At 32.3% G+C, this 112,268-nt stretch overlaps 6 protein-coding genes and 3 long non-coding RNA genes across 11 annotated transcripts; 5 read left to right on the top strand and 4 right to left on the bottom strand.

The window, feature by feature from the left end:
* The first annotated feature begins 17,040 nt into the window (after nt 1–17,040).
* On the top strand, nt 17,041–65,124 carry LOC121113784 (uncharacterized). Its single transcript, XM_040707645.2, has 3 exons — nt 17,041–17,577; nt 63,515–63,710; nt 64,202–65,124. The coding sequence occupies exons 1-3, from the start codon at nt 17,299–17,301 to the stop codon at nt 64,531–64,533; spliced, it is 807 nt and encodes a 268-aa protein (XP_040563579.1). The 5' UTR covers nt 17,041–17,298; the 3' UTR covers nt 64,534–65,124.
* Nucleotides 20,959–30,892, bottom strand: LOC139904823 (uncharacterized). The gene is made up of 2 exons (XR_011779063.1): nt 22,441–30,892; nt 20,959–21,801 (listed from the first exon to the last, which is right to left on the bottom strand). It is a non-coding gene; the product is annotated as an uncharacterized lncRNA (long non-coding RNA).
* Nucleotides 65,121–71,801, bottom strand: Nup98-96 (nuclear pore complex protein Nup98-96). The gene is made up of 3 exons (XM_040707643.2): nt 71,303–71,801; nt 69,830–71,233; nt 65,121–69,759 (listed from the first exon to the last, which is right to left on the bottom strand). Exons 1-3 carry the CDS (start codon nt 71,511–71,513, stop codon nt 65,645–65,647), a joined length of 5,730 nt encoding a protein of 1,909 aa, XP_040563577.1. The 5' UTR covers nt 71,514–71,801; the 3' UTR covers nt 65,121–65,644.
* A 1,268-nt stretch (nt 71,802–73,069) lies between these two features.
* On the top strand, nt 73,070–76,291 carry Trs33 (trafficking protein particle complex subunit Trs33). Of its 3 annotated transcripts, XM_040707649.2 has the most exons (3): nt 73,070–73,267; nt 73,440–74,561; nt 74,692–76,291. In XM_040707649.2, the coding sequence occupies exons 2-3, from the start codon at nt 74,338–74,340 to the stop codon at nt 74,918–74,920; spliced, it is 453 nt and encodes a 150-aa protein (XP_040563583.1). In that variant the 5' UTR covers nt 73,070–73,267; nt 73,440–74,337; the 3' UTR covers nt 74,921–76,291. The 3 variants fall into 3 exon arrangements, with proteins under 3 accessions (XP_040563583.1, XP_071742916.1, XP_071742915.1); XM_071886815.1 differs by lacking the exon at nt 74,692–76,291 and having other exon boundaries at nt 73,113–73,267; nt 73,440–74,418; XM_071886814.1 differs by lacking the exon at nt 73,440–74,561 and having other exon boundaries at nt 73,117–73,267.
* A 142-nt stretch (nt 76,292–76,433) lies between these two features.
* Coq8 (ubiquinone biosynthesis protein COQ8, mitochondrial) lies at nt 76,434–80,428 on the top strand. Its single transcript, XM_040707644.2, has 2 exons — nt 76,434–79,135; nt 79,212–80,428. Exons 1-2 carry the CDS (start codon nt 78,308–78,310, stop codon nt 80,253–80,255), a joined length of 1,872 nt encoding a protein of 623 aa, XP_040563578.1. The 5' UTR covers nt 76,434–78,307; the 3' UTR covers nt 80,256–80,428.
* Nucleotides 80,429–80,473: 45 nt separating this feature from the next.
* Adat1 (Adenosine deaminase, tRNA-specific 1) lies at nt 80,474–83,460 on the top strand. Its single transcript, XM_071886816.1, is given in 4 exon segments — nt 80,474–81,022; nt 81,024–81,374; nt 81,506–81,879; nt 81,941–83,460. Coding segments are annotated over 3 exon segments (1,065 nt in total). The 5' UTR covers nt 80,474–80,611; the 3' UTR covers nt 81,809–81,879; nt 81,941–83,460.
* Nucleotides 83,461–85,049: 1,589 nt separating this feature from the next.
* On the bottom strand, nt 85,050–86,004 carry LOC139904822 (uncharacterized). Its single transcript, XR_011779062.1, has 2 exons — nt 85,287–86,004; nt 85,050–85,224 (listed from the first exon to the last, which is right to left on the bottom strand). It is a non-coding gene; the product is annotated as an uncharacterized lncRNA (long non-coding RNA).
* Nucleotides 86,005–97,188: 11,184 nt separating this feature from the next.
* Nucleotides 97,189–98,888, top strand: LOC121132248 (uncharacterized). The gene is made up of 3 exons (XR_005869280.2): nt 97,189–97,729; nt 98,136–98,213; nt 98,268–98,888. It is a non-coding gene; the product is annotated as an uncharacterized lncRNA (long non-coding RNA).
* A 7,588-nt stretch (nt 98,889–106,476) lies between these two features.
* LOC121132212 (protein FAM200C-like) lies at nt 106,477–107,232 on the bottom strand. The gene has a single exon (XM_040727605.2). The coding sequence runs from the start codon at nt 107,230–107,232 to the stop codon at nt 106,477–106,479; it is 756 nt and encodes a 251-aa protein (XP_040583539.2).
* Between the last annotated feature and the right edge of the window lie 5,036 nt (nt 107,233–112,268).

Below are 112,268 nucleotides of genomic sequence, written 5' to 3'. Positions count from 1 at the left end.
CTGAACTGAACAGGACTGCAATTTTCAGTCCTAAATAAGGACTGATACAAAACTAGTCTCATACATAGAAAAAAAACAACTAATTATTTGTCTAGCCCAAAAAAGGTTTACTAAAAAGATTTTTTTTTTTTAAATGTAATCTATTCATCTTTACTTCTGACGAGGGTATCCCGTGGATTCATCTTGTATATATTTACATATAATTAATTATAACTTTGCTTTAATTTGTTCTTCCAAGGAATTAAATCATACATATTTAATTAGAAATCATTTTCACTCTGATAAGCAAATTTCTTTAAATACTACAGAATGATAATGTACTTTTAAAAATCTATAAATGTATGCGCATATATTATTGAGTTGGCTTAAAGTTTTTGTTCACAGGTAATGAGTGAGTACTAGGCAGAACGAAAGGTCGTTGTTCCCGATGGTCTAAGTGTAAAAATATAAAAGTCATATTATTTAATATTTTTCAAGATCATGCCTACAATATCTCTACCTTTTTGCATTACGAATCTTCCTGCTTTATTCCTTTGACTGATACAAATTCATGCATCCGAAGGCCATCGGTCATTGCTGTTAAAATTTATATTCAACAATATTCATGCTGCAATTTATTTTTGATAAGAAGGTTCATTATAATAGATTCATAAGGCGGGGGTAGAAATTATTTATGTTGCAGGGATAAGGAAAAGAAGAAAGGGATTAGTTGGTTAAGAACAAACCTCACCAAGTGAAAATGATAGTATTGATGATATCAAAATTCGATTTAAAGTTTAAATAACGCACGTTCAAATTGACTGAACTTGTAAATAATATGTTCATATAAAAATTGAAACAAATATCTATAATATTAATAACTTGTTGGACAGCTTTTCAGTGGTTAAATATTGTATTTACCCCTTTAAAAAATCCTCTTCCGTTTTTCATTGAAGTCAAAAACTTATACTCCGTTTTCCTCTGATTCATAAAAAAAATCCCAGCTTGCTTTTATGTTATCGCCACACAAATATTAAATTTTTTGAGAAAAAATTTCAAAAAACAACAGCAATTTACAAAAAACAAAACAAAAATCTACAACTGTTTGCAAAAAAAAAAATATATATCAAGATTGGTCTCATTGAAACTTTGGTGTTGTCGGATTTTATAAATGAATTGTTGATATTATCAACAATTATAACTTTGAACATCAGTACAATGCCGTCATATGAAGTTCAAAGTGTCTTGTATATCGAAAAATAAAATTGGTCCATAGAGTGAGACATTAAAAAATGTTCCACCACTATTTGAAATCACTGAAGTCAGAATTGTATAAAAATGGATGTCGAACCAAGTCTTCATGGTCGGCCTAAGGTTACTGCAACTATTCATCCACCGTGGGCCTGCACTTACATTTAATAGTAAAGAAATTCATTTCAAATTTTCAGGGAAGAAAGAATGATTCGTGCACATTTATCTTTGGTCCAGGCCCTACTCACTCTAAAACCGGTCAAGAGCTCAGTTATTAATAATTACATTTATCCCCAACTAGATTTGGATTTGGGCCTCCTGCGATCTGTTTTGCATAGGGTCCCGCACTAGCTAAGACTGTCTCGTAAAATCTCAGTACTAATACGCCTATTTTTATATAAATTAGTGATGGAACGATTTAAAAAAAATCCCAATGGCGATTTCGATGTGATTCTAGTAAAAATTCCAAATTTCGAATCTCAAATATTTTAAATAATACCATTTTTTAAATATGAGGGGTGTACACAGGATTATATATATATATATTTGTTTAATATATAAACTTTCTTCAAAATTCAAAACTATTCTCAAAAATTAAAATTTTTTGGAATTTTTTTTTTCAAAAATCCGTGGCTATTCTAAAAAATTACATTTTTTGAAAAAGAATATCCAAATTCTACAGCTGTTTACAAAAAAAAAAAAAAAAAAAAAAAAAAAAAAAAATCCACAGCTGTTCATAAAAATATCCCGAAATCCTCAACTATTTAAACAAAAATTGTAAAATCCACAGTTGTAGACAAAAAATAAAAAATTTTGAAAAAAAAGTTTCAAATATTAAATTTTTTCCAAAAAAAATTCAAAAATCCATAGCTGTTCATAAAATATTCCCGAAATCCTCTACCATTAAAAAAAAATTACAAAATTTATAGTTATTCACAAAAAATAAAAAATTTTGAAAAAAAAATTCAAATATTAAATTTTTTGGAAAAAGTTTCAAAAACCTTCACCTTTTCTCAAAAAAAATCCAAAATTCAATTTCTAATATAAAATTTAAGAAAAAAACAACCAAATATTAATTTTTTTGGAGAAAAACTTCAAAAATAAAAAGCTATTTACAGAAACTTAAGTTAAAAAAAAAAAAAAAAAAGATACATAGCTATTCACAGAAAAAAAAAAAGTTTTCTAAAAAATTTGGAAAACTTAATTAACTTTGAAATATTAAATTTTATAGAAAAAAGAAAAAAATCCTTAACTCTTCAGGTGGTTTTTTTTTTCATAACTTAGAAAAGTAATAAATAGTTATATCGGAAACTATAGATTATTTTCCCCATGCCAATCCTGATTTCGGGAAAAAAACTCACTTCTCCGATTCAGATTAAGTGTCCCATCACTAATAAAATTATTGATGAGGTGGGGGGTAGGAATACAATTGAAATGTTCAAAACCTAAAGAGATTCTTCAATATTCATTTACTATATGTTTGCACGTCAGTTAACTAAAATCCATATATTAGTGATGTAACGAGTACTCGTATTCACACCTGTGAATTATCTTCATTTTTGGATATTTTATACATCACTCAAATATTTGCTCTATCATGCGCTGTACGAAGCCTTTTTGGTAAAACAAAAATAGAATATTTAACAAGCTTCAATTTAATCTCATCTTATTCCTGCTTCGTTAGAGCAAGTGCTCTTATTATTAAATTATAATTATTCACAAATATGTATTCAATGTTCATTTTGTCTCTTGTTACACTTTTTAGAGATGTATCAATGGAAAACAATAAATATTTTGAAATGACTGAATATGCATCTATAAAACACATACCTAGATATACAGTGTGGGGACAAAAAAAGTAGAATCCTCTTCGAGGTTGTCTAGCCATAGCTCTAAAAGTCTGACAAATTTTTCTGAACTGTTCTGAACAGAGGAAATCCAACAAGAAGATCTTCACAGTGGACGCTGTTCTGAATAGGAGAAATGATCACTTCTTGGCTGAATCAAGAGCTCAGGTGGAGAGGACCTTCAGGCCAAACATCCAGTTAAGGTTATAGTCCACGGCGTTGGCGTCCGACAGGAGAAAGATGCCTCCCTACTTTTTCAAAGCCAACGAGAAAGTCAACATGGACGTCTACTACAAGGTCCTCAGGTACCATGGTTTTCTATGGTTGAAGAGCACGTTCCTCAGGGACAACTGTTTACCCAAGACGGTGCCCGGCACACACGTCCAAGAAGGTGCAGCATTTCAGCAGGAAGAAAATGGCTGCCTTCTGGCTGGTAGACTTCTGGCCTTCGTCCTCACCTGATGTTAACCCCCTTGACTTCGCTGTTTAGTACATCATAGGGGATGGGGGGCAAGAACGAATAAGACATCTCACGCGAATGTTAATGCCCTGAAGGCAGTTATCAAGGAGGAGTGGAACAAATTGTCCTAAGACTTCGTCAAGGCCAGTTGTGCTTCTGTTCGTCCACGTATTGAAGCCATTATTCAGAATGGAATATTGAATAAAAAGTGTAGAAAATTGTTGAATTACCAACTTTTGCATCAAAAGTTTCCCATAAAAATGGTACAAAATAAAAATATGGAGAAGTGAAAACGGCTTTTCAAATTTTCTAGTCCTCATCCTGTATATTAAAAGTTTTTGACCTTAAAACACTGAGTGATGATATATACAATTTACACAGTCCTGTGTTTAGGTTAATATCTTTTTTTACCCTGTACAGAGACCTTTTCTACAAAGGACGATCAAAAAATTAATTTTACCAACATTTGATTCCTCTCTGGCCATTTTTAGTGCTCTTGAACTGTCCGAAATATTATAATGCTATGAGTAAATAGTCCTGATGGAGATACCAACAGTCTTTGCAGCCATTGACATCGGAATGGAATAGATCGCACAAGTGTTGCCAATTTTGTTGTTGCCCTGAAATTTTTACACTTCTAGACATGGGATCAAAAAAAAATTGTTTATTACTGTTTCAGCTGTTATTTGATGTCATAATGCAACCTTTCAATTAAAAATCAAGGGGATATAATCGTAATTAAATGCAACTGCAAGTTTTGGGTGCCCACTCTCTACACCTTGTTTTTAATCATGAAAGGTGTCTAAGATGTGCTCAATGATTTGCAGTTTCCCCGTTTGATAAAACGTAGTAAAATCTGCCAATTTCGACAAAAAAAGAACTATTTCTCCAAATAAACATCACCAAAAATGGTTTGATAGGCCTCAAACATGGCAAAAATCAGGCTTTTTTTATTTTCCTCCGCAGAAAAGGACATTGTTCATTGGGGGAACATATGTACCCAAAAACGAGACAGTCTAAATGATAATAAGTATGAGCAAAAGACAACTTTTTTAAATTCTACCCCAAATCCACCTTTTATATATTATAAGCTCACTCATTAGCAACAATTTACTTTCTTTGTTGTGAAGGATTCGAAAAATAAGTCTTGGAGCCTAAGGGTTTAAAGCTTTACAATTTTCTTTAATCCACTTCAGATTAAGATCGGATAAATAGGTTATTATGTATAGAAAAATTAAGTACCCAACATAATAGAGATTCTAAAGATTAAGTGGGACATTCTATAAATTTCCTTAGTGCAATCAGCAATTAATTATGCAATGCCTTATAGGTATACTCCATCCCTTTTGAAAAGTCAACTGGAAAGTTCACTCATCTAATGAAAGAAATGTTATTTAACAAAAAAAAAAAAAACATTTGAATCATACCTATTGGAAAAGGTGAACTCATTCAATATATAACTTTGTAAAATATGTACATCATTTATTCTCTAATTTTGCAAGCAAAAGGTACCCTTCCAAGGACAAAGTGCCTTCTACTTACTTAATACAAATGATACACAAAGTAATATTTATTGACGTAATTAAATTGTTCATAATATGTAGAAAGTACTAAAAAAGTGCGTGAAAAGAAGATTTGAACCAAGTATTTACATATAAGACGAGGATAATACCTACATGTTAAAATCAATGCCCTTCAAATATATATCTTTGCAGCCAGCCTTGAAGGATAAGTGTTTGGGATGCAAAACTCCTTCAGAGCTTGTTTCTGCAAGATCAATGTACTGCTTTCAGTAGTGGCATGGCTCAGGAGGCCAGAGGGTCTTGTACATCCCTTGCCTAGTGGCGGAGTGAAAAGAGGGATACAGTCGTAGTATTGTGTTGTTCCTTATTTATTCGGTCCAGTTCTATGGATCCTAAAGAAAACGATACTATCGATCCTCAAAACTGTCAGTCCTTGGGACCTATCCTTGGAATCTATCCTTAATTGTCAGTCCGTTGAATTTTTCGTAAAAATGTCGATGGTTTATTAAGTCAAATGAGATATATCAAATGTGGATCAAGAGATATCTTGCAAGAAATATATATTTTTTTTCATTATAATGCAAAATAATAACGACCATTTGTATTATTTGAACTTAGTTATATCATTTATTCTATTATCAGGGCGTTTGCAGGGGGAGGGTTGAGGGGCTGTAACCCCCCCCCCCCCAAATTAAGGACTTTTTCATTCTTAATATAAAATTTAATATTTGATTTTTTTCTTCAAAAATTAAAAAATATGAAATTTTTTTCCAAAAATTTAATTGTCTATAAATAGCTATGGATTTTTGAAATTTTTCTCGAAGAAATTTAATATTTGAAAAAATTTTCACGAAAATTTTAAACTTGAAATTATTTGTAAGAATATTTTTCTAAAAAATTTCATTTTTTGTGAACAGCTCTGGATTTTTGTGAGTTTTTTTTTTTAATATTTGAAATTTTTTTCAGGAAATATCAAATTTTTCAAATTTTTTTTGTAAAAAATTAAAAAAACCAAGCCTCCCTCCCCCTAAAAAAAATAATCCTGCGTAACCCATGATTATATAACGGAATAATTGAAAAAGAAAAAACAAAAATCGAAATTTATTCTCTATAAAAATGTTGAATTTTTTTTTTAAATAATGAAATTCTCATTTAAACAAATCTAAAGTCAACAATTGCAAATTCCTGGGTCCTCTGAACTTAATATTTTCAAACGGCAGTAAATTTTTAAAAAAATCTGAAAAAGAAATCGAGATCAACATTTTTCTTCCTAACTTTTTTTTGAAGAAAAATATGTATATTTCATATATCCCTCCTTCTGGTATGAAAGACGAGCCAGATAGGCACAGACTACCTTTTGATGGTAATGCCCGTCGTTTCAAGTCACAAAGAGTTCTCTCATTTATAGTTTACGTTGGGATTAGCCTTGCTAATTTTCAGTGATGTGACAAAGTGTCATTTTTCGGGTCAATTCTCAAATCTTTGAAGATCGATCGTGTCAGACTCAAAGTGTCAAGTCGTTCAAACTCTTGCCCAAGTCAAGTCACAAGCCAATATAAACTGGAGGTATCGAATCCAGTCACAAGTATCATTTGTTTGCCTCATTCGTTATTATATATATAAATTAAAAAAGCCATGTATGCCTTTATGGCTTTAATAATACATTGGAGTAACCTCGACATGGATGCTTGCTATGATAACTTAGGTGACACTTATAATATAATTGTAGAATTTCAGCAAGGTGCAACATTTCTGTTATTATAATATCTCAGTTTTACACACTGAGGAAATTTATTCGAGTTTTAATGTAGAGTCATCAATAGAAACATGAGCTAAACTACTTCTTAAAAATATTATACTGCTAAAAATAATTGTCCTTAAATATTGGAAGTGGATGTATAAAGACTTCAATTATTTTAATTCACATGACTTTTCCAATAGCAATTAGGGGTCCACTGTATAAGTTTCCCTACACGCCATACTTTATCTTTCTATCTCGAAATCGGAGCTGTAACAGATGAAACTCGAAATTCAATTATCAAAACCTTCTAATAATAAGGCAATAACTTCGTGAATCGAAGTGACAGCGAAGAATATATATTATTGAAGTATGAGGAGAGGTACTTTTTCGATATATTCGGACAATTAGCTCTTTGGAGGAAACTGAAAGTAGATGAAAGGTCTCATTATGTGGAGTAGGCTCTTAATTTGTATCTTATGGGGTGTTCAGAGGGGAGGGGGACTCGGAATCAATCCATGGACTGAGGGATGAAGCCGGAGGATGCGTCATCTCATTATGTCAGGCACTATGACTTTTTATATACCTTGGTCTCATCCCTCAGTCCACGGATCCACTCCGAGTCCTTCTCCTACTCCCCTCCCGAATTCTCCCTAAGAGACATCCTCTACAAATCCTCAAATTATTCCCTTACTATTAAAAGATTGAACTAATTGAATTTATATTTTTTTGCTTACTTTATCTCAAATTTCGAAATAGAAAGAAGATGTTTGTCAAGAGGGGCAAACTTATATAGTATACCCGAGATCAGATCTCAAGTCAGTGATGTCTAAGTCTTGGTTGATTATCAACTCATAAAATTAACGACTCGAGTCCATGGCATATGAAGCGAGTCCGTAAGTCCCTCTATCAATTTAAAAGGAATAAAAAAAAGGGCTCTTAATTAATTAACAACGGATCAGATAGCTTTTGTTGATATGTGTCATAGTCAAAGATGACTGATTGCTCGGACATTTTAGAATCGGTCTTACATTCAATGACCGGTTTTAGAACGAGAGGGGCCTGGGGAAAAGATAAATATGCGGAGCCTTATATTCCTTTTTTTTTAAATAAATAATTTAACTTTTTTGGGAAAGGTCAATCCTTATTTATTTAACTTTTTTTTAAGTTCCTTTAATTGGTCAGATGGAGTTGCACTGGTTAAGTATACGTACATAAGCATGATGCAATTACAATTACTCCATCTGACCTATGCATTTTCTTTGAAGTCCATATACATTAAGTAAATATATTTCCTTCTCTAGGAATAACCGAGACACGAACCTAGGCACATTCAGTTCAAGAGAATAATTTCTCCCAAGGGCGGTGTTCATTTACCTACGTCGTTCCATATTCTTAATTATTTATGGTCTATTTTTAAAAATGACTGATATTTTCCAAAGAAATACCCAACACGAGGCCCACAGTCAAGAGCAGGGTCTGGGGTACTTGTCCCCTATACCTATCCCTAAAACCGAACCTACATACCTTGTGTATTTCCAAATTGAAGAAGGAGCCTTGTGATTATAAGACACTTTGCAAACCAAGGAATCCAACGACTTATTCCATCATTTGTTCAAAGGGGTGGGTGAAAACGGACATTTAATTGTTACTTTGAGGATTTGTCATAAGACACCCAAAATGAGATCCTTATAAATAAATTAATTAGTTTGATCTGCTGACTATTAAAATATTAATATTACTGTGTTCTTTTTTTGGAATGCAATATTTTAGAAGGAGATATTCAATTACAGTGTTTTATTTTTAGCTCAAAAGTTGAAATTGAATATTTAATCATTTTGCTAAAAAAAATTGAAAATGACAGAACGATATATGGCAAGTTCTATTAGGACTTAATTAGTGTATTTATTTTCAGTCTATTTCTTAATATGTATCGAAATGAGAAGACGCACAAAAAAAATTGGTATTTAAAAATTAAATACATTTATATTAATAATAAAAACCTCATTTGTCGTAATTAAAAATAGATATTTTGAAATATCAATTATCATATTATTATATATCTGTATAAAATACATAAACACTAATTATACACTATGAAATGATGTGATGTTGAATGTTTCACGACAGTTCGATAAATGTATTTGGATATTATATATTGTACACGTCTAAGACAGGCCCATGTGGCTTTTTCTAGGGCGTTCGCAGGATTTTAATTTGTTATTATTATTTTGGAAAGTTAAAATTTTTCGGCCCAGGCCTGAATTTGACCAGTTTGTCCTTTTTCCTCCTATTTGTCCAATACTATTTTGTACCACAAAATAACTAATCCACCGATAATCGGGCAGAACTGGAGATTCGTACTCGAGTTGCATATAAGTCTCATTAAATTCAAAGTGTGACACTTTATACATGACTTGAACTTGAGCTCAAAGCCTCAAAATTTGACTCAAACTTGTTCAAATGAGTCGTGAATATCAGAGAGCTTTTGGTTCGATTTTTTGATTTTGGACTCGGCTTGCACAAAAGCCACATGTAACTCTGACTTCAAGCTGAACTTGTACCCGAAATTAAAAAACCTTAGACTTACTTGAGATTTGACACAGATTCGTAAAAAAAGAGCCGTGAACAGTACATAGCTTGTGGTTCGATCTTATGATTCGAACTCGGCTTGCGCATAAGCTGTATTAACTCCGACTTCAGACTTAGGTCGTACTTGAAACTAAAAGATTTAAACTTGACATGGACTTGACCTCAAAGACTCGAAATTTGATTTGAAGTGAAAAGACACTCACAACTCGACTTTGAGTCTGGGATGAAAGGCTGGAGATTTGACTCAGATTCGTAAAAAATGACTTGGAAATGATTTTGCTTTTGGACATTTTACCCTCGTGAGTTACAAATCCAAGAATAACACATTCTAGCTCCTACTCTTCAAAATTACCTTCTCTAAGACCAATAGAGAAAAAAAATATTGTTTTTTTTAAACTAGAAAAGAAATTTTTTAACAAAATTAATCTTGTTACTTTGTTTTATTCTTTACATTTGACAATACATTGAAGGTTCGGGAGTAAGGCAAAGGCATCAAGGAATTGATACCAAGATCGATATGTAGAACTACGTCACTAACCTGTAAATAGATATCCGTCATTGAGCCTATTTTGAAATATGTTAGTGTTCCTTTCGTTCGACAAACAAACTGCCATATAAAATATCTGAAGGATCTCTATAATTTTTTTTTTACTAAGACCCATCAACAGACATCATCTTATCTTTTTTCCAGCATTAGTATTTCTAAAAATACTATAAATATTTGTATATACAAGTTGGGGATTTTAATTAAAGAAAATTTAAAAATAATTTATGTTAGAATTATTTTCCCAAAATTAATACAGCCACTTACAAATCATGTAGGGGTCTATAATGAAGTTAAACAACCACCTTTAGCTTCAACCACTCCCTCTAACCTAGCACAGGTCTTGATTAGGAAATTTTTGACCATGTTGGCCACTGCCTCGAGAATATAAGCCCGTAATAAGTCAATATTGTTATGTGCACGTTTATTGGACTCTCTGGGGTTCTGATCAGGCGAGCTAGGAGACCATATGTCCATTCATTTTAATGGTTGATTACATCAATTTATTATCAGTTATTAAGCCCAAAAAAATCATGAGTCTTCTTTAAAGTTGTTTCCGAACCATCAGACTCCTTTAATGCATTGGCAATATCGTAAACAGTTGATTGGGACACCTTCGTAATCTCAATAATATCCTTTGGCGTGCGATCGGCACAGAGGCACACAATAAATTGACGCAGGCGCTCGTATTCAGAGGACATCTCCAGGATTTTGTAACTTTGTTATACAATTCTGTCAGCTGACTTTGATATGAGTATACATTTATAAACATAGATATCAGGGCTGCCAAGATATTGAGGTCGAAACTTGTTCCGAATTTAAAATCTCTACCCTGTAGTTGGAAAAAAACTATGTTTGACGGATGACGAAAGGGATTACAGTTCATTTAAAATTTTTAAAAATAGACCTAACTTAAATCATACTAAGGTAATAATTAATGACTCTTTTTTTTTTCTTTTAAGTATAAAGAAACTCAAAAATTAGTAAATTTTATTTCACAACAAAATGTACCACTAAACTTCACAAAACTCCTAAATATCGTATATATACTTTCAATGAGGACCTCTGATGTTGATAATTAATCAAAAGAAGTCTGAGCATTTTCATTTGACGTTAGCATTCTTGAGGTCGCCATCTTGGGGGCTAAAACAACCAAATGATATAAGAAGAAAAAACATTTTCCCATTAATATTAAGGAAAATAGTGAACTATTGCTGTGTCGAACTGGGTGTAACAAATAAAAGGGCTTGCACCTTTACTGTGTCCATCAAAAATCTCTCTCCTTAACGTCTAACATTATTATACCTGTATTTTAGAGCCTAATATGTAATAAAAATATGTTGACACATCGTTATTAAATATTATTTAGGATGCGTAAACAATAAATCAATTATTATATTTGCACGGGTCGGGTATTTTTCCTCAATTATCCTACTTTTTCGTTCTTTGACGATTCAATACAAAATTAGTTATAAAAGTTAAGTCATTTCATGTTATATTTTCACCAATTTTTAAATTGATCTAATAAAAAACATGACAGTTTTTATTGGGCGTCAAGTTGTATTCAATAGACATGTTTCGTTTGTTTATTTTAAATCTTTTTTGGGAAGTTTATTTATTTAACTTAATACATATGCCCTCCAACATCGATTTATAATGCAATTTGTGGCGTCAAGGAAAACACTCTATATAGAAAGGGAATTATGCATACAAAGAACGATGCAAAAAATTATATTCTTAATAAATATCAAAACACAACCCATTATATTCCAAATGTATTTTGATCATAAAAACATTTTGGTTTCGAATAGCGTCAGAGTTTAATTTGAATAAATTATCTTAATATATTTAATAGAGTTTGTGTGTGTGCCCATTATGGGTACCACACCAATGCACCTAGGATCTTGAAATTTTGCATGGGTGTCTCTTTTGAATCTGATCAGGCTAAGACAGGGGTTCTAAACCCAGAACACAAAAATTGCTTTTTGGAGCTCAAGAAGACTAGCTAAGGGGTTAGACTATAAATCAAAAAGTGATTGGCGTCTCAAAAAAAAACTATACTAAGAAAATATGTTTTTTAAATTTATTCAAAATAAAAAAAGTTATTGGTAAAATAAGAAATCAGTGGAAATTGGAATTTAATTTTTTTTTAAGAGCAAAAATTGGATTTACAATGAAATATTGGATTCGTAGATCAAATAAAGTTTGTAGAAATTTGTCTGGAAATTCGTTTGCATGTAAATTTTACACGTAAAAATTGATTTTTAACTGAAATATTTGTCCTTTTCCAAAAACTAAAGAAATGCCACATTTTGTACATTAAATTTTAGACTCTAAAAAAAACAATATAGTATTGTCAATTTTCCAAACATTTTATGGCATAATTTTTGCAATATTTGCAAAAATGAACCAGTTATTGATGATTTTTTTTTTTCAACGACATTATTTTTATGACTTTTTTGTATTGTAAGTAAAAAAAAGATATTAGTAAGTTAGCTCTTGACAATGCCAATATATGCGTGTTACTACTTTTTTTTTTTCAATAGTAGTCCAAAACTGTTTGTTACAATTTTATTCGCCAATTTCGGTTTCACAATTTTTGACAAAAATGTTATTTAAAGTTTCGAACCCATTTATTTATTTATTTTTAAACTCATAATAATAATTATATATTTAAATTATATTAAATACAGGGGTATATTTATATTATTATAATGCTCACCAGCACCGAAGGAGTCGAAACATTAAGAAGATATAACCTTGACTATTGTCAATGTAATTTCCCGCTCCCTCCTTGGCCAGAGTAACACCAGGCTACCCTTTGCAATTAAATACATAGAATCAGTGTATCCTTTCCATCAGACTTCATATTGGTCTTGATGTCATAATCTTTTTTTATTTATTTTTCTTGAAAAATGAGTAATTTGGTTTGAATAAATTTTTATTATTAAAAGACAATTTGTCTGTTTGTCGACGCATAATAACTTCAAGCAATGCTGTGTACCTATTTATTAAAACTGTTTAACACATTGTTCATTTTTTACATAATTATTTATTTCACCCTCTCCCCATGTGAACTTACTTGGTTCTTTCCTTTATCCCCCTCATAGAGCCACATATTTTCTGTAAGACAACCCTCCCCCCCCCAAAAAAAAAAAAAAAAAACTGAACCAACATTTTTGAAAGAATCTCAATTAATAACTTTTTTTTAATGAAAACCCCCATATTTTCTTATATTTCTAAAATACTTTTTTTAAAGAAAAAAGTTGATGTACTTTTTTCTATTTCTTCAAATTTTTGTCCCCTATTCTCTATGATGTCATTTGTGCAATATATATTTTCCTGTATTTGTTCAGATGGTGTCGCACTGATTAAGCATTAGTAAACATTATAGTATTAAAATTACTCCATATGAAGTAGGAATCTTCTTTCAAATCCATATACATAATTTATCTTTCCTTCTCTAGGAATGACCTGGGCGCGAACCTACGCAAAATGAGTTCAAGAAAATAATTTTTCCTAAGCACATTGTCTATTGAGCTACGTGGTTCCATGTCATACTGTCATATTATTCTCTATGTACTTTTAAGTTGATCCCTCCCCTCCCCCTACCCATAGATAATAGACGTGATTTTAGGTCTTAACGTCCCTTCTTCTAAAAAAGAAAAGGTCTAAAACTAGTTGTCTAAAAGAAAAAAAATATGACGGACCTTGTTGATCCCATACCTGGATAAAGATCTGAATTTGGGCCACTTGTTATCTTTTTGGGAAATCCATGCGGGTTATCAGTTCCTAAAATAGTTAAAATTTCTGTTCACCTGGGAAAATGATTCGGTACATATGTAGTTCCTCAACATAACAACAGCCTTGAACAAAAATCCAGAAAACCCAATATATTTGTTTACTTCATATTAAATAAATACTTCCAATATTTCGTAGACATATTTAAGTAAATCATGGGCATTATATTCAAATTTGTGGGCTGAGATAGGAGGGTACCCAGAACTTAAGCTGTAGTTTAAATCCTTTATTTGATTCAAGGAACTTATATTGCCTCCGAAGCAATCATTTTCAAATTCAATCGATCAATGTCTTATTCTTTTGTTGTGTGGATCAATTTTGGCTACTTTAAGCTCAATTTGTAGAACGTTTGACCATATATATCGAAGATAATTCGTAGAAGAATACACATATCTTCCACTCTCAATTTCGAGATAAATCATTCTAGCTTGCTTTTGTGTTGAGAAGCCAAATATATTTTCTTAGGTTCCCTTTTCAAATATCATCATTATATTATTTTTAATTTTTTTGTCTTTTGATTATGATTCTAATAACAATAATAATATTAATAGTAGGTACATTATCAAGAAATTACTTTGTTATTTCTTCATAAAATTTTTTGTTTATCGTTCTGTCATATTTTTTACTTCTTCTCTATGATGATGAAATCTAAATTATGCATACCACATCAAAACAAAGCAATGTATTATTACCATCATTTTAAAATTTCCTTCTACATATACCTATTGATGATTTAAAATAAATAAGTAAACTTCCTCTTTCTAATAGAAAAAAAAAGTTAACAAATAAACAATCTTAAAACTAAATCAAGAAAATTTATTCTTTTTTAGACCATATATCCCAATATTTCTTAGACATATTTTTAGAGTCACCCTTAGCCTTTAAGGGGCCCTATGCGAAACGGATTGCACAGGGCCCAAATATTAGGTTAAGTAAATAGTTCTGAGCGCTTTTCGCTAGACGTCTTTAGTGTGCTACATCTCACAATTAATACATTACATCAACAAAAGCTTAAAGTGTTGGCTTAAAGGTTAAACCAACACTTTAAAAAAAGTTCATTTACAGCTTTGTGTTTTTCTGGAGCCAGTTTTGTGTTACAGCGTTCCAAAATTGAAGTAAAAAAGAGAAAATTCGATACATTCTTCAGTATACCTCCAACCAAGGTTAAAAGGGGAAGTAGGTGGCAAAAAAAGGTATGCTGTTTATGGGTCCAATAGAGTATCGAATGCAAAAGCAATGCAGGGGTCCCGTTGTTTTTGTTCTGGTAATATGGATGTCGAAAATGTCAATAAAATAATGGAAATCGTCGAGTTGTAGCGGCAAGTTAACACTTATTCCCTTGCCCAGGAAGTGAAAATTAGCCAGAAACCCGGTTGGAACCATCTAAATCGGATTGTACTAACCATGTTAATTTTTTAAATAAAAAAATTAAATATTTGCATTTTTTTTCCGATATATTTAATACTTTTTGAAATTCAAGTCTTTAATTTTTTTTCAGAAAAATTTAATTATCTGTAAATAGCTATGCTATGAAATTTTGAATTATTGTTTCAAAAAATTTAATTTTAGGAATTAAAAAAAAAATATTCAAAAACCACAAGCATACCGGGTGATTAAAAACTTATTTCTTTAATCACCCAATATAAGTATTTTCTCGGCCTTAAAATAGGCTGTGACGTCCCTAATGTCAGAACACTGGTATGTCTATGAGTACTGTCACCTTTATTGCATCACGCAACTTTTCCTCAAAAAGAAACATATTAAAATGCCAAAAATCAATTAGTAGATAGGCACCGGCGTCTGAATGCATATGCAAGTGTGGGAGGGAGCAAATTATATATTGGTGACGTCATCAGCGGAGTATTTTTTCCCCGATGTGACAATTTTGATAGATCTTTTTTTATATTTACCAAATTTGACATTAAACTCCTTTTATTTTTTAATTTCCGTGTTAAAATTTTTGGGCAGAGGCTAAATTTGAAGGAATAACTATTTTTTTTTATCCAAATGTCTATAATAATTTGGCTAAATTAGTTCCAATTATTGTTGAGAATTGCACGCAGCTTAACAATTGCTGAACACTGATTAGGAGAAAAGAAGCAGAGAAATCGACAGCTGATCACAAAATACAAATTGCAATTGAGTGTTTTTGTTGATAGAAATTGACGATCTTTAATCCGTACATGAATACAAAATATAAACCGGGTGTTCCATAGAAATATGAAGACATACTTATTCAATAATTCATTAAGGTTAAGTGATTGAAATTAATTCATATTTCGAATTATTGAAGAGTATATAATTAGTTACAAAACAACAGAAACATGAGCTCTCTAGCTTACGTACAATTCGAGAAAATCACACTTGAACGTGATCCGACGAATTTTTGTTCGCATACTCTAAGCAGTTGGGCGTCTCCAGAGCCCATGCAAGAGATCTCAGGATTTCACACCAGACTGTCTATAGAGCTATAAAAAAAAAGTCGGTGGAAAGAGGCTTGCGAGGGTGGAGAGGCCACTTTTGACACCAGCAATGAAAAATCCCATTTCTTCCATTGCTAGAATCTTTTGAATTCTTTTGAACTACTTTTTTCCACTACAGCACCGATGTCAAGCCTCTTGACTAAACCTTTTCGATGAATGTTCAGGAGAAGGTCTGCAGTGTTCATCATCCAAACACTGAGGCCCTCAAAGCCACTGCCAGTCGGCACTGGTATACCAGGATAGATGACTTTATCCACATCGGGTACCAGCCCTTCCGCTGCCCCCTTGAAGCCATCATTGCTCCTAAGGGCGGCTACATTATTGATTAAAAAAGCTCAGACACACATCTATTTATAGTATTATTATTTTTTTAAATTCTTCTATTGATTAATAAATTACCTATTGCTGAAGTTTAAAATTCAAAGTGTTTAGATTTTATTGAGCCACTCGGTAAATAACTTTGAGAAAAATAGTTCAAGCTAGGTTTTTTTTTATTGTTGATGTGCTACAAAAGGAGTTTACCTAGTGGTCAAAAAGTTTCTTTTGGATCAGTAGACACTTATTGAATGTAGAGATACGAGGAAAAAAGAGAAATTTCCCTCGACCAACTTTTCTCTTTACCCATTTGTACCAACATACACCATTTGTAGAAACATAATTATATATAGTATATAGAGAACCAAGTCTCCTTATGAATGGTTCTTTCCTTTGCCGTCCCAGGTAAAGTGTCCAAAATACCCACCAAAAGCACCAGAGTATCTGCATACATACATGGAAAAAGCGAGCGCCCTGGAAACTCGCTTCGTATACAAACATTGTAGAAATATAGAGAAGAGAGTTGTAACTTATTATTACTATAGTAGTAGTAGTAGATACATTCTTCATCTTTCGTCGTCTTTAGTTTTGATTCCAAGTCCATGTGAGTGAGATAGATCCCTCTTCCCCAGTGATAAACTCAGCCACGACAAAAAAAAATGATTCATTAAAAAGTTGAATGAATAATCAGTCAACAACTAATTGCTAATATTGTATTCCGTGTGATTTGTGTTCTCTGCCTGACCCCTAAGTCCTCATCATACCATGGCTCCTCAATCCAAGTCTCGATTAGGGCCACCCCCGCAGCTCGTCCCTGTTGTCTCTCAACAGCAGATTCAGAATCATAAAAAGTTCCAACTTAAAATGAAGGAACTGAGTCGAAGACTTGTTAAAAAAGTCAGCTCTTCCTTTAGTGATAAAGTTCTAAGGATCGGCATCCTCGTTCTGGAGGCTCTTATCTTCTCCTATATGATATTTAAGGTCATCATCACGGGTCTTCTCTACACGGAGTACGACAAGTTGTATATACTCATCATTGTGGAGGTGAGTTTTATTTGGGTTTTTTTTTATCTGCAAATTTGTGAGCAAATGCACTCGTCAAATATATGCATTTTATTTTTGTATCTTTCGTGGGAAACATGAAATGTCTAAGTAATAATAAAAATAAGCTTCATTTTATTACAATATATATTTAATTGACGTTTAAGACGATGAATAATAATTCTTCCTTAAAATATGTACGGGGTGATTCTAATTAAACAAACTATGTATGTATGTACAAAGTAATAACCGCGAGCAATCTCCCACGGAAAAAAAAAACAATAAATAAAAACAAAGCAATACTTCATTAAGTAATTATAGAGAATTGTCATTAGAAAATGATTATAACAACTTTCACAGGGGAAAATACAAATAGAAGAGGCAGAGGAAAGAGAGAAAGATGGAAACGTCATCTGTTAATGAACCATAATTTGTTCATAAAAGATTTGTAGCCATATTTTGTAGATGATGGGAGTAGCTTTACTGATCAGATGAAGTAATTAGATGACATGGTCTCAGTTTTGTTATTGGGGACATGATTTGAGTGACAATGGAGGACTCACTATCCGTTGGGTCCATAAGAAAAATAATTGGGCCCCCTCCCTTATCCCCAGCGACTACGACACTGCATACATGTTCTTCCTGGTTGGATAAATGTGTTTTACCATTCAAATTTTTGTCAGGGGATAGTCTTCCCCTTATATTTAACTAGCTACGTCACGAGTAGGATGTACCAGACACACATTTAAGTAGATGCATTGAAGTTGTGTATTTTGGCGGAAATGAATATTATTTATCAAGTCATGCTCTTCCTGGTAGGTCAAATAAAAAAAGGAAGGTTCAAAATGATCAACGTCAGTTGCTCAGTACTGATCCTTTATATAATATGTGTGTATATATTATATCACTCCATACTTGAGACTGGACTGGGAGTCGAGTCCATATTTTGAAGGCTTGAGACTTGACTTGAAAAATCAAAGATTTTACACTTGATTTGGACTCAAAAGCTAAGACTTTACGGAATCTACTGAACTTGTGGCCATTTTTTCTCAATTTTCTCCTAATCACCAATTCAAATCGTAAGATAAGTAGTAAAATATTACAATGAAGGCATTACTTTGAAAAAAATGGAAACTTGCTTCGATTATAGCCATTAATTTTGACGTTTTATAACTAATTTTAATTAATATTGGACTCAAGGAAACCCTTAAATCTCAAATCCACAAATAAATTATAAGTATGGTCTTGAAATAATCTCAAAAGGCAAAACTAAGGATTCGAACTGGACTTGATATCTATATTTAAGGACCTTTGAGCAAGGGCTCAAAGTTTGATGATACCAGAGGTGGTCAAAAGTCCTTACAATACTGCAAGTCCAAGTCGATTCTCAAGTCTTTGCTCATAATTCCAAGTCCTTGAGTATTTTCATGGAGTCCAGTTCCAGTCATCAGATTTCTTGTGGCCTCATTAACAAACCATAATTATAATATTGGGTACCTTGTATTTATGCTTGTCTTGAGTTGAGTTACGGTGTCAAGTCAAAGTGAAGTCTCAAATCTGTGATTGTGAAATCAAGTCGAGTCCCAAGTCTTCAAAATAAGAACACAAGTTCAACTCTAGTAGAAAGTCTGAGGTTCAAGTCCCCACCTCTGTTCCATCCTCCACATGAACTTTCTCTTACTTCTGTAAAACTTTATGGATAATTATAGAAATATTGAATCATTCTACTCATAAATTATATATGGATGTACTAGGAATCGTTTTTGTATGTATTTGTATGAAGAAAATGGCTTCTTAATTCCAACATTTTCCCATAATTCGATTAATAATATTAATCGTTTATAATACATTATAAATACGTAGTTCTCTGTGTCTTGAAAGATTTCACTCCATGCGTCGTCAAAGCTGTAACTTTTATTTATTTCAGCTTACTTCATGCCTCTTGTTTTCGTGAGAAAAAAATTCATCTTCATTGTAGAATAGAAATAAATAAATAAGGGCGTATGTGATATTAAAAGGTATGTAAAAAGGAAATGTACTCGTATGTACGCACCACTCCGACGACACGGGTAAATGATTTCCCGTTTTCCTACAAATTAATATATGTAGGTATGTATAGAGTACAATTCCCAATTATTTTATTAAATCATACTGATAATTTACCTTAAAATCCTTTCCTCTCAAAGCCCATTCCGCTAGAGGGAGCCATAGTAATGACCATACATATGTTATAGTAATGACCATAACCAAAAAATAATATGGTAGCCCTGATAATTTGAAGAATTTTTTGGAGAAGAACAACTAAGTTATCATGACGGTTCATCATATGAGGGAAAAACAAGGGTATAGGTAGGAATTACTCTGATATCCATCCTCAATTCAAATCCAAGTCCAACAAAGACTTACATTTATAACTCCCCAACAAATCCTCAGTGTGCAATTCTAATATAACCAAAATAGATTTGGCGACTCCGGAAATAACTGGTTTTTGGTCAATGATCGGGGAACCGGATAGGAAAGCACGGGTATCAAGCTAAACCCCGAACTTTTGTCGTAAAATTGATACAAAAATTGCCTTAATAATACTCATATGAAATGGCATGGCCCATGGGTGAACCTAGTACTACTCCCCATACCATATTTTCAGTTTGATCTACTATAGAGACATAATTGAATTGGATGCAAAATTGACTAAACTTTGAAACCAAACCCCCGCTTCTTTTTTTATGTACGTCTTTGATGAGCACACGAAGAACATACTTAGATTTGTATTCGTCAAGAATAATGATAACATTTTAAGAAAGAAAGAAGCAAAAAAAAAAAAAAAAAAAAACACACCTCAGATGCCCAACTACATATATACAAAAAATCTCGCACGCGAGATCTTGCTTAGAATATACAAATCTATATATAGATGTACACAAAATGATTTATCAAGATAAGCCTTGACCTTTTATTAAAGCAAGATACCACCTTTCATCACAGCACTAGAGAGCATTAAAAATCATGCTTGCCATATATGTATTTATTATCGTTAGTTACTGCACTCTGCAAAAATCCATGTTGCCAAAAAAAGGTGAATTATACATACTATACTACTATATAAGAAGTTATGACTATTTTTAAAAAGTATATATGAAATACGTACAACTATCAAGACGAAGAAGGATATAATTCTCTCAAAAGGGGTCACAACTTGGATTTGGATTTGCTCCTACATATTTCTTCAGTTTTGAAGATGTTTTTGACTGTTTCATCTTTTACTTGCGTATGTATACTTTTATATAGATGCCAGCAGCATATTTAGGATTCTACGCTTCTTTGGTACTCAACTGAGCATGTAAATATTATGAATAAAATGACATTTCTATGTAGATCATCACGTAAAAAGAACTTATGTATTGAAGAAGGAATGTTTTCAAGTTTTGTTATTAGAATAAAAAATATGGAATGACTAGTGGTATATTAGTAGATGTTGCATCATGACAGGCATTTAGGCGTACATAATTTTATACAGAGGACATAAAAATACTTTACTTCTTGACGGCGTTTCAGGTCTGACAGATTCGTACAAAAAGGATGTCTAACTTTTTCATAAAATAAAATATACAAAAAAAAAAAGGAAAAAACTATATGAAATTGTCTTAAAATGAAAAGGAAATGAATAGTTCCAAACTACATTTGTGCTAAAATAACCCACATTTTGAATATTTCTGAGTAGTGTCGTGTTTGTCTTTCATTGGAACGGAAAACTGGAGTCCCTTCCAGTTCAATCTCAGTCCGGTCCAGTTCAACATATCAGTCCTGCAAACTTATAAAGTTTGGTCCTTGATGACGTCACTCAACTATATTTCTTCTTTTTAAAATCCGTTCTAGAACTGAGAGTCTGAAGGACTGACGGTCTTAAGGGCCGGCCCCAAAGTAATAAGACTGTATTTTTTCCTATCAAGATGCAGTGTAAAATTAAAACTCGAAATAGTTTTCGATGCATTATTTTAGAATTAACAAAAGTAACGTCACACTTAGCAAAATAACTCACAAACTAAAGAACAGATTGTCATGATACTTTGGTTGGTACTAACGGAAAATGAGGTGAATTTAAAAAAAAATAGCGTTATCTATGTCTGAATTCCGAGACTTTTCAACTCATGTGTTATGTATAATTCGTATTCCATATACAAGAGTTTCACTAACGTCGTAGATTTCTCATAAACACATGTTCTGTACCTAAAGTTGATTGTTTGTATAGTAATTTTTATATATAGAAGGAACTTCATTTAATGTCTTTAAAATGAAAAAAAGAGGAAACGCTTGCGTTGAATAGTGACATTGAAATTTAATCATATATCAAAGTATTGAAAATTCATATAAAATAGCTAGATGTTAAATGTTAATTTTGTTTTGAATTGAGTGCATAGGACGATAAAAGTATATAATTGGCGAAACAGATCTGATTATTTAAAGATAATTGATTATCTTCAGTATGTAAATAAGAATAAATTATGATTTAATTACGTATTAGGGGCTGGTATATATATAAATATAAGCTAGACGTTAGATACATAGATTCCTGATAGGCAGTAAAGGTTTCAAATCTTTAAAATGATAATTATATTAGGAGCACACTTGTTATAACAACATATTTATTTTATTTAGAAAGAGACAGCATTTCAGCTGTTGCAGATTCTCAAAAAATCATTATTAAAGCCCTGAGCTTTAAAAAATTTATAAATAATATTATATATGGTTAAATAATCATGAATTATATATGCACAAATGACCGCATGATTAGATAATTACAGCAATGACGACATTTCAGCTGTTGCAGTTTCTCAAAATGGATTGGTTAAGGACTGAGTTACTTACTTATAGGGACTGTTTGATGTACAGGAATTGCTATTAGTGTCCCCACTATCCAATCAAAACCTGACAGGATCTCAATCATTAAATACTTTAGAGGAAGTCAAATTTCTATCAAAAAATTATAATTACTCAGTGACATTTTTTTTTGTGATATAAACCTTGATTTGAGCTTGGATTTGAGTCATGTTTATCTTTTTAAACGTACTAAGTTTTACCACGATACTAGCGCCGTCCATTTCCAGACAAGTCGTGCCGGACGTTACACAGTTCATATATGAAATATATACGCACAATATCTTCTCCGGCCAACACGATGCACTTTATAAGTAGTAATGTACCCATCTTTACCATGCTATAGATTAATATCATCTAGACGAGGGATACCCACCTTTTCATCACTGCGAAGCCCTTCTGACATTTTTTAATATCCTTGCAGCAAATTAATTCGGCTCCCTGAATGATAATATTATTACTCACATATACAAAAATTCTTCTAAGTATGCGCCATTTTTTTTGAACAGATTGTCAGACTATCTTGCGGATAATAATATTTATTCTTTTTAGTTTTCGCATATTCTATTAGAAATCCTTATACAAATGTTTTATTTATGTAATCCCTCGCAGAGTCTTTGACGATGCACCGTGGAGCCCCGGTTGGGAACCACTGATCTAGACAGTGACGACATTTCAGCTGTAGTCATTCAGGAAAGACATGATTATTATAAGCGACTCCACGTGTTTTGATTGATGATCCTTCATTCTCATGAGAAGACGATAATATACCATGTACATTGTACATGCATACCTGCATATATATGGTACTTGTTACATCCTACGTGATAAAGCTACTTTATGTTGATTAAGTAGTCGGAATGCTCTGAGCACTATGACAATGAGAGGGGGAAAGAAACTTAATCAAATACATATTATAATGTAGGTAAAATTGAAATGAAACGTAATCATGATGAATATGTCCTTCTGTGCCTGCGTGAATGTGTGTGATTTATTTTTTGGTTCACTTTTGAAATCCAATAGAAATCCTTTATTTATTTAACCAATTATAAGTAATTGTCTTTTCCTTGTTATATACCTATATACGTATACATATATAAGTATATTAAGAAGGAATGAAAAGAAGTTGTAAGTAGTCAAAATGTAATTGAGATTGTATTATTTCCCAAAAATCAAGGTCCTCTTCCTTGAATCAAAAATAAACAAAATATAATTTATAATATTTAAAGTTTCTAAGCTATGTAAAGTACATCATCAATGACAACGACAAATGTGTTTACTTAGAGTGGAATCAATGAAATAAGTAGAAGGAGGAGCTCAGTTCTGAGAATCGGTCCGTGATCGACTTTTTTTCGTTCCGGTCTCAAGTGTTTATTTCACTCAAACGATTTGGACAGAAATATTGGTCCAAATCGTAGTCTCAGACCACGATCTCGAAATACATGTTATACGAGTGATAAAAATAGTATCTTGCAACCTTTTCTTAATAAAACAGGATAAAATGCTCAAAATCAGTTGATATTTGCCCAATTCTTCGAAACTATTGAACTATTCTTTAATAGTTGGAGGTAATTGTCGGGGGTGTCTGTAAGATTATTCTTTTGTAGTGCTGGGTTTTTGTAATTTTTTGGAAAAAAAAATCCACAGCTCCTTACAAAAAATTAAATTTTTTGTAGAAAAATTTTCAAGAATCTACAGCTGTTGACAAAAAATTATTTTTTTTTTTTTTTGGGGGAGAAAGTTTCAAAAATCCACAGCTGTTCACTTTATGTGTTAAAATTTGCTCATTTTTCTATACTGGTAATAAATAAATAGAGAAAATTTGGACTCTAGTTTGATTACACAACAGCTTTTGATGATATCTTTTAAGGAAAAAATCCACCTGCAAAAACCCTCCTTTATTAGGCTCACATTTTGGAGGTAAAATTATATATGTAATGCAATCAGGTTATGATTATATCATGGAATATGGAAAGAAGCAAGATTCCTACAGTATCCAATTCAAAGAAGGAGAAATTTGGTGCGAAATTGACTTTTGAATAATCCCCCTTAAATATTGCAACACATGATAAATACTTTTTCTACAAATTGAGAAATCCTTCCATTTATGCAAAAATTTAGAATCAGGTGTGGTGATGATAAGATGCCCCCATCTAATAAGACTCTTGAAGATCACACGGACTTCATATTTGCTCCAACTTCTAATGTGGACGTTGAAGAGTCTTTTAGATTGTTTAAAACTATCAATACAGTTCGAAGGAAAAAACGAAATAAAATTTTAAATTAAAAAAAAAAAAAAAATAACGCACTTTTTTTCTCATTTTGGACGAAACAAACGCTTCCCAAATCCAAAGTCTATTAATTATATTGAACAACATATTCTTATGTATAACTCTCAACGGACTATAAGAGTTCTGTAATGCCTATAATTGGTATATACACCCTAGCGGGAGTTAGAAGTATTGCTCGTAGTACCGCACGTCAAATAAAAGACAGATAAACTTTTCCATCAAGGACTTAAGATTGTAACTCCGCTACAAATCCTAAGGGTTACTCTCCGTCTTTTATGAACACAATCCGGTTCCTTTTATAAGTATGATTTGCTCTGGGTATTAGAAAAGGAAGTTAACACATTTGGAATTAAATACTAATAACAACAGCCTCTGAAAAGAAAATTTGTTCTTCTATTTGTCAACTCAACAACAGCAAAAAAAAACAAAAAAAAAAACGGGTGAGCTAAAATATACTCCCAATTTGCATCAATAGATATGTACTCCCTTATTTTTTATTTTTTTATTTGACGGGTTGAGTTTTAGCTACACACGCCCATTTCTTTGATCAAGTTGTCACGGAGTTCTAAGATATCAAGCGCACGCTCAAAAATCAGTCCTTCACAGATAAACTTTTTCTGTCTAAATATAGATAATAATTAATCCGAAGATTAATTTTGGAGTAAGACAACCAACAATTCTCCTAGTTGGACTTAGGAGGAATAAAAATAATAATAAATAAATAATTAATTACATCAAAATCCATCATTTTGACTGTTGACGTATTATTGTGTGGGATTTCAACCCGAATGAATGTATCCCCATTTCCATAAATAAATAATAATACTCTGATTTCAGTAGCGGTTATATATGTAGATATTATTAGGAAACTGGTTGTTCAGTCCTTGATTGACTTTTTCTTCATCTTTGCATATCGAATTATCAAGGTAGGAATAATCATTTCCATTATCAGGATAAGGTATAAATTATAAATAGATTGTATACATAGATATTACATATTTATAATAATCAAACTACGTATTTGCTTTTCCATATTTTCCCTTCGTCTACAAGTATCTACATATATATTACAAGTGTAGAAGGAGTTTGCTAGACCTACCTAGCTATTGCTTACAAGGCATGTATGTAAATGATCAGTTAGTTGCTAGTTAGACTAACTGTACTTGTAATAATCAAATGCATTTATTTTTCTATGAAAATAAAAATAAAAAATCCAGGGTATTTCAAATAATATGCACATTGTAGGTGCAATCCCTGGAATTATACTTATGTCACGTCGTTACCATTATTGTATCCCGCAACCTTTCCTCAATAAAAAACAGACAAATGCTCCAAACCAATAGGCGTGAGCGTTGTTTACTTTTATCAGTTTGTGAACAAAAAAAGCAAAATAATAAAATTTAATATAATATATAGGTCTATGCTACTCACATAGAGGGCCCTGTAAAAAAGTGATGTTGCATGCCCCAAGCTACAAACTGTCACAGCACCCTGCAGATGATATTTTTTATTCATTTTGCTCATAACCTATTGGTAAATTATTTGCAGCCATAGAATTCTTATTAAGTAATTATTGGGAATAGTTCAGAGCATAACATGAGAGAATTATATTTTAACCAATCAACGTTCAAAGGGGTAGAAAGGTTTAAAAAATCGACAACTGACAATAAAATACAGTGTTAATTTGTATGTTAGTGAGGTAACGTCGTGATAGATATATGACAAATGACAAAATAAATATCTATCACATACAGAAATAGTGTTCCATTAACTTCAACGTCATTAAATTTAGAGAATTGCGTGTCAGTCATTAATTAGGACTGAAGACTGCAGTCCGGTCCAGTTCATTACTGAATATCAGTTCTAAAACTTATATATTTCGGTCCTTGATGATGTCACTCAACTTTATTTTTTTTTTTTTTAAATCAGTTCGAGTACAGACGCGAGGGTTCCAAGGACTGGTAGAACTTGTTCTAATACTGGACTGGACCGAATAATTAAAGACTTACACAGCACTAATTATGTATAGAGATTTCGTTCCTCAAGTAAAAAATAATGCAACAGCAGAATAGTGGCCTGGACCACACTGGAAATCAAGTACAAGTGTTGCTAAGACAATTAAGAGCACCTTTGGAACAAAATCTTGTGGCATCTCTCTTCATCTATACCTCCTTGACTTTTCCCTGTAGGGTATGGCTTGGGGGAAGACTGATGCAGGTTCACGCCTGAACAAGGATTCCCTGATAGCAGCTACAGAGGCTCCTCGGGCGACGTTGTACGTACAAGATGCAAATCATTAACAAGGCGTTTCCTCTAAGTTGTTTAGAGCAAGGGCAAGCCCATTGAATATAAGATATTGTTCACTTGTAGGACACTACTAAACCAGTAAAAATGTATTCCTACATATACAAGCCATAATTTATTTAAATTTTCTTGATAGAACACTAATTCAGGAACACATTGTATAATATACCCACTCCTGAAATGACCAGTGCTGCTATGATAATGTACTAGGTATGAATAAAAACCATGCACTTCTTCCACACTGTGAAACAATCTCTTTCTCACTCACATAGACTCAGAATTATTACCTCTATAAGATGTTCGTGGTAATGGCAATGATATCTACAGTATATAACAATAATTATAATTAGTAATAACACACAATGAATACTTGTGGTCAGTTCCTTCATATACAAAGTTATTTTTTTATCTTTTTTTTCAGCTTGTGGAAAATAAATATAATTTTGATGTTCTTTAAATAAAATACTTACAATAATATCCAACATGCAAAGAATCTTGGTTAGAATCATATAGCATTGCCGTAAATTCTAAGCATTTTATCGCGTACGATATTTTTGTAGTTGACAATCTGAGCAGTTTTATAACTTTCATTATTATTTGATTCTTGTACAAAGTAAACAAATGTGCGTCTGCTCATGAAACGCATGGAGTAACAAGGATGAATTGTTGAGAGAGTTATAATTGTGTGACTCAGAATATAATTGAGGATCAATATCGGAGTGATTCCATCCCTATATCATTGCTAGATATGAAGTGGGATTTGAGGTCATTTACTTCCTCTCATGGCTCCTCGGATTAATCCAATTAAATGTCATGACAACTTTTATTTTATATTTAAACCTTTCCTCCTAAAAGAAATAGAGAAGAAGTTCAAAATCAACTCGTAGTTGGTTCCCAATTCTACCCAACTAACGAGTTATAATTTAATATTGTTGAAAATAGTTCGATTAATCAACGTTTAGATAAAGAGTAAAGAAGCACAAAATCCACAGCTGGTTACAAAATAGAGTGTAAATTCATGTTAGTGAGGGAACACCGTGCTGTGCTTCTCCTTTTCCAAACATTCTTCAAATTGTCAGAGTAGCCATGTTAATTCCTTTTTAGATACATAAAGTGCATAAAATATACAGGGAGCGGTTTAGCAATTAAGATTTTTTTATAAACCAGTTTTTCTTGGGAACCCTTTAAAAATCAGTTTATCAGATTTAGCAAACAATTTTGTGTTTACAAAGCGTTGAAAATGTCCACCTAGTACGATCGTCGTACAGCGATCATTGTTGCACTCCGTGCAGGCCGTGTGCCCGAAGAGATCATCGACTTTCTCAGGTTGCAGCCAGAAGACTATATCTCTACCAGCAAGACGGCGCGCCCGCTCATACAAGCCATCTGGTACAAAAATTGGCTTTCGGACAATTAGGAGATGTTGATGTCTAAGGAAATATGCCCCTCTAGCTCCCGACTGCAATCCTTTGGACTATTTCGTGTGGGCCATCTTGGAGAGAGAGTCCAACAACCGTGCTCACAACAATTTGGCTTCTCTGAGAGCCCCATTATTGAGGCTGTGAACAATATGAATAAAGATCACCTGATCAAGGCGTGCCGCAGGTTCCACACCAGGTTGGAGGCTGCAGGTGCTTGGATTGAATGATTAGGTTCATGGAGGTTACCTACGTTTGTATATAAATGGATTTGTAAATATCTCTACTAATTTAAGAAGTAAAAAGGTTTATGTTCTGGTCTCGAAAATTCTTAATTGTAAAACCGCACCCTGTACAACTCTAAGCAAATGTAGTTTTTCCAGTTTGATTTATTATTTTAAATCACTATATTGTTATCAGAACTATCAAATAGGTATTGTAGATAATATCTACAAACAAAGCCATAATAATATCCTTGAACTCTTGAGCGTATTAAATCTTCCTTTAAGTGATATATGAATGAAAACTTCATGTATATTATATAGCGATTTCCGATTTTGTATTACCTAACATAGGTACATATGTTCGGTGTATATAGGTAGGTAGGTATATGTCATATCCGGCTCTTTCACTTATAGGGTTATAAGGGCCTTACATAGGTAAAATGTAATATTATACATAATTATTATTATTATGTCTTTTGTAATACTGTCTCTAATTAATAAAACATCATAGAAATATGAGATTGCTTTTTCGGCTTAGTTTTCATGGATATGGAGGTTAAATTTCCTTGGTCTTAGTCCTATTTTTTTACTTCTTTGCCAACTACAATTGGTTTTGAAGGTTGATGACTACTAAGCATTACATACATTCAAGAGAGTTCTATTATTACAATTAGAAAACAATAAACCATTTCTTTGAATTACATACTTTTTCTATAATGGCCTTGTTTCATGGTCGCATTGTCTTGAATCAGTTCTTCTTAAATGTCATTGACCCATCTATGTATGTATGAGATATATGTATGTACTTTCATTAATGAGTTTGTTTTGACAAATAGATAATAGGATATACATAGGCATCTATTTTAAGTAGCAAGGACAGTGGTTGACTATATGATGATGATGATGATGAAGACCACGACTCAAGAAATTCCTTCCTCAAGGTTGATCCATAGACAGTAAAAATAGAGACCACCGCACACATTGTGGATATTTTTTTAATTTTATTAAATGACATCCTATGGGTATATACAGGGTGAGTACTCAAAAATTTGAAAAGCCGTTTTCACTTCTACATATTTTTATTTTGTGCCATTTTTATGCCAATCTTTTGAAGCAAAAGTTGTTAAATCAACAGTTTTCTACACTTTTTATTCAATATGTCCTCCTCCATTCTGAATGATGACGTAAATGCAGTGACGAACAGAAGCACAGCTGGCCTTGATGAAGTACAAAGACAATTTATTCCACTCTTCCGTGGTAACCTCCTTCAGGGCATCGACATTCGGATCATAAGTCTTGTTTTTCTTTCCCTCCAAGAGGCACTTAACAGCAAAGTCTCTGACGAAGGTCAGAGGTCTGCGACCCAGAAGGTAGTCATGTTCTCCCTGCTGAGCCAAGCTTCTGTTTATATAAATTTAAAATGTCCTTAATAAAAAAAAAGTCATCAAAACCCTAGTGTTGGGTCTCGGTGTGGAATTCCTAGATCTCTTTGAGACTTATATTTTTTGTAAGACCCAATTAATTCGATTCAAGGTCGTTCAGGACAGGATTTGTAATAAAACTCGGTCTACAAATAACTTTTTTTTTTAGGAAAGAAATTTGATATAATTACACTTGTGTTAAAAAAGAGAAAATTGTTCTGTAATGACCTTTTTTTTAGAAAAGATACATCGATCCACTATTTAACTGAGGTGCAATATTTGATAACAAGTTTGGACCAAAATATTGATTCAGATCGGTATAGAATTATCAATAAAGAATTAATCCAAAAAAATGGTATCAGACCGAGTCTCAGTACTATTCATCACCTTATTTATTCATCAAACCCATCCTTAAATATTGAAATAGGTACAAGTTGGGTTTTAACCAGAATGAAGAACGAAGTTTGTTTGTACGTAGGATTAAAAAAAAAACTAAAAATTGAAAACGAAAGGGGAAAGAGACAATTAAGTTATTGCATCATATCTTAAGTCAATTAAGATTTACGAAACATATCGGGATATCATTTCTTCTCCTTGTGGTTTTTGGCATCAACCGTATACATACATATGTATTTAATTCTATTGATGTATATTTTAATGTACATACCATTAATATTGTTTTATTACCATTCCATCTTTTGTGTGCGTTTTTACCGTATGGAAAAGTATGATTATATATCACGTGATTACCTTTATTGTATCTCGCAACCTTTCTTTCAAAAAGAAAAAAACGAAAAGGCCCAAAATCATTTAGAAGGAGTTAGTAAACTCTTTCAAACTATGAAACTATTATTTAATCAATGCTTGAAAATTGTTCGAAACTTAACTAACAAGAGCTAATTCGAAATCAGAAAGAACCAAAAACATCGACAGTTGACGACAAATACTATTTAAATTTTTGTATTCGTAAAGAATATGTCATGAGCAAACTAAATAAATATATTATCTGCTTGGTGGTGTGACAGTCTGTAGTTTTTTCTTTAAGTTAGTTGTTCTAAAAAAATGGCGCAGGTTGAGAAGAATCTTCCCACATTCCTCAATGTAAGTAACTCCATATATTATCATTCATGGAGTTGTAGTATTTTTCTGATAGGTGACGCCTCTCTTTCTCGCTTTCTTGGACGTGTGTATAGGGGTGCCGTCTTTGGTAAACACATAGTTGTCCCTAGAGAACGTGCTCTTCAACCATGGCAAGACATAGTACCTGAGGACTTTGTAGTAACGTCTGTATCGACTTCCTCGTTAGAAGGAGGAAGGCATCTTGCTGCCGTCGGACTCCAAAACACGGAGGACCATGACCTGAGTTGGATGTTTGGTACTGAAGGTTCCCTTGACCTGAGCTTTTGATTCAGATAAGAAGCGATCATTTCTCCTGTTCAGAACAGTGTCCACTGTGAAGACCTTCTAGTCGTAGATCGACTTGTGTGCAGAGGAGATCGCACACCCTCTGCCGTTTTGCTTTTTGCTCAAACATTTTTGATCGTACAAAAACAAAACAAACATCAAATTGAAGCTTTTTATCAGTTCTTTCGAAATACAAAATTGTTAGACTTTTAGAACTGAGGCTAGACTGCCTCGAAGAAGATTCTAATTTTTGAGTCTTCGCCCTGTACGTGTCAGCCTGCGAACTTTTCAGGCAATCTAATACTAGAAGATTAATAAATAAGGGCCGATTACCAATACCTAATAAGAATCTAATGATTGAGATCAATTAAAAGTAAGGATTCTATGATTAAGTTGCTATTCTATAATTGTATTTCATTATATTATAATTATTTAATTATGTTATATATATAGACGCATAATTTTACATAATATATACATGTAATTTATTTTTCCAATTAATCATTGATAATAATGAAAAGGATTTTTGTAAAAAAACTTCAATAACAGAAGAAATTGAAGGATATTAATATTAAACCATGAAAAAAAGTAAAATATCTTTTTTCATGATACAAACGAAGGTATTCCACAATTTTTAACTCATGATTTATCATGAGAAAATTAATACTTTTTGACATTAAAATTGTTACATTCGTAGATGTTTTTATTTTTTGTAAATATCATACACTTAAAGTCCCTTTATAAAAAACCCCCGTAATTACAAGTCATGATTGTATATACTTGGTGGGGATTTTAAATACGGAACAAGTTTAGACCTCAAAGTCTTGGCGACTCTGAGATCTATGTTTATGAAACTTTATTCTCAGATTCAGCCTACGTAACTATACATATAAGAAAAATACAAAATCCTTTATATGGCCTCCGAATACAAACGCTGTAGAGCCATTATTGTGTTCCTCCGTGCCGGGTGCATGCCCAAGGACGCATAAAACTAGACTAGTGAGATTCAATTGATGTTAACAGATCCGATGTCATCATAGAATTTTAAATTGGTGAGGTTTGTCCAAATCGGCTAATTGGAACCGGATTTATTTCTGAAAAAAACAACATTTCTGAGACCTTTATGGCTTGGACAAAGGAAATTTGGCCTCCTAGCTAGTATGATTTTAACTCATCAGAATACTATGTTTTGGAGAAAGAGTCCAATAAATGAGCACATAACACTGTTTACTCCTTTTGGGCCTCCATTGTCATCCAGTAGCTAATATGGAAAATTAGTTCTTCATCTACGCAGTGTGTCAGTTTCAGTTTGGAGGCTCTGGTTGAAGCTGGAGATGGTTGGTTTGAATGATTTACTTCACTATGAACGCCGTCATGTAAGATCAAAAGATTAGTAAATTAATTTGGGGAAAATATTTGTTATATATATTATCCTTCAATTTTGGAGATGTAACAAGAGGAGACTGAAAAGTTTCAGATCTCAAGCTGAAGATGGCAGAACCCCTACATAGAAGGTAGTCCATCTATTTAGCATCTGTTGAGAGACACTCGCTAAAGTTTCAGCCATTTTAGAAGTGCAATTGTTATTTAACGGTCGTTAAAGTGAGTTGATGGGAGTTTTTTAGTTGCAAATGTACAAAATTGAGTATCCAGCTGTGATTCAATATTTTTTTTTGAAAGTGTGACTTCTTAATATATTCAAACAATAAAAGACATACAAAAGCTTGTTGTCTTAAAATTTGACGCGTCAAAGTCAATCTATCTCGAAGTAAATGAGCCAAAGACAAAAGCATCTCGTGAACAATTATTTTTCATAGAAAAACGCCAAGTACTATTTCGACAGGTTACAGAGATGGGAGCCTCGCTGGAAGATGTATGAATCTAGAGTTACAAGGGGACTATGTTGATAAAATAAAAATACAAGAAGGAATTACTTGTACGAGTATCTTTGTTAGGTCGGATACTTTTCAAACTACCCTCGTATGTAGAATGTATTCTTTTCATCTAAATTTTTTTATTTGTCAAAGTTCAATACATTATATATTACGTAGAACAAAAAAAAATATTAAAAAAACCAGGATATAGGAAGAAATGCTTCATAATTTTAGGAGTCTTTATAGATACTTATGGTAGACAAGTCCCTAATTATGTAGTTTGATTGTTGATAAAAATAAGTGAGTCAATATTGTAAGGATGTTTAAATATAGCTACTAAGAAGAAGAGGATTTGAACTCTGACCCCTCAAGTAATTATGTAAAATACTTACATATGTCTGAAGTGAAGAAAGGATACTCACATACATAGAGCTCAATCAGTGATGAGAAATGGCCTTGCGTCTACATACCTAGTTAATGCAATTGTGGTGAAAAATAAGGATATTGAATTTGTAATTAAAATTAATTTGTATATCCATTTAAAAAAGACTCTTCGTTTACTTTCAAGGATTATATATTCTGAGTTAATAAGAAGCACATTCTATGTAGTGGATTAAAACCAGAAATGTGAGATAATGTCTTGTAATAGTAGTTGACATATCACTTGAATCTAGTCCAATTTGCGTGGGATAACATCAAATTTGTACTTTTTTTATTAAGGAACTGTGTCGACCAGTATCATTCTCAGGAGACCATACTAAGCTTTGAAAGGGTTATATAATCCATAGAAGAAAAAACAAACAAATACTAGTTATAGTTAGAAATTTAGTATTACATAATATGAGGATTCGAAGAATAATAAATGTGTTTTGCAATGTGATTACAAACATTCAAATTACGTACTATACTTTTATTGTATCTCCCAACCTTTCCATCCAAAAGAAAGAAAGAAAAAAATACACAAAATCAATTCTTCCAAAACTATGGACTAATTAAATTTTTAATCATTGATAACAAAGATAAAAATATTGTAGATTAGTAAGATAATTATATTCACTACCTGAGATATATCCGATCCCTTGACTCGGGCTCAATTTTTATCATTTGATCGGGTTCGACTCTTAAATATTTTTTGTAACTTTCACCATTATTCAATAGAGGTATCACGTCGTTACTTTTATTGAATCCTGCAACCTTTTCCATCAAAAGAAACATAATAAAAAGGCACACAATCAGTTGATAGTTTGCCCATTCTTCCAAGCTATATAATTCTTATTTAATCATTGTTGGCAACTCTTCATAGCTCCTCACAAAGAGCTAATTCGAATTCAACCAATCAAAGGTATGACCACTGATAAAGGAATTGAAAAATCGAAAGCTAACAACAAAATTCAGTAAAGCATTTTATATTAGTGAGGTAAAAAGTCTCAGCCCACATTTTACACCATAATTACTCAATTGAGCATCATGTTCCTAATTTATCCTTCAACCAATGTACATACATATAAAACAACATAATATCTTTATAAGCATACAGCCACATAATTATTCATAGGTAAGATAGTGGTGGTGTTTGATATGATTATATAATTGCCTAGATAGGCATGTCTATTGTTTTAATTATGCTTTACTCAAGAGTAGGTAATGATATCTTTGCATCCTTGATCTGAAGAAAATATTTACATATAAAGACGGAAGAAATCCCTCACATGATTGATGAATTATAATAATTTGAACCCTCAGGTCATCTTTGTATTTTTCAAGGGGAAGCCTTCACATGATATCTAAATAAAATAATAAATATGTATGTACATTAGAATATTTTGTTTTCGGATTAATCTTTTTTACACTTGCACAGAGGCCCTTTCTGCTGGGGACAGTAAAAAAAATGACTTGGTCAAATTTTAAAGTCTATTTTTGGCATTACCATACAGACCACTTTTATTTAAAAAATTCATAGCTACCCAGAGAAAATTAAATTTTTTTGAAAAAAATTAAAAAATTCCCAGCTATTCAGAAAAAAATTAAAAATTAATAGCAATTCACAGAAAATTAAATTTTTTTCAAGAAAATTTAATATTTAAAATTTTTAAACCAATAAAGTTGATTTTCTAAAAAATTCCCTTTTTTCTGAATAGCTGTAAATTTCTGTAATTTGTTTCTAAAAAATTTAATATTCGAAATTTTTAAACCAATACAATTGATTTTTAAAATTTTATTCCAAAAAATTAAATTTTTTATTGAATTACTATGGATTTTTAAGTTTTTTCTGAATAACTGTGGTTTTTTTAAATTTTTTTCCAAAAAATTCAATTTTTTTGATACCTATTTTTGTATTTTGCTAAAATAAAATTTAACCCCTTCCCCCCCTATAATTCTGCAAATACCCCTATTGAGAGCCATGGCAAAATTACTTTTATATTGTAGAAAGTAGAAAAAAGGTCTTCGTTGTAGTTGGGGAGGAAATATTTACTAGAAAACGGAGCAGTCTAATGTATTTAAATATGATGACTTCAAAAGACCTCTAAAAATGCATCTTTTTTTTGGGGGGATTATAAAGATATTCGACACATGTGTCATTTTACATAACAATATATATTTTGCTAATAAACAGATCTTTTTTTTTTTGACAGTGTTTTTTATTTAAAGAAAAAAAAACACAAGAACTCAAAACACTTCCTTCTTTTTCTTTTTACCTTGTTTTTGCGTCCTTGTGCAAAATATATACATTACATACAAAACAAATCCCAAGTTTAATATATTTATGTAGAGAGATGAAAAATCTATGGAATTAAACAATTCGTTCACATATTATTAATATATTTAGTAGAAAAGATTTAAATCCAAATAGGAGATTGCCCTAATTTTTCACTTATTCGTTTCTAAAGATAAATTCATATGTGTGTCTATGTAAGCTTAATAATATGATTGTAGGCGGAAGATTATACATGAAATGTAGATTCTATATACTAAGGTTTCGCTACCGAGATCCCGGTATTTCTTGGGATTTTACATATACCGGGAATATAGTATTTAATTATTTCATAATATAAGTTTTATTTCATTATATATGATCATGATCGTTCACAAGGCTAGAGCCCCCAAATCCATGGAATTTCTAAAAATTGTAATCAAAACTTTTAATGGGAAAACAGAGTGAAACAAACCTTTAAAGGATTTCTTTTTAAAAAAAGGTAATTTGATCAAATTTATGGGAAGGTAATTATTTTTGAATTTTTTCAAAAAAACACCCCTGATAATCCAACAAAAATTAGAATGTTCATCACTTACTATTCAATTAAGATTTTTTCGGGTAGGATCGGAATTCGAAGTTAAAAAAGGTCGACACTCAGGTTCTAAAATTAAAACTGGGACACATTTAGGAGATATTCACAAACCGTGAGGACATCTATAGAGGAGAGGTTCAGGTCTAAAACCATGTCTATCCTCATTAGGAAAGGGTGGACAATATACAACCAGGTATGCCAAAACTATCTAACTTGATGGCATAAATGACGTCATAGGAAACAGGGGGCACAAATTTTTATAAAAAACGTCTTTTTATAAATAAAGTAGAAGATATTTTTTTATCTTCTAAAAACTAGGTCAAAATGGGGTACTTTAGTTTTCTAAAATTATTTATGAAGGGGGTAACAAAAAAACACGTGGTTTTCTTAGGGGGGATTTTAAAGAAAAGAACCACAGAAAGTCCGTATGGGGGGGACGGGGGGGGGGTAAAATATGCAAGAAAAGAACCGATGGATAAAAATAATATTATCCAATAAAAAAACACAAACCCCACTTTGTATCCAGTAATGACCTCGGCGTCAATCCTCCATTCTACTCTGAGTCCCACAAGGACTTGCAATGATAACAAATCCTCAGCGTTACTTTTCGTTTTTCATGCACTATTGATACTTTATACTTATACGTCTCAGAGTATAAGAATAAAGACAACAGCTTGGGGAAAAAGAAAAATACATATATTCAGGTTGTAACAAAAAAAAAAAAAAGAGTTGGGCGTATTGACTCCTGGGTAATGCTGATAAAAGTTAAGTAAATGAGATTTGTGAATATTTCTATAGGAGTAGCTTCAAATATATTATTTGTTATTAAAATATACGATAAATACTTAAATTTTTTACATTATCTATTTTCTAACTTAGAGTATCCTGATATTTCTAGGCATTCCGCAATCCAAAAACTGGTTCCCGGGATCTTGCTTAAAGAGATTTCCACGGGAAATGCGAAGCCTAGTATATACATATATAGAAAAAACTATTTAAAAACAATCATGAAATTGGAAGGAGTTGCAATACGACATAATGTTATTAATAATAGTAATATATTTGAAATCAAATTGGGCTCATTCAACAATAAAATAATAATCTTGGGAAAAAATATTTATTTGTAATGATTGCTACAGATATATTAGTCAATTTAAATCATATGTACATTTTCCAAAATAGAGTAAGTAGCGATCAAATTACGTATGTACTTATTATACGTAATTATTCAATCGCTCCATTGACTTCAATGAATTGTAAATGCAATATCCTAGAATAGGCCGGCTCTTATTAAGCTATAAACAATTATTATCTAAGTTATTCAAGTTAAATAAAGAATAGTCCCACAGTTGAAAGGAACTGACTAACTGCCAGAGGTGAGTAAAAGTATTTGTACTACAAGTTGAGTCTCATGTCTTTGCTCATAAGTCCTTGAATATTTTGATCGAGTCCCTGTTCAAGTCCTCGGAAAGTATTTGATATCTTAAACTTAAAGAGTACTTTATGTCCATCCAAAAAATTGAAATGAATTTCTATTTAGTTGCAAGCTTTTGATTGTGTGATCAAGTCAAGTCGCAAGTCTCAGCCTATACAAACTACTACTGGTATTAGGTTTCGTCTGGAAATCCTTGACCGTTATAATTTTTGTTGGGCCGAACTAGTTTGGTCCTTTAAAGAAGTTCATCGTAGACTGATCACATGCACAAATGGGATAGACTCGAGATAGCTCAATGGACAACACGCTCGGGAGAAATTATTCATCTAAACTCAAGGTGCGTAGGTTCATGCCCTGGTCATTCCTATAGACAGAAATATACTTTATGTATATGGATTTCACACAAGATTCTTAGGTCACATGGAGTAAATGTAATACTACAATGCTTCCTATACTTAATCAGTGCAACTTCATCTTATCAATTAAAGGGACATTAAAAAAAGAGTTCTTGATCGATTCCAAAGAAAAATAGACTGTAGATCTGTCTCATTGAATGTATTTACATATTCAAATTGTGAACATAGACACAATGACATCAAATACATATGTGTACAACTCATTTCACAGGGATAATGAGGAGAAAATTGATCCATAGTGTGAGACAAACAAAATCAGACCACAATTTGAAAGCCGTTAAATTTCACTCCATGGAAACTGTATTTGTATCAGTACAAATCAATCTAAAAGAATTACATAAGATGGAATCGGAAAAAATCGATACCAGACGGATTCTCAACACTTTCAACTAACAACACCTTTATTGAATCTCACATCCTTGCCTTGAAAAAAAGGACCTAAAATCAGTTGGAAGTAAGTTATTAGCCAATTCTACCCAACGATTGAATTATTATTTAATAATGATGGTTTAAAACTGTTCACTGTTGTATGAATTCCTTGAGCGTCAAACAATTAACGCTCAGAACACTTATAAGGCGGGAATTAAGGAGGAAAATATAACAGGAAAATACGGTGTAAACTTTTTTTTTTAAAGGTGGGTTCACTAAAGCACAAATTTATTCTTCCTTTTTATTTTTATTCTTATGAAGTAACTTTTTTATTTTCGAAAATGATTGATGAAATGAAGTGCAATAATAATAATAATAAAAGGGAGAAATTATGCGTGCTTAATGAGTGCGTAAGGACTTCAGTGAACCCACCTTTAGTAAGGGTTTTATCTCGCTTTTACGAGGAAATGTTGCAAAACACAACAGGATAAAGTCGGGATATACCTATACCTGGGCCGCAGTAGGTACTAAGGAGCTGTTATTCATTGAATGTCTTCTTTTGTATATATTGTACATAAGTATACCAAGAGCTGAACCAACTCTCAAGTCAAAGGTTCTTAATTATTTTTTATAATCTTTTTCACATCTTCTTTGAAAGGAAGAATAAAATGACAGAGATAGGATCTATCATTCTACATAGATAATATATTAAATTTAAGATTCTAAAAACTAGGTTGGATTATATCTATGTTTACTCACATAATAAAGAAGTATCTATGGTATAATATTTACAAGGAAGCTAGTAAGAGTAGAAGCAAAAAAAGTGGTATCTGCAAGATTATTAAGAACAGTACAAAAAATAAATGATACAAAAAAGTATTCTTGGAATCACACTAGGTGTGAGTGAGACCATTAGTTCATTAAATAATATGATATTAAATATATTTAAAGCCTGAGCATGATATTGCTTTGATATAATCAAGGAAATGCAAAAAGTGAAGAAATTGTCTACGAATGATTTGACTAAGTCGTAGTCAAATCATTTACATACAATTGTTATTATGAACAATGCACTTTCGCCTATGAAGAAGATGATACCATAGTCTTACGTCTTGGATACCCTACGTTCCAGGGGCGTCCGCAGGGGGTGGGCTGGAGCTCCCCTTTCCCAATAAAAAAATTAAAGGATTTTTCCTTTTTAATAGAAAATTGAATATTTGAATTGTTTTTTCAAAAAATTAAAGTTTGAAATATAATTTAATTTTTTAAATTATTTACCGAAAATTCTTATTTTTTTGTAGAAAGTTATTGATTTAAGGGGGAAAAAGGAGGACCGATACACGGTAAGACAGATCGGACTGATAAGAAAAGAGACTGAAAGGGGGAGCGAAGACTGATTAGGAAATATGAAAATCCAACGTAGAATTGGTATGTTAAAAAAACAAAAAACAATAAAGTCATCCTGACATTTTGAAAAATGTTTTGGAGGAGAGAAAATAATGCTCATGACGTTTCATTAGATCAGCAGCTACAATCAGCTGTGACAAGAGAAGAAGGAGAAAATGATATAAACAAGGACATATGCTCGAATGACTTCAATGTCGATCCCCAATTCTACTCTGAGTACAACAAAGGACTTACAATTATAACTCTGCAAGAAATCCTCAGGGTTACGCTCTGTCTTTTATGAGCACACAATAACATTCAAACAGGTTTTGAAACTATTTAGGAAAGGATGTTCACTACTCAGGAATTAAATTATAATAACAACTACTAAGGAAAATAAAATTCCTTCTTTATACTACCAATTACAAATTAACGGGCCTGCTAAAAAATACACCGGATTTTCCACATTGCTAATTAGGAAAACTGTCTAACAGATCCAACACTACATATCACCCCGCAATGAGAACGATGACATCATAGTATTACAAGCCCCTATGACCCTGATGTAATGTTAAAAAAGACACACCTACATATTTGTTAACTGAGCAAAGGTTGGGTATAAATTGGGATTTTGTAAATGTTGCAGATAGTAAGTCCTGCGTTAGCATCAGGGCATAAATGTTATTTAACTATACTTCATTCACCTGAGGTTCAAGGGTCCAACAACAACCACACTTTAAAGGCCCGGATTCGGAACGTTAGTTGAGTAACTAAGATGCATTACAAACTCAATCATTACATTATACAATAATATCTTGACATACACGATTAATTTGTTGTTGAACGGAGCTTGTAAGTCAAAGTAATGTAACCCATAAGAAATAACTTTAAAAACATTGCGGTTGAAGCGGTTCTTGTATTCCATAGCCAACTCTCAACCAATACGTAAATATAATCTTTTTAAACTCGTATGTCCCCCGAATTCTTACTCCGAGTCCAGCTCGTACCACAAAAATACTGGAATGGTGGTGGAGAACTCGTATCTTAAGTTATTACTGCATGTATAAGCCTGTGACTACGGTATAAACTGACTACTACACCCTGTGAGACTAAAATTTTGTTGTAAAATTCTTCGAAAATACAATTCTTTTATGTCTACTCTAAAATATTTTAAGAATGTTTTTTTTTTTTTAAATAAACCCTGCCCCCTTCCCAGAAAATAGTTTTGTGTCGGTCCTCATTTAGGACCGTGGTCCTGTCCGTCTTAAGGTAAAACTGATCCCCCGTGATGTGACTAAGGATGTTTTTCCTTTTTTAATATTATTTAGTTATATAATAGAATACATGATAAAACAAAGTAAAATTAAATTTTTCTGGAAAATAATTTCAAAAATTCAGAGCTTTTCTCAAAAAATAAAAATTTCGGAAAAAAATTCAAAAATTAAATTTCAAATATTAAATTTTTCGGAAACAAATTTCAAAAATCCACAGCTATTCACAAAAACTTAAAACTTTTTGGAAAAATAATTTTTTAAATCCTAATCTGTTCACAAAAATAAAAAACTTTTTGGAAAAAAAATTCTAAAATTAAATTTCAAATATTAAATTTTTCGGAGAAAAATTTCAAAAATCTATAGTACTATATTATGAAATCTATTTTTGGAAAAATTCAATCAAATATTGAAAATCTTGATATTCAAAAAAAAATTCAAAAAAAAAAAAAAATCTTGATATTGATATTCAAATATTTCAAAAAAATTTCAAATATTAAATTTTTGGAAAAAATTCAAATATCTATGTTAAATTGTTTTTTAAATTTCAAATCTAAATTTTTTAAAGTTTTAAGTATTAAATTTTTTGAATGAAAAATTCAAAAATTCAGAACTATTCACAAAAAATTAAAAATATCTTACTCTAAAATTAAATTTCAAATATTAAATTTTTCAGAGAAAAATTTCAAAAATCCAAATCAAATATTAAATTTTCTAGTAAAATCAAAAATTCCTTAATTGGGGGGGGGGGATACATCCTTTTCAGCCCTACTCTTACAGGTGCCTCTGGGTACAATACTACTGCCAAGGCTTCTGATCCTCACATAATTTAGTTGGAACTTATTCACGACACAGTTATAAGATGTTATATGTGTATACTAATTCACAATATCATGGGAAGGAAATAGAATCCTTTCCTTACAATAATTACATAGCAGTATTATAACGCTACGTCAAAATATATGTGCAATTTAGAGGGAGAGCCCTTGATCCGGGCCTACCTGGTAAACATAGTTTTTTCCTTGCCATCATCGTCATCCATTTTGAATAATAATAGAGTGCTGATTATTATTTTGAATAGAAATGAAGGATGATTAAGAATTATAACTAAATATATGTAATAAATAATTCTCATGGATGGTCAACCTCAGCCAGAACCGTTTCTCGACCTTCAATTGTTTAAAAATACGTATAATATTATGTTTCCAATATTAGTTTATATATTTTTTTAACTTTTCCTTTGTCAAGAAATAGAATATGTAATGTATTTTAATGACTTCAAGACCAATGAGGATAATAAGGTAAAAAATAAAACATTTTCCTACAGATATTCTAAATTATGATTATGTTCATGGATCAAACATGTCACTCCTTGTTTTTACTCTTCATCCAAACAGAATCAAGGTAAAATACTGTGCTACCTTGATACTAGAAATATATAATTATTGTTAATGATTGTCCGAATAGAATTAAGAAGAAACCGGTTCCACAAAGTCATTTGGCAGTGTGTGTGTGTGTAGGTAAAATATTCTTATTGAATAAGCAAGTATGTATGAGACAAAATATATTCCTAATACAGCCAATGTCTACGTAGAAGTATAACTGCTTTGTTACTACTCACCTTTTATGACCTAAGTATATAATATGGTCATAATATGAATATATTATCAATCCTTAACTTTAATGTATCTCGCAACCTTTACATACTAAAGAAGGGGATTATACATAGATTGTCACCGAACAAATGGTTCCATGATTTGAGAACGATTAAATTTTGAATCTACCTTGGACCGCGTCCCAAACTATATGGTATTAAGCTCATTCTTCCTTCCTAAAGAATTATGCTTCAATGATTGTTTGTAATTATTCATAGTTTAAGAAGAGTTCATTCGAATTCAACCAATCAACGTTTATAAGACTGATTAGGGAGAGAAGCAAAGAAATGGAAAGGTTTTTGTGTTAGTGAGGTAACACCCTGACTATAATGATCATAATAAACTGTATTGTAGCTCTCAACCTTTTCTCCTAAAATTGAACGGAAAAAACAGGTCCTGAAATGTCATTATATATAGTTAGCGAATTCTAACTGTTGAACAAACTATTATTATTCAGTATACATAGTACACGTCGTTACCTTTAATGAATCATGCAACCTTTCCTAGAAAAAGAAATAGAGAAAAAGGCCAAAAGCATCTGGTAGTTAGCCAAATAAGTCATTCATACTAATTGCTATTTATCTTTCTCAGACTAGGATTTGCCCTATTAATATTAAAATCTTGCATAGTAGTTTATTCGATACTGTTTTATAATATTGCTTCGTAATATTTTATTAAAAGTGTTGCTATATATTTGTATTTCTATATGATAGCCAAAATGTACTCATAAAGATAATAAAATGGCCAATATATATATATAAATATAAAATGACTATCGTAGATCAACTAAAAATTGTATTCCTGTCCTTTTGGAAACGGAGTAATTACTTAATTTATTTATCAAAAAGAATAAATTATGAAATAGCCAGTATGTATCAAGTGAGATGAGTAAATCGACAGCAGACAACAAAGTACTGAGGGTATTTTTGTGTTAGCGATGTAACACCGTGAGTAATGAATTGTCAAAACCTTAACAAAAACTAATTGATGTTCAATTAATAAACGTGTAGAACACAGCGTTATCTCTCTTGTATTTCGCAGCCACTCTGAAAAATGAGGTTCGAAATCAGTTTTTAGTTGGAATATTCTGCCAAACTATTCTTATATTATAATTTTAAAATATAATATATGTATATTATAAATATAAATTATCTTATATATATTAAAATTAGGAATTATTTATAGCTTAACATAAACAAATTGAAGTTGAACAACTTATAGTTCAAAACATTAATTAACACCGCGTTATCTATATTGTATCCTTCAACCTGTCTATCTAAAAGTAAAAAAGCTCCAAAATCCATTTTTCCTTCGTCAATATTTCCCAAGTTTCGCCCTGTTTTTCAATTGATATTAGGTAATTGTTTACGCTTAACAACAACTAATTCAGCTTCAACCAATCAACGTTCAAAGCACTAATCACCACTCTGCTATCTGTATTGTATATCTCAACCTCCAAAAAGAGAAAGCAAAAAAGGACCGCAATGATATGGTATTTAGCTCATTCTTCCAAACTAAGAGACTTTTCTTCATTTAATAGTACTAGAAAATTGTATTAGCATTTATATTTTTTTATTCATCGGTTTAAGAATGAAAAAAAAATGTGCACCTTGTTCTAATCATCTTAGGGGTCGAATATTTGTTCAATTATCAGGGGCGTCCGCAGGATTATATATATACATATTATTTAATTAAAATTTTGTAGAAAAAAAATTGAAAAATTAAATTTCAAATATTAATTTTTTGAAAAAAAATTTCAAGTATCAAATTTTTGAAAAAAAATTAAAAACTTCAGTTCTTTGAAAAAAAAAAATTTAAAATCCACAACTATCCACAAAAAATTGAAATTTTCTAAATCGACAGTTGTGTATAAAAATTAAATTTTATTCCAAATAGAACAACAGCCTTTTTTTTATTTTCTAATTTTTAAACATAGTTTTTTCATTACAAACTACTCAGCTCTAGTAATAATGAGTAGTAGAAAAATCGACAGCTAACAAAAAAAAAATAATGAAAATTCTGATGTTTTGTATATATAATAGTTTAGAATATCCTAAACAAAGTTTCTCACTTTTTATACTTAAATAACTATTTAGGGATCCTTCCTCGTAATCTACTATCCATAATAAAATATCTCAATCATTCATTCACGTCAAAAAGGTTTTTAAAAAAACACTTTATATAACCCTGCACTTTGTGCATTGTATTTATTTGTATCTCGAATTGAATACTACATACATACATTCTCAAATCCGCTTGACTTTGCCAGAAAAGGGGCTTTGCTGTCATTGATTGATTGATTTCAAATGACATTGAAGGTTTTTAATGGTATTAGTGACATTGTCATTTGAATAAGCACTAATAATAATCCGCTTTACTACCTCAAAAGAAGTTAATATTTGAATACATAAATAAATTATATTTAAATATTCTTAATGCACACAAACGCCATCAAAATCTATGAATACCTACGTGGCCTGTCAAGAGATTCATGGTTATTGAAGAACAAGACGTCTCAACTGTGGGATCCTCCGACGGGATTTTGAACGTTATTTATAAATAGAATAATAATCCGGAGTACTCACGTTTTATTTTTTATTAAAACAGTCATTAATCCTTGGAGCAAGAATTCCAATCGATTCCCCTAAAAGAATTGCGCATTAATTAGATGGTATTTCATCATCTGTAAATACAAATTTTTCCAAGTCGAGTACTAATTACATGGATGAGTCTTCATGAATATTTCCCCTCTAATTACTACCTAGCAAATAAGTAGGAAAATACGTTAGGGAATCTGATAATTTGTGGTGAGTTAGCACATATATGTACAATCCTGAACAAAAATCAAAAAAGGGGAGAAATTCCTAATCCATTTTTTCATGAATACCTACTGGGTGCCGCATTGAAATCTGAATAATAAATGAAGGTTGAGGGATTTAAACTAATCCATATTTTGATATATTAAAGCATCTACAATTAATTACAAAACAAAACAAACCTTATGAACAAGTCGAGAAAATGGGGTTTGAACGTGATGGACGAAACTCTATTCGAGTACTCCAAGCAGTTGGGCTTCTCCAGACCCACCGTCTACTCCGTCAGCAAGTCCAAACGTTGGAAAGGAAGAAAGGAATGTCAAAAAGGCCAAATTGTATCCGGAGGAGTTAAAGGCCAATCCCTTCAAGTCCATGAGGGTCAATACAAAAGAACTCGGGACTTAACACACGACTTCCCAGTGAGCTATAAAAAAAGTGGGTTGAAAGAGCCTTGTGAGGGTGGAGAGACCACTTTTGACCCTAGCAATAGAACTCCATTTCTACCATTGCAAGAACTTTTGACCTCTTTTTCACACTTTTGCCCCCCTACAACCCTGATGCCAATGACTAAACCTTTTCGATACATACTGAAGAAAAGGCATTCAGTGCCAGCCATCCGAACACTGAGGTCCTCAAAGTCACTGTCAGCCAGCACTGGGACGCCCACATCGGGCACCAGCCCTTCATCCACCGCCTGGAAGCTATCATTACTACGAAGGACGGCTAGATTGATTATTATGAGAGCTCAGACATATATCAATTTATAGTATTAATTTTGTAGAAATTCCAATGTAAATTAATAAATTATATCTCGTTGAATTTTAAAATTCAAAGTGTTCAGCTTGTAATGTGTCAAATATAGTCTTTGTATATAAGTTTCTGGGATGATTTGATATACCTAAGAATATTTAACTATAGTTTCAAACCTTTATTTGATTTATGATACTTAATTTGTCCCCAATATGGCTCCTATTAAATAAAGCACATCCATTTCTGACTATTTTATTGTGAAGATGAATTTTTGCAAGTGTTAGTTCAATTTGCGCTGCCTCTAAATGACTAATCATAATAACTTCTGAATAGAATTCGACTATAATTATTTGTCAAATAATACATATGACGTAATCCAGAATCATTTTTGAGAAACCTCATTCTAGCTTGTTTTTGCGTTGACGACCACATGCTCATATATAATATAAACGAAATATGAATAATAATTGAAGAAATTCACTGTACATAGTTTGCCAATCAATAGGCGTTGACGTAATCATGCTGATTTTATAGACATAGATAGTATTTTTTTATATATAATAATGTGAACAAATAATGGGGTTTGTTATCTCAGAGGAATCATATAAATGTTGCATAAAATGATATAAATGAAATATAATTCACGTGCAAGGACTATTATTACATAATTGGTTTATACCCAAATGGATTGGTGTGTTTATGTCAATGTGAAACATGGTCCTGAAAAGTGAGTGAAATAATGAATGGCCGACACATCCTTAATAATAGAGTGTATACTTTTTTACAATCTGTTATCATCAGGTAACCTCTCAAGTACATTGTATAGCAGTGGCTTTTGGAGCATCATATAAATATATTTTTTTTTTAAATTAAATTTTTAGGAAAAAAATTTCAAAAAATAAATTTTACATATAAAATTTTTTGGGAATTTTTTTCAAAAATCTACAAATATTCACACAAAATCAAACTTTTGAAAAAAAAATTCAAAAATTCACAGCTGTTCACAAAAAAAATAACTTTTTGTAAAAAAATTTCAAATATTAATTTTTTTTTTTTAAATCCATATTTATATACGGAAAATTAAATTTTTTGGAAAAAAAAATTCAAAAATTAAATTTTTTCCTCTGCTGCATAATATGCCCGAATGAACTTTTTTTTAAGAAAATAAGTCTTTTAAAATACATAAAATTATCATCCGGACCCAAAAAAAATATAGTAAAGAGCAGATATTCCTTCGTCGGGTGAGCTACAGCTAATGTTGTTTCGGTCCTTATTTATTCAGTCCAAGGACCGGTCCTGTCGTCCTTGGAATTTTTCAAAAAAGACGGTTTAATAAGACAAATAAGATATATGATATACATATTTTGCAAAAAATATTATTTTTTCATCATAATACAATTTAATACGAACATAATTGTGTTCATTAGTTATATAATCTATATTATATTATATAACAGAAACACTAAAAAAGGAAAAAACCCCTCCTCATTGACGTCACGAGGGATCGATTTCACCTTCTTTAAGGATCGACAAATGGAATTGAACTGGACTGCGGTCCTCGGTCCTAAATAAGACCCCACACAACACTACCTATAGTCCCTCCAGATTCGCCCACTGTGGACGCCTCTGTAATGCCATATTATGTACATATATTTGTATACACCATTCTCTATAAATGGAATTACCTTCTTCGTACAAAAGAAGCCAAGAGTTTTGTATTCATATCTCCTTCTCCCAAATATGGAGGATTAGCACTGATTGTAATCAGGACATACCTAGATTTGAATAATAATAATAATATATCCCTCTGATATTATGATTAATATAATATGGCTACTCCCTCAATCGTTATCACAAGTTTTATTTGTTTTTTTCTTCAAAGTGACGTCATTATCATCGATGATGGATTTTCAATTTAATGTTGGAGTTGTCCTGTGACTCTACTCCTAATCAGTCTTTATCACAATTTATCAGGGCTTTACGACGGATTAGTTGGTTCTATATTTTCATTTTCGACACTACAGCTAGGATTGAAGAAAATAAAAGAGAGCGAGAATCATAATAATACTAGCATATAATTATGATTCTAGCCACACACCTCCTACTTTAATGTTCAGGTGCCTTGTCTCTTTGAAAGAGGTTAGGATAAAACTTCAAGAGATGAAATGACGTAGTTATGAATGACGTTATTTTAGCCATTGTAGTTACTATAAAAGACCGTTAAAACTCGTCCTAGGACTGAAAAGGCTAAAAGTACTGTAGTCCTTGTAGCTTTTTTAAACCAATCCAATACTAATTTTTAAATATTGAAATCAGCTTCAAAATGATATTTTTCTTCTAAGGGATCAAGAGTAGAAATTTTGGGGCACTGTGCAAAAAAGATTGCACGAGGTCTAAATCCCAATCTTGGTAGAGATCCCTATGGAGAATTAGATTTTTAAATCCATATTTTACTTTTTTGCAAGATAAAAATACTTTTCAATGGCCTTCTTCTGTAATAACAATAGGTTATGAAGAAATTAAAAAAAAAAAGTTATCTACAAGGTGGTGTGACAGTCCGTAGCTGGTTGTTTAAACTTAAAAAATTAAACTTAACAAAATGGCGCATGCAGCTAAAACTTTTCACAGCGTTCTTTATGTGAGTAACATACACCTATTTTTTATAATAAATAATATTATAATTCGGGGAGTTGTATTATTTTGCTGCAAGACAGCACCTAATCTCTACCGGTTTGTTTACAAACTTATATATGTAACAACACTAATGCCCCATTTTTTTATTTGTTATCGAATGATATATTTTTTAGAAGGAAATGTTTCATTTTATTTTTTAGAATAAGCTTTTGATGGAAAGACCAAACAAACACTGCCTGTCACCTCTTTTTTAATAAATGGGGACCATGTTTTTTTTAATGACCTTGTTTTAGTAATAAATTTTCTCAATTTTACTTGATTTTCCTTTTTTATAAATTATTTTTTCAATCAAAAATATTGGAAGTGTGAAGCCTATGGGGATCATAGTGGCTTAAATCCGAGCCCAATGACATACTTATGTTATCAACACCAATACATTACTCTAGGATTAATAAATTAATATCAATATATGAACACTGGATACAAAAAAATAGATAAAACAAGAAGTGTTATGAACGCAACCCTGGTTTTGAAATTAAATTGTATGGCTTGTATATAAGTTCTAACCCTCGGATCAAGGCTAATGTTTTGAAGAAAACGATGGATTCCTTCATCTATGCATAGGTCATTAATAATTAATGGTAGGAGTGATGATAAGGTGAGAATCTATTTAAGCTCATTATCACTCAGTGAAGCGTAGATACACATATTCAAATCTAAAACAAAAAAAATTCAAAAACGTGATCCGAAGACGTTTTATTGAGATGATCAAAGAAGTTGGTTGTTCTAATAATATCCATTAATTATTATGATTATTATTTAAACCCATCATTATGGAAACGGTGTTACTCGTAAAGATTTGAAAGATATATGTACATAAAATACATTTTTTATTACCTAATAAATTGTATAATTTCATGGTAGGTTGTATGTATTAAGAAGTCATCCTCTTCGACTCACTGACTATGTACCATTCATACAAATAAGGAAGTGAGTGATAATTGTTTATTTATTCAAAAATGACGTTTGTAAAAACTCAATGAATTCTGCACACATACAAAAAAGATCCATCATCAGTTCAGGGATCGGCAAACAGTAAATGAATTATTATTTATTATTATTGATTTATTGGCTCTGAAATGACTATTGTCAACAAAGATTGCAGAGAATTACGTACAAATGTATGAAGACCTCTCAGCAACGGCGTCGCTAGCCCTTATATATATTTATAAGTTTGTTTTTGGTGTTCTTCAGGGGCGTCCGCAGGGATAAGGATGTATGGCGTGTAGCCCCCCCCCCTCACCCCGAAAAAAAAGAATAATAGTAATAATTAATTTTTGATTCAGTGTTTTTAGGTGATAATCTTAACTATATACAAAAAAAAAATCTTCCGTTCATTTTTACCTTCGATTAGTATTGGTCGTTTTAAAAATACTAAAAGACGGTTTAACACGTCCACATCCGATCATGTAATCCTAACCCTGATTGTATCATATAGCTCGATGTTTCTCCAAAAAGAGAGCCTAACGAAGGGAGGTTTTTGCTGGTTGATTTCCCCTAGAAAAATATTATCAAAGGTTAATCTAACTAGAATCCAAATTTTCTCCATTTATTTCATACCTGTTTAGAAAAATGAGAAATTTTTACATAAAAAAAAAGGCCAAAATGAGAAATTTTTTGAGTGATTGAGCGATTAAGCACAAATCTTAAGACTAAATATTAGTAACAAACGTGTGAATAGTAGTGGATTTTCAAAGCTGAACAGGAGCTAATTGATGTTCAACCAATCAATCTTTTGAACACCATTAGTAATAAGGAGCAAAATAAGTAGAATATTGCAGCTGACATATGCATTTATACATAAGATATGTTGGTTCATATTTTGGGGATCCCACTATCAGTAATTGTCTGCGTGACTGTTCTCCGACGTCTTTTCAAATATTATATCCATAGTACAGTACATTAAGGGCTCCAGATTGTTATTCTTTCGTCAATCAATTTATTCAATTTCATCATTAACAGTAAATGTCTTGTCTACGAGGTATTGTGTCTCAAAATAATATTGTTTTGATTGCTTCGAAAGGAACAATGGAAGAGGAAGGGATGAGGGTTTACGGTTAGTTTACGCCACTTAATTTTTGTAGATATTTATGTGTATACCTATCTATATGGAAAATATGTCTGACTACGAAATGAAAACATGAACCTACGTTCACAAATGTATTTAAAATATCGGTTTTTTAAGCCTCTTCAATTTCACTTTAACATAGCACATACTTAAATAGTATATAATTAGAGTCTTTATTCTTTGAACACACAAAATGAGTTCAAATTTCATCTTTTCTCTTACACTCATGAATAGCTAGCTAATGGATCACGATCCGAGTTATTTCTAACAGAGAATAATGGCAAGTGTATACTATGGCATATAGAAAAATTGATTATTATCTTCATTAATTTTTAGCACCTTATTCCAAGAAAAGGATGTGAGAATTTTAAGTTGAAACACATTAAGCCTTTTCCGTCATTATACACTTTGAGCCCTTCATGTGAAATAAATAGCAATTTATTAAAGTGTGTCTGTCAATTACTTAACCTGTAATTATCTCATTAGTGCACATGTTATTATACGGGGGATTTAATGACAATTAGTTGTTGGTCAATCCTTTCCAACTAGGGAATTATTATTGAATTACAATGTTTGGGAATTATTCGCAGCTCAATAAGGGATAATTATCATTCAACCAATCAATGTTTAGAACATTGGTTAGGCAAAATAAAGTAAAAAATCGAGAGCTAACTACAATATACAGCTCCAATTTGGGACAAAATGTATGTTGTCTCAAGTTGCGATGTCTGACCAAGTTGCAACATGGTCATTATATATTTATGAGTAATATCACCATAGATATTTGAACTTTATAATGTACCAGAGAATACTTATATTTTGGTTGCAACTTGTACAATTTCTTTGTAAAAGTTAGAACTTGTACAAAATCGCAACTTGTACAAAACATATAAAACTTAATTTTAGGAAAGGAATTCCTTTTCTTTTTAACGGGTCCACGATTTTAATTTCGGTCTACAATTTTGGATTTTCAATCAACGGTTCAGATATCACAGTTTGGACCCATATATTAGTACAGATTGCTTTAGAAAAAATTATTTAAGACCTATATAGGAAAAAATTGGTATAGGGGCAAGACTCATCACTAATCAGGGGCGTTCGTGGGTAAAATAATTTTGAAAAATTAGATTTTTTTGGAAATGAATTAGAAGGATTCAAATTTGTGGAGAAAAAATTTCAAATATTTAATTTTCTTGAAATAAATTTCAAAATCCCTCCTATTCAAATAAAATTAAAATATTAAATTTTTTTGAAATAAATTTCAAAAATTCACAAAAAAATAATTTTTTTTTGGAAAAACATTTCAAATATTAAATTTTTTGCAAAAACAAAAATTGTAAAAGTCCATAGCTATTCATAAAAGATAAAATTTTTTGGAAATAAATTTCGAAGCTCCATAGTTATTCATCAAAAATTAGAAAAATATTCAAGTAAAAAGCAAAAGTTCCTTAATTATTATTATTTTTTTAATTTTTTTTTTTTTTTGGGGGTACTCCCCTACAGCCCTGTGGACATCTCTGCTAATATCTATGTTCATAAGTACATATATATTATTAATATTAAAAAAGAAAACATGTAAGTTAAGTATCTACATATGATGAAGCAGTATTTTTAAGTATTTTCCCACCTGACACAAATGAAGTAATTTGAGGTATTATATGTAATATGTACTGTAAGAGGAGCCAAGGGGCTTAGAAAGAAACCTTGGCTATACTAGTTTTTATAATTAGACACAAATATATTTATATTGGTAAGATAATATCCTATTATTATTTCTTCAAGTGTTTGTCTCGAAAATAATAAAGATATCCGACACCTTGAAGAAGAAAACACTCCACCCAAAATACATAAGTTTCACTAATAAATAATGAAGCTTCAGTTATCATTATAATGATAAAGGTCCCTACTAGAGTGTTGTCAGGATATCCAGAATTATTATCAGTATTAGTATCACTTTGGGCATGAGTTCTGTTTACTCAATAGTAGTGTGTTTACATAGGCAAGAATTGTGGCTAAGACATTGAAACTATAATAGTTAAAAGGAAAAAGGATGATACATTTTTTGAAGCCGAAAGTTAGTTGACCAAAACAATCCAAAATTTAGTTATTTATGCATGGATAATTCCAGATCTTGTATAGAATTATCCTGTACTTGTATAAAAACTGAAAAGTTCTATGAAGAAAAATATAATCCAAAGTAAAATACAGTGGGGAATGTCAAAATCTGTATAGGTTTGCGCCCCGGGTTTTCCTAGAGAAGGAAATATACTTAATATATATTGACCTCAAAGAAGATTCCTAGGTCAGATGGAGTAATTCTAGTACTATTATGTTTGCAAATAATTAATCAGTGCAACTCCATCCCACCAATTAAAGAAACATTTAAAAAAATCCAAGTTCAAAGCAATCACAAGAAAATGATGCAGTGAAGTAATTTGAATCTTTCGACAGAAATTTGACTTCCTTTGAGTATTTAAAATTTAAGATCCTGTCAGGTTTTGATTGGATAGAGGGCGCCCAAGTGGGTATACTTGTGGCACATCCAACAGTCCCTGTATTAACGCTCTTACTCCACTAACAAAAAGAGTAAAAAAATTAAAAAAATCCCTACTGCTAGCAAATATAGTGGCGCCACCTTACAGGTAAGATTTTTTTTAGCTCATACCCCCAAGTATTAATAGAAATACAAGGTTATATCATAACACTTTTCCGAATTATGTTTGACTTCCACCACGCTTTTTAATAGTGACGTCAAAGAGTATAACTATTACCAAGAGTAGCTATATATCCCTTCTTTAACTGTTACTGTTTGAGCACCGTTGTTATACTCCATGACGTCAAAATCTGACTGTTTTGTCTAGCAGTAGGTACGGTACATCAAATTGAAACCTTGTATTTCTTTTAACACTGATACCTCTATTCTTTTTCGACTAAAAATATACAGAAACCAAAACGTCGTTAAGAAAAGAGTCTCACATATGAATCTTCTCTCTTGCTAAAACAGCCCTTGAGTACCATTATAACACCGGTATACCGAACAGCACTAGGACCTTCTACCTACCAAGGATAATAGAAATACAAGGTTAGACAATCATGTAATCGGGCATGCTAAAATTTTCAATCTGATATATTATACCGACTGCTGGGCAACACAGGCAGATTTTGAAAAACACGCAACCACTCATAGTCTATGACGACACTATTCCTAGAATTTTCAATTTAATGCATCGTACCTACTACTGGGCAAGAAAAACAGATTTTGACAAAACACGCAACCACTCATACACTATGACGCCAATATTAAAAGCATGGTGGAAGTCAAACATCAGTCGTGCATCCGTTATGGTATAACCTTGTATTTCTATTAACCTGACTACCTACCAAACTAAGTATAATAATAATAATAACGTGAAATTGGCCTCAAATCGATGTAGGTACATAGATTCAGATACAGTTGTCGTATTTGTCATACCTGAAATAAGAATTATACATCCTCTTAAAATAATAGGAAGGTAATGCGTCTTATAGGTAGGTGGTACCTTACCTATTCTAAGCTATAACATGTTATTAGAAGTGTATGATGATAAAAGTTTTATCTAAGTTGTAGTATATATTATGCAAAATATAAGATTGATAAATATGTGTATATATTATACATAGAGGAGCTATACATAGGTGGATCGATCGAAGTAAACAAAGAAACACAAAGGTTCAAAAAGTTGACCCCTATTCCATCCTTCCTCTCTTTGTACGTAGTACGATCCACCTATACAATCTACATAATATACATAAACAATATCATTCAAGCACATCAATATATAAAAACTTATCATTAGTGATGGATTCGACTATTGAGCTCGAGTAATTGAATATTAAGTAGAGTAGACTTCAAGTAACAGGAAAGTCCAAAGGATTATGTTTAGGGAGGGGCTTCGTTTTTGGAATTTTTTCGAAAAAAAATCCAAAAAATTAGGATAACAAAAATAAAAACTCAAAAATCCATAGCTATTCACAAAAAATTTCAAATATAACATTTTTTGGACAAAAAGTTCAAAATAAGTAATGAAACTTTTTGGAAAAAATTACAAAAATCCACAGTTGTTCACAAAAAAAATCTAAAATCCATTGTGATTCATAAAAAAATTAATTTTTTGGCAAAATAATCCAAAATTAAAATTAAAAAAAAAAAAAACTTAAATTTTTATTATTTGATATAATATTAATATGTCTCTAAGTAGCTTGGTACTATCTATGTACACATATGTTACAAAAGACATTATTTTATATCTAGAAAGTGATTACTAATACGTATCATGATGGTCTAGTAAGCCTATTAAGAGACGAATACATAATATTAAAGAAACGTTGTGTAATGAGGACACACAAATTGATTGGAAATTCCTTTTGATACACATACAAACTTTGTGAGTATCCTCCAGCTTATGTGTGTTTCATTCCTTGATATCAAGCTCTTAATTATGCTGAATGACTTTTAACTTTACATTATAATATACAGAGTGCGACAGGGAAATTTTTCCAGAGCAAGAAGCAACACCAAAACCTTAATAACTTTTTATTAGAAAAGTCTAATGAAAATGTTATTGAAAAAACTTTTAGCAATCAATTTTCGCAAGAATTGTTCAATATTGCCACCTCCAACCTCTATCACAGCCTCCACATTTCTGTGTAATGTCTTCCCAACCTTGCTCTCTAAGACACTCCACAAGCTGAAGTCGAGAGGATTGGGATCAGACTGGGACGAGGCCAGAAGGTCTTGTTCCAGAAGTAAGCAAAGTGTTTCTTGCATAATTTCTGCATTTTTCACATCTTTATGGCTGGGCGCACGAGTTGGGTCAACACATAGTTGTTCTCAGGATAGTTAATCTCCAGCCTCAGCCCCGATTTTCTTGTTGGGCTTGAAGAAGAATAGATCAATTTTCTTCTCATAAGAGCCCACGACTCCCAACCACATTGTTTGGCTGGATGTTTTATCTTGAAGGTCCCGTGTACTTCAAAGGTGATGTTGCTATAAATCTGGGGTTTCTGTGGTTCAAAACCTGGTGGACTGTGAAAATCTTCTTGTCTGAGAAGATCTTCACAGTCGAATTCAAGTAATTGAGGACTTTTTTTCATTAAGGTGAGGAGATGTTTTAAAGTCCTTATAAAGCTCTTTAGGGGGAGGTAATTATGAAATGCTATCCGGATGATGATTTTGTCCATGTTGAACTTGTCAGCCAAGCGGTGCATTGATAATTTTGGATCTTCCTTGATATTGGCATCTAGGGACTTGAGAAATGTTTCATCTTGCTTCAAATCATTTCCTGGCCTTCCTTTTGACTCCTTCACTATTCTTCTTGGCCACCCTGATATTCCTGACTGTCCTCCCGGTCACGCCGACAATGTATGAAATTATTTATGGATCAACATCCGCGTCGAGAAGATCCAAAACCCTTTAACTTTTTGATTCCTGTTCACTCATTTTTTGTCGGATTTTGATCGAATCAAAACCATGCGCAAGAAAATCAACACTGCTTTCAAGATAAACAACACTGAACATTGCTTGATATTTCACCTTAAACCTTAATTAGCACAAAAAAAAAAAAAAAAAATTAATGATGTGGAAAATTTCCCTGTCGCACTCTGTATGTATTATTCAAGTTGTAGTCACGCACTGCTCTTTCATCCTTGATGAAGATGAATCATCCCTCCCCAATTCCATTTATTCAAAATAATAATAATAAGTTTCTGCTATTAACAAATTTTAATTTTCTTTAAAAAGAAATGCTTGATATTTACATAATATGTTCATATTTACCTTACCCCTCAAAAGCCAAACTTAACCTTCCCAATGAATATGTACACCACTGGCACTTTTTCATTATTATTTTATTTTCGGCTCCCCTCCCATTCAAAAGGGTGAAATCGGCCATGAGATATTATATTCGTATATATACAAACCTAGGTACCTGATGTATACATTAAACAATTAAAGAGTCCACGCGCACTCCGTCCAGACTCATCACAAAATAATAATTTAAAAAAAGTGGGGAAAAGTGAAATTTAAAAAAATATATATTAATTATTAGGTAGAAAAATGTTTGTAACTAATACTATGTATGATAAAGAATTTACGTAGTTACTTCACAAATATAATAACAATATTTGTAATACGCTGTCAACTTTTATGTTATTAGGTTCCTAAACGTCAATTGGTTGAATTCGAAAATTTAAGTAATAAGTCTTTTATTTATTATGGCAATGTTTCCAAGATCCCTACATATAGGGATATAGCTTAGTTGCTAACATTTGAATATGACATATTTACTATAAACATTCAATGATTTTATATTTGATTAATCATTGCCTATTTGTAGAAAGAACCGTTCATAGGACGTGGTTTAGAAAATTGCATGATTATATCAACTTATTTTCTTTCTATCAGTCTCCTGAACGTTGATTGGTTTCCTACTATGAGCAATTCCCAAAGGTTATTTAGAGTGATGGACAGGTTAACTTATCTATTTAACTAGTTAACTTAAAGTTAATTATTATATTGTTCTTAATAACTAGTTGAGTTAGAGTTTGTCGATTTCTATGAAAATCAACTAGTTAAGCTTAAGTTAATTCGAGCTTAATTTTTGTAACTAGTTAAGTTTAAGTTAATTAACTTTAGAGTACTTAAAGTTAGACTCACCCAACCTTGTTTAAGTTAAAATTAAATTCGACATTAAAAAATAACTATTTAAGTAAGGCAATTGGGAAATTTATTAGGGCTTTATAATAAAGATTATTCTGTTGGTCTTTATGGCTAAGATTTTCTCTACTTCCGATTGAACGATTCAGAAAAAAAGTACAAATTCAAACTCTCAACAACTTCTGTTTTGAAGCAAAAAAGCAATGTAAGATAAATTAACATATTATATGGGGGTAAAAGAAGTTTAAAATTTTAGATTTTTGAGTTTTTATGTAATTTTAAACTATATATAAAAAATCGGAGATAGTATAAAAACAATTTTGTGTGGAATGACCCATTTCCAAAGTTTGATAAAACTGATGGTGTTGACACAGGGTTTAACTAAATTATCAGAGAACTAACGGAATTTTTTATTTTAATAATTCAACTGAGAATAAAAAATAAATTTAACTTTAACTAATTAAGTTAATCAAGTTAAGATAATGCAATTTAAAAAAGGAGCTAGTTAAGTTAAAGGTTAATTAACTTAACTTATTAACTTATCAAAGTTAAGTTAAGATGCATTAACTTGCCCAACTCTGGTTATTTACAACTAATTCAATGTTTTGAAAAGTTGGCTTACTACATGCCAATTGAATATGGACCTTTTTTCCTGTTTTTTTTTTTTAATGTTTGCAAAATATATTTATAGTATAACTTTCCCGAGGGATACACTAACAAGCGATAAACAAATACATTAGTCGTCCTAACAATTATAGCTATCTGTACTAAATAACTCATATATTTTTCTTTCAAAATTTGGATATATTAAAAACTTTTAGTAATTGAAATCAATAATAAGGTTGACAATGAATTATTTGTAACAGGTAAATGAATATAAATGACTTAAAAAACACTGAGTAAGCAACATTAATTATTTAGTAATAGATATTGACACAATGCAGTATTCAATTTTAATATTTTCTTAGATCTTTCTTATGAAAGTTTACAGACAGTATTTAGCCAGTAATGGAGCTTACTTTGTTACAAAAACTATGATTAACCTTACATTCTTCTTTGATATTATATTTATTAAATCTTTCACCTCTATTTGCCAAGTAGTATAGTAGGAACTTATGTGAAAATAACATATTCTCCGTTTTTTTCATAACCTAGAGGACTTGTTTAACATACAGGTGCAATACAACGATCTAGCATAATCTCAATAGTTAATTTTTTAAGAGTAAGAGCTCATTCGGGCAAAGTTGGTATCTTGCAACCTTCCTTCTAAAGAGAAACAGGTCTAAAATCAGTTGGTGATTAGCCAATTCCCCACAAAAAATGGGGAGTGGAATGTCTTATGATAAATTCTCCTGGAGAGGTGTTTCAAATAAATATAAATAGAGAGTATGTGGTAAAGGCTGTTTGCAAGGCTCATCGACTAAGAAATAAAACAAATGGCAAGACTATCTATCTCCAGGACGTTATTTTAAAAGGCCATCAAATAAATTTTTAAACACGTAATTCAACTCTTATCAAAATAGTAGGAAAATAATTAGAAATAATATGTCATTTTTTTGACAGACACAACACAATCAAGGATATCAATGTGTGGGCGTCTTCTTTTTTACTATATATTACAGGTTGGTCCTGAATTAGAGACTCTAACATCATAAAAATGAAGAAGAATGATTGAAGAAGAAGGGATCAATTTTCTTCCCATCAGAGGAAGATCCGAAACCCTTAATTAAATAATTTTGATGATGCAGAAAATTTCCCTGTCGCACTCTGTATATATAAGATACACGGCAAAAAAAGTAATTTTAGATTTTTTATGAACTCTAATCTTTAATTTGCCCTCTCTCTCACTGGATTCACAATTTGGGAGGGTCTCCGAATTTAATTCCGACTACAGGATTATTTTAGACTTATTTCGATTGCTAAAGTCGATTGTATAAGAAGAAATCGGAAAAAGAGTGGGTTGAGTTTTTTGGCACCAAGTAAGAAGAAGCAGGCAAGTATGTCCTCTTTGAACATCTTAGAGCAGAATCGAATGAGGCTTGAGTATGTCTATATGCAAACGTCTACCCAGAGGCTCTATTTACTCGGAAAAATGTTTCTTTGTGCCATTTACAATGGTTTTCAATAAGGAAGAGCTACGTACTGAAGATGAGAATATAGTCATGTTTTCAGAGGATATACCTGAATCCCTTTTGGGCTTCCTTGATACTCACAATACTTCCTAAGGGCTCTCATCATGTGATCATTTGTTTACAAATTACAGTGCTCTAAGTTATTTCGAAAAATATGGAAAAAAACAGAATTTCGTGTTTTGAGAAAGTATTGCTTTTTGAGTGGAAAAAATACCGTCACAGCAAAAACTTGGCTTGATAAGTGTTATTCGAGCTCTGCTCCATCGAAAGCAACAGTGGAATGTTGGTTTACAGACTTCAAACGTCGCCGAAAAAACAAGAGTGATGCTGAACGCTCTGGATGTCCAAATGACATCAAAAAAGTCCACAAAATGATTTTGGCAAACCGTAAAATGAAGTTGCATGGTATAGCCTACATCTTAAAGATATCAAAAAGCAGTGTTTTCACCATTTTGCATGAAATTTTGTCTATGCGAAAGCTCATTTCCAAATGGGTACCGCGTTTGCTCACAGTGGACCAAAAGCAACAACGTGTCGATGATTCCGAGAGCTGTTTAACCGGAATAAAAAGGATTTTTTAATACGTTAAGTGAAAATGGATGAAACGTGGATCCACCACTACACACCAGAGTCAAATCGATCATCAGCTAAGTGGACAGCATCTGAAGAAAGCGGTCCAAAGCGAGCAAAAACACATAGGTCAGCTGGTAAGGTTTTGGCCTCCGTATTTTGGGATGCTCAAGGTATTTTGTTCATCGACTACCTTGAGAAAGGAAGAACCATTAATAACAAATATTATATGGTAATATTGGTGTGTTTGAAAGAAGAAATCGCTGAAAACGGCGCAAATGAAGAAGAAAAAAGTGCTATTTCATCATGAGATATGGATCGAACGATGAGGTGATTGCCGAAACTAAATGAGGGACTTGACAAATCGTACTATAAAAAAGATATCGAAGTGTTAGAGAAGCACTGAACTGATTGCATCACTCTTGAAGGAAACTATCTTGATAATTAAATTAGAATTTTGAAAAATAAACTTCTTGTATTTGTTAGCCTCGGACCTTATTGACCCATCGGATATATTTATTATGAATATGAGATTACAAAAAGATACCCTCGCTTTAAAAAAAAAAAAAAACTCTGCTGATTTTTGTATTGATTTGTTTGTTATGATTGTCTATTAAAATGACATATGAATTCACTGATCTTGACAAACTTTTATTTTTATTTGTGTGCGAGTCCTTTAAATAGTTGTCTCTTATATTATTTATTTTCCAGTATGAAGAAGTAAAAGTCAAGGGACACCCACACTGTTCAACAATATGATCTCACTTTTTAAAATATGGACGAGATTTTCTTTTTTGTTGTTGTTCAACTACTCGCCATTATTAATTTTTTTATGAAATTGAGTAGATGACGTATTTAATAAATGTATTTCTTGTTTATGAAGGTATAGCTAGGGATATAATGTGAGCATTATGTAACAAAGGCTCTATAATTTTTTCCTTATTCTGACAAAAATAGTCATAACTCATTCGCAAATAATTTTGAAGAATAAATACATTAATTCATATAACTCTTTTGACTGCTTTTATTCCCGCCTGGAAGTCATCATTACCATTATGGACGGCAACATTAATAATTAAGAAAGCTCATACACTCATCTATTTATAAGAGGGGTCGGCAACCTATGGCTTGCGAGCCACTGCTGGCACGTGAATAAATATTCACAGGCTTGCGCAAATTAGAACATATTCTTCTAGTTTTTGTATGCATTTTACCATTATTGTTGATAGTAGCACATTCATTGATTAGAAATGTTGAAGTTTGCACTCCATGTCTCAAAAGTTGTCTAACCCTGATTTATAATAATAATTTTGTTAAAAATTCTATTGTTAATTTATGAATTATGTCTTGTTCAAGCTTAAAATTCAAAGTATTCAGATTTTAATGGACCAGTAGCTAAATACAATTTCTCCACCTTTCCCCTCTATAATCAATTTCAAACTCCGTCTGTGATCGTGTACCTTATTAGTGTCTTAAACGATGATTTGTGTTTACTCAATACACCCTTGTTAAGTTGTGAATAATTATCTACTGTCCTATCATTTATTTCTCTTTTTAATGAAAAGGTTGCAAGATACAGTAAAGGTCACAACGTGCCCACAAATACAAAAAAATTACAATTTGCATATATTTTTGTGAGCTGTCGATTTTTCTGTTTTTATTGATATTTCTATTATTTTAAATGCTGATTGGTTTAAACTGATTTTGATGTTGTTAAGCTAGGAACATTTATCTAGTTATAAAGTGAATAATATTTGCACAGCATGGCAGAACTGATTTTTGGCATATTATTGGAAGATTACAACATGTGCAATGCATTCTTCATTTAATAAGAGACATAAGGAATAGTTCTGTGCTTAAAAGTGTATATTTGAGTTCAATCGATCAAGGTTATTATCATTAATAAGAGATAGAGTTGTAGTACCTGAAAAATCGACAGCTGACAAAAAGTACATTGGTATATTTTTTTAGTGGACTTCACTCTCAAAAAAATTAATGGAATATTTTAAATTCGGCTGTCGATATTTCTGTTTCGTTAATTTACCCTTATCATTGTTCTGAATAACGTTGATTGATAGAATTAGAATTTGCTTTTTTTTAAGCTGCGAAAAATTCAAAAGAATTATTGAATAGTAGCTGTTAAGAATTGGCTAACTAATTTTAGGCCTTTGTTTTCCTTTTAAGATGGAGAAGTTGCGAGGTACAATAAATGTAACGTCCTGCTACAATATGTACACTGAAAAATATGTTTATCCTTTTGCGAAATATGATGGGAACTACTATGCTTTATTGCATCTTTATACTTGCTTGCAAATCTAGTCCTTCTAAGAAATGCTTTAAGACAGTTGAAGGAAGGATAATAATAACTATAATAAAAAAGTAGTACCTACAAACAAATTATACCTAACACAGAATCCAGGAAATACCATTCAACCAGAAAAAAATATATTTATCATTCCTTCATCAATTTTAAATATGGAACAAACAAAATGTTGTTCATGCTATATTACGTGTATACAGTACATCTAATTATCCAAATATTTGAGTAATCCCTTATTTAATCCATGTTTTCTTTTTTGAATCTAGGTACTCATGGGATTGGCGATAATAACATGTTTACTTCACTTTCGTAAAAAGGAGTCTCCTTGGTTCCTCTACATATCCCTAACTTTATTCATCGCGTCCTCCTTGGTCAATTTCTCTGGTAACTTGATCTATCCAACCTTCGTGGACATACTTTTCGTATACATCTTCTTCTTAATCATATGGCGTCGCTCCGTTGGTATTATACACATTTTATTTATGCCTACATACTTAATTTATAAATAAGAAACTTAAAGAAACTCTCAAAAGGATAACTAATTTGCATTTGAATGAAAGCGGACTTAATAATTTATTGTATATCATATGAGTAGATGTTTGTTGTCAAAAATGATGTCATCCCTTATTTTTAAGAAGTCGTCGCCGCAAATAGGATATACTAGGGCAGGGTTTAATATTAAGTATTCGAGGGTGGTGCCCTCAAATACTTAATTAAAATATCAATTATTCATTTAATTTTCTATAGAATTGGTCTTTATTTTGGGTATACTTTTGGAGAGGTGTTTCTTTACTCATACGAAATCACCTTAAATCCTAAATAAAAACTTATGAACAAGGGGTTTATTTAAATAACAACTTTGATCCAATCATCTGGAATTAATTTCATACATAATTTTAATAATGATTAAATAAGCTAAGCTAATCTTAATGATATTGCTTCTGCCTTTTCAGTGTATCATCGATTGAAAGAGGAGCGGAGAAAGAACTCTGTCAATAGCGAAGACTCACTCTCAACAACATCCGCCTCGGAACTTCAGGCCCAGCAGCACCAGGTCCACCGAGGCAAGGGAGAGCGTATTGAGTATGGGGGGAACACGGTTCTCTCAATGGACTCCATGGGACTAAGTAGTATCGGAGGAGGAGGAATACATCATCTTCATCATGAATCTGCCATTGACTTGGAGCCAATTGATTTTGAATACTTTGTGGACGAGCCTATGGGATCTGAAAACATGTTTCGAGTTGATTTTGGAGAATCGCCTCTCAATTCTAGAGGGCGCTGATAACCTTTATTAATTCATTTTAATCAAAAAATATATGTGATCCTTGAGATTTTTTTTAAATTCGAAAGATGCAAAAACACAGTATAATTTTTTTTATTTTTCAACCGTTCCTCTCTCTCCTCAGAGGTGGTAGTAATGGCTTAGAGATAATTAATAATAATAATTATTCAGTAAAGTCTACCTATTTATTGTTGATATCTATCATCTCAAGGGTATGTCTCTTTTTGCAAAGCCTACCAGAAAGCACCATGGAATGTGGCATTAACTACACATATAATTGGACAGAATCTTCATTGATATGTACTACTTATAAAAGAACAAACATCTATCCTCGTATATTTTTAAGTGCACATCATATATCTTACGTGTTTTATTCAAATCTTTAATAATTATTATTTGTACAACATTTTGACTGTTCCCCCCCCCCTTCAAAGAATCCTTTTTGTTGTTTGATAGATATTATTATGTACTAAGGATCATCATTGAATTCCTTGACCATAATCATTTGAAAGTGTACATATATCCTGCTATAAATAGATTATAAAAAACAACAATGTATGTATTGAAAATAAATAAAACAAATCAAATCAAGAGTTCTACACGCCATTTATTAAATTTATTCAATTTTTGTTTTTATTAAGTCAAAGAAGAAGCTACGAATGGATAATTGTAGTAATAGTTATATATAATTAATAATAAATTATGGTTATAATAAAGTAAAAAGAATAAAAAAGATAACTGAAATAGATAGAGCAACTTTTTATCTGAAGGTATTTTTCTTCGCATATGACCAAAAAAAAAAAATAATCAAGATCTCCATTATTCCTCTTTGATTTCTTTTTTGTTTTTCAATAGAACTTAAATATTTAAGACAATCATGAAGAGAGTGTGTTGTTTAATATACAAAATTGTAAGTAATAAATGTAGCTAAGTAATTATTTAAGATCCATTTGCCGCTACTACTGCGATTGGGTTGAGGTGTGAAAAATAAATTTTTCCTAAAAAAATATAGATCCCTTCTCCTCTTAATAAAAATTCCGTGTTCCATCATCAGATACACACACAAACACAAATCATCATTCTTTTTTAAAAAGGTCATCCATCACTCAACTCAGTGTTCCATGATTTCAAGCATATAATTCTTTGTAAGATTGCGTAGTTCGTGAAGGGCATAATCGTCAGGAAGTGGGAGCTGAGTTAAAGTCTCAGCAAGGATCCTAGAGGCCATGGCCTTCGAAGTTTCCCCACCATTCGAAAAATCCGCTGTGAGAACTGCTCTCATTAAATAAGCCATTCGTTTGGCAATTTCAGATTGACAGAGTCTCTCTTTTGCAGTTTCTGTTCTAAGTTTGGATATTCTTGAGCATAAACTGATGACTTTAGGCTTGAGTTTCTCAATGAAAAATGTGATGGAGGAGTCGTCACGCTTTTCCTTGAGAATATTTACGTCTCTATCCACATTAATAAAATCAAAAAATATTTGGCCGCTTAGACCCCAACCCGTCACATGAGTGTCGGGATCATTCTCTGCAAGTTCATCGAGCACCTTGTATAAAAAGTCATAGTCCTCATTTATGATGGCATCTGGAGCTATTCTTTTAATTAAGACTTCGTGAGCCAAATTCCACCGTTTTGCTTTCAGAAGATACCAGGATTGATCCATGAACTGACAATTAGCTGCAGCCCAATTTGCTTTACCGTCTGCAATCCATTCCGTGGGTATACTTAATTTTTCCTTCAAAAATTCTTCCTTAGAATCTAAATCCTTGCATGACCGAATACCACGACAAATGACATCCTTGATCAGAGATTCTCTCTTAGGTCCGTGACTCAAATGCAATAGAACAAAGACCGACCATTCCCAAAGACTAAGATTCTCTAGTTGTGATGCAAAACTAGCAGTCAGGTCATCTTGTCGAATAGTGTTCAAGTGTTTATAACCAAGAGATATCAGTGCTTGATTAATGAACCAGGATAGTCTGAAATCCAAAGGATCCTTGGAATGAGTAATCGGAGATAAGAGGGACTCCAAAGAATGAGACCTATCGCAGTAGAGACGAAGTAAATGGTAAGCTATATCATATGCACTACCATCATCAACCCCAGAGTATTGAGGAAAAGGGGCACTTGCATACACACCAAACTCAGTGTGGCCTTCAAAAGCATTAATATATAAAGTGAGAGCATCACTGATGGATGCAACCGGAGAACAAAGATACCAAAGATGATATGAAAAAGCACATTTCCAGTCAAGATCTTCACAAGTATTAATAGTTTTGCCATCGCTAGCAGGCCAATAGGGATTTCCAGCTACAAGAGCAAAAAATCGCAACATATCTTTCTCAATAAAACGGTCAGTATGAGCCTCTTGCCATCTATCCATTTGATTAAATACAAGCGAACCAGCCACACCACCACCAAACTGGGACATAAGTAGCGCAGAGAAATGATTTCCATCCTCATGACATTGATCACAAGCTTCTATTATTTTATTTGCTGTTAACAGGTTTAAAATCCTCCCCATAGAACTCGTATCCTTAGTACATGTATCCATCTTATCCTCGAGAAGATCTTTCTTTTCACTTGAAATGGCAAGCTCCAGCCAACGGGAGAGTGCTTGACGTCTTTGCATTGTAATTTTGTGAGAATCCGAGTCTAATTCATTCATATTTTCATCTAAATCTCCCCAAAGAGCTTCACAGAGACTCCAAACTTCTTTGGCTTGTTTAAGCTCCTTCGCAAATTCAGATGATGCAGAATCATAACTATCAAACTGGGCATTTGCTTCTTTAACGTAAGAATTGAGTGTATCAACACCGTCTACGGAAGTAAAGAACGGGATTCCATTTTCACCATAGAATATCTCAGAATTCTCAAGAGAAGTACTTAGCCATGACTCCAAGCATTTAATCACTTCCTCATTTCTTTTAAACAAATTGCCAAACCTTTCAACAGTAACGTCAAAAGGAGCATGCACGGAATCCAGAGAAGCTTGAATACTATCTAGAGATGAACCACAATTAACAATCTTCCATTCCGGTCCCCATCCACATCTGAAGGATCGATTCATGAATGAACCCGTATCAGCAATAAAATATTTCTCTAACAGAAGAGAATCACTCAACGGCACTTTGTTATAAAATTTAGGAACAATAGTTTTACATCGATCACTAGACCCAGAAGAAGGGAGAGTAACAAAGTTATCGTAGCCTTTTGTCAAACTATAATTTAATGAGGCATTCTTATTATTAGTAGATGATGATTTTGTTGGAATGACTTCCTTTTTTGAGGCCAATTGAGACAAAATTTGGTTGCGAAGGAGAGACGACGAAAGATTATGTCCACTTTGATCCATAGAAAAAGACCCACCCAGTCCTCGAGCTATCATTGAATGTGATAATGGAGGAGCAACCTCACTGGGGGTTCTTTGTTCCAAAATAATAGGCCGAGACTTAGGTTGGAGAGATTCATTAGCCGTCTCCAGAGGCATCATTTCAGTATCAATGTCCTCTTCATCATCTTCATCAAATAGTGATGCCTTCATCATCTGAACCTTATCATTTTGGGCATTAATAGTAACTAATTGTTGACTCATAGGGGACACTAGTCCATCTTTATGATTTGGGGATACTCCATTATTTTTTGAAATGTTCAGTCCATCTTCGAGAATGGAAGTTGAGGTGTGTCGCTTCATAATCTCCTCATCAATCGAAAGCTCGTTATTACGAATTAGATTAGCTTCATTTAAATTAGCAACCATTTTATTATTTCCATTTGTATTTAAATTTGAGCCTTGATCTCTTAGTTCTAATTGAAGGGTTTTAAGTTTTTTATTGGGATCAATTGAAGTTTTTACTATCAAAGGAGGGGCATTGTCTTCTTCATCAGAGTCATCAAGACCATACTTGGAAAAATGATCAACTTTGAAAACCCATGATCCAGTTTCAGGCCTATATTCAACAAACCTTGCATCTAATTTGATGGATGCTTTTTCTAATCTATCTTCATAATTCATAGCAAGTAATCGATTTGGATCAGAGATGGGTTGGCGTTTAGCCTTATCTATCGGCCATACCTTATCCAAGGTAACTTGGGCTTTTCTGTTCAACCCATCACCCAATGCTGGTTTTTTTTCATCATCTGGATAAACTGTGACTTCTTTGTGGCGAATAAAAACAATTTCATCAAAATTCAAACCAACAATATTCATTACACCAGGGAAATAAATGTTACCGTATCCGTTTCTACCAATTGTAAACCCTTCTATGAAGCAATTACCGTCCCCATCAACAAGGGACCCCAATTCCGACATCGCAGGTATTGTGTAGTAGCCATTACGATTCAAAACTATACCAGCTGGATGAGGAGAACTGTCCTGTCCTTGCGGAGAACCATCTCGAGCAAATCCTTCATCGTCAGTTGTAACGGAAGTTGGAACAGAATTTCCAGCTACATCTTCAAAAACGCTAGCATCTAAATTTTTTCTATTTTTATTTCGAGTGTTCAGAGCCGTAAAAGATTCGTCTACAATAGACACATTATTGCTATTAGAAACAATTGGAGACATGGCAAATGAAGCTTCTTGGGATGATTTAGAAAGAGGCATTGTTAAGGAAAGGCCGTTCTCATCTTCCCCTCCATCGTTAGTACTTGCAGCAATATTAGAATGCTGAGGAGTATTGAGAGATGCATTCTTGGGCTTCAAAACTAATTTCTTAACAGATGCTCTAGGCACAAAAATTTCATTTTTTGGATTGATGTCATCATCTTCTAATCCGTCAAACATGGAGCTTTTATTTCCGCTCCCTAAGAGAGGCTTAGCTTTGGCCTTCACATTGCGATGGGGAGATAATTTGTGATGTGCACTTTCGGAATTGATTGTCTTTTGAGTTGATGGATTCGATGGTTTAATAATTTCCTCTCGCTTTCCACTCGTTTGTAACATTGTTTTAAAAAGAGAATTTTCCCCATAAGGATTAGCACTTAAGGAAGCAAGGGACTGATGTATGATATTAGATGGTGCCTGATTCATTCCAGCTCCAACACCTCCGTTAGCCATATTCGCACCAAAAGGCTGCATACCACCAACCCCAGGATTTGTCCCAAGCCCACCAAATGCAGTTCCAGGGGCACCTCCAAGGTTAAAAGATGACGTACCTCCAAAACCAGACGTAGCACCGAAAGCAGTACCTGTTCCGACCGAAGGAGTAGATCCAAATAGGCCACCTATAATAAAAAAAAATAAATGTAAATAAACATTTATATTAAAATATTAATATAAATGTAAAAATCCTACCTGGTTTATTCTGTGTATTTCCAAAAAGTCCTCCAGCAGATGAACCGAATGCATTTGTACCAGCACCGAAACCAGTAGTTGTAGGTTGTCCAGCTCCGAAAGAAAACGTAGAGCCACCACCTGGCTTTTGACTAAAAAGACCCCCACCTGTTGCTGCTGAAGTAGCTGCTCCAAAGCCAAAAGCTGGAGCAGTAGCTGAAGAAGCTACAGGAGTTGCTGTGGCGCCAAAACCAAATGCAGGTTTAGCACCTTGTCCAAATGCCGTAGAAGGAGTAGATGTAGCTCCAAATCCCCCAAAACCCGACGATGCAGTACCTGCAGCGCCAAAACCTGTACTAGGTGTCCCAAAACCGGCTGGTTTCACTCCCATTTGTCCAAACATGCCCGTTTGTTGTTGTTGTTGTTGAAGAGGCTGTCCAAATGGCGCAGTCGTTGTTTGACCAAATGCTGGAGCCGTTGATACCACTGCTGGAGTACCAAAGCCACCTGCTGTATTACTAAATAGTCCACCACCTTGTGCAGGTTGTCCGAAGGCTGGCTTATTTTGTTGGCCGAAGAGAGTGCCGCCGGAGGTTGAGGTTGTTGTATTGAATCCAAATCCCGTGGATGCACTTGTAGTTGAGCCGAAGGCATTTGGAGGCTTAAATAAACCTCCAGCTGCGGTTGCATTTGTTTGTCCAAAGGTATTGGAGGCTCCAAACGTATTATTCGCACCAAATCCAGCTGTGTTAGTGGATCCAAAAAGAGGTTTATTTTGTTGTTGTTGCTGTGTTTGTTGTTGCTGCTGCTGCTGCTGTTGGCCAAATAAGGAATTTTGCGTCGTAGCCTGAGACCCGAAGAGAGGGGTCGCGTTCTGTTGAGGTTGTTGTTGAGGCTGCTGTTGTTGTCCAAATAAGCCCATGGCAGGGGCTGCTCCTCCAGCAGCACCCTTTCTACCAGCAGCATAATCCTCGAAACGAAGTTCTTCTAATGACTTGGCTTCATAGTCTTTCATACAGGAGATGCATTGGTGCCGCGTGGAAATGTTATGCGTTATCCCGGATTTCAACATGGTATCCGTTCCAGAGGGAGGATTAAATTTAACTGTCGTCCCGGCTTGTTGTTGCTGTTGTGGAGCTCCAAAGGAGGATGCGCCAAAGGAGCTGAAGGAGGAAGCATTGGACGTGGCAGGAGCAGCTCCAAAGCTGGACCCAAAGAGACTTCCTCCAGCATTGTTGGTCGTGGAGGAGGAGAAGAGTCCTCCTGCGGCTCCTGTAGACGTTGTCGCAGCACCGAATGTTGTTCCAAATCCCGCGGGTTTAGTAAAGGAATTTCCAAAAGTGCTCCCAGAGTTGGAAGCTCCAAATCCTCCAAAAGTGGACGTTCCTGGATTGGGAGCCGTTTGACCGAAAAGGCCGCCAGCCGCTAGAAAAGTAAAACAAGAAATGAGGCCATGCTGTGAGGGTAGCCCCCAAGGACTGGGACTCAACTTACCTCCACTGCTCGGATTGTTGAAGAGGCCAGACCCAGAGGTCGTCGTTGTGGCACCAAAACCACCGAAGCTGGGGGTGCTGGCAGCCGTATTCTGGCCGAAGGCAGAAGTCCCACCGAACGCACCGCCGCCGCCGCCTGTGGATGTAGACCCAAATCCACCGAATCCCCCACCCGTGTTCGTCGTACCAAAAGCTGATTTATTTCCAAACATTTCACTGCATTGAAACGGCACTCAGCACAAAATTCCAGAGTCACTGAGATGAAGTAACGAGGTCGAGTTGTCCAAAGAATTCCCTCCTTAATTCAACACACCGCTAGCTTCAAGTTAGAACTTCACACTTTACTTCTATATTATTCGCTATGATATGATATCACGTTCGCGCTAGTAACTCATAGAGTCATATCTATCCCAAGGAATTCCCTCTCTGCTTCTCTTCACTTTTTACACTTTTTACCTCCCTTTTCATCACATTACTTCATCAGTTTACGCAGCTCCTACCAACAGCCGCCCTCTTCTTCCTTTTCTCTCTCTCTCTCTCTCTAATTCAATCTCGGCCTTCCCGCTAGATTCTTTTTTTTTTTAGTGATACAACGGGCCCTTCAAAACTCACACACTAATAATAAGAAATCCTTGATTCGTAGCCTTTTTAATAGCCTCTCATTTACTATTCTGATATATCAAAAATTATATTCATATATTAACAAAAAAATTATTATATTCACTTTGTATCTTAGAACAAGAGAAATCATTCCTTTCTCATTTCATTCAATTTTTAAAATTGCAAATTTTGCTGCTACAGCTAGCTAGAAGAAAGCGACCTCCTGCTAAGTAAAGCTTTAAAACAAAGTAGAAAAAAGCGCCTCTCAGCTTGAGGAGAAGGATATGGTCCTTGAAAAATCTTGTTTCAGACAAAAGACGTCTCTTTTTATGATACCAACATCATACATTATTAATTATTATTTGCCATTTTCCCTTAACAATATGCAACAGAATGCAAATGGTACGTCCATAACTTATGGCCGGAGTAGCAAAAAGTATCTCTACGACCAATAACTTGTATAAATATGGATCACGTGGTCTTTGTTTCGCTACTTTCTTTAAAGCTTTATTTACAGCTAAGTATCACGTGGCAACAGCGCTATCATTGTACAAGCTATTCCATATAAGTACACTTAATCACGTGATATGAATGATATGTTGTATCCAAGAATCCCACTCTTTTACTTATGGGGTTATGATGACATCATTTAACAAAAGCTCTACATACAATGGACATTGCGGTTCGATGTTATTAAATCGAACAAATAATAAGTTTTCAATATTCAGGCATTGATAGAATAGAATATTGTAAAGTTGCAATTTATATAACAATCACGAGGTTCTAATGCTACTAAGATATAAATTTTTATATCAAATGTAATGATTAGAGATGGGAAAACTTTCTAAATCCTCGTAATCAAACAGAAAAGTATAAATTGTCAACTTTGATAGACGACATAATATTATTTGCTCGCAAAGATCACTATAAAAACTAGAATAGGGTTCCTTGACATTTATTCTTTTAAATTTTCAAAGCAGGAAGAATCATTAATACGAACAGTAATATCTTGCCAACTTATGGTTTTTTTTTAAATGTATGGATACGATGATTTCGATAATTATACCATACCTAGGGAAATGTGATACGTTGCAAAATATAGGAGGCTTTACAGGGTGATCAGTTTAAATTTTATTAAAATTCCTAGGTTGCGTGAGTTTTTTAAATGTGTATCTCTTCGTGAATGTACTTACGACTTCATGTTGTCAGCTTATTCTCTTTATCTGGCTACTATATAGGACTTGTATTAAGCATTGAGTCTGATTCTTTCGCCTTCGCTTTTTTTGACAATTTTATTTTTTATTTTACGCTGCGGAGTCCCTGTTGTTGGATTGCTGAGGGGCGCATCCTTTGTTAATTGTTGAAGGTATATTTGATTGTTTTACGTGATTATAGGTGGTGGATATGTGATCAGTGAATGTCTCTGGGACTGAAACGCCCACCGCCAGAATCTGAGTTTTTTCTTGATTATCTCGCTTGATGCTTGTTTTGTGGGTTTGACCTGAGTTTATTTTCTTTGGCTCTTTGAATTGTTTTAGATTGTTCCTTGTTGGTGGGAGAGGAAGAAGCCAAGTGCTTGAGATCGTCAATGATTGTACTGGGCTAGAATGTCCGCGCACCAGGAAGTGAAAACCGTAGTGAACCAGCGTTTGATTCAGAGCGGCGAAAAGGAGAAACTGAAAGAGTTGTTGCGATCCCGCTTGATCGAGTGTGGATGGAGAGATCAAGTTAAACTCCACGCCAAAGAGATAGTGAAATCCCGAGGACTGGAAAAGGTGAAATTGGAGAGTTTGGTGAAGGAGATAACTCCACGGGGCAGGTCCTTAGTTCCTGATGCTGTCAAGAGAGAACTCCTTAATCAAATCAAGGAATTCCTCGCTCAACAAGAAAACCTTTAAGTCAAGTGGAAATGGACTCGGAAGAAGTTCCCTTGGATCTTCTTCACATTGAACTTGTGGCTCACTTTGTGTCTCAAAAAGATAAAATTGATGAAGCTCTTTCTACTCTAGAAGCCATCGGTTTCAACACAGGCTATAGACTCATCGAGAGACTCACACGAGACTCACTCAAATTTAAAGACGAACTTGATTTAATGAAGTTTATTTGTAAGGACTTTTGGGTCTCAGTTTTTCGAAAGCAAATTGATAATCTAAGGACCAATCATCAGGGTGTCTACGTTTTACAAGATAATACCTTCAAATTTCTTAATAAAATATCCGACGGAAAACAATATTTGGAGTTTGCTCCTAGATATATGGCCTTTACTTGTGGACTACTAAGAGGTACTTTAGCCAATTTGGGCATCGTATCCGTCGTTACTGCTGACGTTACGTCCATGCCATCAGTTAAATTCCAAGTAAAAGTCCAAAGAGTCTAATAGACATATAATATAATTGAATAAATAAATAAACCCCTCATTTGTATATAAAATTGAAAATGTCGAACCGCATCAGAGAGCAGCGTCGTATTATGGACGATGCCGCTCGGCAGAGACGAGCCAGAAAAGCACTTGAAAAATTAGAATATGATAATTTTAACGAGGATCCCCATGCGGATCTAGTAATGTCTAAAAAGGCTATGAACCTTTTTCAAGACGACGATGAGGATCCAAAGAAAAGCGTAAAACGTAAAACGCGTAGAGAAGACTATTTTAAACATAGGTAATTTTGATCATATTACTCAGTCAAAACAAGCTATTTAAATTGTTAAAGAAAAGCAAAAGACGAGATATTTAATTTCAAGTTAATCAAAACATAAGATATTCATCTTCTTTTTATTTCCTTTTTACAGATACCGAAAGAATTTTTCTCAGCTCCTTGAAGAAGACTCTAATGTTCATCCGGACACTCCAAATTATATAAGAGCCCAGGCACCTCCTTCAGCCAAAGCACCCAGGCGTTTTTGTGCCGTTTGTGGGGATTTTTATAAATACACTTGTAGTTCTTGTGGTGCATATTATTGTTCAATTCGTTGCGAAGAAACTCATCGGGAAACGAGGTGTCTTAAGTGGACTGTTTGATATACCCTATAATACTAATAAAAAATGTTGTTCGGAATAATGGAGTCAAATCCTTTATTCCTCAAGAAGCTTTTTCTACTTTTCACACTTTATTTCGTTCAAGCCTGTCCTTATGGATTTCAAGCTGGATGTCTCCCTATAATTCTTCGACAAAATGGACTTTCATTCGCTAATCTTGGAGCTATTAAATTACTTTTCCTTCCTTGGATTTGTAAGCCCCTTATTTCATTAAAAGTTGAGCAAAAGAAGCAGTTTTGGATATTCTTTACCCTAATAGGACTCGCATTCATTTGTTTTTGGTCTGCAGACCATGTTTCAATTTTTCAGCTTTTTCATGTATCTCTCATGCTATTGTCCTTTAATTTTTTGTGTGCAACGTTGGATATATGTGTTGATAGTTTGTCAGTCAGCCTACTCGATGACGATGAATTAGGAGCAGCTAGTACTATTCAAGTTGTGGCTTATAAAACGGGTGCTGCAGTGTCTGGAGGTTTGCTCCTTCTGTTACATGAACATTTTGGTTGGGCTACCATGTTTTATCTCTTTGGTATGGTGTATCTTTTCACTGTGATAGGACTATATAGTTTAAACACAATTCCCATTGTGTCCATACCAGAGCATAAAGTACATCAATCCATGAGCATCATAGAAACTTGGAAGGAACTGAACATTCCTGGAACTACGTGGGTTATATATTTTGTGCTAATATACAAATTAAACACCCATTCATCGGATATAGTTCCCTTATTTATGTCTGATAAAGGACTCCCCACGAATTTGCTGGCCATCGGGAATACCATTGGCCGCATCTTTTCCATCATTGGATCTACATATTCTGGATATCTATTGACTAAGAAAAGATCAGCCATTGAACTAATTGAAATGTTTTGTACTATTCAACTTTTTTCAATTTTTGTTCAGTTTTGCTTTATTTATTTTTGGGGAAGCGAGGGAGTTGATTTATCCCATAGGATGGATATATACTTATTATTTGGAAATTACATAACGCTCTATTGGAACTTGTTTTGTTCTGGAGCCATAACTACCGCTTGTTTCACCATGATGATGTCATTGAGTAAGAAAGTGCCGCTTTCCTTCTTTCAGGGAACATATTTTTCTTTGTTGTGCACGTTTGAAATACTGGGAAAAGTGTTGTTTGCGTCTACTACTGGTTTAGTTACAGACGTAATGGGTCCATCTTTCTCTGTTTTCTGTTGTATGGGACTTACTGCATTAGTCCTGAGTTCTTTAAAATGGTCACCTCTCAGAAAATCTGAGAGGTGAGGAAAGAAAATCTTTGAACAGCCTTCATTATAATTGTTTGATTAATTACATTATGAAAAAATAAAGGAGATTATTCGTTGTATTTTACTACTTGGCTACATTGTTGCTCTATGAAATTTCAGATTCTGTCGATATTCAAAAGCATCTTACATGAATTCAATGTCTTCAAATGGGTCGCACTTTACTCACCATCGTCATCTAATAGTAGTATCTCGTGTGTCTTTGGTCACTAATAATATCCCCCCACAAAAAAACCTGTATCACCTTGGGTCTATTTAATGTCCATTTTTTTTATGATGAAGACAATTGAATCATTTCTTATCTAAATAATTAAATTAGTAGATCTCTAATATAGGGGCGATTTTAATGTATGAGTTTTAATGGCGAAGCAAAAACATTTTTTTTTTTTACCAAGTTGAATTAAATTTTGATTATTGTATTGTTAGTAAATAAGTTTTGCTTTAAAAAATATGTATATTTTTTGTATCTTATTGGTCTGTCATTTATTAAATAAGTATCTTAAATTGTTTCTAGAGGAGCAAGGTTAATAGAAAGTATTTCTATTAACCTTGTAGAGGAGGATACATTTTCCCCTCTCAAATTTGGTAATACTAATATAAAATATATCAAGTGGAATACCCCGCTAATTTTAAAATATTCAGCTATTTTGACAGTCATTGGTTCAATTACAAACATTTTTAGCATTCTTGAAAATCAAATAATGTTCTTAATTTGAATTTCTCAATCTAGAAATCGACTAGCTTATACTAAATTAGAGTGACCAACCATTCTCTTTTTACATCATGTTGAGATTTTTTTTGTGAATTCATGAAATTACTTTTTGATGCGAGATAAATAGCACATGTTGAAAGTCGACTAATAATGAAGTAAGAGAAGAGTCAAAAAATTAATTCGAAAATACCAGCAAAGCTGACGAGATGGCGATACACTTGGTTTTTTACTCAATGAATCAAAACTAATGTCTTTTTTCGGAGATCAAAATTTGATCGGCCATGTAAAAAATAATCATTTTTGTATTTATTTAAATTACAAAGAGTTCGTTTTTAAATTTTTAGCGTCTTAAGCTGATACTTAATCCCTCCACTTAGATGCAATTTAATGACATTTTTAATCAAAAATAACAGATTTAAATGAAACATACTTCAGCTGACAAGCTTACGTTACTAACTATAAGAAACTTGGAATTAATGCAGTCTGATTGACACTAGCTGTCAATTTTTTGGATGACGTCACACCGGAACCAAGTTCAGTGTTACTGGCTAGTGTTAGACAATTTAAATTAGGTATAGGGGAGCATTGTTTCAAAATCAATGCATGAAAAATAAAGGAGTGAACTTTATTTTAACAACTCGCTTAAATCAAGACTGTTAAGAGAATATTTTCTCTCGAATTCGTGCCCTCATAGGAAATAATGAGCACCCGTCTCCGGTTGAGGCCCTTCTAAGATTAAAAGTTATCATGATTGACGAAAATCATAACTTAATCCTGAGAAACCTAGTAGTTGAAGAAGAAGCTTATGAACATGATCAAACAGCTTTGAGAGATGATGTTCAAATTGTTACAAAATCTTTGACTCATTACTTCTCTGTATGTACAATTAAACAGCCTAATGAATCATATGAATAAATATTAGATGTAATTGAATGTTAGGAAGTTTCGGAACATTCCGAAAATTTAGAGACTTTTGACATTCACAAAGAAATGCTCCAGCAATAATGTTTCAAATGTTTCGCCTACATTGCCGGATTTTTAGCAAAAAAATCAAATCTTTATATCCACATCTTGGACAGGAAACAAGTGAAACATAACCTTACAGACAAACATCCAGTTCTTTGACTATGCTTGTTTCTCGGGGAAGCCTTACCATTTTATTGAAATTAGGCAATTACTTATATAAATTTGAATTTCCTTCTCAACTCACTCCGCGGTGACGTCATCAAAATAGCCAGTACAGTTTTAAACAAAAGCAAAGAAATTTCTTATCGACACACATAAAATTGTTGTTGCATAACTTCATTAAGTATGTAATGATTTGTAATCATAACAAACTTACGTCATATCGATTGTATGTAATCAATAATCATGGCTGGATTCTCGGACGCAGTTAAGGTTTTGAGAGGAGTGGAGAGTGTTGCAAGAAGAGTCCCTCCAGTTCTGAACTCAAGTGTCAAAGCGCCTTTGGAAAGAGATTTGAAAGCATGGGGAAGTTGTCTCAGGCAAATAGAACTCAAAAACTTAAATCTCCCTTCAAATCGAATTTTGTCTCTCATTGCCAAAAATGCAGAAGTATTTTACAAAGTTTCCTCAGATCGGAAGACATCCGTATCTCAAGACATCCCTTTGACATCCGAAAAGTCCCCCATGACTTCAGAGCCTCTACTACCTCAAAAAATTCATGAGAATCCCCTCATTGAAATTCCTTCTAAAACAGAAGAATCCCTTCAGTTGAACCCAGAAACAACCTCATTAGACATACTTAAAATGGATCTTACAGACCCTCAAGCCCTTAAAGAGAGAGTATATGTCCAACATTCTGCCAAACCCATCTCTGCTACGCCACCCAAATCCAGACTCTCTACGACATCTAATGAAAGAAGAATCCCCTCGTCGCGAATTGGTCGAGTTATGGCATTTGGTAATCTTGGACTTGGTCTGGGCATGGGAACAATTGTGGAAGCCTCCAAGCGTATCATTCAAACTGGATCACTCTCAGGAGATACACTTGGTTTTTTACTCAATGAATCAAATGCTGAGCGAATTGTTAAAACTCTTTGTCGAGTTCGAGGAGCGGCTCTGAAAATAGGGCAGATGCTTAGTATTCAAGATGAGACACTTGTTAGTCCAGAATTGCAAAAGATATTTGAACGAGTGAGGCAGTCTGCAGATTATATGCCTCCTTCACAAATGGAGGTATATAGAATCCCTCCCTTGAACAGCTCATGTTCGATACATAGGTACATATTTAAAAATTTGATTTTCGTTTCAGAAAGTCATAGCAGAAGAACTTGGCCCAGATTGGCGATCCATGTTTGCTTCATTTAATGAAACTCCCTTTGCCGCTGCCTCAATAGGACAAGTTCATACTGCTACTCTCCACGATGGTCGCTTCGTTGCTGTGAAAATTCAATATCCGGGTGTTGCACAGAGTATCAAGAGTGATATTCAGAATTTACTCACGGTTTTAAATGTATCAAAGATAATACCAGAAGGGTTTTTCCTTAATTCTGTTATTACTCAAATGGAAATAGAATTAGAGAATGAATGTAATTATTACAGAGAAGCAGAATGCTGTGAAAGGATGCGAGAAATGCTTCATGCACAGTCCTCTTCTGTATATTATGTCCCAGAGGTGATCAAATCTGTTTCCTCTGAAAGGATCCTAACAACTGAACTTTTGGAAGGACTCACATTTGACGAATGTGTGTCATTAAATCAGGAAACGCGAAATTACATTGTTGAGTCTGTCATCAAATTGGTTTTACATGAACTTTTTATTTATCGCTATATGCAAACGGATCCAAATTGGGCCAACTTTTTATATAACGACAAGACAAAGCAGTTAGGTCTCCTGGATTTCGGAGCTACCCAAGAATACTCTGCCTCTTTTGTTAGAGATTATTTTGAAATCATAGATGCTGCTGGAAGACTCAATGATCGCAAGAGGGTTCTTGAATATTCAAGGAAAATTGGTTTCCTCACAGGCTATGAATCAAATGTTATGAATGAGGCTCATGTGGATTCTGTAATGATTCTTGGAGAATGTTTTCGCACTCCAGGAATCTACGATTTTGGTGAACAGCAAATTACTTTAAGACTGCAAGAAAAAACTGTCGTTATGATCAAGAATCGTCTTTGTGCACCTCCTAATGAAATTTATTCTCTCCACAGAAAAATGTCCGGTATATTCCTTCTTGCTGCTAAATTAAATGCAAAAGTTGACTCTAATATGATTTGGAGGGATATTGTTGAAAAATACAATGTAATTAAAAACTCAAAGGATTTTAATGAAGAAACGCTAACCAGTAATTAACTACGCAAATGAATAATAGTTTGGTCCTTATTTATTTTGCAATTCAATTGCATGCATTAATCATTATTTATTATGTTATGTTTTTGTAACGGAATAGAGTAAAACTATAGCTTAGATATTACCAAGGTTTTTACCTTATATGTTATGTTAAATAGACCTTGGATATTACCCTAGACTTATTTTATGTTGTTGAATCAGAATGCAGATTTGAGGTTGCGTGATAAAAAAGAATTCTATTATATTGGATCCATTTATTTAGCTAAATAAATAAGATATCCTAACGAAAAATCAAATGTGAGATGTCTTATCGAATTCACATTGAGTTCCTTTAAATAGAATTAAGTGTGTGCAACAGGATGGATATTGGACACAGAGTCGCTTCTGCTGTATTAAAACATTACCAAGACGTTGTTCCTCGTAAATGGAAGCCTCGAAATGGAGAATGGACAGTTTTGTCTGCCTTTATCCTTGAGGATGTTGGAAGTGGGACCCTTGAAGTTGTGTCACTGGGGTCTGGGACCAAATGTTTGGGCGTGACTCAACTATCTCTCCAAGGGGATGCCATCCATGATTCCCATGGTGAAGTACTGGCTCGAAGAGGTTTTAAGCGATATTTGCTCTCAGAAGTCTTAAAATTTAATGAGTCAAAGACTGGAATACTTCGTTCTAAGGAGGACTTTAAGGCTTTTCCCAAAAAAATTCACTTTTTTTTCGACACGTCTTCCATGTGGAGATGCAACAATAATTCCAATGATTGCGGATGGCCCCTCCAAATCCAAGAAATCCCGCGTTGAAGGCCCAGATATTCATCGAACTGGTGCTAAATGTGTTGCTAATCAAGTTATGATGGATGAACATCTCCCTGGGGTAGGCTATCATGTTGTTGGTGCTGTTAGAACAAAACCTGGACGAGGTTCTCCCACAAAATCACTCTCATGCTCGGATAAAATGCTCAAGTGGAATTATTTTGGAACATGTGGAGATATTTTAAAACGATTTTGGTTTCCATCGGGACTACATTGGTCGTCTATAACTATTAATTGTCAAATAGAAGATAAGGATAGCATCAAGGAGTCACTGCAAAGGGCCTTGATTGATCGATGCTCAGCACCTTTTGGTGTAGCGATAACGGATATCATACTTGACTTTCTTTTCCCCCATAATATATCTATTGGATATTTGTCCACATTTTATAACACTATAAAGAAAATGTATGATATGTTATCGTTACGATTTAGTTTTATTTTCAGACGATCCATCTCCCCCTGATTTGTACAAGTCATCTGAGCTTTGAATATGATTTAAAAATGGATGAAAGCAATAAAGCATCTCCATGTGCCAATTCCATATGCTGGAGTAAGGTTGCTAACGAACCACTCGCAATGCTCTCTGAAGGACGTAAATTCGGTTTAGCTAAAAAACATTATAGTTCTAGAAAATCTATTTTGCCAATAAGTCGTTTGAAACTAGCTGAGTTCGCTCTTCATATCATGATGCAAGAGAAAAGTGATAGAATCAGCTATATTTGGAGTAAAAAATATCAAGTACTCTGATATGAAGCCTTCTAAGGAAACTGACCTTAGATTAGTCATGCCTCAATTATGGCCCGATAAGACACTAAAAGGTATGAAATAAGAAATATTGATGGAGTTAATTAATTAATGTCAATTTTCTTCCCATTGTAGGAATTAATGAGTTCCTCGTCAAGAAAATGCAGGTAACAATCATTAGCAACGAGGATTCTTCACCCTACATGAATACACTGAGAAATGAATTTTTCCTATCATTTATTAAACCAAACACTCATTCTATCGAAGAAATGCAACAAATATTTTGTAAATTAAAATTTGATCCCGTCATTATTCATAAAGACTGTATTATCAATGATATAGATTGCTTCGACAAGAAGGCGGGTTATAATCCTACGTGGATAATCATCACAGAGAGTGATAATAATGAAAAGGATAAATCGGAATCGTTATTTCACAAATATATTTATAGAAAAGATAAAAGATTTCAAATTAAACTGATTGAACAATTAAGATTTATTGTTCATGGTTATGAAACTAATTAATATCTATGATTTTTCAGGTATCATGGAAAAGGGCTCAAATTTATTTGAAGAGGTGAAATATCCTATCTTATATTCAAATTTTACTCCTCACGACGTGTGCTCAGATTTGGGCAACGCTTCAAACATAGCTTGTGATAAGAATCATCCCATTGAATCTATGAGTGAAGTACTCATCTTCATTTTGAACTCAGTTATTAACAAATCACCAGGATCTATTTTTAATTGTTTGGATGAATTTATGAATGAAATGGAGTCATTGATTTGCGAGTATAAAAAAATATTAAACGTGTATATGTATCCTATCAATGAAGAAACGGGTTCGAGCCATATATTATCTCACCAATATACATCAAGCATACTTGGATGGAAGAATCATAGCCATTGGAATTTAAGATCTGTTGGAGATATTCCTAAGGATTATAAGGAAATATTTTCTAAAGATAAGGATCCCAAAAAGAACCCTATTTCTCAAATGGACAGCAACAATTTAAGTGCCCTGAAACAATTATCTGTTTTGAGTGACAAACCCAAGAAATTAGAGAAAAAAAGAATATTTTCTACCAAATACTCATGTTATATCTGTAAAAAAGGCGATTGGAATTCTTATCATGCTCTGAAACGACATCAACTCCGAAGCCATGTTGGTAGAAATGGACTTTTAAATACAAAATTTAATAATATTAATATCGAAACTAGCCACGATATTCAGCCAGAGAGCTCACATGTCATCCATAAAAACAAATTGATAAGAGGAACAGACAAATCCTTCATTTGTACTCTTTGTGACAAAAAATATACATCTAATTATCAACTCAAGATCCATACACGTAATATCCACGATGGAATAGTTGTCAATTGTCGTAAATGTGGAAAACAAGTGAAGTCACTTGTATATCACAAAAAAGTTTGTCAGATAACGTATCCGTGTGTTAAATGTGATAAAATTTTTAATTATAATTCAAGTTTGAAAGATCATATAGAGTCCATTCATGAGGGCATAAAACATATTTGTTCTTTCTGTGGGTCGAAACATGCGACAAAGAGAGGTCTTAATAAACATATGAGAGTAACATGTCAAGGAATTGATAAAGTAAAAGATTTAAGTGAGAAAAATAAATTAAGTTAGCATTATTCAAAGTACATATTTCATTTAAATTTGAAAGTGTGAGTTAGCTCATCTATTTCATCTGAGAGTGTATTTGTTGTTCCAAATAAAGAGGATAGCGGGTTTTTGGACTTTACTTTTGAATACATGACGTAAACAGTTTGTCCGAAATTTGAAAGTATCCAGGATCTAACACTATGTATCCCATCGACCAGTCCCAAGTTAATCGCATCTTGGGAGTGACCAAAAGTCGCCATTGAATATTTCTTGTTCGTTCTATGTCAATCTATGGATATTAGTAAACATGTAAATAGCATGCGTGAAAATTAAATGCAAACTATAATAATTTTTGCATGAGACTGTAGATGTTCATTCTCATTCCTTACATGGGGGCGTAAAACCATTTAGTTAAAGAAAAATCTGTCACGACAATCTAAGTCAAAGCGAGAAATAGTCTTAAATTTGGTCGAAATACTCATACTTCGCGAGAAAGAAGTTGAGTATCATATTATGCAATGGTAATGTGTAATCCCCTAGAATAGAAATCATCCTAAGGGACGTCTTTTATATTATTAATATATAATTTCCGTATAAATAACTACATATAAATCCATTATATATTCTGTAAAATCATGTAAGACAAAATATATTATCCACCCAAAAGCGTTCATTGAAACTCTTCGTGTTCAATCCTCCAAAAGTCACTCCTACTTTAAGTAAACCCTTTCCTTGTTAAGAGTCCTTTAGTGCCCTTAATGCCTGTTACGCACGAATCACAAATATCAATTCCATTAATAAGTTTGAATTCGTGCTGTACTGCAAATCTGGGCCAATGATACATCTTGAATACTTCAAGCCTCACTCCCAATTTTCTAATTACTCGTAAGACCAAATATAATTAGAGAACATCAAACCCGTCATTACATCGTGCATTCGGTAGTGCTTAAAAAGTATATCTAATCATCTTTAGACCTGATATAGAAGTATATAACTTCTATTTGAAAGAGCATTCAAGGATGACGTCTAACAAATTGACCAGAGTCCGTAAGTATAGAAAAGTACAATTAAGATCTTTTAATGGTGAAAAATAAAATATGTGAAGTATATATTAATGGAGAATAGAAGAAACGGCAAAGAATAATCAAAATAGTCTAAATGATTTAGTATCAAAAGGTGTTAACACAAATACAAAGTCTTGTGGATTCAATATATATCGAAGAAGTCAAAGTTGTAGGAAATCGTAGAACAAGAGCCAAGAAAGATTGTGTAGACAGTGTGGTTTCCAATTTCCTCAAAGTAATGGGAAAGTTTGCCATGCAAAAAGCGTCGAATGCACAAGATGAGGGCAAAGAGGCCACTATGCTAGAGTATGCAGGTGTCTAGAAGAAAACTCTATTTTGATCATCAACTCTATTCAAAAATTTGAACTGAATAAATTACCCATCGATGCATTGAATCTCCATGGAAATTACTTTAAAAATATAATAGCTACATATGACAGTGGTGCAATTGGATCTGTCGCTGGATCAAGAGTTCAAAGTAAAAATCGATTCCAACCTAATTAAAAGAGTGTCGTTTAGAATATATCTTTAACTTAAATTATTTACACATGAAGGAAGAGGGATTGTTGTATATTATTTTTATAAATGTATCTTATATTCTGCAAATTTATGCAAGACAAAATATATTGTTAGTTAAGGGAAAATCAAAGCCATCATTACAGGAAGTGTACTCATAACTCTTAGTGACCACTGACCATAAAGGATGAATAGATAACTTTGACACGAAATCTAAAGAATAGAAATGAGGCAATGAAGTAACAAATTATTTAAAAAATATTGTTAATATTTACGTGTTAACAATTAAATGATAACAAAGCATTCATTCCATTTTGTGATAAACAATAACTTATAAACTGAGCTTGTGACTATTTTGATTAATCTTTGCCGTTTCTATTATTCTCCATTAATATATACTTCACATATTTTATTTGCACCATCGAAAGTTATTATGATGCTTATGACATTTTTAGCGTTTGCAATATGAATACCAATCAAGTCAATAAGGAAAGGTGTACCACAGAAATGTCCGTCTAAAGGGCCAATCAAAATTGCAGCCATTGACCTCCCTTGATGATCTCTTGTCTCATCCAGTGCAACAATTTCTTCCACATCTTCTTTTATTCTATTCAAAACTCCTTGACATACTTCCCCAACCAAGTTGTTAACGACCCATCGACCTGGAGAAGTTTTTCCAGTATATTTTTCAATAAACTTACACGTTTTCTTCAGTAAAATGATGATGCATGTGAGAGAGCAGTAAGGGCAGGTTGCTTTGATGATGATTAGTACAATACAGAGGAACGGTTGTTTAGAAGATGCAAGTTTACTAACGTGTTTCATTCCTATTTATATAATCTCTTTTAACCAATCAAATTCGTTCTTTTGCAACGATTCCCACAACCCTACCTATGGTTAAAAGAGAAAAATCATAAAATAGAGCATTACGCGGGCTTTTCTAGGGAAACTTCATTGTTATGTACGCAGGGGACGCTGAGTTTGATAAGCGTCCTCTGAGATTATGTCATGTAAAATGATACATCAAATTAATGTTATATAATGCAAAAAACAAAATAATCCCTTTAATTAAGTGTTCAGCCATTCATACCTTTGAGTTTCATTTTTATTTTATTGAGTTTGATAAGCGTCCTAGTTATGATTATGTATTTTACTACTATTAAATAGTAGTGTTGGATTCGAGTTATAAGTATCCAGTTCGAAAAAAGACATCCGGCAAATAAAAATGTTTTTTAAATGAATTTATAAAATAAGTTCAACAATTATGTGGCACTACGTCAATAAGGCAGTCAGTTATTAATCAAATACTGTAGGTAATTTTGGAACATGTTTATTTGCATAAAGGGAAATTATTTCAAAAAACTATTATAAGATCGATATAATCACAATAAAGTGTCAATGAAATTAATTAAAGTTGTAATGTAATGTATCGAGCATGTTCACGTGACGTCACAATTTTGATGTCCTCCATTTGTGGCCCTAAAAACCCATGTTTTATTACAATAAAAATAGAATTAATATTAAGTACAATAGTAAACTATTGGATTTCGAAATGGGACCAACAAATACAAGGAGTTAAACATTCCTATCAAAACTTTATCGCTCAAATGCCTTTTTCTATTATATATACGAGTATATGATCCTAAAATGTATGAAAAATATTTTAGTGCGTTGTTATACAGTCTTATTTCCGTGTTATATATACGAATTAACTATTATAATGGGAAAATAAGATCTTTTTCTCTAACTATCCTATTTTTCTTGTCCCTAACCGAATAAAAACAAAACAAAAAATGTAAAAACTAAACATTTTTAAAGATTTTCAGTACATACTACAGTATATCAGTGTCTATTATTGGCATCAAGTAGTATTTAATGCAGGGGGTAAGTCTTTTTTATTCACAAAGTCGTTTGATGGAGTTCATTGGAAATTTGACCGTTTTAGTAACAGTTTCTTTTAGAACGGCTGGACCTAGATCTTTTGGGTCCTGATTAATTTCTGTAGATTTAGAATTTTCTAGGCAAGGAGATGGAGTCATTTTTAAATGGGCCCAATTTATTCTATACGAGCCAATATCTGTTTCATTGATATAAGAACAGGAACATAGTGTTGAATTTCCTATAACAATCCCAGACTGTCTTCTATCTGGTATTACAACATCATCTCCTTTCTGAAGAGTAATCAAAGGTTTTGCTGCGTGTCTTCGATCAAAATATATCTTTTGTGCCGTCTTTTTATTTTCCTCAAACTGATGTAGAGCCTGGCTAGGTATTAATATTGGATATAACTGGCATGCAGCTACAGGAACTTTTGTGTATAACCTTCTTCCCATCATTAACTCAGCTCGAGAATATCCATTGGAGAGAGGAGTAGCTTTATAATTTAATTGAACTAAATAAGGATCCTTGCTGCCTTATAACAGTCTTTTAACAGTTTGGACTGCTCTCTCTGCTTCTCAATTTCCTGATGAATGTCCAGGACTGCTTGTAAGATGACGGAAACCATATTCATTGGTAAATAGTTTGAACTCTTTTGATGTATAATAACTGGCGTTATGAGACCTAACAATTCTAGAAAATACCCGTTTCATCCTATCAATGACTTCCTTCGATGTTGTCATTTGTAAACTAGCCACCTCAATCCATCTTGAACAATACTCCACAAGAACAATACACTGTTTCCCCATGACCTTCAAAAACATCTGCAGTTATATATTGGCACGACCTTTGAGGAAGCATTGTTGACATTAACGGCTCCGGATGATTTTTCCTGTTGGCTTGACATCTCCGGCAATTTTCAATACATTCTTCAATGTTTTTCATTAATCCTGGCCACCATACCGTGTTCCGAGCCATAGCTTTACATTTGACAATACCTTGATGTTCTTCATGTATTCGATCTAATACATCCAATTTCATTGCAGAGGGAATCACTGCCCTAGTTCCCGTCATCAACAACCCTCCTACAACTCTCCTTTCTACTCGATAAGTGTAATATAGTCCAACAAATCCTTTAACGAAATGTTTATCAGGCCATGCTTCTGATGCATAGATCATAATTTGTCTACAAACTTCATCTTCTTGCTGATGATGTATAATTTCTTCCAACTTGCTATTGGTGATAGGTATTTCCTCTAGTATATGATTTGCATATAATTCCAATTCTTCGTAAAAAGTATATTCTTCCTTGTTATCCATTGGAGATCGTGAAAGTGTATCAGCCGTATTCAATTTTTTACCAGGAACATGTATTGTCGTAAAAGAATATCGCATTAGCTTCATCCTCATTTTTTGTGAAAACCTTATAAAATCTTTAAACATCAAAAATCTTAAATGTTAAATGGGATTACATACAGAGTTCTAATTTGTTCATTGACGCCCTGGGAAGTTGTAAACGTTAATTTCTTGTATAATATTGTACAGCTATGATGGCATATGTAAAAACTCACTTTTAATTAGCAAAACAAATAGTTTGAAACCCCTTATTTGAAAATATCATACATTTATCCAATTAATTAAAGTATTTATATCCATTTATAGGGATTACTGGTTAAATTATTCAATCTATATAGATTTTATTCAAAAATCACTCGAGGTTATGTGCTTAATATTTTAAACTTCCGTGATAATAATTATATTGTATATAAAATAAAAAATTTTAACACTCCAAAGGAGTCCCTTTTGCTTTGCTTATATACAAATAAAATACCAAGAATCTGTTTTTCTTCTTTATACAGAACACTTAAAACTAATAAAGGTTTTTATACATTTAAGTTATTTTTTTAAAGCATCGAATGGAATCCCTTATTTATAATTAATATCAAGTAGTGAATAAAATTATAATTATGTGGATTAATAACTTGCAAACCTATAGAAATTATTAAACTATGAAAAAACAAATTATACAATAAAATAAATAATAAAAGGGTTGTAATCAACACATAAAGTACTACCTGATTTATTTAAGAAACTTCAAAACTAAAACGTAAAAGTTGATAAACTTGTCTATCTTTATGTAATAATTAAAGTTATAAAAATGACCTTAAAATATGTATGAGAAAGTATAGCATAATTAATTAGTTGATATTATCCTTCTTTACTATTTTTTTGGAGTGATGTTCATCACTAGGAAAATAAAATTAATTGTAGGCCAAGTAAATTACAAAGTATTAACAAAGTTTAAAATGCAATATTTGTTCAATTTTCATACTTTTCTTTAAATATTAAGATTTGATCAAATTATTTAAATCAAACTTTAAGTAGATATAATTAATGTCATGTATTCTGATATATGTTCAGTCAACAGTGCCGAAATGTATTTGCAAGGGGCTTTTTGTTTAATGGTGACGTAATCAGGGGCCTTGTATTATTTTTTTGGGGAGGATTTTGACCTTGATTTTTCTTTTGGGAGTGAGAGGTGTTACAATTTTTCTAACAATTTTGACATAATTTTTTATAAATGCCAAATTAGAAAAAAAAATTACATTGAAAATTATTTAAGAAAGATGAAATTTGTTTATTGATATTGCTAATAATATGAAAATTCCTCATGATCATAGGAGCCAACGACCCTTTTGGTTCCAGGGTCATTATGCCAGTAGATCTAGATGGAATCCCAATCCCAGTTTTACACCCTTTTTATAATTAATTGTGTGTCTGCTGGAGACCATTATAGGATATAGAACTTACACATGACAATTTAATCTCTCTCTATTTGTGTTGGATCGGTCTAAAAAAAACTAAAAAGACTGCAGTTGTATCAATCCTGTTAAAATTTGTCAGTCCTAGGATCGCTCCTTATCGGTCTTTTATTCCTAACTACTACAACTGAAATGTTTCTTATTCCAGAGCCACCTGAATGGTAAAAAATCTGATATTTAATCATCTAATTTTATCAGGTATCACACTGTCACTATAATACAATTACTTGGCTACTAGCCATTTGCAATTAACGTATAATTACTTTATTCGCCCGTAAAATAAATAAAAGTATATTATGTATTATTTCACGGAAGATTTTAAAATAACTATCACAGCCTCAGCATAAGTTATTGACAAAATTGTTGCTCGAAATAGAATGTATTCTCACTTTTTTGTTATCACAAAGTTATGTTCCGTAACGCAACGTCTTTAGAAAAACTGTCATCTACTGACTATTCGAATCCACCTTTACTGAGACCGAGTCAAGACTGAGTCCTTGTGCTCCAAGCCTAAACATTCCAAGTCAGCTCAGAGTCCATAATATATAACTTGTTGAAACTCAAATACTTCAGATTCGTGTAAATACAATGTTAAGTAAAAATATTTATTTGCGACAACGCATTGTTATTTTTTATGTAACTGGGTTCATTTGAATTTCTACATTAATTGGACTTGCAGTACGATTAACTGGTAATCGATTTTACCGTTAAGTATAGGAAACAATGCAGATTAGAAACTGTGTCAATAACAACAATACTCCTTCAATTTAAATAATATTAAGTTCTACATGATTTATGATTCTGTCTATTCACTATTTTTTGTTTCATTTTTCTGAAAAAATAGAATATTAAAATATATTATTAAATAAACGGATTACTGTAACAAAAAATAGTTAATTCATCTTGTTGAGCAAATCTTAATGAAATTTTTAAATCATAAATATTCCGCAAAATTACTGTATAATTACAGGAATAAAGATAGTTAATGGGCATAAAAAATGTACTGCACTCTTATTACGTTTTCAATCAAATATAATAATCAAAATAAAACATTAAGAAAAATATTATTTTTTTAAATAATTTTAAAGATAATTTTCTCATGTTAAAAAGTTATATAAAGCTGCGCTTGGAAGATAATTGAAGAAGCAGATGAAATTTTCGAAAAAAAATTACATTTTCAAAACTTTTAGGCGACCTCAAAAACTTTTATGAGTTAATGAGAGCATATCATTTCCCAGTCTGTACACATTACGAGCTGTAATACAGCGTTACCCCGTCATATAAAAATTAATATTGTATTTGGATGTTTTCTACTTCTTTTCTTTAAGTTAGTGTTCTTTAGTTAAGTTGATTGTTTAAATTCGAATGAGCTATTTCTGTTAAGCTGTGTAAAATTACTAACAATTATCTATATTTTAACAAGGGCTAATTTGAAATAAATCAATAAAACACTGAAAAATGACAGTGGATAACACAATACATAGTAACTGTTAACGTCGTGTACACAGCAATTGGAATATAAACATCTATGTTTTAATTTGAACCCAGTTCTACAATTAAAGTTATATAATTTGTCTAAAAATAATTCGCTTAATTTGATTTTCAATTATGTTTAATCATCGAATATTACTCACAATATATAAAAAAAGGATTAACTATTTATATAATTTTTTTAAAATAAAAGACAATGACTTGACTCTCAATACTTGATTTTGAAAAGATTTAAAGAACACTAATGTAACAGGAATAGGGGATGTTAAAAGACATAGCAACACCTACTTCAATTATGTAATACAGCCATAATTTATAGCCGTAATTTCATACAATACTCCTGATTACAATGTACTCTTTATAAAAAGAGGGCGATTCTATTCAAATCATTGTTTATTTTACAAATGAATATACAAATATTACAAAGGGGGTCCACAGGATTATATACAATATATATATTTTTTTTTTTGGGGGGGGTTGGAATTTTTTGGAAAAAAATTTCAAATCCTAAATTTTTTGAAAAAAAATTCAAAAATCCCCACCTTTTCACAAAAAATAGAAACAATTAGGAAAAAAAATCAAAATTCAATAACTGTTCCCAAAAAATTAAATTTTTTGGAACAACAGAAAAAGTTAGGCAGAATGTTTTAAATGTCTCAATTTCCTCTCTTATTGGAAATTGAGATTGTGAGTGATGATAATTTTAATGCACAAGTTCACCTGCACAAACCGTGGGCTTGGTCTAGTTATTATAAGCTATTAGACGGGGTCCTTAATGTTCAATGAAGCGGTGGTGGTGGTTAATGACCCACCTTTTCGACCAGTGGTTCACTTGCATAACCCCTGGTCTATGCTGTATTATAGGATAGTGAAAGGGGACCTTGATGTTGATGCTCTTGAAACAGCGTGTCTTTTGAACCAAACGCGAGTTGCCTTTATTGTAAGATAGTAAAAGAGATCCTAGATGCTTAGGGAAGCTGTAGCAGGGGGTAATAATACACCTTTTCGACAATGGGCTCACTTACACAACTTGTGGGTGGGGTATATTATAGCGGTGGCGATGGAGTTTGATCCCATTTGCGGCCAATTGTTTAACTATCGTAACCCGTTGGCGGGGTGTATTATAATGTATTTTAAGGGGTTCCAGATACTCCAAATTATGGTAGCAAAAGGTCTAGATCCACCTTCAAAACCATTGACCGAGGTATATTTTGCAAAAAATAATGGAGTCTCTTGTGACAATTTCTTATCATACTATAGTTTGATTGTCTGAATACAATATAAACTATAATAATTTTTTTGACTAATTGGGCATTACTGGTGAGAGGAGCAGCCGCGATGGCACGACTCAAATGAAGCAGAATATGTTCAATACTGGCTCAGACACTCTATATTGAGTCTCTTAGAGAACTGTTAAATCTAGTGTTACAGTATGAATTCATATAAATATCTTAATATGTTTTTACCGTGTTTTATAAAATATTTACATTCGTCTCAAAATTAATAAACTACCTCATGGCATTAGGATGCTTAGTTCCCTGGTTGACTCAGAGTAGAATTGCGGATCGCCATCCAGGGGTGCCCACAAGGATTATAAATATATATTTTTTTTTTTTTTTGGGGGGGGGAAGCTTGTTTTTTTTGGATTTTTGAAAAAAAAACCCAGAAAATTTAATTTTTAGAAAAAAATTAGAAAATTTAATTTTTTTGAAAGTTAATATGAAAAATTAAAACTTCGAAAAAAATTTCAAAAAAGAATTTTTTTATTTATTCAAAATCCACAATTCATAAACAATAAATTTTTTCAAAATATTATATTTTTTGGAAAATAATTTCAAAACGTATATTCTCAAAAATTTGAAAAATTTCAATAAATTTCAAATATTATATTTTCTAATAATAAGAAAAAATTCCTAAATTTTTTTGGGAGGGGTACAACCCCTCCAGCCACCTCCTGCGGACGCCCCTGACATCATTAACTTTCCTGCCTATAATACGTATTTGTTATTTTCTGAGTGAGATTTGTATTTATTTCTTCCTCTCACGACTACATGCAGCTGATCTAATAAAACGAAGTCTTGTTCTTTTATTCAATAAAGTATATTGGAGCTAACAGGCTCTTTCCATAGCTATGATTCCTCTTGGCGTTTCTTTCTCTGGATTTCGGGTTCTTGTTTTCCATGGGTTTTACAATTATGGGAAATTCTCTTAATAAAATTCCTTGTGTGGGAATAAAAAATTTGCGTTATATTTGAAATTTATATAGTTAGTTTCAAAAAAGCTCCTGTTTTCTCATAAATAAAGTTATAACCCTAGGTCTCTGGAATTATATCTAAATCCACTTTGAATTAATTTTGGATTTTCCCCGACTTTTTAAAAATTATTTTTTTCTTCTTAAAAAAATATATAATTTATTTTCTGTGTATGTATTTATCATGTACTGTCTTATCCTGTAATTTTCCAAGATCTTGTTGAAGGGCATTTTCACAGAAAAAAATTGGAAATTATATCTAATATAAATTAAATCAATTATATTTTGTTATTTTGGTATAACAAAATATAAAAACATAAACAATTATTTGTTATCCTTGATAAAAAATTAGTGTCTCGTTATAAAGTGAAATATTTTACGTTTTTGACCAAAATTTTATTACGTACATTGAAATAAAATATGTATATAGGGGATTAATGCACAAAAATGCAATATTGTGTGAATAATTAGACCAAACAACTACGTTCTACCAACAATAAGAAATTATGGAAACTTGAAGGATAATGTATGTAGTATGTTTAAGATTTGCTTTGTTTTATTTGCAGTCTTTTTTTGTACAATTAAAGAGAGGCCTTGAGTTTAGAATACTAAAACAATGTTTTCAGGAGTATGATGCTTCGAAATTTCTGTGAGGTTATTTGATAAATGGGGCTTGTCAAACATGGATAATTAAAGCAACAAGGTTAGAAATTGCCACAAGATACTTTATACACGTAAAATAACAAAATGATTAGTGTTGTGTTCGAGTATTGCTCGAACTTAAAATAACAAAATAATCATAGACTTGAGTACAGAGAAATTTAAATTAATTAATTCTTATTTTAGACAAATAAAAATTAATTAATGATGTTTTCTTTTACTAGTACTAATCAAATCATTACTTAATTATACATAGGAGAGATGTATTCTAGCCTACCTTATGCAAGTACGAGTCCTTAGCATTTGAATCTATCAAGTCAGGGCTAGAGTTTTTCACTTGGGGGGAGGGAAATATTTTATGATTGAGATGTCATTTTTCGACTATGATATGAGCTGACTTAAAAAAAAATAAAGATAAGGCCCTTTTGATTTTCCACTAATGCCTTTTTAAAAATTAATTTGGTTGACCATTTTGGGAAAAAGTTCAAATATAAACATTTACTAATTCAATAATTAATGAAGGTATGCTATGCTATGCTTTTGTTATCAGCTGTGACCAATTTCAAATAATTATTGCATAATAATTCCATATTTGAACGAATTGACTTAGTATCAACATTTATTGTGCTTTTTTTCTGTTCGTTTTTGGAGGAAATGTTTCGAGATTTAATAAAGGTAATGGTGTGAACTATATTTCATGAAATAATATTTATCGAAGGGACACTATTTAGCTCTGAAGTTCCAATTGTACCGAAATTATAAATAGGTCTGGTAAAAATGGTTACTTGTTTAAACTAGTTACAATTTCTAAGTCTCTTTACGCTTAATTTAATTACATCAACATACGTTTTAATAAACAGCTATTAATTAATGTAATTATTTCATTTTGAACAGTCAAAACTACATATTTGTATTACTAATTTTCTAGCAATATACTTAACTGCACGCATTTGAACTCTTTGCAATGTAACACAAAATATTTATCAATGAATAAATTTAATTGAAAGTGTAGACTTTAAATTCTTAATCTCATTTTTGGGTTGCAATTTGTGCAAACCTTTTTATTCTTTTAAAAATATCTTTATTGAATTATAACATGATTTCTTGTTTCTTTGCCAGGGGCTTCTGCAGGGGAAGGGCTGTAGCACCCACCCAAATATGATAAAAATTTAATTTTTCAATTTTTTTTCCAAAAAAATTAATTATCTTTGAATAACAATGGATTTTTAAATTTTTTTTTCAAAAAATTTAATTATCTGTGAATAACATTGGATTTTTAATATTTTTTTCCCAAAAAATTTAATTATCGAAATTATTTGTAAACAGCTGTTAATTTTTAAAAATTTTTTCAAAAAAATTAAACATTTGGAATTTTATTCGAAAAAAATTCACTATTTATATTCATATTTTGTGAATAACTGTAGATTTTTCAAATTTTTTTCCAAACATTTTAATGTTTGAAATTTATTTAAAAATTTATAATTGAAATACTTTTTCAAAAACTCTAATTTTTCAAGTTTTTTTTCCAAAAAAATTAATTTTTTTGTGAACAGGAATAAATAAAATTTAATTATCTGTGAATAACATTGGAATTATAATATTTTTTTTCCAAAAAATTTAATTATCGAAATTATTTGTAAACAGCTGTTAATTTTTGAATTTTTTTTCAAAAAAATTAAACATTTGAAATTTTGTTCGAAAAAAATTCACTTTTTGTGAATAACTGTAGATTTTTCAAATTTTTTCCAAACAATTTAATGTTTGAATTTTTTTTTTTAAATTTATAATTGAAATACTTTTTCAAAAACTCTAATTTTTCAAGTTTTTTTTCCGAAAAAATTAATTTTTTGTGAACAAGAGTAGGTCTTTGGGATTTTTTTTTTTCAAATTTTAAAAAATTTACTATTTTTTTTCCAGTCCCTCCAAAATATAATCCTGTAGACGCCCATAAATAAAGTTCAAAACCTAATGTAATAAATTCAAATTTACGTCAAAGTACTACTTTAAATGATAACAGACATAACTTTATCTAAATCAGCAGAATACTATGGATAAAAAAAAAAAATAGTAATACAATTCGTGACTTCATATTGCATGATATCTGCTTTATGAGTTATTTTCATTCTTACGTCTCCCTCAAGGTGAAAAGGTCAGGATATAAAGAAATCATATTCCATAAATGTGTATGCATATATGTGTTATTTTTTATTAGAATTTCATTGCTTCAAAATTGCCTATTTACCTAGATATCAAGCCATGTATGTAAGTATGAGATTCAATTCTGCAGTTATTACTTATTTCCCCAATTATGTGTCTATAAAGGGATTTCATAACTCGGAAATGGAAAATAATTAAGAGGTAATTAGTTTTATCACTTTATAGAGCATTTTCATGTGACGTCATTATTGTTAATGTCAGCCATTTTGAAACATACGCCACAAGGAATGGGCTGGAGCTCCCCCAATTAAAGAATTTTTGCTAATGTAATATTTGAAATTTATTTAATTTTTCAATATTTTTGTAATTTCTCTGAATATCAATGGATCATTTAAATTTTTCTCAAAAAAATTAATATTTCAATTTTTTTTTCCCAAAAAATTTGTTTGTATGTGAACAGTTGTGGATTTTTGAATTTTGTTCCAAGAAATTAAATTTTGTTTTGAACAGCTGGGGATTTTTTAAATTTTTTTCCAAAAAATTAAATTTTTTGAGAAAAGCAATGGAAATTTAAGATTTGAAATTAATGTTTAAAATTTAATTTTTAAATATTTTTTTAACAGTTATGGGTTTTTTATTTTTTGAGAATAGCTATGGATTTATGAAATTTTGTTTCAAAAAATTTATTATTTGAATTTTTTTACACCAAAAAAATTATATTTAAAATTTAATTGTCGAAATAAAAAATAAGAAATTGAAACCTTTGCATAGAGTTGTCCCATACCATACCAAAATTTACTAAACTAGATAATTGGATGAGTGTAAAATAATTTTTTTTTTGGTAACGTTTCCGTCGTCATTGAATATGTATTCAAATTTATTTAATATACAAATTAATCGATGGAATTAAACATTGACAAAAGAATTTACAGTAATATTTGTTTTACGATTGAATAAAATTGGTTCAGGATTCTCATTCTAAATTAAAAGGAAGGAATAAATAGAGTTTTAATATTTAAATTCTTTGATAAATATCACTGAAAACCATTATTATTTATTACAAATATATTTATATATTCAAATGTTATTCTTTCATATTAGAAAAATACACATACAAATTCGTTGAAAGAGCCTTTAAGTCACTTGTTATGGTTCTCATAACTTGACTTGATACATTGGAAGTATGAATTCACAGTCCTATATATACAACTTCGAGCCCTTCAGGTAACTACGTAACGCAGCCTGATTCGTTCTCTTTGGACAAGAAAGAAGGTTTATGAAGAGACGAAGACCATTGTTCTTTTGCAATTTCAGATTGCTCCAGCTGTACTGAGCTTTACAGTTTTCCTCGCACTCTCCGAAGACTTGACCTTTGACAACATCCCTGAATCCTTTGAGTAGTTTGTCGCGCACAGTATAGCGCCTCTTCGTCTGACACATCCTGGAAAATAACGAAGAGGTAATCCCTGCTCTGTTCTAATATTGTGATTGTTCGTAAATCCTTGAGTAACGGGAGAATGAAGTGATTAGCTCTTCTTCCATTCGAACAGCTGTCGTTTTTTCTTTTATCTTAATACATATTAATATTGGTGATAATGATTTTATCAATTTAAAAGAATCTTGCAATTTTTTCCACTTATACATTTTTTCCTTTTTTCTTTCTCCTGCCATTTTTTCCTAAAATCCATCTGACATAAGCTTAAAGATACTAAAAGTAAAGAAGCGTCTATATCAATCAATAATGTTTTTTCTGATCTCTAATTCTGATTCGTCTGAAATATGTATATGGACTATTTTCATCTCTTGCACAGATCATTGTTATCATATCTCTCTAAATATCCATTATAATATTCAATTAAATTCAGGCTCTACTCCTTTGGTTTCCTTTCTGAGTGGCAAAATTCGGTAAAATTTGTGGATTAGCGCAGCTGGACGTCCCAATTGTACTCTAACAGATCATTCAATATTTATTTGAATAACAAAAATACTTGTTTCAGGCTCACTTTGATGAGAATATGTTTCCTTGTCGACAATAGAAAGTCAATGGCTATTGACTAACGATGCAATTATAACTCTTTCCGATTATAAGAAGAAAATGAATAGTCAAAAACTTTGATTAAATATGAATAGAAAACAAGAAGAGCTCACAAGAAATAAATCCAACCTTATTTTATGCCATTCATGCTCCAATAACTTTTCATATTCACCCAATAATGATAGGGAAGAAGGCGTTTTTACGGATCAACCATGTGAGTAATCTACTTTTTATGAATCGACGGTTGAAGAGGAGTCTCTGTCGTTGTATTACAAAAAGATTAAAAAAAATCTCTTGAAATAATATACAAATTATAAATATATATTATGTATGAATAAAGTTGTACGAGAAACGAATGCACAACTTGAACCAAATCTAGTAAATATTTTTTGATTAATAACATATGATGTAAAACAAATATAGCTTTTATTTAAAAATGTAACCAAAGTAAAGACCAGTAAACAATATGTATATAATTAATGGAGAAATTATTTAACATCTTGTCTAAATAATAATACAAAAATACATTATTAACTATATTGAAATCAAACTATAATTTTTAATTTACCATAAATTTGAATTTATAATTTGTTAGTCACAAAATAATGGAAGAGTTAAACATTTATTCATCATTAAGAGCTTTATACATACAAAAGTATAAAGCAATTATTTATTTAGGAGCCCAATTCAGAATATGGTTTTCAAACGTATTAATCCATTTCTCAACCATGAGAATAAATTATATCGTATTTGTGGAATGATAACACAGAGATCCCATTGAATGTACATCGATGTAAATGACTTATTACATATTTTTATCAAATAAATAGAGCATTAGTTGAGTATAATTCGATATTTCAGTAATTAATCTATAGATCCTTGGGCATTTTATGAAACGTAGAGCAAGTTTGATGATTTCAATAGATCAAATTTGTGTGATAAATGAATATAAATGATTTTTTTAAATATTATTTTGAATGGTTAATCTGACTGTATGTAGTTGCTTAACTTTATTTTCTAGGTACGCAAATGTTGCATAAAAGCTATTCGCTCTACCATATCTTAGAAGAATTATCTGGATTCAGTACTAAGAATTAAATTAAAAATAAGGGTTGTTTGAAATAAATATTCAAGTTTGATAAGGATGAATAAGGAATCAAGTCATTGATAGACTCGGTGGATGAATAGTTTGTATTGACTTGGGAGAGGATAAAATGTATTATTAATTATTTTAAAAGAAAAAAATCGAACTATATTTTCACTAAGATTCATGTAATGGAATTAAATTCAAGTTGACGTTTCGCACCGGCTTATGCATTTTTCTTTAGAATACAACAGAAACATTAAGTATGTATCAAAACCAGAGTTCTTAGGTTCTGAATCATAATTATGCTCTATAAAATTTTAAAACCTAACTTAAAACAAAAATGCATAACTTTAATCATATATGAAGGGCTATTCTAGATTTTTATAATTCCCTATACATTTTATTTTTTGTAGACTTTTTATTGAAAAATTCTCGTCTCCTCTTTCCTTTTAATCTCTTTATATCTGTCGCCAAATTCTTCTCAACAGATCGACATTGTGGGACTTTGAAAGACTTGCTCTTTACGAAGCCCCATATTCCATAGTTCAGTGGTGAGCAGTCCGGTGATGAAGGGGTCTACAAGTTTGGAGGCTAGAAATTGTGAGATTTTCCTAGCACCATCTTGAGTTTTTATAGCCTTATAGCCAGGTGCTGAGTCTTGTTGCCAACATTAATCCCCTTCAGGATAGTTGGCATTCAACCAGGGCTTCACAACCTCTTTCATCACCTCCTGGTTGGCGAGGCTGCAATTTCAAAGGCCACACCGGTCAAGAATTCTTCAGTGACAATCCTCTTGTATCTTACACTTCCTGGAAAGGCTCTCACCAACGATAAGGAGCCTCCTGACTTTACAAATAAGCTCAAAGAAAGCAATATGTATGCAGCCTTCTTTACAGAGTGATGGTCCTGGAAAAGATCTGCAATGTGTCGCTTTTTTTCCACCATTGTCCTTGTTTGTTGACGGTTCGTAACCAATAAACGCAATAAATGAAGCGGTTGAAATCTTATAAATTTTGAAACGATTTCTTTTTATAACCAATAACGATTCAAAGTAATAATGGCTGTATGGAACTCTTATTGGCGCAGTACGTTTAATTTACGCACACTCTACAATGTTAAGGTCCTTAGTAGTGTACTTATTTTCCTACCAAATTAAATTATATTTAATCCCTGATTAAACGTAGAGTAACTTAGATAATTTGTTATGGAGTTATCATTGTAACAACTCCTTGATGGTCTCAGAGTAGAATTGAGGATCGACATCAGAGTTACTCTTGCCCATATTCTTGTTTATTCTTTTTCCCCCCAATTTCATTACAGCTGTCTAAGCTACATGCGAGACCATTCCATGTGTTCCATGAACATAGCTAACACCTCCAATGAAGATATATATTAATAAATAAAAAAGTAATCAAAACACTCTTAAAAAACCAATAATATAAAGAACTCAAATCGTGATTTTAGACTTTTTCCTTTAGTTCTATCCTGTTGTATGTACATATCTCTATTTATAGACCTAGGTAGAATATAACTTTATATAAATAGTAATAAAACATATAAAAAATAATTGTAATTAAAGTCATAATTCTCTTTTTATTATGATTATTATTAATATTATGGAACCTGGATATTACAGAAATTGAAAATGAAGAAAAATGAAGTTTTTCTTTATTTTCACTTTCAATTTCTTCTCATTTTTGTTCCTTATTCTTTATTCTCAATTGTGGATTTTATATTAATACCCACATAATATATAATGATAATATGTATTTTCACTTTTAAAAGATAGCAACATCCATAATTACTCTTACTACAGAGAACGTTTCTTTTCATTCAAATCTACCATCACTGCCTCTTTAAAAAAAAACACACAAAAAAAGTCTCCATTAGGGCGGTTCGTTTTTAAACATTTTTTGAATTTGGATTATGAATAATTTGGAAAACTTGGCAAGTGGTAAGACGACAATAGCCTATGCAAAACTCATTGTTGTACAATATCATCTGTAGGCCGGTCATCTTGGTCCAAGGTTGAAAAAAGATACAAAAGTACTATTTATTTAGTCAATAAAGCATTTTTCGTTAGTTTGCAAGAAATAATTTTGAGAGGTATTTTTTCTAACCTATAAAAAATATAAATAAAGTTTTCTTATAAAGTCCCTTTATGGAGCAAGAAGAGAGCAAAACGTACGCGTATATATCAACCGTTTTTACTTTTATGGTATTCTAAAAAGGAAATATTTTTTTAAAGGTAAATATATGTCAATGAAAGTAATTTTATGTAAAATAAAGAATAATGTTTTATTTTAATATTTATTGAAAACTAGCGGTATTACCTGGGATTGCCCGGTGTAATTAGGCGTTGAGTAAAGGACAAATTTTGCTTTAAATCAATTAACACCAAAGATATGCGATAATTTGGCGGTAGTTATTCTTTTAGAGGGAGATGTCAACACATCCACGACTGATTAAATAATGAAGAAAAAAACAAAAAGAGGACACACATCAACTGTTTTTCCTTTTTAAATGCTAAACTTAGTATGTTTTTCTCACAGATACTTTGCTGATAAGTACTTTAGTCTCTATAACACTGAAAACAGCAACAAACAAACACACCAGCGAGAGTTAATTCATTTTGACACAACATCATTTAATATTTTATTCAAATCTTAGCATATTGTACCGTAAATCTATATAAATTATGAATAATACATACAATTCTTCTTAATATTCGGAATATTTCATACGAATATGTATAAAACGGATATTTCCTAGAAAAAAATATGTTCATATCAGGGAGTACTATATATACAGTGCACCCTGGGACTATTTTCATACATTTGTACAGACATACAGATCATTTTCGCACTATCGATAAGATATAAATATTTAAAAATCCAACTTTGATTCCGATGTGTGACCTAAAAAATGGCATGGTAGAACAATAACATTTTGCATCTTAGTTATTTACATAGAGAACTTGTCAACTTTTTGCTCTAGTCCTAACCGAAATTAGACAAATGTTAAAAAACAAACCAACCTAGTCTCCACTATTTCAATAGATAGGTAGGTAGTGAGTGGCTTCTACATCGATGATAACATCGCACACATTTGAGTCATTATTGTTCTAATATAAATAAGAAAACGCTTCTCAAACATGATCATCTATCAAAAAAATCTCTTTCTCTCTCCGAGGGAGGAAGATGATCTTCAAACAGATAAAATGATAATAGACAGTAGTATGTTGAATTAATTCACACAAGAGTTCCTCCTTTATGACACTAAAAAGCATTTTTATGTTATATATAAAACACATTAAAATCTGTTGTAATATTATAAATATATGTATAAAATTAGAGAAAATATGCGTCTTAATTATTTATTACTACAGGGCAAAAGTTTATGCGTTGACGAAATCACAAACTTTGCTTAAATAATATAAAATATAACACCACAACAAATCCTCTGTGTTATTCCCCATTTTTCATTAACACATACACGTAGTTACTCAATAATTAGATGTCCACACTATTTTTGTGTCGGTCCTTATTTAGGACTGCGGTCCAGTACAGTCCATTCCCAATTGTGGGACTGTAAAGAAGATAAAATTGATCCCTCGTGGCCTCATTGTTTTATCAAATTTTGGTAAAGCAGGGGCGTCTTCAGGGGATTGGCTGGAGGGGATGTAGCCCTCCCAAATTAAACAAATTTTGTTTTTTTCTAGAAAATTTTATACATGAATTTTTTTTCCAAAAAAATCAATTTTTTTATAAAGCTCGGAATTTTGGAATTTTTTTTGTTAATAGCACTTGATTTTTGAATTTTTTTTGTTAATAGCACTTGATTTTTGAAAAAAATAATCAAAACATTTAAAATTTAAATTTTTTTTTCCAAAAAAATGGTCAGTTTTACCAAAAATATAATTCCATACATATTTATATTTCTTTTAGTCACAGTTAAAATGATATCACATGCATTAAATTACATTGATTGCTAGTATCAGGATCAAAAATATTAATTAAGCTTGAAATAACTCTCAGAAATGACCGAATTTGGGGTTTCAATTGCTAAGAAATTAAAAACATTTAATTACATTGTTGAGGGTCAAAAATGTTAATTTGCAGGTAAGTTTAATATAACTGGACGTTAGAGAGATATATTCTTGATAGACATTGAAGTTTCCAGGCCTTTTATTGGCTGTTCCATTTGGACATTCAAATACACGGCAGTAGTTTTTACCATTTGCCTTAATGAAAGACAAAGTTTAGACTTCCATGATGACTCACATCAACAACACTGACGTCACAAAAGATATGATATTGTTTTTCAAAATGGACCCTTATCCCACATCCATTGAAGTAGTGAGTCAACTCCCATGATATGAAGCTTATTTAAAATAAATTCCATGAATCGTGTCCTTTCACATCAAAAGGCAATTTAGTATCACATTTGAGTCGAATTCTAATTGCTTTACTCTTCATCGTGTGTGAGTTTATTGCGAGGATTATACATGCAATATGCATATTGTTTATAAGAGCATACGAAAATGGTGGAAAGAGAGTGCGAGGTACATTAATCCTTTGATATTTTGAGATAATTGTTATTTATATATTTAACATTTTGAATTAGACTTTGTTAGACAAATTACATATTCAAAAAAAAAAAAAAAAAATACAAAAAGTTCACTTTCACTTAACTACTACTCAAAATCAACCATATGTATATATACATACAAATACGGTTACACTTCCAGAATTAAGTAAAAAATCATTTCCTAGAAATAGTTGAAAATAGCATGACATTTATTTCAAATGTGTCAAAGTTTTAATATTCTTTAGTGATGGGTTATATCTGACAATCCTGTATCGATCTTACGCTGTGGTATTTATTGGTTTTGAGCCTTTTCTCTTTGAAACGAAACAGAAAAAAACCCCCAAAATTTGTATTTATTCAATAGGGGTGTTGTATAAAATTGCTAATACCTTACACAAGGTGGTTCAAGGGATTCGCACCAACTTCGCTCCATGACGGATGTTTTTACGAATCCTCTGAGGCAAAGTAAAGATAAACTTAGAAAAAACTTGGCACCATCAAGAAGAGGCTCCAGATTGGATGTAGTAATTTTAGTCCATACAAGACTGGAAACCATGAAAGGCATTCCCATCTTCTACCACCGTCTTACTCGTACTTTTATGCAAAGAAAATAAAAAGCGTACTACCCTCAAGAGGAGTTGTAGTCCTACTTAAGAATCTTCTTGAATCCCAAGTTGTGCCTTCAGACCCACATTTCTGGAAAAGAGAACAACAATCTACGTAAAATACAGACCCAATTACGGTTCAACTTGTCAAATTGTCGTAGAAAATTATCGCCTACAAAAAGTTACAAATACAACTTAGTTGGATATCTCAATACCACGAGGAAATCATGTAGAGATGTCCTTCGATATAAAGGATCCCATAATATCAACTATGCTCAAAATATTGAAAAAGTAGTCAACGATCTTAACCTTAACGATACCAGGCTAGTGTTTTAGTGGTATACTTAGCATTGCCCGGAGATATTAGGCGTCAACGAACATACAAAATTTCTTTCATGATATAGAAGATAACTTCCCAAAAAATCAAGAGAAAATAATTTTTTAATATTACATAAAGTACTTCTCGTTTTTTTTTTTTTTTTAATATAAGATTTAATTCATTGTATACAGTGCTTCTTGTATATTATAATTCCTTTTTTTTTCTTTATACTGTAATGCTGTATTATATACAACAGGGAGCACTATTCAGTGCACCCTGTGACTGTTTTTCATACATCCATACAGAGAAAAACTTTGCATTATTAAATATAGATGAAAAACATTTTGGGGGGCTTCCAAAACTTTAAAGGGTGCTCAAGCCCCCCCCACACCCAAAGGACTGGCGACTCCATTTTGATTCAATAACTATTGTGAATTGTTCACAGTTTGACTAGAGCTCATTCAAATTCAACCAATCAATTTCAAGAGCACTATTTTTTAGCGCAGGGGAGAAGCAGAATCAACAACAGCTGACAACGAAGTACATTCAAAATTTGATTAGCTAAATATAAAAGTTTGGTTAAAATCCGTCCCAGAAAAAAAAAAATAAAAAATAAATGATGTTGATTGGTTCCATTTAAAATTGGGTCCAAGGAGATTTTATATGTCAGTGAATTGTAGGAAAAGTAGGTCTCAAAACTAGTATATACTAGAGCAGTGGTTCTTAACCTTATTGTAGGTACTGAATCCTGCAAGCTTCATCAGTGCATTCACCGAACCCCTTCGTGATTGGAAAAATAAAATATGACTTCTTCAGAATATAAGTATATATTTTATCAATGCACAAAATGAACCACCTATTTTCTAAGAACAAGACCAACAAAACATGAATTTCACACAAAAACATAAATCAATGAATATTAGTTCCAAATTAATGTGTCTTTTGCTGTTCCCTTTCAGACGCAAGTACAGAAATGCGTGGCTTCACTTTGGCAAGTGCCACTCTCATCTTCGTTTTTATGTCCACCAACCTCGAGAAGGATTTCTCAAAAAGATATGTTGTTACAAACGGTATGAGTATATCCAGGGCTTTCTTTGCAATAAGAGAGTATCGTACAATTTACTGACACCAAAAATTCGACAGTGTTGTTGTTCTGAAGAGTTGCTGTTGTAGCTAGTTCTGCTGAAGTTCAATGGTTTCATCGATATATTCATCGTTCACGTCTGCTGTCGCAACACTAAACGTGAAAGGCTGTCTTTAACCTACTGGATATGCCCCTGTGGTGGGGAAGTATCCCTCGAGAGACTATGCAAGCTCTTCTAAGGGCATGGCAATTACTTGCTTCAGATCTCCTGGTACAAAAATGTCTCCAATTCCAACCACATCTTCGATTTTACTAACACAGTAAGGGAAAGTTTGCGAAGTTATCATTCTCTACTCGTCGTTTCCATAAAGGTAACTTTATTTTTAAATACCTCCAGGAAATTTTCCACTTCGAAAATTTTGACTCCACCACTCTGCATCTGTCGATTGAGATGATTGAGAGCATCGAAAATATCTGCCATGTACGCTAAAGTGAGAATGAACTCAGAATTTTTGAAGAATCTGCGTGACAATGTCCGTACTCTCGCAAAAACAGGGCTAATTCCATACGCATGGCAAAAACACGATTCAGCACCTTTCCCCTGGATAACCACCGAACGTTAGAATGGTACAGATGTACCTCGAATTCCGTGCCCATTTCCTTACACAGCTCTTTGAAGATGCGGTGCTTTAAAGCACTATTTCGCACGAAGGTCACATATTCAACGACAACTTTTAATACTTGTGCTACTTTTGGAGGCAAGGTTTTTGTTGCCAACGCATGCCTGTGCAGAATACAATGCGTAACAATGATGTGTGGTGCATCGGATTTCACCAGCGCTCCAAAACCAGAGTGTCGTCCAAGCATGGCTGGAGCTCCGTCCGAACAAACTACAGAAACCATATTCCATGAAAGATTGTTGCCTTTCAAGAAGTCATCCCCAAGTTTCTTCACATCGACTGCCTTGGTTGTTGTTGTAAGAGACTTACAAAATAGAAAATATTCCTTTATCACGTCTTCTTTCATATAGCGCACAAATACGACAAGCTGGCTTAGATTGGAAACGTCTGTGGTCTCATCGAGTTGAAGGCTGAATTTTGCAGGGCTTGAAATCAGATCTGCAACTACTTGAGCTAAGATGTCATTGCTCATGTCGTTTATTCTGCTGCTGATAGTGTCATTTGAAAGAGGAATTTGAGAGAACTTATCTTCAGCCGCTTTTCCCAGCATTACATTGGCCATCTTCAACGCGGCTGGTTTTACCAGTGTTTCACCAATGGTGTGTGGTTTGCCCTGCTTTGCGATGAGGTAGGCAACTTCGTACGATGATGTGAGGATTGGTTTGTGTATGGATACAAAGCCGGGAACAGGCAGAGTAGCTTTTTCATCAAGTTCGGCTCTCTTCACCTTGAATTCAGCAAGTGTTGTCTTCTTGTATTTCCCATCTCCATGCAGCTTTAGGAAGTGTTCCTTCAGTTTTGCAGGTGCTATACTAGAATTGCTCAACTTGGCAACTTAATATTTGTTGCTATATTCCTAGGAACAATTTCAAAAATGGCGCACTTGACATTTTTAATGTTGAGTCATGACATTTTTTCCTTTTTTTTATCCATAATTCTTTTTTATTTTATACAATATATATATTTTTGTAAAAATAAAAAGGGGATTTATGTACAAATTTTGAGACTCGTAAATCCATTTTTAATTCAAAAAATATCATTTCGATATGAGGGAGGCTTCATCAAATTTCTTTTTTTTAAACAATATTTAAAATGGTATCTTCTGTAATTACAGTCTAGCTAGTCAGTGGACACGGGGGCTTGCCGAACCCCTGAGAGTGTCTCACCGAACCCCCGGAGTTCGATCGAACCCAGGTAAAGAACCACTGTACTAGAGTTTCTTATTTCCCGAGAAACAAATCTTTAAATTACAGGATCCTAGGAAATAATGGAATTCCCTTATTAAAAGAAAAATACTGTGAAATTTAAGAATTTCTTTTTATATTTTGAAGAAGAAATAATATATTCAAATCTGGTCTTAAATAATTCTATTAGCTATATAAGTATTAAACTGGATTTTTAAATTGAAAATACACGTTTATTGCATGAAAATGATAATTAATATTTTATTCCAAGTATTTACCATCGCTATCTTTACAGTTTCTTCATCTTTTTTGACAATTTGTGGATACCACACGGATTTTTTTTTAGGTAAACCTGCTATCTAGATACTTTCACAGATCTTCGTAAGAAGTGAAGTGCTGCTGAGCAAGTGAGTGTCCCATCAATAAATCGATAAAAAAAGGTAGTAATCAAACGTTTCAATCATTTCCTTGACCAATTTTTGCTGTGTGAGATGGTGCATTATCATGACACAAAATGACATTGTGTTGCCTTTTTTATATATACATATATTCCTGTCGTATTTCACGTATGGAGACGACTGTTTGGGTCACATTCAATAGAACAGCGAGTTCTTGTTGACTTTAATTGTCTTCCTCACCATAAGTTTTAACAAGCATTTGATGCTATTTCTGAGCAGTTTTCTTCAAATGGGAACATACATCAATGCTATCCACATTGGTTTTCAGGCATAAAATTCGACATTTTCAGCACAACAAAAACTGTACTGTTGTATGGAACTTGTACTGTAGAGAATTTAAAATCTTCTTTGGCAGAAGTCAGAACAAAGGAAATGATGTAATGACCTTGTTTGACGGCAACTACATTGATTGCTATTGCCATCTATTGTTAAATTCGTTTTCATATTTACAAACCTTGTATATTCTCAATGATCATATTTTTCATTTTGTTATTATGACTAATAATGGATGGGTTATTATATAGAGTCCTGGATCCAACGTTTTTGAATTCCGTAACCCGATCTGGCACGCTAGAAACAGCTTTAATAGTAAGTGATAAAAGAGCTAATTATTGGTGGAACTGGGTTGTATAATTCTAAAATGCAGAACCCGACCTGCGAGCTAATAGTCAACTCAGTTAGTATATATAACTATAATAACTAAATGAAGCTTATAATATGAAATCAATAAATGGGGGATATATCGTACATGAAAAATCCCAATACATCGCATCCCGGGAAATAAGGTACCGGGACAAAAACTTGCTTTTAATATAACAGATGTACTTTGTAAAAAGTACATGCATTTTGTCAAATATTGGTATTTATAACGTGTACATAGATGTAGATAAAAGAACAGATTATTGTTTATTAAATAATAGATCCTGCATTTTAACATGAAATATGTTATTTAAAAAAAAAAATCAATGAATAGACGATAGGAAATTGCATGCAAAAGTTGTAAAAAATGAAATTTTTTATAAATTTTGTAGCATATACAAATGCATTTCCTATATATAGTCCAATATGTATCAACCAAATACCTACATAATGAAAGCATTCATTTACAATTTTTATGTATTAAATAATTGAATTTAAATTATATTTTGAAGAAATAATCAACATATATAAGAATGTTCTCATAACATATACAAATAGGGGAGACAAGACACATTTGCAATACTTTTTGTTTTGTGCTCAATTACTCAAAGTTGGTAAACTCACCAAATTTCAACATAGCAAACCCTTATATGTCTGTTATAGTTTGAATATGTTTAAAAGTTATACCATTCAACGGGGTTTCCACAAATTGCATTTAAATGCCAAGCCAGGGAACGTTGCAACAGTTAAAAATATCAAAATTGACTTAGAATTAAAAATAAAATAAAAATGGATATATATTATTTTTTTAATGAGTAAATAACTAGACTTTTCATGATTAAATTTCAATGGATGTACTTAAGCAGAAATAGTAAGATTTAAGTTATTGATAACTGATCATGATTATAAATCGGAGAAATTCACTCTAAAAAACTCTTCAGGAGTCTGTGGTGGCTTAATGTGAAGTTTAATTACATTTAATATATTAATAGAGCAAAATCTTTCTGTATCTATGTTTGTATTGATGTATCTATACTATAAGTAAAACATTATTGAGTGTTGATATTTGATTTAAGAAATAACAATACAATTAAGCGTGGGTGTCATATTAAAAAATACATGTATACAGGTAGAACTTTAAAGAGCGCTTCCTGATATTTATCATTAGTTATGAAAATTGGGTGTGTTTTTTTAGCTCGCCCATTTTTTTGTGGAATTGGCAAACTGAACAGTAAATTTTCTTATCTTGAGCTGTTGCTACTATAATTTAATTTCTGATGAGTAAACCTTCTTTTCTACTGCATTCACAGCCTTATTGAACATTTATGTGTATTCATAAAAGACGGAGAATAACCTTACGAATTTGTAGCAGAGTTATAATTGTAGGTCCTTACTTGACTCAAAGTTGAATTAAGGATCTACTCCGGAGTAATTTTTGACTATGTCCTTGTTTATTTCAATTTCTTGACGTCACAGTTGCTTGTAGCTGATCAAATGAAACGTCATGCCAACTAAGATGCTCTACTCCAAAATAATAATCCAATTGTCTGGGCTAATATTGTTTCTTTTTTGTAACATACGATTTTCATTACTAATATGATGTACATAAGGGATATTATATACAGGAAGAACTGTATAATTATGTTCTTTGATGTAGTATAAATAAATTATGAGTCATAATAACAGTATAACTTTTTAAGAATTGTATAAAATATGAAACACTGGTTTGTAGAAATCAATAAAATCATGGAACAATGTAGCTCAATGGACAACGCGTAAGGAGAAATTATTCTCTTGCACTCAGTGTGTTATAGCCTACCCCCTGACAACTATAATCTAAATTTTATGACTGTAGCTTTTTGATGTTTGAGAAAAAGGGATTGCTCCAGGGGGCCGCAGAATTTTTTTAATGGAACTCAACAGTTACATAAGTTCGCAATTGGGCTACAGCTTTCCTTGTGTTGCAAGGGTCCCGTTTTACAACTCTCCCTTGTCTCCCCTACATGGAGCACCTTGGAACCTGTATGTGTACGTCAAAACACAAAATGATTTATTGTTTTGCATTTCGTATAAATTCATTCTTTGAATATGTTTTTTTTTTTTGAGTGAATAAGTAACTGTTACTTGATTCTATATATTTTTTGTTGTTGTGAGTCTCTACTTCGAAGGGATTATTTTGTGTAATAAATATATTCATTACACATCATCCAATTATTTAAAAGATATTCTGAGTTTTTATTAAAATTTTTATTTTATTTTATTTTTTGACCCCAAATTGTATTTTTTTATAATCCTGCAATAACCCTGTTGGTAAATGCGAGCAAATATTACTATCATGTTGCATCAGCAAAATTATCAAAAAATATTTTCTTCATTCCATAAATAGCCCTTATAAAACGTTTTTCAACTGATAATATTATTTTCAAGACTAAAATAAATAAATACATGGTCTTGCGGATAAATTGGGACTAATTTTAACTGCATTCACATCAATAAAGAGAGCATGTATATACCATTTTAATGTACACTTCGAGAGGTTATGTTATTATCTCTTGATTGAGTCCGTTTTAATTGTGATCAGACAATAAGTCAGGATGGAGCAGCGAAAAAGGTCAACAATTGTTCAACTCGCTTACGCGGGGAACGATGAAGGAAATACTGGACCGTGGACCGGACGTACAACAGACAAAATCATAAGTGGCTGTTCCATGAGAAGTCCGCCGTTCCTCACATCTTCAAAACCAAGTTTCCGGCATCTATTATGACCTTGGGCGTCTTAGGGAGCAACGGATCAGCGATGACCCCATTCTTTTTTAACTCAAAGGAACGGATCGGGTCAGATTGATACTATGAGGTTTTGAAGACTATCGTCATTCCCTGGATGATCAAGGAGGCCAATGGGACCCAGTTCTTTTTTGAGCGACTTTGCTCTTACACACACAGCCAAGAAGACTCAGGACCTTCTTAACAGCAATAAAATCCCTTTTTGGAGCCACAAAACCTGGCCCAAACTCTCCTGTTATGAATCCCTTGGCCTTTTACTTCTACGAGAAGTTAAAGAGAAAAGTGTGTGCTACCAGCTACAACAGCATCAGGGACCTGAAGGCTTCCATTCCCAAGCACTGAGAGGCTATTGATCCCGCAGAAGTTGCAAGTGTGACAGGCCTTCAGGCCAAGAATCAAGAGAATGGTTCCCAGAAATGGAGGTCACATTGAATAACATTATTGTCAATGAAATAAAGAATAAATTGAATCATTACACTTTTTTTTCTACTTTCAACCTTTATTGATCTAGAAGCAGTTAAACTCAGTCCAAT

Source organism: Lepeophtheirus salmonis, chromosome 2, assembly GCF_016086655.4.
Source record: "Lepeophtheirus salmonis chromosome 2, UVic_Lsal_1.4, whole genome shotgun sequence".
Classification (NCBI taxonomy): Eukaryota; Metazoa; Arthropoda; class Copepoda; order Siphonostomatoida; family Caligidae; genus Lepeophtheirus; species Lepeophtheirus salmonis.
Note: the sequence above shows the minus strand (reverse complement) of the source record. Positions and strands in the feature narration are given on the sequence as shown.

Excerpts from the sequence above, each read along its gene's own strand:
- LOC121113784 (XM_040707645.2), top strand. The coding sequence starts at position 17,299 with ATGGCTCCTCAATCCAAGTCTCGATTAGGGCCACCCCCGCAGCTCGTC. Across the intron at positions 17,578-63,514 it reads ATATACTCATCATTGTGGAG|GTACTCATGGGATTGGCGAT; the intron begins GTGAGTTTTATT and ends TTTTGAATCTAG. Across the intron at positions 63,711-64,201 it reads CATATGGCGTCGCTCCGTTG|TGTATCATCGATTGAAAGAG; the intron begins GTATTATACACA and ends CTGCCTTTTCAG.
- Coq8 (XM_040707644.2), top strand. The coding sequence starts at position 78,308 with ATGGCTGGATTCTCGGACGCAGTTAAGGTTTTGAGAGGAGTGGAGAGT. Across the intron at positions 79,136-79,211 it reads TGCCTCCTTCACAAATGGAG|AAAGTCATAGCAGAAGAACT; the intron begins GTATATAGAATC and ends TTTTCGTTTCAG.
- LOC121132212 (XM_040727605.2), bottom strand. The coding sequence starts at position 107,232 with ATGGCCAATGTAATGCTGGGAAAAGCGGCTGAAGATAAGTTCTCTCAA.
- Trs33 (XM_071886814.1), top strand. The coding sequence starts at position 74,945 with ATGTTGTTCGGAATAATGGAGTCAAATCCTTTATTCCTCAAGAAGCTT.
- Nup98-96 (XM_040707643.2), bottom strand. The coding sequence starts at position 71,513 with ATGTTTGGAAATAAATCAGCTTTTGGTACGACGAACACGGGTGGGGGA. Across the intron at positions 71,234-71,302 it reads CAACAATCCGAGCAGTGGAG|CGGCTGGCGGCCTTTTCGGT; the intron begins GTAAGTTGAGTC and ends TTACTTTTCTAG. Across the intron at positions 69,760-69,829 it reads AAATACACAGAATAAACCAG|GTGGCCTATTTGGATCTACT; the intron begins GTAGGATTTTTA and ends TTTTTATTATAG.